The sequence below is a fragment of the Sinohyriopsis cumingii genome, unplaced genomic scaffold, assembly GCF_028554795.1.
Source record: "Sinohyriopsis cumingii isolate HCF-2022 unplaced genomic scaffold, ASM2855479v2 utg001276l, whole genome shotgun sequence".
In the NCBI taxonomy this organism is placed as follows: domain Eukaryota; kingdom Metazoa; phylum Mollusca; class Bivalvia; order Unionida; family Unionidae; genus Sinohyriopsis; species Sinohyriopsis cumingii.
The window spans coordinates 380393-524571 of NW_028315977.1; the positions used below are offsets into that span (position 1 = coordinate 380393).

Below are 144179 nucleotides of genomic sequence, written 5' to 3' on the forward strand. Positions count from 1 at the left end.
TTCGTCATCACGTTTGTAAGGTGGTTTTTTACTAGCAAAATATATCCAGTCGATATATTTGTTTTTTTCAAGAGGTTTTCCACGAACACTGGGGTTAAAATATTTATCCCTATCATCATAATTCGCGGCAATATCTACTAAATTTTCTCCCCTTGCGATTTGTTCATGCATATCACGGGTAAAAACATTTCCGATAGCTTTATGAAGATTTTCATAGTCGGACTTCGCAGTTTCTTTCTCTTGTTGAGTTGATTTTTGCGATATCCCCGAAGATTTTTTTTCCTCCTTCCTTGCATTTGCGTAATCCAGAAAATCACTATAAAGAAAACTTGTTTTCTTCGCCTCAGGTAAATTGTATTTAGCTCGAAATAAATTATTATACCAAGAATCCCGCGATTTAATTTTTTTCAATCCCTCCTCCGTTAAAAAAGCCTTTCTATTGTCAAAGGAATCTTCGGCAAATATAGCAAATATTTTAGTATCTTTGCCAAAAAAGTCAAATTGTTCTTGCAATGTTTTCCAACCACCCTCGGTAAAAAATTTTTTTATTATATCTCGAGGTTGAATATCTTCCCCTTTCTCTCCCTTTTCTTCTTCTTCTTCCTCTTGCGCTTGTTCTTCTTGCGCTTGTTCTTGCCGTAATTTTTGATCTTCATCTAATTCTTCAGGAATTTGCCCCGTCCTCAATTCTGCTTGTGCTTGTGCTCGTGCTTGTGCTTGTGCTTGTTCTTGTTGTGCTTGTGCTTGTGCTTGTTCTTGTTGTGCTTGTGCTTGTGCTTGTGCTCGTGCTCGTGCTTGTGCTTGTGCTTGTGCTCGTGTTTGTGTTTGTACTATTCGCTCCGGCAATAATCGAGTGTGTTGCTCAATGTCTCTCGTCATAGGAATAAGCCCCTTCTTCCTGAGTTCCTTATCTTCCTTTTTATCGCCGTATGCGACTTGCTCGATTGCTCCAGTGACTGGACTCAACAACTTTGACGATATCTCGGTAATTCCATACTGAGAATCTTCGTAATCACGAACTTTTTTCTTAAATAATTGTTTTACCGGGATAAGTTTCTTCACTGCCGCTAATTGCTCTCGCGCTAATCTTGCAGAATGAGGCTCTCCAACTCTACTAGCTTTCCGACTCATATTATTTTCAACTATATTGTTTTAATGCGAGGTAAAATTAGGATTAGCAGCCAAACTTTGCAAACTTCATCGACACCAGAATAAATTCCCCCCCCCCTTTTTCCTTGTCCGGAATCATTGATTTTGCACACAAAAAATTGCAGTCGGGAGTGAATTTACGCAAATTAATTTTTCGTAGGAAGGCTTATTTTTGAAATCTGAGGCTTCTACGGAGAAAGTTCTCGTAGGAGGCTTTATTTGGTCTGGAACGTCTGGTCTGTAGAACTTCCCTGCTGCTTGCAACAGTGGTATAAAGGCTTGCGTGAACGTTATTGTCCTCCATTAACCACTCAAGAGATCCATCGTATCGAAATTCTCCTGAATCAGAGTGGGGAGACGAAGCGAAGAAACGGTTATTTGTCAGACATTTTCAAGCAAAAAGTCAGGATCGAATTGATCACTTATTATTACCTGTAAAGAAGAAGAAAAAAAACACACAAAACATGGATACCTGGGAACTTTATTACCTTTTGAACCACAGTTCGTACACGGCTTCTTGGAATCCTGTCGTTTGTGCTAAAGATGAACTCCCTCATCGCAGACCTCAAAATCATCAAGCTTATGTCATCAACACGGACGACAGTCATCTCCCAGGAACCCACTGGGTAGCGGTCTACTTTCCTCAAGAAGGATGTGTGGAATATTTCGATTCGTATGGATTGCCCCCTTTGGAAGACAATATCATTGACTTTATGAGAAGAAATGCTCAGACCACCCGATTCAATAATGTGAAATTACAAAGCACAGTATCCTTGGTGTGTGAACAATATTGTGTGTATTTTCTGCATCATCGTAGTCGGGCTATTCTTTAGAACATTTAGTGACTTATTTTGATCGTCATTCTTCTAGAAACGATGTGAAAGTAGATCGATGTTTTTTTTGCCATCATGCTTATCTTTTGTCTCTAACAAGGAAACGTAGTGTCCATCAATGGCCTAATGACTTCCAACAGTGGAAATCACAATTTCATTCACAATGTTGTCAGCCCTGTCCAAAATAATGTGCTAGTTGAAAAAAAAAATGTTTGGTATTTGAAAAAAATGTTTGATGTTATATTGATAGATTATTGTTAAAAATATTATAGTTGTTTGTTAGTGTTAAGTGATTTTGAATAAAAAATGTTGTGTTTTGAAGAAAAAAAATGCCTTTGTCGTTTGTTTAACTATAGGTATCCTGATTCATGCTCTTTGACTTGTTACTATCTCTCTCATGACACTCATTAAACGTTCCGACTCGAAAACCGTGAAGGGATCTTCACGTTCGCGCTTTGACTTTAAGAACCGGGGTAGTCTCCAGTCTGCCCATCAATCGTCGACCCATCTTCCTACGAAGATGTGCTCATGATTAGCCAAGTTGAACGAAGCCTATGTGAATTTGCTTAGGGTCATGAAAAGTCTGATACCGAAACCTGAAGAGATAGACAATATTATAATGTGGAAAGTCACTGAAGACCTGAAAGAAGTTCTCTTCAAGGAGGAAATCAAGAAGGAGAAAGAAGAATAGACGGAGAAGTACATACTTCATAAACAGCAGAGAGAGCAGCAACATCATCAGCAGCATGAACCCGACAGAGGCTTTGTCGACTGTCGTATCGACACCAAAGAGTTCTTCTTCTCATTCCGAAGAAGCAGACCTTATTCTGTGAGAAAGCCTGTCGTCAGAGGAGGCCGCCATCTTATGACCTAAGAGATCGCCATAGCTTCAAGTTCCCAAAAAAATAAAAAAATTAAAATTTCAAGGCTACCCCATACTCTCGAAAAGATATAACATTCCATTGTCTATGATATGATATCAGTTAGAAGAAAAAAAAACGGAAGTGAGTCTATAAGCACACGATTTCTTTATATTGGTTAGAAAGTGTGACTCTAAGTCCTTCGTTTCCGTCGCTTATCAAAATTTTTTAAATAGTGATGTTCTGTAAAAAGTGAGTGAGTGTTTCTTTTAGGTCTGTGCGTTTTTTTGTTGTTGGTGATAATATGGATAATGTAAGTTCGGGTACAACGAAATTAAAAGAATTAGGCCCAGAGCTCGGTGTGGAGGAAAGAAATATACGCAGCAGCAGCGTGAGCAAGAAATGCAGACATAGCCAGTTAGCACTCCACCCACCTCGAGAACACAAATAACATCTAGTCAACAGCCGACTATGCCCTAACCCTAACAAACAACCCGCCCCGGAAAGAGTGGTGGCAGAAAAAAGGGTCAATTATGTTAGACAAACGGTATGGCAAACTCAGATGTAATTATCGGAGGCACTACGTTCTTTTCTCACTCCGATAATACAGGCAATCCCAGCTGAAAGAACAACCACAACAACAATAGTAGCGACAGACGCCATAGCAGCGGATTTGAAACTATCTACCTCAACTGAAGAATAAGTATCAGAACCAGAAGAGGGAATAGAGGCGGTTGAGGAGGAGGAGGGGACGCTGACCCTCGTTGAGAAGTACACCAAAATGGGGCTAGATCAAGCATTGTATGACGTCAACAAAGCAGAGCAGTTTATAAGAGACATACAATACGTTGCCTACAAATCTCTAGAAACCTTTAAACCAAGACCTTCTCAATGGGGATTTGGGGTCAGAGTTCTCCCCCCCCCCTCCAATTATACAGACAAGCCGACACTGGATACCCCCTCAGTCAACTGGTAGAAGCCATTGCTTACATTGCCGCCCATCATGACTACGCATTTCCTGATATCAAGAATCATGAGACTAGGAGTGCGGGAAAGATCGTGAAGATAAAAGAGAGACGTGTTACCTTCTAACAGAAAAAACAGCCGTTTTAGGGTTCCAAAAGATTGCCTTTCATTAAATAGGGAACTATATTTGGCTTGGTATCCCTCCTTGACTAAACTATTCTCGAAACAAACTTGACTCATTGGAACACCGCAACAAATTTAACTTTTTAAACCTAACAGTGACAAAACTTGTATATGTCGCTTAGACATATTAATTTAAATAAGACCAGTATGGCTATTTTTATGTACACTAAGTACTAATATTAAATAGATACGTTAGGAAGTAGTAAATTTAACAGAATCGTTAGATCTGAACTAATTGCACAGGTGGACCGAACGAAATTTCTTTTGGCGTGAATCAGGACTCGTGGCTTTGTGGCATAATTGGAGAGCATTGATTAAAGCTCAGTTATGTCGTCTTCGAAATCGCTGACACGGATTTGAACTAACACTTCAGGTTTTGTGTGAGGCGATACGGTACATCATTGCCTTTTACTTCCTCAATGAAATCGTTTCATCTTATTGCAAAATTACATTTGACTAGGTTTCATACGCAGCAGGTCCCTGTATATAGGGAGAGTGTCTTAACGTCAGAGTATTCATTCCACTCTCAAACGATCAAGAAGATGGAAGAGTCAGCACAGATCGACCTGCTGGTCAAATATTTGCTAAAAGTCATACGAAAGCATAATTCACATGCGAAAGTGGCAACAAAACTTACTCTTTTGGTCGTTGATTTGATGAGAGCCATACGAAAGTGTGTAAGTGCTAATGAAGGTTGCTATATCTGCAAAGGTAAATGGGCATTTGTCTCCAGAATACCTGCTTCGTCTAAGAAAGAGAGACAAAAGTCAAGATACCTAATATCGTTTTCGGGAGAAAGGGCACTGGGATTCAGAGTGCCCTACGAGAAAAGAGAAGAAACAGAAACAAAACGAAACAGAGAAGAGGGATTCAGAAGAAGAAGAAATTGAAGATGATGAAGAACTTGTGCCAGTAAAGACATGGAAATGGAACAATTGACAATGTGAGCCGATGCGTTGGCCCTGATGTGAAATTTCATACTACCTTCTAAAAGAGAATAGACCAGAAAGAAAACGTAAGTGTCTCTTAGTCTTGACATTCTATAATAAGGATGGCGTGATTTGTTTTTACTCACACTTTATGAAATTGTGCTCCTTCACCTATCTCTATCCCTCTGGAACATGTTTTAGTTAGAATTGAAATGAAAGGATGTTTTCCTTCACGCACGCTCTTTAGGCATGCAAGTCGGTAAACAATAGTCAGTCTATTCATCCATCATTTTGTGTCTTGATGTTTCCTAAATCACACACTGATCAAATAAAATAACTGGTTAAATGGGTTTTGTAGTGGTGGGGGTGGGGTGGGGTGTAGGTGCTTGGCAGAGTTGATCATTGCAGGTGAGGGCTTAGGTGCTTTCAAAAAACATTTTCTTCTTCACTGTGTTGATGGAATATAATGGGCTATTTTCTTCATTCTATGTTGATAGTATATATAAAGGGTTATTTCTTCACTCCGTGTGGATAGTGTATAATGGTTTTCTTCTTCCCTCTGTGTGGTTAGTATATTATGGCTTTTTCCTCTTCCCTCTTTGAGGATAGTGTATATTGGGTTATTTATTTCTTCTCTCTGCGTAGATTGTAGATATGGGGTTTATTTTATTTACATCTCACCTCCGTGTGGAGAGTATGTATGGGTTTTGTATTCTTCCTCTTCCATGTGTAGATAGTATATTTGGGGTTTGTATTATCGCCCTTCTGTGTGGATAGTATATTTGGGGTTTGTTCTTTTCCTCTTCCCTGTATGTGTGTGTGTGTGTGTGTGTGTTTGTGTGTGCGCGCGTGTCTCTGTGTGTGTGTGTGCATTCGCGTACGTTGTGTAGATCGTATATTTGGTTGTTTTTTTCTTCTTCCTCCCGAGTGTAGATCGTATATTTGGGGTTTGTCCGCGTTAGCGACGTTGTGTGTATAGTATATTTGGGAATTGTATGCGTTCGGGTACGTTTGTATGGAAAGTATATTTGGGGTTTATATGCGTTCGCGTACGTTTGTATGGATAGCATATTTGGGGTTTGTATGCGTTCGCGTACGTTTGTGTGGATTGTATATTTGGGGTTTGTATGCGTTCGCGTACGTTTGTATGGATAGTAGATTTTGGGGTTTGTATGAGTTTGCGTACGTTTGTGTGGATAGTATATCTGGGATTTGTATGCGTTCGCGTACGTTTGTGTGGATAGTTTATTTGGGGTTTGTATTATCTCCCTTCTGTGTTGATAGTATATTTGGGGTTTGATTTTTCCTCTTCCCTCTGTGTGTGTGTGTGTGTGTGTGTGTGTGTGTGTGTGTGAGTATGTCTGCTCGCGTACGTTGTGTGTGTGTGTGTGTGTGTGTGTGTGTGTGTGTATTGGTCTCTGTTTGTCCCTATAAAACTCAGTTTATCCCTATCATATACACTCTACCTACCTACCTACAGTAGCGTGTATTCAGGTCAGCCACTTGCAACACTGTTGACATTTATCCCTTTTAAAACTATAAATATGGACTTGGGGATTTCAATAGGTTGTTGTTATACATATGTATCAGAGTTCATAAACAGGAACGTCACTCAAGCTGAAGCTATAAAAAGATAGTGGGATTTTCCAAAGGAATAACCCACAAGTTGGAGCTATAAATAGATAGTGGGATTTCATATGAATTTCAGCTGATTATAGCTATAAATAGATACATGGTTGTTTATCCGCGATCGTCGCACAAGTTGATATTGTAAGTAGTTACTAATTGTATCCATTTTAGTCTAAACCATTGTAACTTAATTTTGGGGGATATGTTTATTTTCCTTTAAAATTTGGGACAATTTCGTCATTTTAACGTTACTTTTAGTCACATCCATTTTGTCGTTGAGCATTTCCTTGATTATAGCTATTTATAGCATCATTACAATTATGCAAATTTTTGAACACCCCAGCAAGATTTCAGGTCTTGGTAATGCTTTATATATAAATCTCACGCTTTTACTAGTGTATGTATGTTTCTGTCTTTGTTGTGTTTGATCCTCTACCATCATTGTCCCTAGACAGTCCCACCATGTTCAATTCCCCTTGACGCTATACAGATCCACCATGTTCAATTTCCATATGTTAAATTCCCTTGAGGCTATATCCCCCAGGGGTTTCCGTAATGTTAAATTTCCCATTGTCCCTAGACAGTCCCACGATCTATTCCCCATGTTAAATTCCCATTGTCCCTAGACAGACCCACACTATAGTCCCCTGTTCCATTCCCCTTATACCTAGACAAACCCAAACTATATTCCCATGTTCAATTCCCCTTGTCCCTAGACAGACCCAAACTCTATTCCCTATGTTCAGTTCCCCTTTTCCCTAGACAAGCCCAAACTCTATTCCCCATGTTCAATTCCCCTTGTCCCTAGACAAGCCCAAACTCTATTCCCCATGTTAAATTCCCCTATAGTGGCCCAGCAATTTTCCCCATGTTAAATTTACATAGTCCCTATATTGGCCCAGGGGTTGCTTTTAATGGTAAGTCCCATTGTCCCTATGGTGGCCCACCTTACTACTGACGAACACTCAGACGACAAGATTCTAAGTTTCACTAGTGGAGGTCCCAAAAATTACGGCTACGAATACCGGAACAAACAAGGAGAATTGCACACCGAATGCTAAGTGAAAGAATTGATTCTCAATTATCGCACCAGTGGAGTGGTGAACTTTGGCGTACTGAGGGAAAAAAAAAAGCCTTGCAGTCTGGACAGGATGGAAACTTTAAAGTTACCACCTACGAGCCTCACAAGATTGTACGTTTACCCACACACCAAATTGTCGGTCGGCCTCTGGAAAAAGTGTATCAAATCGTGTACCAGAAGCGAGTTTGGCTTCCCAACCACTTCACTTTACCGTACGGTCACGTCAATATTGGTCAGCATATAAAATGGGACAACGTCCAAGACTGATAGTTCATTGTTAATACCAAGACCAAGCGAGAAAGATGAATACTTTTATACAGACATCGTTCAAATTCGGGGGTTCTCAAGTGGATTGCGATGCTGTGCCTTGCGATGAGAGCGATGCCGTAGTGCAGTTCCCAGCCAGACTTTGTTCAGCCGTTTAAATTCTATAAAATTTGTTCCACTTTCGTTCTTTCTTGTCATATCAATGTACCTGTAAACTAGTTAATATTGGATTTATTTTATATTGTGTTCTTTTATTTTCTGAAATGATTTATTTTTATGGCACGCCATTTGGAATCTGAACTCATCATTTCTTTTGTTTGGTTAAATCAATGCATTTCATACTACGTCATGTGATTAAATGTAATTTTGGCAGTGATGGATGCCCATACAATGAGAAAAGGATGAACACTCCGAGACTTGGACGGGATCCTCCAAAGTCTTCGAAAATAGAATACAATGCGGGAAGTGAATATGAAAAAGCAAAATATGAAACATAGAGAAAACCAGTCTAAATCATGTGATTAGAGTCATGTGATTTGTTTATTTACAAAATGGCTAGCGAAGGGAGGTGAGTATCATATTGGAATAAAATTATGTTTTCTTGTCTATTTCATTGTTGATGGGAATATTAATCTGTATGTGGTAGTAAAAGCAACTACATAGGTACATAATGATACGTAAATTATTTGGTCTTCTGCATTGCTACTTACTAAATAATCTGTAAATACCTACTAAATACTGCTAAGACGCACAGACACATGAAGACGATCGGCCAGACAGCAAAGACGGCAAATTTAAGTGATTATTAATGATCACAAATGCTGAAGAAAAGCTAAATTTTGTTACTTTTAATGTTTTTAATTGTATTTTGCATTGCGTAATGCGCGTTGAAAGAAATGATTATGCAGATAAAAATTTTAACAAATCTATTCTTAAGATGAACTAGTCCAACAAGTAAGACCTCGACGCTGATATTTACGTTGTGTGCGTCAATCACTAAAACAAAAACAACATGTGCGGTGTCTTATATTGTAGGACTAAAGATGAACGTAAGATTTATTTAAATTTGGCATGATTTAAAATAATTAAAGATAAGCTCAAATGAGATTTTTACCGACATTGCAAACAAAGCATTTTAAAAGTCAATGAGTAGAAGTGAATTTAGTATTAGGCTAAAGTAAAATAAAAATACCACAATTTAGGACTAATAAAATAAATAACATTACTGGGCACAATGACAATTTGAAATAAATCAGAAATCACCAAAATTAGGACTAAATAGCATACTGTAATGCAGTTTCTGCATTACTTAATAAATACAATTTTTGGTCAGAATTAAAATTCAAATAAATCAGGAAGATCTCAAATGCATGCTGTGAAGCAGCTTATGCAATAATTTAAAATAAATAAATACAAAAATAATTATAATTTTTGGTCAAAATTGAAATTGAAAATAAATCAGGAAGCAGTAGAATTATAACTAAAAAGCATGCTGTGATGCAGCTTACACATTACTTAAAAAGAAATTAGGATGTAAAAGGATTAAGTTTTAGTTGAAAAGAAAGGAGTTAACAGCTCATGATTAGTACGTAAGAAAAGGACAGTTAAACGTTAGCTTTCATCATAGTGGTGTTGAAGTGGGTTAGCTGACCAACCATCTCCTCAGCATTGACGATATTGATTTTCAGTTTAGGGGCTAATATCACCTATTCATTAAAAGCTACAAAAATTTGCATGCAATTTTGGCTGCACACATTGGTGTAAATTTTATACACTTATTGGTATTTCTCATGGGTGTGGAGGTACCATTGGCTGAAGGGTTCTTTTGATGACATGTACATTATGTTTCCATAGCAAATCCTATGTTTGGTGACATGTAAATCCATGTGGAATAGCACAACCATCTGTCCTGGGGCTATTTTCAATTTTGCGCTAGATATGTCACTATTACAGAGGAAAGGCTCACTCAGTATGTAAATAGATCTGTAGCTAAATGGATTAAAATACATGTACGATAGATGTGTATCTCAGTTTCATGTAAAACACCATCTTGGATGCTTTTATAAAGTTGCTAATCCCATAATTTAGGTTAATTGTCAAACATTTAGGTTCCACTCGTATATTTAACTGCTGATACACTACTAAATATTTCTAAACAGTTTTTGCTGTGACCTCAAACTGGGTATGACCTCCCAACCTTCAGTTTTTGCTGTGACCTCAAACTGGGTATAACCTCCCAACCTTCAGTTTTTGCTGTGACCTCAAAATGGGTATGAGCAGGACCTCGGGTTTATGATTGATTTAATTTCTGATGATGACCCTTTGTTATTCTGATTTGGGTTGTGGCTTGTTGATCGTAACTGCTGCACTTCACTACATTATAAATGTGATATAAGAACAGCTCATTTTTGTTTGTGAAGGACAATTGAATGCTAACTATAGGTAACCAATGATATACACAGATCAGAAATAGCAATGTTTCCCATTCACAGGTCATATGAATTACTTTTTATATGAAGTGTATAACTTTCTATACAGTTAACTGGATGACGTTAAAAAGGTGACGAGACGTATAAATGGAACCACAGCAGAATAATAATACTGTATATACTTGTTCATAAGTTGAGTACAAGTACATACTGTATATACTTGTTTATAAGTTGAGTACAAGCTGGATAGATCCAGATCTCCCATCATATAATATGCTGGCTGATCTTTGCATGGTTTGTTTGGAATAATCCTTACAACAAACAACATCGACTCTGATCTGCCAGCACATTATGTGTCAGCAGATCTGGGTCTATGTTTTGAGTTTTTCTCATAAGTCAGCATAAATAGTTATTTACTAGTGACTTGCAAGAACTTAAAAATGCCACATTTTGTAATTTTTTTTTGCGGGGGGGCAAGTTTGATAATTTTAAAAAGTGGTAGGTAACTTGTCTACAATATAGTAAAGGTCCAATCTAGATTTAGAGAGACCCCTGGCATTGACTATCCAATTTTTTTTTGCTACTACTTGTACAAATTATGTGGTATAAAATTAATGCACAGTATGAATTCAGGGTACCAAAATGATCCAGAGTAAATATCACAAGTTAATAGTAAGTTCATTGTAATGGTACAACAACTGAATCAATATGGATGTGATAAGATCAGATATATTAAAAAGTGTTGCAGCTTGCTACATGAGTTCTGATATCTTCACATTTCAAGTGTCAAAAGTACATTATTCCTCATTAAATCGCTTGGTCCTAATACACAAGTGGTGTGTGTGTGGCTGTCTCATTACATTTACCCATATGTATTTACCCATATATAACCCAAACCTATTGCCATATCAGTATACAACCTAATCTACCAGAATGTTATATAGTGGTAGACTGGTTCTCCACTGTTGGCATTAGATGAGAAGAAATAATCGTTAGAAAGATTAATTTTATTTAAGTTCATGAACCAGTATTTTAAAAACATTTTTTGTCAGTTTTAATAATGGCAGTGCATGTATATTGATTATAATTCATAATAGCCATAGTCTTGATTATAAAAAATAGAATTCACCTTAATTGTCTTCATGATTGCCAATTATGATCATGGTTTGGGCCATAGTTTTGCGTATATTGGGACAGATAATATAAAAGTGCAGATTTTTTCATCATCAAAATTCATATAGTCTCCCAGAAAATCTAGACGTATGAATTTTAGAAAAATATATTTTTGAAATGCAATGTTTGTTTTATTATGCGAATATAAAAGAAAGGATTTCTGACAAAATATGTGTGGTTACTATGTTTAAATGAACAGTGAAGTGAACTTTGTCCTATTGAAGACAGTATAAGTTTCAATGCAGTATGTATTTTTACTATGTATTTTTCAGAAAGCGAGATAGAATATTCTTTATTTATGACCACAGCATGTTGAAGAAGGAAGAAGATGACCCTAAAGATGCCATTCTTTTCTTCACACCATCCTCTGTATGTTAACATCAGTTCCAGTTATTAGTGTTGTCCCTAGTCTGTTTTCAGTGGCACAATGCCTTCTCATGGGTGTATAACCTGCATTCACTGGGAGCAGCCATGTCTTAAATCTTAAGAAGTTTAATACCAAGGTGTAATTTGTTTTATTTTTCACTTGCAGTGAAAATCTTTGATTAAATATGCCAGTGTGAAGGGGCTTCACTCTGAAGATACATTATCATGCACAAAATATCCAATCAGGCAACCAGTACCCTGCCATGACAGAGATCCAGCCCGATGCCCTGACAACCACCACCATACCCACACCAAAAACCAGCCCTAACAGAAACCAGCCCCACACCCTGACCAACAACCAGCACCATGCCCTAACAGAACCAGCCCCATGCCCTGACAGACAACCAGATCCATAACCTAACAGACAACCAGCCCCATGCCCTGACAGACAATCAGTATCACACCTTGACCAAAAACCAGCCCCATACCCTGACCAACAGCCAGCACCATGCCCTAACAGACAACTAGCCCCATGCCCTGACAGACAACCAGCCCCGTACCCTAACAGGCTACCAGCCCTATGCCCTGACAGACAACCAGCCCTATGCCCTGACAATCAGCCTCATGCCTTGACAGACAACCAGACCCATGCCCTAACAGACAACCAGTCCCATGCCCTGACAGACAACCAGCCCTATGCCCTGACAATCAGCCTCATGCCTTGACAGACTACCAGCCCTATGCCCTGACAGACAACCAGCACCATGCCCTGACAGGCAGCCAGCACAATACCCTGACAAAACACCAGCCCCATACCCTAACAGACAATCAGCCATATGCCCTGACAGATGACCAACACCATGCCCTGACAGGCAGCCAGCCTATGCCCTGACAGACAACCAGCCCCATGCCCTAACAGATAACCAGCCCCATACCCTGACAGACAATCAGCCCCATACCCTAACAGACAACCAGCCCTATGCCCTGACAGATAATCATCCCTATACCATGACAGGCAACCAGCCCTATGCCCTGACAGATAATCATCCCTATGCCATGACAGACAACCAGCCCTATGCCCTGACCAAACACCAGCCCCATGCCCTAACAGACAACCAGCCTTATGCCCAGACAGACAACGAATCCATGCCCTGACAGATGACCAGCCCTATGCTCTGACAGACAACCAGCCCTATGCCCTGACAGGCAGCCAGCACCATACCCTGACCAAACACCAGCCCCATGCCCTAACAGTCAACCAGCTATATGCTCTAACAGACAATCAGCCCATGCCCTAATAGACAACCAGGTCTATGCCCTGACAGACAACCAATCCATGCCCTGACAGATGACCAGCCCTATGCCCTGACAGGCTGCCAGCATCATACACTGACCAAACACAAGCCCTATGCTCTAACAGACAACCAGCCATATGCCCTGACAGACAATCAGCCCAATGCCCTAACAGACAACCAGCCCTATGCCATGACAGACAACCAGCCACATGTCCTGACAGATGACCATCCCTATGCCCTGACAGACAACCAGCCCCATGCCCTGACAGACAATCATCACCATGCCCAGACAGGCAGTCAGCACCATGCCCTGACAGCCAGCCAGCCCTATGCCCTGACAGACAACCAGCACCATGCCCTGACATAACCAGCCCCATACCCTGACCAACAGCCAGCCCTATGCCATAACAGACAACCATTCCCATGCCCTGACAGACAACCAGCCCCATACCCTAACAGACGACCAGCCCCATGCCCTGTCACACCTCTAGCCCTATGCCCTGACGGACAACCAGCCCCATGCCCTGACCAAACACCAGCCCCATGCCCTAACAGACAACCAACTCTATGCCCTGACAGACAATCAGCCCTATGCCCTAACAGACAACCAGCCCTATGCCCTGACAGACAACCAGCCCCATGCCCTGACAGACAATTAGCCCCATGTCCTGACAGCCAGCCAGCACCATGCCCTGACAGGCAGCCAGCACTATACCCTGATAAAACACAAGACCCATGCCCTGACAGACAACCAGCCCCATACCCTGACAGACAAGCAGCACCATGCCCTGACAGGCAGCTAGCACCATGCCCAAACAGACAACTAGCCCCATGCCCTGACAGACAACCCACCCCATGCCCTGAGAAACAGGCAGCTAGCACCATGGCCTGATCATTGGTCTGGGGACAACACTGATTAATTATTATTGGTCTAAATAATAATAATAATAATAATTAATAATAATCATAATAATAGTACTAATAATGATAACAATCTTCCTAAAGTCTTATTATACATCACTATTATAATTATTTCATGTAATGTAAAAGAGAATTTGCATAATACTATTGTGGCTTGGATATATAGTACATGTATTTTCTTTGGGTGATAGATACTTCTAAATGCTTTCACTGACCTGTCATTACTGACCCTGTACAGATTATATACATCATTTTAGTCATGAACTCTAGCTTTGAAGCCCACTTGTTAAAAAATATTTCGTACTTGAAGAGTTTTTCTTTAGTGTTTCATTAAAAAGCTGCCAAAATATGAGTGTTGTAGGTATTAGGCTACATTTATCATAAACTTGTTGCTAATATGCCACAATTGTGCTTTACGCTAATTGTTGCTATTCTTTCATAATAAAGTTGTCTTTTGAATTATATTTGGTAATAAGAGATTATCAGTCTGCAAATGGATTTTTAGTCTTGCATATTAAGGCTAAATATAGTTATCACACTTTTGCTGGGATGTATTATCAGCAACAATACTATAATGCTACGTGTTGAAGGTTTTAGAAATCCACACATAAGTTGCTGCATTCAACTGAAACATTGGTATAATATTGCTATATGCTTAAAGTTTGCAGTGAGGCAGGTGCAGTAGCTGAGTTATAGATTATCTGGCTTGTAATCCATGGACTGTGGGTGTAATAACTGTCCAGAAGATTGGATGCCTCTATGTGGGTGTAATAACTGTCCAGAAGGCAGGATGCCTCTATGTGGGTGTAATAACTGTCCAGAAGGTTGGATGCCTCTATGTGGGTTTAATAACTGTCCAGAAGATTGGATGCCTCTATGTGTCCTTGGGAAAGGCACCTAGACCTCATTACTTGAGTATAATAGGGCCAGCAATCTGCTGAAAGTTACATTGAAAATCATCAAGTCGTCTCACCTGCATATTAAGCAGAAATCATCATAAAGTTTCTCAGGGGGGAGAGATGGCATTTTTTGGAACTATTGTTTTTAAACAGGTGTCAGATGATACCCAGTGTTCCATGGTGGGGCAGCTTATGGGGATGACAGAGTTCCTGTCCTCCACTGTCAGCATCTCCCATCCAAGTGTGATCAAATTTGAGACAGACAAGTACATCATGAAGAGGGTCAGCAGATACAGCATGGTGAGTTTCCTTTATCACAAGTTTTTGGTCACCTTCCCATAAGGCCAAGTGAGTGTATTGCATGGCTCCTGTGACTGCTCACATCATTCATATCTGTTGTGTATCCATCATCATTTCTAATTTCGAATTCTTTTGAAAGAAAACACAACTAATTTCAGTCAGATTTGGCAGCAAGCATTTTGGTATGAAGGCACTTCAAATATTTAAAAATAACTTTTAAAAATCAAGTCACCAGAATTGGACCAAAATTATATGTATACAGTGGTATGAATGACTTTCATATTTGTACAGTGGTATGAAGGACTTTCATATTGATACAGTGGTATGAAGGACTTCCATATTTGTACAGTGGTATGAAGGACTTTCATATTTATACAGTGGCATGAAGGACTTTCATATTTATACAGTGGTATGAAGAACTTCCATATTTGTCCAGTGGTATGAAGGACTTTAATATTTATACAGTGGTATGAAGGACTTTCACATTTATACAGTAATATGAAGGACTTTCATTTTTATACAAAAGATGCAGACCTGCTTTCAAATATGGTCACCATTACTGAAACAAAACAGAACCTTAAAACAACTCACAAAAATTGCTTGACAGAATTTGACTAAATTTGGTATTAGACATCCATGCATGAAGGCCCTTTCTTAGTTTTTGTTCAAATGCTGCAGATCTGCTATCTAACCTTGGTTTTTCTGTTAAAAATAGATAAATTTGTAAATGACTTCTCCAAAGCTCCTTCGTAGAATTTGAAGACATTTAACATTTTGCAAATCATGCTGATCTGTTATCAAATATAGATAAAGTTTTTGGAACTTAAGATTTTTTAAAAAATCCAATCAACAGAATTTTGTATACATTTCTATATAAAAAGCACCCACTAACCCAAATTTCTTTGCAAATTACTCTGTATTTGGGGGTTTTAATAGGTGTCATGCAGGTGAGGGATCTCCATTGTGCTTGGGCTTTTGTTTTATACATCTCTTGGACCTATAGAAGTGCAGAACCTTTGTTCTATACATCTCTTGGACCTATAGAAGTGCAGAACCTTTGTTCTATACATCTCTTGGACCTATAGAAGTGCAGAACCTTTGTTCTGTACATCTCTTGGACCTATAGAAGTGCAGAACCTTTTTTCTATACATCTCTTGGACCTATAGAAGTGCAGAACCTTTCTTCTATACATCTCTTGGACCAATAGAAGTGCAGAACCTTTGTTCTATACATCTCTTGGACCTATAGAAGTGCAGAACCTTTGTTCTATACATCTCTTGGACCTTTAGAAGTGCAGAACCTTTGTTCTATACATCTCTTGGACCTATAGACGTGCAGAACTTTTGTTCTATACATCTCTTGGACCTTTAGAAGTGCAGAACCTTTGTTCTATACATCTCTTGGACCTATAGAAGTGCGTAACTTTTGTTATATACATATCTTGGACCTATAGAAGTGCAGAACCTTTGTTATATACATCTCTTGGACCCATAGAAGTGCAGAACCTTTGTTCTATACATCTCTTATTAAGTATATTTTGTGAAGATTTAGTATCAGTGAACATAATAAATTAGTGCAGGAAATTATGAAATTTTGAGACTTACCAATCTGAAACAATTCATTGAATTTTTATCAAATCATGTTGCAGATTGCAAGTTAAAAATCATCTATGTGTTATATCTTCAGGTTGAAACAAAGCATGTTTAAAACAGTGTCCCTTTGATAGTTTTAAAGAAATTGTTATTGAGGACATGAGTGTGTATTTAGAGTTGAGACCTGACTTTAATAAAGTTCACTATCCTCATTTCTTTAATTTCTTTGTATTCAGGTACTAATGTCCTCATTTCTTTAATTTATTTATATTTAGGTACTGCAAGGGTTTCCCAAAGAGTCCAACATACATTTCTTTAATTTATTTATATTTAGGTACTCCAAGGGTTTCCCAATGAGTCCAACATACATCTGACCAATCAGCTGGAACATCTTTATAAATGCTTTGTCACATTTCATGGCAGCATTGATAGTCTATCCCTGGTAATTATTTTCTACATATTTTTATTTGGCAATATTTCATTATTAATTGCAGTTTTCTACAGGTTGATTGGACATTTATTAATTGCAGTTTTCTACAGCTTAATAAGACATCTTTACATGAGTTAATGGCCCTTGATTGCTTAACCTTGTCGCTTTGGCTTCCACAGCATAACTTTACTCAGCTTTTTAGGATATCATCCAAGTTTGGCATGCAAGTTTATATTGATGAGACCTTGACTAATTTTATTTTAAAATATTTCACTTTAATGTTTAGAAGAGTTATGGCCCCTGATTGCCTGTCCTACTAACTTGGCTCTACTTTACTTTACTCAGAAATATTTAATTTAAGTCATACTTATTATGTACCTTTATCTTGATTAGACTTTGAATGAGTTGGTTTGAGTAATCTGCACCATGATTTAGAAGAGTTATGGCCCCTGAATGCCCATCTCTCCCAACTTGGGTTTTCCAACAGATGTTCTGGTGTTTATGGCCATGTGATGTATATTTTAGGGAGTTGGACCTTAGGAGTGCACACATTGTTCCTGGCTGTAGTAAAATCAGTGATTCAAAGTATATGCCCACTCACGGACAAATGAGAGAATGATCTAGCCACACTATAGTCAGGTTGTTTAAGTAGGCTTAAGTTTCAACTTTAAGAAGGTTAAAGCATCTTTGTTGATATGTTATTTTTAAAAAACATCCTTACAGATAATTTTCAATTATCTATTATACAATGTTAATGGAAATATGACAGTTTTGGAAACTAACATATGTATATTACATGCACCTGTACACGGGGTATTTTTTTTTAAAACTTCAAACTCTTTACATATTGCAATTGTTTCATTTCATCTGATTGCTGCATAAAGTTCGTAAATAATAATTGCCTCAACATCTTTGAAGTCATTTCCAGTAACTTCTTTAGAAACAATCATCATAAGATTCTTTGTTTGAATCCATGACAATATTTTTGATGGATAATGTTTGACAAGAGATTATTAGTTAAAAAATTTGAATTTTACAAAATCTTCCTTTTTTCTGATCAATAGAGATTTAAAGGGAACTACACAACATTCTTAGCAGAATTCAAGTCAATATGGACAGAAATATTGGAACTTGGTGGATTTGATCAGAATCTCTTGACACAAGCATTCAACTATCTGTCATATGTAGATCTACCTAAAGTAAGTACATAGTCCTCAGTAATTTACCAGCTTTTTATCTACCTAAAGTAAGTACATAGTCCTCAGTAATTTTCAAGCATGTTATCAATCTAAAGTAAGTACACAGTCATCAGTAATTTGCCAACTTGCTGTACATTATATTATCTACCTAAAGTAAGTAAATAGTCATCAGCAATTTACCAACTTGCAGTACATTATGTTATCTACCTAAAGTAAGTACATTGTCATCAGTAATTTGCCAACTTGCTGTACATTATGTTATCTGCCTAAAGTAAGTAAATAGTCTTCAGCAATTTATCAACTTGCAGTACATTATGTTATCTACCTAAAGTAAGTAAATAGTCTTCAGCAATTTACCAACTTGCAGTACATTATGTTATCTACCTAAAGTAAGTACATAGTCATCAGCAATTTACCAACTTGCAGTACATTATGTTATCTACCTAAAGTAAGTACATAGTCTTCAGCAATTTACCAACTTGCAGTACATTATGTTATCTACCTAAAGTAAGTACATGGTCTTCAGCAATTTACCAACTTGCTGTACATTATGTTATCTACCTAAAGTAAGTACATTGTCATCAGCAATTTACCAACTTGCAGTACATTATGTTATCTACCTAAAGTAAGTACATGGTCTTCAGCAATTTACCAACTTGCTGTACATTATGTTATCTACCTAAAGTAAGTACATAGTCATCAGCAATTTACCAACTTGCAGTACATTATGTTATCTACCTAAAGTAAGTACATGGTCTTCAGCAATTTACCAACTTGCTGTACATTATGTTATCTACCTAAAGTAAGTACATGGTCTTCAGCAATTTACCAACTTGCTGTACATTATGTTATCTACCTAAAGTAAGTACATAGTCTTCAGCAATTTACCAACTTGCTGTACATTATGTTATCTACCTGAAGTAAGTACATAGTTTTCAGCAATTTACCAACTTGCAGTACATTATGTTATCTACCTAAAGTAAGTACATGGTCTTCAGCAATTTACCAACTTGCAGTACATTATGTTATCTACTTAAAGTAAGTACATTGTCGTCAGCAATTTACCAACTTGCAGTACATTATGTTATCTACCTAAAGTAAGTACATGGTCTTCAGCAATTTACCAACTTGCAGTACATTATGTTATCTACCTAAAGTAAGTACATAGTCATCAGCAATTTACCAACTTGCAGTACATTATGTTATCTACGTAAAGTAAGTACATAGTCATCAGCAATTTACCAACTTGCAGTACATTATGTTATATACTTAAAGTAAGTACATTGTCGTCAGCAATTTACCAACTAGCAGTACATTATGTTATCTACCTAAAGTAAGTACATAGTCTTCAGCAATTTACCAACTTGCAGTACATTATGTTATATACTTAAAGTAAGTACATTGTCGTCAGCAATTTACCAACTTGCAGTACATTATGTTATCTACCTAAAGTAAGTACATAGTCATCAGCAATTTACCAACTTGCAGTACATTATGTTATCTACCTAAAGTAAGTACATGGTCTTCAACAATTTACCAACTTGCAGTACATTATGCTATCTACCTAAAGTAAGTACATAGTCATCAGCAATTTACCAATTTGCAGTACATTATGTTATCTACCTAAAGTAAGTACATAATCATCAACAATTTACCAACTTGCAGTACATTATGTTATCTACTTAAAGTAAGTACATAGTCTTCAGCAATTTACCAACTTGCAGTACATGATGTTATCTACCTAAAGTAAGTAAATAGTCATCAACAATTTACCAACTTGCAGTACATTATGTTATCTACCTAAAGTAAGTACATTGTCATCAGCAATTTACCAACTTGCAGTACATTATGTTATCTACCTAAAGTAAGTAAATAGTCTTCAGCAATTTACCAACTTGCAGTACATTATGTTATCTACCTAAAGTAAGTAAATAGTCTTCAGCAATTTACCAACTTGCAGTACATTATGTTATCTACCTAAAGTAAGTAATTAGTCTGCAGCAGTTTACCAACTTGCAGTACATTATGTTATCTACCTAAAGTAAGTACATAGTCTTCAGCAATTTACCAACTTGCAGTACATTATGTTATCTACCTAAAGTAAGTACATAGTCTTCAGCAATTTACCAACTTGCTGTACATTATGTTATCTACCTAAAGTAAGTAAATAGTCATCAACAATTTACCAACTTGCAGTACATTATGTTATCTACCTAAAGTAAGTACATTGTCATCAGCAATTTACCACCTTGCAGTACATTATGTTATCTACCTAAAGTAAGTACATAGTCATCAGCAATTTACCAACTTGCAGTACATTATGTTATCTACCTAAAGTAAGTACATGGTCTTCAGCAATTTACCAACTTGCAGTACATTATGTTATCTACCTAAAGTAAGTAAATAGTCTTCAGCAATTTACCAACTTGCAGTACATGATGTTATCTACCTAAAGTAAGTAAATAGTCATCAACAATTTACCAACTTGCAGTACATTATGTTATCTACCTAAAGTAAGTACATAGTCTTCAGCAATTTACCAACTTGCAGTACATTATGTTATCTACCTGAAGTAAGTACATTGTCGTCAGCAATTTACCAACTTGCAGTACATTATGTTATATACTTAAAGTAAGTACATTGTCGTCAGCAATTTGCCAACTTGCTGTACATTATGTTCTTTTACATACTTGAGCAGGTGTTCAGTACAGCTGTTCAGTCCATATTTCTTTATTGCACACCGAATTTCAAACTACTTATGTGCCTTCTTTAATAGCTATTTTTTAACACAATGAATTATTTACAAATATAAATCCCAGTTTTTTTTTTAATTGCACTCATACAGTGAACTAAAAATATTTAGAAACCATGCAAAGGGGGTATGTAATAAATCCAAAATTCCATTCGTGTTTTGTACTTAGTGGGGAGGGGGGGCTCATTTGATAGTGGCTTATGGTCTCAACGGATCCCTATGTTATATCAAACTCATTCTTTTCACAGACTCAGTACAAAATATGTATGCAGTTTTGTTTGTATTGGACATGGCATTTGTAGATGCTGATGGCAGAATATTCAGAATCACAATATTTAAGGTTTTAGAAGAAACTTTTAATTTTAAAATGCTTCCATTTACATCACTACAGTTACACTGCCTCCATTTACATCACTGCAATTTCATTACATCACTACAATTACACTGCCTCCATTTACATCACTGCAATTTTGTTACATCACTACAATTACACTGCCTCCATTTAAATCACTGCAATTATGTTACATCACTACAATTACACTGCTTCCATTTACATCACTGCAATTTCATTACATCACTACAATTACATTGCCTCCATTTAAATCACTGCAATTTTGTTACTTCACTACAATTACACTGCCTCCGTTTACATCACTACAATTACACTGCCTCCATTTACATCACTACAATTACACTGCTTCCATTTACATCACTACAATTACACTGCCTCCAATTACATCACTGCAATTTCATTACATCACTACAATTACACTGCCTCCATTTACATCACTGCAATTTCGTTACATCACTACAATTACACTGCCTCCATTTACATCACTACAATTACACTGCCTCCATTTACATTACTACAATTATACTGCCTCCATTTACATCACTACAATTATGTTACATCACTGCAATTACACTGCCTCCATTTACATCACTGCAATTTCGTTACTTCACTACATTTACACTGCCTCCATTTACATCACTACAATTCCACTGCCTCCATTTACATCACTACAATTACACTGCTTCCATTTACATCACTGCAATTACACTGCCTTCATTTACATGACTGCAGTTATGTTGCCTCCATTTACATCACTGCAATTACGTTGCCTCCATTTACATCACTGCAGTTATGTTACATCACTGCAATTACACTGTCTACATTTACATCACTGCGATTTCGTTACATCACTACAATTACACTGCCTCCATTTACATCACTACAGTTATATTACATCACTGCAATTATGTCGCCTCCATTTACATCACTGTAGTTATGTTACATCACTACAATTACATTGCTTCAACATAATTTTGTTAAATAAATGAAATTATGTTTTCTCAACATAATTATCTCACATTGCCACTTTTATGTTGCTTCAGCATTATTATATTAAAATGGTACTAACAGCTGCCTCACTTGGTGCTCAGCATTAAGAGGTTAGTATGAGGACTGGTCGGCCCGGTGTCAGGATAATGTGACTGGATGGGACATGATGCTACATGTCTGCGGCATGATGCCACAATGCTAGACATTACTATAAACTACCATACTGCAGACATCATAGCAATAGGAGTAAAAAATTGTTAAAGCATATTCAAAATCCAAATCACACATACACCTCAACATAATTATCTTACATCATAAAGAAATAAGCATGAGTGTGAATCATTCATTGAGAATTTACAAAATGTGTTAGTTCTTTTAATTCCTTCATGTGAAGATTAAAAATTGAATTTTAAAATTATAGCTATATTTTTATTTTAATGGTGGTATGCAAAACTAATGTTTCTTTGTTATGTAAAGTGTAATAAATAATATCATAGTAATAATAATAATAGTAATGAACAGGTTATTGAATTTGTTCTGATAAAAGGTTTCATGTAAACTCATTGTTTTGATAGGCCAGCTTGCAAACTCAGCAGTCACTGCCAAAATAATAAATACAGTTATTAAACAACAGTTGGTATAAAAGTCACCTCTGTAAGACGGCCAGTATTTATTCCAAAAATGTTTGGTTACGGGGAGGACCATTATGTTGAGAATTCACTCTGGTAATATATAAACTGGTAATACATAAACTGGTAATACATAAACTGGTAATATATAAACTGGTAATACATAAACTGGTAATACATAAACTGGTAATATATAAACTGGTAATATATAAACTGGTAATACATAAACTGGTAATATATAAATTGGTAATATATAAACTGGTAATACATTAACTGGTAATATATAAACTGGTAATACATAAACTGGTAATATATAAATTGGTAATATATAAACTGGTAATATATAAACTGGTAATACATAATCTGGTAATACATAAACTGGTAATATATAAACTGGTAATATATAAACTGGTAATACATAAACTGGTAATATATAAACTGGTAATACATAAACTGGTAATATATAAACTGGTAATATATCAAGAAACTTTGGAATAATATGAACAATTATTCTTATAGAAGATCAAGGTCAAAATTTGACATTGGACCACACAGTCAACAAACATTCAATCCTTGTGTGTTCTGTCTTCATACATGTTCACTGTAGATCATTTCCACCTTAATGTTGATACAGAAGTTGCCTCCCTTTGATAAGGGTTTTCTGAAGAAAGGCCAGTATCTGATAAGAGGCAACTGCATCCTTAAATTTATGACTTTTATACAAAGGAAGAATTTACCTTGACTCAGTCTGAAATTAGCTGTATTCACTGTCTAAATTTGATGGTTGGTTTGTCTTATTGCCAGGCAAAAGTGATTGACAGGTAAAGTTTGGTACCTCTTTGGTCACCAGTCGGTATCATTTGGGCCAGAAGGAAAGAAAAACATTTTCCTATTTCACTGGTTTTATTATTAGGGTAAGCAGGGTCTATTTTTCTGTCAGGGGAAATAGAGGCTAGGGTTGACAAAGAAATACAGGGGTGGTCAGCCAATCAACAACATATTTTGTTTGCTTTGTCTGTAGAAGAAACTGAATTAGGGCTGTTCTATTTTAAACATACATGGTGCTCAGGGAAAGTAATGTTTTAAAATTATATGCCAGGGTGTTCTGATTACTCAAAGAACTCACTCTAAAATATTGCAAAATTATTAATGTGCATCACTGGGTGGGTACTCCACATTTAAAGTGCCTTCCCTGTTTAGCATGTTTAGACAAAAACACATGAGGTAGACATATGATATATAGTAGGTATAATTTTATTTATGTGTAGATGACCTGCATAAATATACATCAACTTTTATATTAATACATATTTTGTAACATTTTAGACTATTTTGACAAAGGCCTTGTTGACACCATTAAGCACAAGCACTTTACATAGACAAGAAATGTGATATGCATGCTTTAATGCAAATATAAATGACCATACAGATTTGTATGCAGTGTTGGAAATATTTTTTTTTTTAAGTGAAGTTTATTGACTTGGACATGTTTTTGGTCTGATTATCTGCAGTGGGGGAAGGGGGCGTACATGTTTTATAAATACAATTTATAAAATGTTAAGTTCACATTCTTACATAATAAATTAAAAGCTCCCAATAAAATGTGTTCACATTTCATATTAAGCTCATCATGCTGTAAAGCCAAGTGTACATATGGTATGACCTCAGATCAGTTGCATATCATCATTGTGCATACTTCAAGTTCTAAATGAAACCAGTCTTCAATCAATTATTGCAACTGTTGCTAGAAATAGTAAAACCCCTTGAACAAAATTTTAGAAATCTGCAGAATAGAATTTGATCAAATATGACAGCATCTTTCAGGATGACCTTTTTTGTTGTACGGCGCTGGTGACCTAAGCATTTAGAGCGTCCGTCTTGGATGCAGGAGGTCATGGGTTCAAACCCTGGCCAAGTCATACCAAAAACATAAAAATGGAACTAACAGCTGCCTCACTAGGCATGCAGCATTAAAAGGTTAATGTTAGGACTGGTCATCCTGGTGTCAATGTGACTGGGTGTGACAGGACATTACATGTCTGCAGCATAATGTCCCAGTGTTAGATATCACATAAAGTACAACACTGCAAAAATTGTAGCAATATGACTAAAAATATTTTAAAACTACATTAAAAATCCAAATTTTCAGTGTAGGAATTTGTATTAACCAGCTAAAATATATCCTTTATGCAGATGAACAATATCAGGCTCACTTAGGTCTCATGTTTTCATTCAGTATCTTTATGTTCAGCAGGTGATTAGTCTCTGGATATTATTGGATGTAAAAAAAACTTATTGAATTGGCAGTTAGAAAACATTTATTCTGTATGATGCAACAGCACCCAGGTTATAAGGAATGTATGCAGATTTAATGAAAAATGTTAATAAACAAATGTCTTAATTCGACTTTCTGTTAATCCAATCAAAATTGTATTTTGAAATGCACTGATGGGAGCAAGTACTTGCAGATCATTCAAAATCATAGCCAATTATGAATTTAAATGTTGCAATGTATGTATATTAAATTTGTGAGATAGATTATCAGTATTCATCTAATATCTTCAGTCATAAATGCTAATTGTTGTCTATGTTATATTCCAAAACTGAAAATTTGAGCCAAATTACTCTTCCCCCAAATTTGAGAAGAAAGGTAACCAAGGTAAATTGTACACATATTACTTATGATTTTCATGGATTCAGTTGATTATTTTGGCACAATGTTTGAAAAATTATTGTGTATCCCTCATTTGAATGTCCCTGAATAGACTATATTACTTGTGTTTTGTGTCTCAAAGTCTGATAGATGTTCTAGAACAGACTGTATTACTTGTGTTTTGTGTCTCAAAGTCTGATTGATGTCCTAGAACAGGCTGTATTACTTGTGTTTTGTGTCTCAAAGTCTGATTGATGTCCTAGAACAGACTGTATTACTTGTGTTTTGTGTCTCCAAGTCTGATTGATGTCCTAGAACAGACTGTATTACTTGTGTTTTGTGTCTCAAAGTCTGATTGGTGTCCTAGAACAGACGGTATTACTTGTGTTTTGTGTCTCAAAGTCTGATTGATGTCCTAGAACAGACTGTATTGTGTTTTGTGTCTCAAAGTCTGATTGATGTCCTAGAACAGGCTGTATTACTTGTGTTTTGTGTTTCAGTCTGATAGATGTTCTAGATCAGACTGTATTACTTGTGTTTTGTGTCTCAAAGTCTGATTGATGTCCTAGAACAGGCTGTATTACTTGTGTTTTGTGTCTGAAAGTCTGATTGATGTCCTAGAACAGACTGTATTACTTGTGTTTTGTCTCAAAGTCTGAAAGATGTCCTAGATCAGACTGTATTAGTTGTGTTTTGTGTCTCAAAGTCTGATTGATGTCCTAGAACAGACTGTATTACTTGTGTTTTGTGTTTCAAAGTCTGATTGATGTCCTAGAACAGACTGTATTACTTGTGTTTTGTGTTTCAAAGTCTGATCATGCATCTTCACATCTTTTCATTTGATGTTTTACATGTCATCTATGATGTATTTTATACATATGTATTTTTGTCACAGAATGCATCTCACCTGTTTCTTCAAGCCTCTCATATCCTCCAGTCCAGTCAGAGACGGCCATATGTTCTAGCAGGAGTGATTCTCTACAAAAGTGGGTAGGTGAGATAATTTTGACAACCAAGTTTTTAATGGAATGAAGACTTGTACTTGTATATCATCAGGATCTAAATGACCTATAATCTTTCCATTCCTCCTAAGTGGTTAGAGTGGTTAGAGTGTCCACCTTGAATGTGAGAGGTCATGGGTTCAAATGCCACCTATGTCATACCAAAGACATATACAAATAGTACTACCAGTTGCCTCACTTGGCACTCAGCATTAACAGGTTTGTGTTAGGACTGGTCAGCCTGGTGTAAGGATAATGTGGCTGGGTTGTACATGATGCTACATGTCTGCAGCATGATGCCCCTGTGCTAGACATAACTATAAACTGCCACACTCTAGACATTATAGCGATATGACTAAAATTGTTAAAGCTACATTAAAAATCCAAATGACACACATTTCCATTCCCAATTCCCACCCCACTCTGTGTCACTCTCAGTCCACCCCAAATGACACACATTTCCATTCCCACCCCACTCTGTGTCACTCTCAGTCCACCCCAAATGACACACATTTCCATTCCCACCCCACCCCACTCTGTGTCACTCTCAGTCCACCCCAAATGACACACATTTCCATTCCCACCCCACTCTGTGTCACTCTCAGTCCACCCCAAATGACACACATTCCCATTCCCACCCCACTCTGTGTCACTCTCAGTCCACCCTACCATTCATCCACCAGTTTGGACCTAATACCCACTCACCACCATAACCCTGTCAAATTACCATACATACTAGCTTGTGAGTCCAACTGCAGACTGCACAGACCCAGATCTGCCGTCACATCATGCACCGGCATATCTTGTCCTGTGCTGTATATTAGGAGTAATCAGTGCAACAAACAGCATAGACCATGATCTGCAGGCAGGTCAGGATCTTTCTTGTCTGCAATTTCACTCAACGTATAATTGAGTATATATGGTACTAATGCAGGATATTTTTAGTACTGAAATCACAGCCATACTTGGATCTTTAAAGCCTCACAAAAAAGAAGTTTCATCATCTTTTCAGTTTCCCCTTCCATGCTGAAAGTCTCGCAAACTATCCCAGTTCTTACAAGAACATTATTTCCTCTTACAGGCTGGAATATAAATTTTGTACTGTTTGTTGTTGAATCACATTGGGATTAAGGGTAATGAAAAGACACGTAAAACAGCCAAAGCTACCATGATCTCAGCTATTTCCAGGTAGCAGCAGAGGGGCTGTACAGACCGAAACTTTTTGCACAATAAACCCCTCCAGGAAACTATTCCTCGATAGAGGGCTTATTTCGACGAAATAAACCCTTCTATTCAGAATACAGGACAAAAAAAAATGTCCCCCGAAAACTCGAAGAGTTTCCAGGGACAAACTCGTTGAGTTTGCACTGACAACTTGGGTTACTTCAATAAATCTGAAACAGTTTCCGTGGCGGGGTCGTTATTGAAAAATCCATGGGTCGGGTCCATCCCCTCTGCTGCTCTGGGAAATGAGTTTCCAAGGAAAAACATTTTTATGTTAGCGGAATTAAATCATTGACAAATAAATAATGGCAAATATTGGAGAAGCACATACGACTAGATTAGCTCGAGAACGTCTCGAAGCAATTCAGAAATTTCTTCCTGTCCGTGATAGTGTCAGACAAAAATTACAACTAAGACAGCAAGCACGGGAAGGCTTTGCAGAGACTACGGAGGAATTATTTAAACCCGTGACCAAAGCTACTGAAAAATCCGCAGCTGTTACCAAAGAGGCTTTAATAGAGCAAAGGAAAATTTTACAGGATATTTCAGCTGGACTTAAACCCCCGCCTCCACCCGATGAAGTTGTTGTGTCAGTACCTGCTGGTAAGCGAGTAACAGGGAGAATTACTGACCCCGCCAAAAGATTTACGCCGGATTATATTGAACTTCTTAAAAATGTACCAGAAGAGAAATTACCTGAGACAATACTGTTAGGATTGATTAGAAGAGATGTGTCTTTAAACCCAGAACACGGTTCTATGACAGATGATAATTTTATCAAATATTCGTATCGTATACGTGAAAATAAAAAACAAATCAGCAGGGACGATACAAAATACGATAGACTTGTAGATGCTATACGTAAACTTGAAATTCCACCATCGCAACCTCAAGAAGAAAAATCACCGTTGCAACACACAGAACGACAACAATATCCTTCACGGCGAAGAGCAATAGATCCTGACCTAACTCCGTTAAGTGAATACGAGGCTGCATCTGAAGGAAGTCCGCGGGGCCAAAAATTCAAACAAACTAGGTCGCCGATAATTAGCTTAACAACATCTTCTGAAAGTTTGCCTCAAGACATTTTATCCCCAAGAATTGTACCATCAACAGGGGAGGGTTTAGGATCCGGTTTTATTGCCTGCCCTAATAATATCATCGATGATGTATCACGGTTGGAAGTTCTCATCGGAGGAAGACGTGCCGGAAACAATTCTCCGGAAATTATAAATGAAGCCGCAGATATCTGTCAGAGACTATTTCAGCGTGGCATCATGGATATCAGCATCTACCGGGGGCTCATTGATGAACTCGCAGACGGTTACCACAGCGACTAATAATTAAATTTGCTAGCAAATTCAGTTAGATAAACAATAATTAAATAAAATGATACTACACGATTCTTTTCGCAGACCAAGAAGTGTCAGAGTAGTAAACTCACGATTACCAGTATACGAGGTTGTTTACGGAGATGGAGTCGGTGATGTTGTTAGGGATTTAGTCACAAGAATCGCTCCGAAAGCTGGACCGTTAGCAAAACAATTCGCGATGAAAGCCGCTGATGTTGTCAAGGATAAAGCCATTGGCACTGTTGGTAGTCTTGCCGGGAAAGCATTTCAATCAATCAAGGATCGACTAGCACAGCTGATACGAAAAAAAAACCCAGTCGAGAGGTTGGTGCCAGTAAAACTACCATCCACTGAAGCTATGCCGGCAAATGTTAGTAGCGTAGTAAATAAGGCCGTAAATCAGAAATTAGCTGAGATCGCAACAGCAGGAATTACCTCCAAAGCGTTGCAAGATAGTGTAACTGCTAATTTGATAGCTGGTAGTGGTTTCCGGTGACGATAACATTTTAATTAGATCATCACAAATAATAATAATGTTTGCACGAAAATCCAATGACGCGTTTGATATGTCCAAACCAGTACTTAAAGATGATTCTGTACGTGATTTTCAATATTATTCTTATGAAGCACGTGATCCTAACCAACGCGGAAGAATTGAACTACAGGTCCAGGATACAAGTAGATACTTCTTGCCCGCTGAGGCCTTCATCGAAGTTGAAGGTAGGCTTTTAAAGAATGATAACACTAACTACGGAATCGGCGACCGAGTTGGATTTGTTAACAACGGCATCATGGCGTTATTTAAATCCGCTATTTACATGATAGATGGAAAAGAAATTGAAACAATTCATGATAACGTCGACGTTGCCACAACAATTCTCGGGTTGGCGAGATACTCGGATGATTACACCAGATCAGCCGGACCATCAATGATGTTTGCAAAGGATATAACCGACAGCCCCGAGAACAGGAATGTAACAATGAATAATGCCGGTGACGCAGTTGCATCGATGAACGAAAATTTTAATTTGGGTTTTGCAACACGTAGATCGATGTTAAGTGGAGATGAAGAGTTCTCAGGTGTGATTCCATTGTCTCACATCTTTGGATTCTGCAGAGATGTCCACAAGGTCATATTCGGTGCCAAACACACAGTTGTACTTGTGCGAAAACCTGATGATAATGACGCTATCTGGCGAGATGCTGCTGTTGCCCCTGGTCAGGTAATACTAACTAAACTGTGGTTGTGGATGCCAGTGTTGTCTCCGTCAATCACCGAAGAACAACGACTGTTGTCTTTCATGGACACGGGCGGTAAATCACTGCTATCCTGGAAAACAACAACCACAGACGTTATTCAGGGTGATAATGGTGGGTTGTTTACATGGCATATATCATCGCAACAAGGAGTATCAGCACCACGACATATTTTCATTGCATTTCAATACCGTGCTAGAACAGATAGCCAGGAAAGAAATCCAATGGTATTTGATACACTTGGAGTTTCTGAAGTTTCGTTGAGAATAAATGGGCATCAGGAGCCATCTGAGGATATATTAATAGATTTCGAACATCATCGTGTCGCACGCGCGTATCATCGTCTGATGTCATTTATGGGGCGCGACCTTAATGTAGACACTGGCCTGCAAATATCACAGCGAGACTTTATGAGTTTATATCCGATTTATTACTTTTCGCTGGAACATCTTGATCTGGTTAAACAATCTGTTGTCGACCTACATTTCCGAGCTCGTGTAGGTGTTCCTGCTGGTGGTTACAGAGCGATTGCTGTCATACTCTCCGATAAAGCAATGCTGCTTGAAGGTGTTGGCGGACGAATGAGGGTCATCGACGCTCCAATCGAGAATATGTAACGCAATTAAAATCAAACTTAGGATATAATGTCATACAGTCATGTTAATGTCACCTTGACTTCCGGTCAAACGAAGAAATTGCAATCAAAGAACGCAAGCACGTGCGGGACATCAATAACACTAAAACGAGATCAGATTACTGGTGGTCCAAACAAATTGTCGTTGACTAATACTCAGCTTAAACATTTTAATAAGGCACTAACAGCAAAAACCGGTGTCCGACTTGATTTCTCTGCTGCAGCTATCAAGGACATGACTAAAACCGGTGGAATATTTCCTCTTCTCGCAGCAATACCGGCGTTGATTGCCGCGGCAGCACCAGCCGTAGCAAAAGCCGCAGCACTCGGTGCAGTTGGAACTGCAGCTGGAATGGCACTAAAAAAGGCAACGGGAAAAGGATACAAGAAAAAAAAGGGACGCGGTCTAAGACTACCAGGAACTCCACCATCATGGTATCCAAAAAAATTCTAACGCCGTTGAGCAATTTTGATTTACTCGATGCTGTTAAAAAATTGCGTGTAAAACATTTCAGAGGCGTATTTATGCGAGATCAATTACCGCAACGACCGAATAATCCAGAAACTGGCATTATCAATCTCGACAACAAAGATGGTCCGGGAACTCACTGGGTTGCTTACGCGATCGATCCACGTGGAATTATCTATTTTGATTCGTACGGTTTAGCACCGCCAGTTGAGTTTCTCAAGTATGTCAGCAGATTTTCTAATGTTCCAGTGTGGCAGTCGACGTTACCAACACAAACATTAATTGATCCGCCCATTTGTGGGAGGGAGGTTTTAAATGTTCTTGATGCAATCTCAAGAAATCCAGCAACTCCTCCTCATAAAGTAGTGTATGAATATACCGCATCGAGAAATGCTAGCATTTGAAAAACAGCAATAAGAATAATGGTGGATATTTACGGAAGACCTTTCACACGAGGAGGTAAACCAAGCACAGATGCTGATCTCTCAAAATATGCGACCAAAGATGAAGTCGATAATCTTTTGAATATAGCTGGAGTTGACCCAGATGAAGTTGCTATTTTCCAAGACAGGCAAGGAAAACTAAGAACGAGCAACATTAAGTGGAATGATATAATTCGCAGAGTTCTTGGAGCTACCAAGGATAACTTCGTTGCATTTAGTGATGGCGGCCGGATCAAGGACTCGAATATATCAATCGCAAGCATCAAAGACAGTATTGATAAAGGTGTTGATAAATGTGTGAAAAAAGCCGGTGACACGATGACAGGCGAACTCAGCATGAGCGGCAACAAAATAACCGCGTTAGCGAATCCCGAATCCGACCAGGATGCGTCAAACAAACAATACGTGGACATCGTCAACGGTAAACTAAATACGCTGCGTGCAGAGCATGATGTTCACGTGGGCGCGTTTACAAGATTTCGAAGAAACTTCGTAAAAACTGATGAGGTCGTGGATAAGTTCTTTGGGACTCCTCCAGTCGTCGATGTAAAACTCGCTGATGTAAAGACCGACATTAACACGATCAAACAAACACAGCAGGATATCGTATCGGGTATTCCTGATATCGTTAACAAAACCAGTTTGATTAAAGTTCCCACTGGAGTTACTCCGGGGCATATCACCAACATCGTATTCACGGTATCATCGGGATTCGCAACATGGTCACGACAAAATAACACTATCAAATATACAGCAACAGCCACCGGTGTTTACAGGTTGTCTGTGTTTTCAGCCGCTAAATTTGAAATCTTCACAACATATCCTTGGAGACATTCCACCGATAAGTATTCCGGGGTTTGCACTGTAATACTAAACAGCGGAACCGAGGAAACATTTATGCTTGAAGCCGAGGACGATAGTTTAACAGCAACATCTTACTGGTTTTGTTTGGAATTCGTCGCTGCAACGCCTCAATTGGTTACCGCGTAATTGAATAATGTCAACGACGCCAGATGCTCAACAATATCGATACAATCAAGTCCGTGAGTGGCAATCTGAGTTAAAAACTGTCATCGAAGTAACTAGTCAAAAAGTAAAAAAATACAAGCGCCGCATAACAGTGCTGGATATTATGGTTTATTCAGTATCTGCCGTTGTTGCATCTGCCGGAGCAATACTATCAGCGGTCACTCCGGTAACTGCAGCAGTCGCCGCCACGATCTGTGTTTCCGCGGCCACAACAACAGCTGGAGTTTTCGGCATCATAGCAAAAAAAATATCATCATGTGCTAACACAAAATTACACGATTACACGACAAAATTAAATACAGCCACGACCGCATATCAGAAATTATCATCGCTGATATCATCATCGTTAGACGTGCAAAGTAGCGACGCTACGATATCAGATTCTGAATTCAAACTAATGTCAGATGCGTACAATGACTATTTGAAAACTAAACAAATAAATAATGTCAATAGAACTGCTTCAACAAATAGTCACAAACACAACACCGGTAAGGACCACAATGATCTCAGTGTCCTCGACGACACCAGAATTCGGTATTAATTTTCGAACTCCAATTCCAGTGAGTGAAATCGCGTTAGCAAAGCTCAGTGTGTATCACAGCTGGCCCAATGTTAGGTCGGCATCATTTGGTGGTCTGCAGCCAAATAATTCATTCGTGTTCGGGAAAAGCAAAGCCGACTCCGGCGAACAGGGTGAACTTGACTGGAATACAATTACACTTCCCACTGGGAGTTATCAGATCGAAGAAATCAATAATGAGATACAACGCCAAATAAAACGAATCACCGGCAAGGAAGCCAAAATATCTATAACAGCTCATGAACCAACGCTGTCTGCGGTCATTGAAATCTCAACGCCAGGATACGCCGTGGATATTTATAACAGCTCAATCCGAACATTATTAGGATGGCCAAAGGCCCCCGAGGTTAAACCTCGTCCACCAAAACCTGAAAAATCGGATTTTATGACCTATAAAGAAGCACTACACGACCTCGAGTACAATTATTATTTACTCCTTGCAGATCAATTACTAGCAAGAAAAAGTACTTTAATGCCCGATACTTGGAGTATAGAAGCTCCACGTGTTAAGGGGGGGGGGGGGGCAGGAGCTCCGTGTTTACCGTCTAGATGATATAGAATCTGAATTATTTATTCCGATCAATCTAGTACATAAACAACAGCTACAACTCCTGCGAGTATATTTCCAAGATTATATTTCTGATTTAACAAGTCCGCGTGATAATATTATCACAACCATAGAAAAACTAAACAAACTCGCATCGGCCATGGAAACTATAAATCTAAGAATAATTCAGGCTTTACTGGATCTTAAAGACTATATCGATGATAATTATAGACAGATAGCCAGAGCAGATTTTGCAATTAAATATGGTATTCAAGTGAATGATATTTCAGATTTTAAATTTCCTGGATATAACGTGCCCGAGCTGAGAAAATCAGTCTCTGATCTCATCGATCAATCTTTCGAAGATATTCTTGCCGCGTACGAACGAATAAAACCACAACCTGTTATTCTCAAGCACGACAACAGTACAGCATCCGATGGCAGACACATCTCACCCGGGATCGTAAATATCACAGATGTTATTGCGGTCAATCTTGTATGTGACGTCATCGATGGCAGTTACAGCGCATCAGATACTACGACGGCACAACAGGGGTTTATCCTGTATACGTTCACACCAAGAGACCCCCCTGGTTTTCTGATTGTGCAAGAACCAATCAATCCGGTCTATCTACGGTGTCATAACCCGTGGTTGTCAACGATAAATTTCAAACTCACCGACCAGAGGGGGAATTTGTTGGACCTGCGTGACGAGACTGTTAGTATAAACTTACTGGTGAAGTCCTAAGTCAAGGGATCCATAATATTTATAATAGTTTTTTTTTCTGCACTGATCCATTTTCGTCATTTTATCGTGCAAATACCCTATCAAAACCAGCATAAGTTATCGTTGAAAGTGCTAGCACGCATTTAAAAAAAAACGGTTGTGTATAATGTATCAACCCGAGTACATTCATGCACGAGTTCATATTCATGATAAGCAAATTCTTTACGAGGCAATAAAAACCGCATTTCAAATACAGACATTCCCAGAACAGTATTTCCCCGTTAAAATAGTTATTGACGTGTATGGTGACGAAGACTTCTTGTTAACTCCGTCACAATTAACAGAGCTACAGCAAAATCATATGATCATAGTTTGGTGTCAACGAGAACAGATTATGAACTATTCTCATTCCTGTATTGATGTTGAAACGCTTAAGCAAATCCTGAAAATCTGAAAGCGCCCTTCACTTGAGAAACTCTTTGAGTTTCCAAGGGCAAAAAAAATAATACACTTTTTTTTTTTACCCGTGGAAATGTGCTTTACACTCCAAGCGGGGGGGGGCGCTAGCGTTCTCAGGTTCTACTTTCACTTTGTGCTGTGAGTCACACGCTATGCGGTTTATACTTCCTTGTCGGCCTCGTAGTCAGAAACACTAGTATTTTTGTCAGAAATGCAAGGTATTTCCGTGTCTAGATTCTTTATATAACCTTTTAACCGTCTCACCCTGGTGCTAATTAATTTTCGAGTCTCATACTCTTGTGACAATCCAAGACGAATCTTCTCAACTGCACGGCACAGTGGAATAAATTCAGATACCTGATTTTCAGTTATCCCGGCAAGTGATCTGTAAACACGATCTTGCAAACCCTTAATGAACCTATAACGAGCAGGGAGATTGTTCTTCCCCAAGCGTGATAGCTCATTAAAGGATTCAAAATCTGACATAATTGTTTCAGTGTCTAGTAAAATATTAAAACCTCGCTGTTGTAATTCTTTAATTTCAACAAGTATGGTATTTATATTTTCGTGATTCATATTATTATATATTTTTATATTTTTAATAGAAACACTTTGCATGAGAAACGCTAGCTTTCCAAAACAAAACGAGACAGTCGGAAACATTTATCCCCTGCAAGGGCCTAGATCGTCAAATAACGTTCTAGAACCCCACGAGGACTGCTTCCGACATGACAATACAACATGTAACACGAAACACTTTATCCCCTGCAAGAGCCTCTAGATATCTATAGGCTCAAGAGGACGTGTTTAGTGAATTGACAAGGACAAACATATAACACGTAACTTATCCTAAGGACGGACCCCTCTGACTGCCAAGTGACTCAGAGGCACATTTATTTACAAGACGAGACAGCCCTGGCTTCTAGGATCGAGTTCTCTAGCAGGCCCGGCAAACATTTATTTGACAACACAAACAACCTTTACCTCTGATTCGAGTATCACAGCAAGCAAAGGTACAATGAACATGTAATCTTATCCTAAGAGACGGTACAGAACAGACAACCTTTACCTCTGATTCGAGTATGACAGCAAGTAAAGGCACAATGAACATGTAATCTTATCCTAAGAGACGGTACAGAACAGACAACCTTTAACCTCTGATTCGAGTATGACAGCAAGTAAAGGCACAATGAACATGTAATCTTATCCTAACTTATCCTAAGACCTTATCCTATGACGACACAAACATACACAGGTGGGTCATTTTCTACGGTCAGCAGCAGAGCAAAACCATCCATTGAATCGACCATTGGATGGTACACAAAAGACACCCGCCATTGGCGGATTAAATTTATGGTTTTGCTTGCGCGTGCTGACTTTCGATCGACCCAAAGGTCTTAGGGAGCGATTTCGTATATAACCCAACTGTTACTTGCGAGTTGGAAATTCGCTCTAGCAGTGGGCGGGACTTGTTTAAAATATTTTAATTGTATGTTTTCTTAAGCGCGGTCATATAACAAGCACAGAAGAGCAAAACAGTCGGATATATTCAGTAAAACGAGGATATTGTTTGTAAAAAAATATATATTCTACGGTAAATAAATGATTACATGTTATGAACTCGATAAAATATTTTATCAAGGTGGCTTTCTTAGGGGGAGCAAATCCTCTGACCAGCAACGACAACTCTGCAAAGCGTTACACACTCTCGGAGGAGTTATCGTCGTTTGTGTCAACGATAAGAGTTATATAACAGAATGAAATCTTCTGTTTGAGCTTCTTTGAAAATGCTGTTTTGTAGATCCCATCTGCGACATGCTGTACAGAAGGTGGACAAATACCGAAATACCTACCGGCTGCGCTCATTGATTGAAATATTATTTCTTCACGAGTCTCAACATTCACAGATTTCACTGCTCTTCTTATAGCTGTTTTACATTTAACTCTTCCTCGTATGGTATTCTTGCTCTGAGTGATCGCTTGAAGGTTTTCAATACTGTTATCAAGTCTGTTCCCGTTAATATGATCAATGACAAGGCCTTTAGGGATCTCTCCGTTAAAAACCTCATAGACGAAACGATGACATAAATACCTCCCTTTCCTAACAGTAAATCTTAAATAACCAGCATTATCAACTGTACCAACTTGTTTCCTCAGCCTGTAGTTTCTCACTATGCCATCTCGGTTTGCCTCATAATTTGGAATAGTTGGATGTCGGACGAATTCTTGATTCATTATACTATAAGCAAATCATTGTCTAATTCATAATTTGTCTGAAAACTTATTTATGTAATCACGCTCGCATTTGAGAGCGTTATCACAGTCTGGATTTTTTTTATCATAATACCGTTTTAGTTCTCGATAGCGTTTTCCACCACACGCTGAACATAATTGCGTTTTTCCTCGTACTCCAATGCCGCATCTGATACACGGTATCGGTCCTAGACTCCCACCGCGGACCTGTTGAGCATGTTGTCCACAGTATTCGCCTCTGCAGGGTTTGCTACACGGCGCTGATGAATTTAGTTTGATCCACTTGCATTGGTTCATCATATAATATATTTGTCTATTTAAATATTTGTCTTAATTATAATAATGGGTTTTGAAAGACTATCCAGAATAAAACCCATATCAGGTTCTAGATTCGATCTTGACCGGTTAACCGCTGATCCACGACGAAGAGAGTTAGCAGAGGTAATTGGTGTTATCAAGAATGCCAAAGAAGAGTTTCGTCGTGATGGTGCCGCACACACGTGGTCTTCGTATAAAATTATCCTCGGAAACGCGAGCATTTCTCGTGACCGTATCATTGATGCTACCATGAACGATACAATCGCGCGTAACATAATTGGGTATCTCGACGATAGAAGATATTTCGTACAGATAAAATTTATTGTTGGAGTCGGCGAGGGAACGTGGATTATCAGAGACAAACTAGACCCTGTTCTTGATGCCAGAGGCGTTCGTGGAAAAACCGTTCTGTTAAGTAAAGACTCAAAACCGGGAGTACTTGTTGGGATTGATATACCATATTATGCCAGAGCGTATCCTGTGACCGCAGTTGTTTATGGAATTTATCCGATGAAGAAACCACGCGTTGATAAACTCAAACCGATGAAGGTGTCGGTGTTGAATTGTGTAGCTGAGCGAGTAATGGAACATTTTAAAAATGCAATGCGAGGAAACGGCCTAACACCGCTAAGACAAACTAAAATAACAGCGTGGGCGACACGAGTAGCGGATAAAGGAGCGTCAATAAATGATGTTGCTGAGCTAGAGCGATTACTAAAATTTCCTATAACGGTTTCATCGTTAACCGGTGAGGTATTGTATGAGTGTAAATACAATTCCCGTGGAACACCAATAACTATTATCGATCATAACAGTCACGCCTGGACTGACTCGGTTAGGATATTTCCGCAAGACCGTGTTGTGAAGTATTATCCGGAATTGCAAAGCAATTCTGGGAGCATGTTTGATTTTATTTATCAGATAAGTAAAACCGATCCAGTGTCTGTGTGGTTATTCAGAAGTAGCGAAGATGGAGAATATGATCAGTTTGTGAGACCCAACGGGGAAATATACAGAACAATGGCGTTACAGCAGGAAATGAAAAAACTCGCAGAAAAATATCATGCTGGCAACACTGATACGTTACTGACACACTGTTTTACTGTCCCGGGTGTTGTCGCGCATGTAGCCCGGGAACGAAATTCATGGAGACCAACTCCGAAAAGTTTTCTTGCTGATATCCAGCAGAGCTGTGTCGAATACGGACACGGCGGTTTGTGGAATACTCAGTATGATCACCGCGGTATGATATCCGTGGACATGACGGCGTGTTATCCAGGAAGTTTCCTTGGGCGTGGAGAATGCAGCGAATATTTTAAACGGTTTGGCCACGCTGGCAATACCATGACAAGAGTAGCTGTCAACGGTGTTTTACCCGATTTTGACTTGACCGGATTTGCTTGTGTGTCGTCGTTTAAATTCGCTAAGGATTTACATCCTGTGTGTTATGTTTGGTTTGGCAGACATTTCGTTGAGAAGCGATGGGCACCGATAGTGTTATTGCGATACATGCTTGACAGTCGAATACTGTTGTCGCTGACGGTCAGCGAAGCGATTATATGTTATTGTCGTCAAACCGAAGTTTGGTTGCCAACTCCAACGCCGGTTACGTTAGAAGAAGTCATCGAAGATTGGTCACGAGAATATCCAGAAACTTCTATCGACGCTATCATCAAGAAAGCTCCTGAAGTACTTAAAAGCAAACTCAGAAATGATGAAAGCACAGCAAAAGATCTAGGACGAAGAATAATAGGGAAATTCACTCAAGGTGGAGCGTATGATCATAAACAACATCACAGTCGATTAATCATGGACAAGACTGAATTGGATCTTATTGTCGCTGATGCAGCCACGAACAACATGTTCTGTAACCGCAAAGATGTGTTTCTGTCAAACGGGGAAAAACTAGGGACTGTTTTTAGTTATATTGACGGAGAATCATCTCAGTACATACATTTGAGATCTTCGATGCTGGCTTATGTATCCATAAATTTGTTGTCGATGATCAATAGATTCCCTGTTGCCGCAGTGAGAGTTGCAACGGATTCATTTTATATTGATAAAAAACACTCAGCGCTGTTGGATAATGTTATATCGGATGATCCATCGTGGGGCTCGTGGAGAATAAAGAATGAAATGTTACACGGATATTGTAAATCGGCTGATGTTGAAATCGAGGATGAGTATCGCAGCGCAGAAATATCTTCGATGGTTTCGTCGGGGGCAACTTCGTTGTTGCCGCCGGTGCACGATCCTGTTACAAGACACAAAACAGTTTATCTGAACGGTCCTGGTGGTTCTGGTAAAACAACTCGAGCGATTGAATTATTTAGAAACTCTGACATGATTGTGCTAACACCCACACACAGACTTGCCAGGGAGATGAGACAACGGGATGTTAACGCGTGCACGTATCACAGTTTTTTCAAATACAGCGGCGGCACGTGGACACCTGAACGAATGGGAACGAAATATATTCCCGAGAAAATCATCTGGGATGAGATAGACACTGTGCCGTTGGATACATTAAAACAGTTTCTGGATTGGCTGCTAAAGAAAAATACCGCAGTGGTGATGTGCGGCGATCATGGTCAACCACCCCCATTTACAGGTGAATCTCCACACGAGTGGCTGAAAACTTTTGTAGATTATTATGAGGAAATAACTAACGATGTTAGAGCACTCGATGAAACGCTGAAAGAGTTTAAGGCACTGATCAGGCTACAAACCAATAAAGTCCAGTGTGAGATAATGCGTGAAATAATTCCAGAGACTTCGCTGAGCGACTTTTGGGAAACGTGGAAACCAGGTGATTTAATTGTGGCAAGTAGAAAGATAGTCAGGGACACACTTCAGCAGCGGTTATTTCAGTTACATCAGAAGAAATTTCCCATGTTGCCAGTGCCGTTGTGTTATAGACCAGCTGATACGCGATTGCAGAATATTGATGTTGATATTCCAGGGCGCCTGACTGCGTCGGGTCCGGAGAAACAGAATTTAGTATTAAATGATATTGTCACAGTTGATGTTGATGCTGTTGAACAGGCACTGAAAATGAGCAAATCCCCGTGGACGCTAGGATACGCTATGACCATCCACAGTTCGCAGGGACTAACTATTTCAGATACAACAGTTTGGATTGTTGATGATCGCATCGAGTGGTCAAATTTAGTTTATTTAGCCGTGTCAAGAGTAAGAAGGATAGGTCAGTTACGAAGAATTGTATTAGATGATGTTGTCAACAACAGCTCAATCGCTGATGACACAATAAGAAAGAAATTAGCCGGTTACAAACAGAGCGACAAAAAAAATGGTAGAGAGTTTGATCCCAAACAAAGTTTGGATGTTGAATTTGTAATACAATTACAACAACAGCAGAATAATCACTGTGCGAGTTGTAATTGTTTATTGCTGTGGCAGTATTCGAAAAACGACCCAAGGCAATTCACCGTAGATAGAATAGATAGCAGTCGCGGTCATACACGTGAAAATGTGATGTTGACCTGTCTTGAGTGTAACCGACGCAGAGGTGTTGCTGCAGTTATTTAAATGATTGAATCACTTCAGTGCGGATCACTTTAGTGATCGGGGTGGTAATTGTGTATCCTCGGGAATCACCTGAAGTTGCTCGCGTTTAAATCCGCGTTGAGGAGCAGTCGAATCTAATCTGTAGATTGCGTTTCTCCCAGTTGATCTGGTTATGCTGGATATCTTATGTGTAGTAACACTCCATGTGGGATCGGTTGCTCTTTTTTTTCCTCCTTCTAGTTCGCCTGGTTCGTATAAATACCTAACGGTGACATTACCCAGCAGTGGGGACGCTAGCGTCCCTGGCTGCGTTGAAACATTTTGTTGCTGTTGTCCGCGTTCACTGACGCGGGGTATATATTTTTTTGTGATTGCATTTACAGGTCTCATGTTTGTTGTTCTGGTAATTTCATTATTCAGTGCGGCTATCACGTTTGGCAGTCTTGCAACCCATTCACGAGATCTCGTATCGTAAATGAATTCCCTCGCGTACTGGTATCCGAATAATCTCTCAGCGAGTGTTCTATTAAATCGCTCAACAATTGCCTGATCCCGATGAATTTCAGTATGTCCTCGTCGTATGGTAACGTTATGCTGCTTTGTCAGTGATGACACCGCGCCCTGAAATTCCTTGCCAGGATCAACTTGTAATAATCGTGGCCAGTTTAGAGGTCCTCGTTGATAAATTCGTTTAAACGCAGAGGCGACTTCGGACGCTGTTTTAGTCGCTAACGGTTCTGCTTCTTTGTATCTACTGGCAACATCAACTACTGTTAGCGCGTATTTGTATATTTTTCTACGGACAGTATCATGAGGCAGGAATAGTATGTCAGCCTGATGAACTTCATTGGGCACACTAACATCAAAATGTGCAAAGTTGATTTGTCGAGGTGGTGGTAAGTAGATTTGCCATATTGCTTGTTTTGATAGCCAATTTTTGGCAACCTCGCGTGTTACTGATGCCGCGTTGGCGAGTTTATTAATTGCTGAGTTACCTCTCCAGTATCCGATTGGGGAATAATAAATCGCTTGCATTTTTATTTAATTATCCAGCGCCTAATACTAATTTAGATTTCATCGCTGATCTTACTAACCAATTAGCGAGTGACTCCTTAAATGATTTATTTTTTATGGCGCTTAGTGCATGAATTAATTTCACATCCGCGATATGCCTGTCTTGTAGATCTTTACTTCGATAAGCAACATCATGTATGTGACACGCTGCGTCGATAGCGTTTATCGGATACTCTCCCGGTTTTGGTTTAGATTGTTCATCAAGTCTGATATCTAGTCGGGTCCCTGGACCGCAGTAATTGTATCCTGGGAGATGTTTTTCTCCGGGATACTTTGCCCAGGGAGTTCCGGGGAGCTTTCCAAGTTTGGCTGCAATGTCACCTCCGCTAAATTCTCGCTTTTTTTTTTAAATCTAAATTTTTTTGTGCCACATCGCGTACACTTACCAGAAAGTGCTTGTCTGTTATTTTTTGTTGTAATGGTTGTTAGATCATTCGTAGGGGTTCGTGCCTTACACTTCACACAATATAGATCCATAATTATTATTCTTTATATACAAATGGAAATTACAGATTTTTCTGCGACAAAAAAGAAAGAGCCAGTTAAGCATAATTCAGTGCTACCAAACTCTATCCGCGCGATTATAATTGGGCCATCCGGTTCAGGTAAAACACAGCTGTTGCTGAACTTGATAATGAAGTGGATCAAATGGGATAAACTGTATTTGATAGCTTCATCTGTAGATGATCAACGATGCTATAACGTTATAAAAGATTTTAATGAGAGTGCAAGCGCGCTGAGTAAAGACGGTGAGGATGTTGTTGAATTTATCACTGATATCGAAGAAGCCCCCAGCGTCGAGGATCTTGATGAATCAATTAACAACCTAGTAGTGTATGATGATGTTATGTTGGACAAGCAAAAAAATCCCGCAAGAATATTTTCCCGGGGACGTCACAAAAACACTGATGTGATTTATGTTACTCAGCGTTATACACAAATTCCTAAAGTAATCAGGGATAATTGTAATCTTCTTGCGATATTCAATGGAGTTGATACACATACACTGAGAAATATTCATCAAACCTGGTGTGGTGGTGATATGGATTTAAATAAATTTAAAAATTTCTTCAGTCATGCTCAAAGAAAACCTCACGGATTTGTGACAATAAATTTACACGATCCCAGAACAAGATACCGTATTGGACTTGATACACTATTTGCAACATAAAAATGTTTTTCCTTGGAAACTCATTTCCCAGAGCAGCAGAGGGGATGGACCTGACCCATGGATTTTTCAATAACGACCCCGCCACGGAAACTGTTTCAGATTTATTGAAGTAACCCAAGTTGTCAGTGCAAACTCAACGAGTTTGTCCCTGGAAACTCTTCGAGTTTTCGGGGGACATTTTTTTTTGTCCTGTATTCTGAATAGAAGGGTTTATTTCGTCGAAATAAGCCCTCTATCGAGGAATAGTTTCCTGGAGGGGTTTATTGTGCAAAAAGTTTCGGTCTGTACAGCCCCTCTGCTGCTCAGGTAGACAACTTATATAAAATATTATGTAAATTATTGTACTCATACACGGTAAAATATGTTGAGTAAGAACAAATCACAAAGTGGAGGTGTTATTGTAATGATTTCACATCAGTCACATGTACCTACTCATGCTTATCTACTGAAGGGTGAACCTCCACTGAGAGTAGAGAACATTGTTGTCAAGTATATCAATTTCCACCCCACAAGAGAAATATTTTGATGTGAAATCGATGAAGAAACTTTACATTGATTTGCTATACAATAAAATATTGAACTTTTGATGAAATAATAATGATGAGGACTTTGTATAGCGCCTAATCTTTAGAAGCTCTAAGCACTTTACATCATTAGACAACACCTATAAGATAATAAAAATCATAAAATAATATTATTACAAAAACAAACACCATGAAATTAGAAAAACATTAAAAAATTAAAAAAACATGCTGAGAATATTTCAGGTAGGAAACATTCCCTCATAACAAATTAAAACAATTGAGATTCTTGGCATTACATGATTATGTGGATGTTCCAAGTAATAATGTAGTGTATTTGGCATGACATGATTATGTGGATGTTCCAAGTAATAGTGTAGTGCATTTGGCATTACATGATTAGGCGGATGTTCCAAGTAATAGTGTATTGCATTTGGCATTACATGATTATGTGGATGTTCCAAGTAATAATGTAGTGCATTTGGCATTACATGATTAGGTGGATGTTCCAAGTAATAGTGTAGTGCATTTGACATTACATGATTAGGTGGATGTTCCAAGTAATAGTGTAGTGCATTTGGCATTACATGATTAGGTGGATGTTCCAAGTAATAGTGTATTGCATTTGGCATTACATGATTAGGTGGATGTTCCAAGTAATAGTGTAGTGCATTTGGCATTACATGATTAGGTGGATGTTCCAAGTAATAGTGTATTGCATTTGGCATTACATGATTAGGTGGATGTTCCAAGTAATAATGTAGTGCATTTGGCATTACATGATTATGTGGATGTTCCAAGTAATAATGTAGTGCATTTGGCATTACATGATTAGGTGGATGTTCCAAGTAATAATGTAGTGCATTTGGCATTACATGATTAGGTGGATGTTCCAAGTAATAGTGTAGTGCATTTGGCATTACATGATTATGTGGATGTTCCAAGTAATAATGTAGTGCATTTGGCATTACATGATTAGGTGGATGTTCCAAGTAATAATGTAGTGCATTTGGCATTACATGATTAGGTGGATGTTCCAAGTAATAGTGTAGTGCATTTGGCATTACATGATTAGGTGGATGTTCCAAGTAATAGTGTAGTGCATTTGGCATTACATGATTAGGTGGATGTTCCAAGTAATAGTGTAGTGCATTTGGCATTACATGATTAGGTGGATGTTCCAAGTAATAATGTAGTGCATATGGCATTAAAACTTTCAGACAATTGGATGCTTTTGCCAAAAAGGCAAACACAGAGCACAAAAACCCTCTCAGATGACACTACAAATTAAGTAGTCAATAAAATAGGAGAATACCAGTTAAGTGACAAGAATGAAATAAGGTTAAGTTACTTCTTTATTAATGTATTTCATTCAAATTAGATGTATAAAATTACTTAGCAAAGAACAAGTTTACTAGAATGAAAAATCCCTCTGAATCCATTTTTTCTATGTAAAAGGACATATGAGTTCAAGTAACAGAATTAAAAGGACATATGAGTTCAAGTAACAGAGTAGAGATTTCTTCTACATCATTGAGACACACCAGTCTTGATCATTTTGACATACGTGCTACAGAAGGCTTGATACTCAGTTCCTGTAGCAAAAAAACATTTGGTTTAGTCTGGTCTTATCATTCATCTTGCTTTACAAGTGTCCAGTTTCATCATAATATAATTTCTCAAAATGAATCTTGGAAAATCTTGGAATACGTTTCAGCATGTTATTGGTTATAAATATTTATTTTGAAAATAAAAATAGGCATGAAGGATTTTCTTCACTATCTAGGTCCAAAAAAAAAAAGCTGAGTCAATCTCCTACTTGAATGAGTCAAATAGAATTGTTGAATGCTCTGGATGATGTCATGTCAAAAATATCAATAGCGCTATATACATGTATGATGGAACCTGGTCAAACTAGGTCAGGTCAGAATTTTCCTAAGGCCACAAAATACTGAACCTCAAATGGGCTAAAGCTTGAAAACACATGTTTGCAATACAAACTCTATATGAAACTCTCCTCAAATCCCCAAGTGCAAATGATTTTATCTATTAAGGCACGTGCCTCTGCAACCCTAACAACTGGCGAGAGCCAGTTGCTGATGAAGACACTTGTCAAGTGACCAATCAGAAGATAGCTAACACAAAGCTTCTTGGAAACAATCAGTGATGCAGCAAACACTACTAACATGCACAATGCATGGAATAATAAAGAATTATGATCAAATACGCATCAACATAACTTGAAGTGGACTTGTACATTTTAAACATCACAAGTGTATATTAGTTACAACAAATGAATATCAAAGTGGAAACATGTTAATTTAGTGATGGAAGTGGAAATGTAACTATGCTTTGCACCTTATTTATTCTGGTTAAATCAGAAATAACACATTCAACATTTATGCTTGTAGGAATAACATTTATTGTAACAAAATAGCAGTCAGTCAGCTCACCATTACCCTAGTTTGATAATATTTTAAGCAAGGATATTCTTGAATTCAGAGAAAAGGGGGGTAATTGGATTGGGGACTTCAATACACTGGGGAGCAGATATGCATAAATAAGGTTGAGTGTTTCCCTGTTCATTGTGCACTTGCAAACCAGCGGCATGGCACACATGGATCTGTAGATTACTTACACATAATTATATATAACTCTAAGGTTGGAAAGTCACAGTGAAGAGAGCATGTGTTGTCACTCATCAGTTATAAGACAAGTTAAAAATGCCTGTACTCCCATTTAGACCAAGATGTTAATCCCTACCAACTGTAGAGTATGTAACTGGTACATGATATTGGATGTAGAGTGTGTAATTGGTACATGATATTGGATGTAGAGTGTGTAATTGGTACATGATATTGGATGTAGAGTGTATAATTGGTACATGATATTGGATGTAGAGTGTGTAATTGGTATATGATATTGGATGTAGAGTATGTAATTGGTACATAAAATTGGATGTAGAGTATGTAATTTGTATATGATATTGGATGTAGTGTGTGTAACTGGTACATGATATTGGATGTAGAGTATGTAATTGGTACATGATATTGGATGTAGAGTGTGTAATTGGTATATCCAAAAAAGTTCTATACCTTTCCAAAAAATAATATTACTGGAGAGCTCTGGATCAGATTTAATAATTTATATTATCTGATATTTATCACAATCTATGCTGTTGTCAGATAAGTTAAAATGCTTTGACACTGGGTTGATTATGGTGGTAAACGCAGTGGTGTATACTGTTTGGCACTATTGTTAATATTAGTCTATGCTCTTTGTGAAGTTCTATGTGACTCACTCTTATGCGTTGGGGTGGGGTGCTCCCGATATTTATTTGAATTACTGTGAAATTCCCACCCTGGCTCGTTTTTGTAGGAAGTGAAATTAGTGATAGAGAGAGGTAAAGCTCCAAGCCCCCAGTCAGCAATACCGACAATTAAATTATTAAGAACACAAAGGTGAAATCCAAAAGAATAACAATTTAATACAAATTAAACGATATTAATTTCTCAACCAATCTACTTCCTCTCAACCATGTGACAACCTATTTCATTATGTGATTATAGTGTGAGATGGCTTTCCCCTGTACTTGGTTTCTACTCATATGTGTTTACTATGCCAATTGCTTTCCTCTTTCCGGTATTCTCCGATTCTTCCTGTCCTCTTCCCCTTTTGTCTTCTTTTCTCCTCCTCCTTTCTTTCTCTCTTTCTCCTTCAATGAGGCTTGTTCCCCGCCTACTTCTATTCTCTATTTCTCCTTCAATGAAGCTTGTTCTCCGCCTACTAATATTCTGTCTCTCTGAGACTCGGGACTTGACTACTCTGTCCCCTAAAGCTTCCTACGAAAAACACAAGGACGTTAGCATTTGTGTTAGCCATCTTGCTCACACTAAATCAACAATCAATCAATCAACAGATCAACGTTATCTACATCTTTGGTCACACATTCGTGCACATCAAAAAACACACATGTTCTTATAGAAACAACGTTGCAATAAGAGCGGTATCCTACTTATCATACAGAAATCACTTAATTGCATCACATCAATATATATATATAAATATTCTTAATCTCATTATTCTCAACAATATCACAATAATCTAACGCATTTCTGTACTTTACACTCCCACAAGTGTACACAAATATTCAAATATCCATATTACATAATCATAGCTCATTTCTCAAGTATGCATGTAAATTAAACAATACAAGGGTAATTCTATGTGCTAACGATTCTATTAAAGTAAATATACATACTGCACTTAATTACAATTACAATGCCGTAACATTCTGCAACAATCAAGCAAATAACTCACTGACCTTTACGAAGCTTTCTGTCCTTAGAATGTACTAAGAGTTTTCCCGCCAAATCACGAGTGGCTCCCTCGGAGTGAGTATATTCTGCTTTACCAGTATGACGGCTTACAAATCACTAATTCGTTATCAGTCTGACTGACTCTTAAGTTCTGGTTTAAATTGATGGCCCCACCCTTCTTCAGTTCTGATTGGATATCAATTCTACCCCCAGTCGGTTCAGCTTAACAGACGAGCCTCAGGCTATCTGTCAAAGCGGGGAGATTTACAATAGTGTTGAGGGTCCTTTGTTCTTAGAACAAAGCTTATAACATCTATATGCGAATGTTAACACCTAACGGGGCGGTTCTTGTACAAACAAAAATTGCCGCAACATTGCAGGGTCGACATACCCATTGTGCTAACCCATTCCTTTGTTCCTGACTTATGTAATCGTGGGCAGGTAAACGTGACACTCTTAAAATAAGTAACAGAAAAGAGGGAAGACAACAAGCTTTGTAAAATTTAACAAATAATTTATTTCTCTTGAATACAAAGTGAAAAATTAGAAAAAATAACTTACTTCATTGTGAATTAAATCCAAAAATACTCCAAGAATTAAAGACAAGTCCTAGTAATAAGAAGTCCTGAATAAAACTCATTTCAAGTCCCAATAGAGATCCAGAATTGAAGGCGATGACATGTCTGTTATGGTCCATAAAGTGCTGATGTGTCAACAGTCTCTTGTTGAATCACATAAATATTATTCCAGGTTTAAATTCAGTATAAATTCCAATGAATGTCTTTATCCAAGAATTTTGTCAGAGCACTTTTGTATTTCAAGAGAAAATAATCACTGGATTACAATAATTTGAAACAAATAAAATTCAACCCAAACTGGACACAACATACTACAACTTAAAGTGCTAGATGTTAAAGCATGACTGATAAAATCCTCACAGCACAAGATAATATAGTTCTCTGCTAGTCACAAATCAGCATTTTCTAAACGGAAAATGACCTTTTGGATTGATCTAATAATCCTTGTTTATTTACAACACATTAGCATATAAAATTACCTTTAGAATCTCCAAAACCCTGACCCAAATCAACATGTTTACCTGAAAAACAATTCTGATAAATAGCTCATACACATAGAGAATAATGAAGCTATTATTAGTTGTTTACATGAATGAAAAAAAAAATGTTTTTCAAAAAGAAGTCAATCAGGTCAAGAAGAAATGAACTCTAGGTCAAGTCCAGCAAACAATATTACATTGCAATCACTTGTAAATAAATTAAAAAAATGAAAACTAACAAACAATTTAAATTAAATTAACATAAGTTAAAAATTGGTTTTGGGAATATGTATGGCTTTATTTAATACATTTTTTCTTCTTCATGATTTATAGAGTTGTTTGCAGTCAGCTCACACCAGAATTGACCAAACTTCTATTATTGGCACAATCTAAGGTAAGCTTTTTGATGAAGAAATTTATCCTTTTTGGATATATTTGCTATAGTTATTGCTGTATTAAGTTGAAGTTGTTGTATATAATCTGGAATTAGAACTGTCTTATCTCTGAGGAAAATTTTAGGATTTCATCAAATTTAAGCGATTTCTCAAGAGATTTTTTTTAAAACTCTTTTTATATTTATCTCTCATGAAAATACCAGCTTTGACAGAAATATCATAAGGAAGATAATTCAGAATTTCAGTTTTTAGAAAATTGTTGGAAATATTTAGTGAAATAGGGGCCAATTTGTCAACAATATTTTCATTAATTTAATTTGTTAATAACCAGAATACATGATTAGTACGAGTTAACAAAAATAATTAAAAGAAGGCTTGCCCCAAATAAAGTCTCTGACACTCATTCATTTGATTTTATATGAATTCATCACAAAATAATCTGGTGATGGTACCTTTCTGTATCCAGAGTAGTTGCTGACCTAACAATAACAACAAATGCTTCAGTTCTGTTATGCTTATTAACTGCATACTTTTCTGTGAAGTTAAATTGTTTTCTTTGAAGTTACATTTTTTCTGTCTAAATTTATTTAATATCTTGGCTGTGATTAAAAAATCAAGACAAATAATTCTGCTGTGAAGGCAAGAACGCACTCTTCTCTGTTCCATGACTTTAAGTATGAACAATAATGTCATTTCGCTATCAGCTACATTGCCTGATCACATTATATTAGGATACCTTTCTCAACTACATCCGAATCCAGTCTTATCAGAAAGACAAAAATGCCTTTCTGTCTACAGATTATATAGTCAAAGGGAAGCAACTCTTGCAGGTTTGCTACCCTTTTGACCCACTCGGTGGCTGCCATTATACTTGGCTGTAACCAGATTTTATATTTACTCTCATGCTACAAATATGTTCTCCATTGAATCCATTCTCAACAAATTTATTTCCTCCCTTGACATGTCTGCCGCACTTTGTCACTAGGTTGATCTTTATGTTGTCAAAACCAGCTTCAAGCTAGTGAGAAACATTGTATCAACTTCTTCACTATTTCACTTAGCGTCCTAGGCAATATATCACCTCAGTGAGAAGGCCTGAAACAATTAACGCATGTGATCTGTTGAGTCATTTTGCCTTTCCCTAATCCTAACCCTAACCACATCATGACTAATGCCTAAATGGCCTCATACATCATGGACTTAATCAGAAGAGAGGGACTCCTGCACTCTTTTAAAACATTACTACTTGGTAACATTGCACACTCTTGCATTTGGTTCTCCATTTCTGTTCAGGGGCCAAATTGAGGAGGTCAGACAACATGCAGCACAAGGGTTAACCCTCCATCTCGGTATCTGGATGTTCAGAGAATTAACAGTTGTTAATAGGGACCAATAGAGGGAATTCTCACTGACAGAGTAACTGTAGCCAGGCAAATTTTAGTTATTCATACACCCCTACCTTTCACTGACTGGTAGGAATGAGAGAAAGAAAATGTTTCTTATCCTCCAAGTCTCGCACCATCCATCAGTGGCTTACAAAATTCCCCTGCCAGGTTGTGGTACACTTATAGGCACTAGACTATTTTTTCATTAGCCTTGGAGCAACATTTTCTTCTCACATCAGTCTTGTAAGTCTTTCTCCTAAATGCATCAAAAACAGAATTCATACATCAGAGAGGATGTATAACAAAATGATTATCTCTACAAATGACCCTTTTAGCACAAAGGTAACTTTTCACTGGTTATCTTGATTTAAATTTTATACTCTCAACCAACATCAAAGCCTCTCCTCAAATGGAAGACATGAAGTGGGTCATGGGAAGCAAATGTTTGAAAGTCTACCAGAAATAATGACTTGTAGTGTTGCCAGTCTGTTAGGCAAGCACACTTGTTACCAGACTTTATGACACTCAAGTGGACTTTTCAAAGTGGGCTCTATATATTAGACTCCTAGAAATGAACACCATTCTTAATGCTTCCAATGCTTCAATTGAAAGAAAGGATGGACATATGGTCCTGATACTCTCAGACCATTTTGTAGTGGTCACATATCTTTTCAAAAGAAACTGACAAAATCACAGTTCCTAAGTGTCATGGTAGATATTGTGTGACCCTGCTATAGTACGCTCTGTTAAAGCATGAATGTGGATGTAACAAAGTGGCAGCATGGCTCCTGATATTTTATATACAGTGGAGCCTCGTTAATCCGGACTCCGTTTATTCGGAAACCTCACTATCCGGACATAATTCAACGGGAAATTAATTCCTAAACGTTAATTTGCTCCGTTAATCAAGAAATCTGCGTTCCGGATCCGGAAATCAAAATCGGGGACCAAAGTGTAAAATTACATTAAAACTTGTCTCGATAATCTGGAAATAATCTGTCCAAAAATAAGAAAATTCGATAAATCGTATGTGAAAATACAATCAGAAGAATAATACATAAAACACAGTTGTGAAGCCTTTGAGAATCTATGGCCACTATCAATAACTAAGTAGCATGACCATATTGTAACCAGCGATTGTATAAACAATGTCTGTTTTAGCTAGTCACCGACGGGGGTGTTAATAATTAAATAAACACACTGGGATCAAATCGTCCACGCTTTTTGACATAACATATGGTAAATAAATTAAAAGTGTCATTAAGCCTCTTTATTTGTTTACCAATTGTATGTAACAATCACAGTTTATTGTTTGCTATGCAAATACAGTTGACATTTTTAAGCTGTGAACAGTATAGGGCTTCAAAGAATCCAGGCAAACAAAGGTTACAGACTTCTTCAGGAAATTGACATAATAAATGTATGTACAGTACATACATGTACATGAACATAGTGTGATGTGTTTGATGTGTTAATTGTCTAAACTTCTATTTACTGTATATATACGTACAAGCACATGTTATAATAACGTGAAATAAACACAAATTAATAGATGTATTCATTAATTTATTTCAACCATTATTGAATATACAGTACATTACATTTAAAGCAAGCATATACATGTACATATATACAGTTTGATGATATCGTAAAATAAAAAATGTGCATGATTCAATTATCCGGAAAACTTGTTAATCCGGACATATTCGCTGGGAACAAATGTGTCCGGATTAACGAGGCTCCACTGTACATGTATTTTTCTCGCACATGAAAACGAAAATTCTTTCTTAAAAGTACGAAAAAATGTAAAACTTATTATCATTTTGGGGGAGGGGATCACTCAGGAATAATACAAGACGATCATGGCGTAGCTCCTGAAATTTTTTTATGTATTTTTCTCATACACATAAATATAGTTTTTTATTCTTAAAAGTAAGAAAAATAAAGTGTAAAAAATTTATTTTAAGGTTGCAGAGGGCTTCTCCATTGTCGCTAACTGCGATTTTATTTTCTTTATTGGTGGCAAAATATACCATCTGTCAAATTTGTTTTGGCGACATTGTTGGCTGTTTAAACTCGGTTTCTGAGGCCCTGTGAAAGGAAGCCGCAAACTTGATATAAAATGCAATGATATTTATCTATTGTTTACATAAACAATTTCTTTGTCCATATTGAAAAACCATCTTTACAGTGCATTATTATATCATAATCTGCTTATGTTGACATTGCGCATGAGTACTGTATGTTGTGAGATATCCGCTCAACGAGAATAGGCATTATCTCTTAATCTATCCTTCGTCGGATTTTTGTCCGCTTACTAGTAATTAATATATTTACATAGACTGACATTTGTGTGTGGATGGTATGTAAAATTCCTCTTTGTTTCACTCCGAATTAAATCTTTCAGACCACCCACATTGTCTGTACTAATCCTTGTCATCAGACCAGAACACCTGCATCTCTATCATCCGTTGACCCTTTGTTAAATTTCTGATGCATGAGTGGAAGGCAACATCACTCCGCTACCACAAATCTATAAAAAAAGGAAATGTAACTACAACTGACCAAATCATTGCCAATTCCCTTTTTAAAAATGCACCCAGATAAAATCGTTTGCTGAAATTTCAAAGAAAACATTACCTTTGAAGCACCAACGGTTATGAAACCGTACTTCGCAAATGGGAAAAAATCAGTCTTAATCATGCAGTACAATTGTTTGATGTTGCCACCACAATAAAAAAAATGGACATTTGTTTGGTTCTCCAAAGCTGGTCTTTAGCGGTGACTTCAATAATGCATGCACCTTTCATCAAAGAAAGCTGACTAAATCTTCAGTAAAAACAAAGAACTTTTCTTCAAAGAAGTCAGTACCAAACTTAAATAAAAGCAATGGAATCTGATTGATTTTTTCATTTTCCAACGTGACTGGAACACATTTCCTGTGCCGTGAAAGTTTCCTTTTTGCAGTGAAAAAGTTTGTGCTTATGAACGCTACCAACAGTTGCTTAAAATGCAAACATTTACAGACTTGGGACATATTGAAAAGTAAATGTGCTTCATCATTTGCTATGTGATTGTACTGTGTTTATCCTCTGAGTAGAATTACTTGTATTGTGGATTTGCTGTATGTGATAAGATATGGGGATTCAGTGTATGTGATGAGATTTGCAGGTTTGTACACAGTGTTGATACTCTATTCATGCTATACATAAGACATGTATATACAAACAGTACACATGTATATGAACCAATCCGTGGTTCTCTAAATAAAGTAAAATATTATATATGCCTTCTCTGTTTTCACTACAGGTGTATTTCTCATTGAATATGCATTGATTTAAGATGGTAACTGTGCCAATGAAGCACGTATTTTACCGCCCGCATTTATTATCTACCTCTTACCCCCTACCAAATTTTTGGGGTACATACATCATTTTCTTCAGCTGACTGACCTGGTTGCTTATAACAGTCAAGTTCTATGGCTCCCAACTACCGTATTATAGCAGGGTCACACTGTAATTACCTTCCATGGTTCGCTCAGTAATAGATAAATATCCAGGTCTGCCACCCACCAAGAGAAGTTAACAGTTTTGCTCACTCACTGTCAAGGAGAGGACTATGATGAATCTTTTCATGAGAAGGTGGAACAAAAATTTCCCATCTTCATCTCCATTTCTGGAGCCAGATTTATGGGCATTCTCTATTCAATCAACTGGGAGGCAGTATTGACTTAATGCCTTCTCTCCATCAATCCAGATATCCAAAGTAGTTCAGAAAGTGAGAGACACAAACTGTCAAATAGTTCTGATTGCCCCTCTATAACGAACAAATCCCAGATCAAAGATCTGCTAGCCCTATCAATACTAAGGAAAGTCATAATAAATCTCACTCTGCTTTCAAAAAGCCCGGGTCACCACTGTTCCTTCCATGCCACCACTGTTCCACCCATATCCAGCTCTTGTCAGGGATGCCTTGTGTGAATTGTGTGAAAATCAGTTGGGAACTTCGATTGTGGAGATATCACAACAGCTAGAGGTTCTCTGCTCTGGAGGCATACAAAGGGAAATGCTGGAGGCATACAAAGGGAAATGGCAGGATTTCAATGACTGGTGTCATCAGTCACATCAGATAACTCTCAGCCACCATGCTTCAATTTGCCAACTTCTTTCCCTTTATACAGGTCCATGATATCAGACACATTTCAACATCATGGATGAGATGTTATTAGACACAACAAGGACCTTTCCTGCTAGCTGTCCAATTAAGTTAGACACAACAAGGACCTTTCCAGCTTGTTGTCCAATTAAGTTAGACACAACAAGGACTTTTACAGCTTGCTGTCCAATTAAGTTAGACACAACAAGGACCTTTCCAACTTGCTGTCCAGTTAAGTTAGACACAACAAGGACCTTTCCTGTTTGCTGTCCAATTAAGTTAGACAAAACAAGGACATTTCCTGCTTGCTGTCCAATTAAGTTAGACACAACAAGGACCTTTCCTGCTTGCTGTCCAATTAAGTTAGACACAACAAGGACCTTTCCAGCTTGCTGTCCAGTTAAGTTAGACACAACAAGGACCTTTCCAGCTTGCTGTCCAGTTAAGTTAGACACAACAAGAACCTTTCCAGCTTGCTGTCCAATTAATTTTATCCATATAACATTATTCCCAAAATGAAATCTTTCCTAGTTGTTGACATGGCTTAACTCATCCAAGTTCAAGCCCATGACCCATGTTAGTTAGTCAGCTATCATATAAAACTTTCTTTCTTAAAGCACTTGCCCCTTCATGCAGAGTGATCTACAATGCTCTCTCTGTGGACTTAAACTACGCACAGTTCCTGTTCCAATGGATGAGTTGTCTTAGTTACACAAATTGGTTTTATTGCTGAAAACAGGTTGGTTTTCTTGACAGTGAGCAATAATTATTCATCCTTTCTCATTTGATTGATAAGTTTTGAGAGGCAAAGTTCCATAATCATGTACTATTTACAGATTTTATCTGAAATGCACACAGAGTATCCACAACGTCCTTGCCAGGATTTTTCTGCCTCAAGTCTGGAACACAGGACATAGCAACACAAGTGCTAAAAGCTTGGTTAAAGGGAGTTAGAAAATCTGCATACACTGAACTCTCTCATCACGATGATTTCAGTCAATTTCCACAATTAGCCTGGTATCGGGTGTTTGAATATAATGTCACAATGAGAGAGATACGATGGCATACCCAGACTGCTTTTTCCAGGTCCTGTCTTGGAATAAAGAGAGAAATGAATCTTATCTGGCAAATGGTAGCTACAAAGACAGTGACCACTCCCTATTCATAACAGCACAACCTTGGAACCAGGTGGTACTGGCTACTTTCACTAGATTTGCCTGGTAAATTTTAATGGTGAGACCATAATCAAGTGTGGAATCCTTCAAGGATCTTCGTTGCAAATGTATAAATTAAAGGTCTCCTGTTCTGCTAAACTAACATTAGAAGAATTTCATTTGTTATGCTACTGGGCAAAACAGGTAAAAATAGGATGCTCAGCATTTCTGTCTCACGTATTTGCTTGATGTAATGTGATTAGGTAATGTATTTGTAGCAGAAAGCAAATTATTAAGTATACTATGTTTTTTTAATAATACTTACCTGATCACATTACAAATAATCCTTTCCACCCTTTCTCACAATATTAGCTTTCTTTAAGGTTTAGCTCCAGTTACATTTGGTATAACGGTAGCCAACTGGTGGGTAGAACTGGTAGTTAACATTAAGAGTTGCTTCCCTTTATATAATATATTCGAAATGTGGGGGTGTCTTTTTGGGATGGGTTGATTTGTAGGTAACAGAGAAAGCCATCCCAATGTAATGTGATCAGGTAAGTATTATCAATTATCAATGGCTCAAAGGTAACAGAGAAAGCCATCTCAGTGTAATGTGATCAGGTAAGTATTATCAATTATCAATGGAACAAAGGTAACAGAGAAAGCCATCCCAATGTAATGTGATCAGGTAAGTATTATCAATTATCAATGGATCAAAGGTAACAGAGAAAGCCATCTCAGCATAATGTGATCAGGTAAGTATTACCAATTATCAATGGATCAAAGGTAACAGAGAAAGCCATCTCAATGTATTGTGATCAGGTAAGTATTATCAATTATCAATGGATCAAAGGTAACAGAGAAAGCCATCTCAACGTAATGTGATCAGGTAAGTATTATCAATTATCAATGGATCAAAGGTAACAGAAAGCCATCTCAGCATAATGTGATCAGGTAAGTATTATCAATTATCAATGGATCAAAGGTAACAGAGAAAGCCATGTCAGCGTAATGTGATTAGGTAAGTATTATCAATTATCAGTGGATCAAAGGTAACAGAAAGCCATCTCAGCGTAATGTGATCAGGTAAGTATTATCAATTATCAGTGGATCAAAGCTAACAGAGAAAACCATCTCAGTGTAATGTGATCAGGTAAGTATTATCAATTATCAATGGATCAAAGGTAACAGAGAAAGCCATCTCAGCATAATGTGATCAGGTAAGTATTATCAATTATCAATGGATCAAAGGTAACAGAGAAAGCCATCTCAATGTAATGTGATCAGGTAAGTATTATCAAGTATCAATGGATCAAAGGTAACAGAGAAAGTCATCTCAACTTAATGTGATCAGGTAAGTATTATCAATTATCCATGGATCAAAGGTAACAGAGAAAGCCATCCCAGTGTAATGTGATTAGGTAAGTATTATCAATGGATCAAAGGTAACAGAGAAAGCCATCTCAGTGTAATGTGATCAGGTAAGTATTATCAATTATCAATGGAACAAAGGTAACAGAGAAAGCCATCCCAATGTAATGTGATCAGGTAAGTATTATCAATTATCAATGGATCAAAGGTAACAGAGAAAGCCATCTCAGCATAATGTGATCAGGTAAGTATTACCAATTATCAATGGATCAAAGGTAACAGAGAAAGCCATCTCAATGTATTGTGATCAGGTAAGTATTATCAATTATCAATGGATCAAAGGTAACAGAGAAAGCCATCTCAACGTAATGTGATCAGGTAAGTATTATCAATTATCAATGGATCAAAGGTAACAGAAAGCCATCTCAGCATAATGTGATCAGGTAAGTATTATCAATTATCAATGGATCAAAGGTAACAGAGAAAGCCATGTCAGCGTAATGTGATTAGGTAAGTATTATCAATTATCAGTGGATCAAAGGTAACAGAAAGCCATCTCAGCGTAATGTGATCAGGTAAGTATTATCAATTATCAGTGGATCAAAGCTAACAGAGAAAACCATCTCAGTGTAATGTGATCAGGTAAGTATTATCAATTATCAATGGATCAAAGGTAACAGAGAAAGCCATCTCAGCATAATGTGATCAGGTAAGTATTATCAATTATCAATGGATCAAAGGTAACAGAGAAAGCCATCTCAATGTAATGTGATCAGGTAAGTATTATCAAGTATCAATGGATCAAAGGTAACAGAGAAAGTCATCTCAACTTAATGTGATCAGGTAAGTATTATCAATTATCCATGGATCAAAGGTAACAGAGAAAGCCATCCCAGTGTAATGTGATTAGGTAAGTATTATCAATGGATCAAAGGTAACAGAGAAAGCCATCTCAGTGTAATGTGATCAGGTAAGTATTATCAATTATCAATGGATCAAAGGTAACAGAGAAAGCCATGTCAACATAATGTGATCAGGTAAGTTATATCAATTATCAATGGATCAAAGGTAACAAAAAGCCATCTCAGCGTAATGTGATCAGGTAAGTATTATCAATTATCAATGGATCAAAGGTAACAGAGAAAGCCATCTCAATGTAATGTGATCAGGTAAGTATTATCAATTATCAATGGATCAGAGGTAACAGAAAGCCATCTCAATGTAATGTGATCAGGTAAGTATTGTCAATGGATCAAAGGTAACAGAGAAAGCCATCTCAATGTAATGTGATCAGGTAAGTATTATCAATATCAATGGATCAAAGGTAACAGAAAGCCATCCCAATGTAAAGTGATCAGGTAAGTATTATCAATTATCAATGGATCAAAGGTAACAGAGAAAGCCATCCCAGTGTAATGTGATTAGGTAAGTATTATCAAGGGATCAAAGGTAACAGAGAAAGCCATCCCAGTGTAATGTGATCAGGTATTATCAGTCATCAAGGGATCAAAACGTTTCAGGAAAATTAGCTTTTTTTGCCAAACAAGAAATTTTGATCAGTAAAAAATAAATGAAATTGTAGTAATTAATATTCCAGAAATTCTTGTCCTACATTCTTGAAATTATTTTTGCACCAAGCTCAAATTCTACCTTAGGTTAATACATTTTGACAGATCAGAATTTCAGTTAGAATAAAATTTCATTCAGATGTATACTGAGGGTTTTGCAAAATTGATCCAACTTTTGATGAATATGCATCCAGTGTAGGGGAAGATATAGAAAAAGCCAGTCAAACATGCAGTAATACTTTTGTTTTATGTCAATTTAATTATAATTTCTTTATGTTGTATTTGTAAATTTAATATTCTCATATTGGTTATATTTTTATATTTTTCTACCCATATTGTCATATATTTAATTAAGTATTTCAACTCAATTGTCATACATTTAATTGAATAGTTAAACCTGTATTGTCCTATATTTGTTTGAGTAGTTGAACCCATATTGTCCTACATTTGATTGAGTAGTTCAACCCATATTGTCCTACATTTGATTGAGTAGTTCAACCCATATTGTCCTACATTTGATTGAGTAGTTCAACCCATATTGTCCTACATTTGATTGAGTAGTTCAACCCATATCGTCCTACATTTGATTGAGTAGTTCAACCCATATTGTCCTACATTTGATTGAGTAGTTCAACCCATATTGTCCTACATTTGATTGAGTAGTTCAACCCATATTGTCCTACATTTGATTGAGTAGTTCAACCCATATTGTCCTACATTTGATTGAGTAGTTCAACCCATATTGTCCTACATTTGATTGAGTAGTTCAGTGCATATTGTCATACATTTGATTGAGTAGTTCAATGCATATTGTCCTACATTTGATCGAGTAGTTCAATGCATATTGTCCTACATTTGACTGAGTAGTTGAGGTGCAATGGTTTAATTGTGGTAACAGGTTCTATATCATACTGTGTAATATCTGATTTTGCATTAGAATGAAGGTTATAATAAAGAGGTAGACTTATTTGGGAAGTCTATGAAGTGTTATTATACACAATTATCTGTAGTAAAAAGATGACATATGTCTCATTAATTAAACAGTGAAAACAATATCAGAAAGAAAACAAAGTGAGAAGAATGTTAATACATGAACAATGTTGTTTTTATGACTTCATTAGTAAAACCATCCTAAGTCTACTGTCTTGCAAGTCTTCTCTTATGTCGAGTGGCCTTAAAAGTGGCTGAACTCTCATTTTTAAATATTGTTCAATTTTAGTTGTAAATCACCAAAACAATTCATTTTTACAAAATTGATTTATTTTAATCGTTAGAATTTTATTTAGAATTTTTGGCCTACTTTGAATTGGTTTTATACACTTACAAATAAATGTGTTGTTAGAATGTCTGATTAAGTTGAACTTTCTTTTTTTCTTTCAGCTTCCATGTTTTCTGTTACATACAGGTAAATATGTTTTATTTAAACTGTTTCTAAATACTTGTATGGTTGAGTTGGATTGCACTGTATTTTAACAACAGCGTTCAGTGATGTGCAGGTATTATAACACATAGCTCATTTCTTTGTGTATAAGACATATTAATGTATAATGCTCTTATGGACTTTACAATCCAGAATGAGCCCAGCTCATTTCTTTTTGTATAGGACATACTAATGTATAATGCTCATATGGACTTTACAATCCAGAATGAGCACAGCTTATTTCTTTATGTATATGATATACTAATGTATAATGCTCATATGGACTTTACAATCCAGAATGAGTACAGCTCATTTCTTTGTGTTATAGTCATACTAATGTATAATGCTTATATGGACTTGACAATTCAGAATGAGCACAGCTCATTTCTTTGTGTATAAGACATACTAATGTATAATGCTCATATGGACTTGACAATCCAGAATGAGTACAGCTCATTTCTTTGTGTATAAGACATACTAATGTATAATGCTCATATGGACTTTACAATCCAGAATGAGCTGAAATATATAGAACACATATGATATCCTCCATTTTAAGGCTTGACAATAATACTCCATTTTTGTCATAAAATATTAGCCCACCATTTTTTGAATCATGCAATGAAAATGACTTGTTACATCATGATTGATTTCCAGTTAAGCAGTCCTTTAGTTTTATCTGCTCTTTTTCGTCAGCATCACCCAATCATATGCAGTAAATATCTGTAAATATAATTCTTTTTAGAGATACATCTGTGCTTCAGTAATAGTTATTTTTATAGTTCTGCATACAGGAACGAATTAAAGTGTCATTACCCTCAGTTTTATTTTGACTATCATGAAATTTAAATAGCTGAGTGTCAGAGTTAAAATTTTCTAGACAGTGCATTGTAGATTATGTTTAGCACATCACAGCTTTGGTTGTCACTGAATGCTTTGAAAACACAATGCAGAGTCAGTCACTTAAAAAATATTCTTTCCCAATCCTCTACAAATCTTATGGTTTGGTTTCCATTGTTTACATATTTCTTATACGATACTTTATATATTGGTAGCAATTTCATTTTTTTCTGTCGTAGATATATGACTCAAATTTGTTTAAAGCTACTTTAAAAATCTAAATCACACACACACATTTTTCTGTCTTATGAGTATGTGTCAAACTCTTCACATGTTTCCACAAAATGCCTCAAGTTCAAGGTTCATCATACTTCTTACTGTGGGATGTGGTTGGATCAACTCAAGGTTCATCTGACGTCTTACTGTGGGATGTGGTTGCATCAACTTATGGTTCATCTGACGTCTTACTGTGGGATGTGGTTGCATCAAATCAAGGTTCATCTGACATCTTACTGTGGGATGTGGTTGCATCAAATCAAGGTTCATCTGACATCTTACTGTGGGATGTGCTTGCATCAAATCAAGGTTCATCTGACATCTTACTGTGGGATGTGGTTGCATCAAATCAAGGTTCATCTGACGTCTTACTGTGGGATGTGGTTGCATCAACTTAAGGTTCATCTGACGTCTTACTGTGGGATGTGGTTGCATCAACTTAAGGTTCATCTGACGTCTTACTGTGGGATGTGGTTGCATCAACTTAAGGTTCATCTGACGTCTTACTGTGGGATGTGGTTGCATCAACTTAAGGTTCATCTGACGTCTTACTGTGGGATGTGGTTGCATCAACTTAAGGTTCATCTGACGTCTTACTGTGGGATGTGGTTGCATCAAATCAAGGTTCATCTGACATCTTACTGTGGGATGTGGTAACATCAACTCAAGGTTCATCTGACTTCTTGCTGTGGAATGTGGTTGCATTAGCTCAAGTTAAGGTTCGTTCAGCTTTCTGTGGGATGTGGTTGCATCAGCACAAGCTAAGGTTCATCCTACATCTTACTGTGGGATGGAGTTAAATCAACTCAAGTTAAGGTTCATTGTACTTACTTTGGGATGTGTCTGCATCAACTCATGGTTGATTCTATTTTTTACTGTGGGATGTTGTTGCATCAGCTCACTTAAATATAATAATATTGTTTAACCCAAAGTAGAGAAAAAAGAACTCAGCAAATTGTAGGTGACTCTTTTTGTAAATGAAATGTTTTCTCAATGGAAAAATAGATATCTGATTAAGATTTTTTTTTAAAGTCTGAAGATACAGCCACCAACACTGCATACAATTAAAACAATCAAAGGAAAAGATATTTCAGTAAATTATTTATCTTCAAGAATACTTCGTAAACAATCACTTTAAATCCAAGCAAGAAGCTCTGCAACCTATCAAACCCTATAATCATGGAAGGACAAAAATATTTTGTCATTCCTTGTCTATATATACCATTTAGACAAAGGGAAGAAATCCCCCTATTTACTACTGATACCACCACTATGTGGTTAGGGTTGTTTACTTAGGTTTAGCTTTAGCAATACCTCAGGGAGGGTGCTCACATTTGCTGGGAGGTTTAGGAGGGTTTAATTGTAATGTGATTGGGTAAGTATTTTCAGATAACCAAACTTTGCTACAATATTTGCATTCTACTCTATTCAGTAGAGGGGCTTCTTATTTGGAGAATGGGGGAATTTTACTAAGGGAGATCTGGGCATTACTTGAAAGCAGCCAAATACTTTGTCCATCGATGGTCAATAATCCACAGGATATAATTTGGATTTTATGAGGTAGAGAACATGATGTGTTGTATCTAGCCAATCCTGAACCCGATTAAACAACTGCGACCACCTAAAGGTGATAAAGGGAAAAATTAGGAAGATATTTTTCCCTTTGTTTATATGGTATAGAGACAGGAATATTTTTGTTTTTCAATGATTGCTCATCGGATACCTCAGAACAGCAGGTACAAACATATTTTTTGAACTAAACTGTTAAGAAAGCCTACAGTACCATGTGCTTGGTAGGATTTCATCAACAGTGCTTTCACATTACATCAAGTTCTCTGATTTTAAAGTTTTTGGAAAATTGTGTCGTGTGTATATCATTGTACAGGATCATGTTCTGTAAATAAATAAAAAAGTTTTAAGTGGCTGGCAGAACAAAAAAAGAATCAGTGTTTATCATTTTTATTTTATTAATTGAATAGTTCATGAAGTCACACACAACTTCAGTGTCTTCTTCCTTTTATATCAACACACCCATACTTACAAGTTTTATATTTTTACAACGGACTCCCCCACATTTCCGCATAGCCATGGTAATTAAATTCGTTATATCATTAGGCTACTTTATATGTTTGGAAACACCTAAACTATCTCATAGGATTCCTTTCTTGAAAATATTTATCCTTCATTTCATGCATTGTATGTTTATTATGTGCTTTAGCTGGTATCTGAATTTTATAAGTATAGTGTACAGCTTATATGAACATTGCACACTGTGTGCTGTAAGTTTAGGCAACATACAAGTTCCATGCAATGCATTGGATGACCACTGTTACTGTAACATAATTTCCCTGGTATACTTCTGCAGGAGGTGGTAATGCTTGATCTGTCCACTGTATGCCATGACATAGACAAAATGACCACTGCGCTAGGTCCTTTATGATGGATTGATGGATTAAATGTCTGCCATGACAGCATAAATTTACATGCAATGCATGTACTATGGGCCAACTCTGAGCAAAAAAACCTGAGAGACTAGAGATGCATGTAGAGCAGGTGTGTTGTCTGCTTTAATATACAGATCATATGCACACGCAAATGATGTAAACATGATTGGATCAGTGCTGGAAATGATAACACAAAAAACAATACATGTAACATTTCACACAGCATTTTCTTTACATTTCAGACTTTGAAATGCCGATGGGGTGCAAACTTCTGACAGTTTTCCTGACAGATGATGACTATTTTTCAGTTCATCCTCTTCACCCAGATGCTAAAAGACACTATAAAGTTGCTGAATTTTCAAAGCGTAGAGAAAGTTTAGCAACTACAAAAGACAAAACTCAAAGCAGGACAGAAAAATCTCCCAAAAGACGTCAAGCAAATCCTCAGGAAGGTCATAGTACTTCACTTGGCCTGGGACATTCAGGAATACGTTTGTCACAGAAAGAAATATCACCATGGACTGACAGAAGACACATTACATCTATTGTAGGTGTACCACTAGTGGAATGTAAGAGTGGTGAAAGGAAGGAGGAAGAAGAAATTAATGTGATGCTTGGTTTTTCTGCAAAAGCAGATCCCTTTGGGGACAGAGATGAAAAGCTTTTGGGCCCCAGTGACAAAGATAGAGAGAAATCTAAGTATGAAATAGAAAGTGATACACATTCAGAGCCCCATAGAGAGAAAGACCGAATCAATCTCTTTGAGAAAAATAAAGAATCTCAAAAGAAAAATACTCAAAACAGTGAAAATGCAGTGAGGGCAAAGTTTGAGGTAGGAGGTTCTACTGAAGAGGAGACGGTTAGTGAATTGGAAAATGAGAATCCTGATAAAGGTCATGACAAGAGGTCACATTATGTAGAAGGCAGCATAAATAAGTATCACAATGTTAATTCAGGTGAGAGTGAATTAGAAACAAATAGTGCACTTGATATAGAAAAATGTTCAATTGAAGTAAATGTAGATTCAGATGGTTTACTTTGTGGAACTGATGAGCATCTCCCTGACCATGACTCAGTTGTGCATACAGATGTTCCAAGAGTTGATGATGAGATTCCATCATTAGAAAACCAACAGGATAGCACAAAATGTAATGAGCAGACAACAGATGTGTCCCAATTTGAGACTCTTTCAGCCAGTCTGATAGAAAAAAATAAGATTCTATCATCAGAAAATCAACAGGATAACACAAAATGTAATGAGCAGACAACATATGTGTCCCAATTTGAGACTTTTTCAGCCAATCCGATAGAAGAAAATAAGATTCTATCATCACAGAATCAACAGGATAACACAAAATGTAATGAGCAGACAACAACTCTTACCCAGTTAGAGGCTATTTCAGCCAGTCTGATAGAAAAAAATAATTCCGATATGCAACAGGACGTTTCAGACTCAAAGGTTTTCGAGACTGAGAAGGAACAAATCCCATGCACTGTAAAAGATGATGTTTCTGTTCAGGAACAAGAATACTTGTATAATGTCAAGAGCTCAAGGACAGAAGCATGCAATAATGAGACAGGTATTCATGAAACTGAGACTTTAGAAGTAGCAACAGAATCTGGGACAACAGAAAAAGCAACAGGTGAAGTAAATGTAAGTGACCTTGAAAATTACAAGACAGAAAGTGATAAGCAAACAGTTAGAAAATCTTTGTTGCTTATATCGAGTATTGCCAGATCAGGATTGCATTCCGATGACGAAAAGGAAAATATTGATCCAGAATTGAAAGATGCAAGTGAGGCACAAATGACGGGAAGGCTTGTGGCAGAACATGCAAATGATGGCTTTATTGACATTGATAATCATTCCAAGAAGTCATCGGCGTCTTTTTCATCTTCAGAACATATAACTTCATCAACTCAATTAGATGATGAACAATTCCAATTTCAGTCTCATGGTTCAGGCTCCAACACTGAGGTTATGACTTCTGAAGAGGTCAAGGACATTATGACTTCTTTTGTTAGCCATGACAACAAAGCAGAGAAACAAAACACAGTACAAGGTGAACAGGGTCAAAGTCTTAAAAATCATTCCCAGAATGTTATGATAAAGACCTCATTTTTAGGGTCATTTAGTAGTGATCAGTCATCAGACAGTACCCTGTCCAAGGTATGGACACCAGACATGGATGGACTGAATGACCTTACTTTGTATGTGCAGAGGCACTCAGACATCTCACTGTTGCTCTTGATGGAAAATCATGTGCAAAATGAGGAGGCTGTTCTTCACATGCTGGTGAGTCAGGACAACAACAACAGCAATGACCCAATGGCTGTGTTTGTACAAGCAATCACAAAAGTTTATAAAGTGGCAATCTAAATTTTCAGATGGTAATTTATTGCAACAAATTTAGTGATTTGAAAATTTAGGGGCATGTGCTGTTACCTGAAGATTTGTGCCTTGGAGTCCATGATATTTGTTAGTGTAATATATTTTCTGGGTTGCATAACTTGTTTTATGGGGCATATTTTACTAAGAAACGTGCAGAATCAAACATCTGATTGTTTAACAAGAAAAATTGTAGTGAAAGAGGGAAATTAAATAAGAAAATACTAGTCAGTAATAAGTAATGACTAAAGCTGAATAGGAGTCAGATCTGGAATGGAAAATTCCAGAATGCAATTTGTCTGGTATACTAGAAATTAGTACAAGTCGCACCAAACTAGACTGGTTCTTTGTTATAATGTATGATTTTTCACCCATAAGAAAATTTTAATAATCAGATATTTCTTGTTGCAAAGTAATTTATATAGGTCTTGTAGGATGGCATTATCAAGGTTTGTTACAGAAAGAGTTCTGACCTATATCAAATATATTCCAAATGTTTTTTGTGATCCAGTTATGTGTTTTCTGTGGAAGTATTGAATTAGTAATTGTCTGTCCTAAGGTTGCAGGGTTCAGTCTGGGTTGCATATTTCCTCCAATCATGTGAAACAATTATTGGTGGCCAACATAAGTATGAAACATAGCACAGTATCAAAATTCACAACATTTTCATGCATCAGCACCTGTAATGTTTCAGGTTGTGAATTTAGATATTTACATGTGATCTGCATCTTGTACCTAAGCATATGGCTAATAGAAACTGCTGGTTTAACTAGAATGGTTACACTGATTTATGCATGCAACTCACAATTTAATAGCACTATAAATAATCACCATTTGCACCCAGTGCAAACAAATGCCCTCACAAGAGCTGTTTAAATAACATACTGAATATTTTCTTTTGACAGCTGCCTTATCCAATATAAACTGTCTTAAACAGCTGATCTTTCTGCAGCTGTTCCACCATTTTACAAAATTCGGAGAGAAATTAGATTGGTACTAAAGTAAGTTATATAGACATCATGGCTTACTACAACAAAGATAAATTAATATCAAAATAATATTCACAACATTTTCATGCCTCTGTGCCTGTAGTGTTTTTGGTTGTGAATTCACTAGTTACTAGTGATCTGCATTGTGTAGCTATGCATATGGTTACACTTCTTTATGCCTGCAACTTGCAGTTTAACAGCACTATAAATAATCACCATTAGGACCCAATTCAAACAAATATCCTGACAAGAGATTTGTGAACATGTAGAATATTTTACATGTATACTGTCACTTGATTGTTGGACAGTATAAGTGGATAATGCCACTTGATTGTCCATTCTAAATGCATATATGCATACTGTTATATCATTAATTGTTGGACAGTATAAGTGGATAATGCCACTTGATTGTCCATTCTAAATACATATATGCATACTGTTATATCATTAATTGTTGGACAGTATAAGTGGATAATGCCACTTGATTGTCCATTCTATATGCATGCTGTTATATCATTAATTGTTGGACAGTATAAGTGGATAATGCCACTTGATTGTCCATTCTAAATGCATATATGCATACTGTTATATCATTAATTGTTGGACAGTATAAGTGGATAATGCCACTTGATTGTCCATTCTAAATACATATATGCATACTGTTATATCATTAATTGTTGGACAGTATAAGAGGATAATGCCACATGATTGTCCATTGTAAATGCTATATGCATACTGTTATGTCATTAATTGTTGGACAGTATAAGAGAATAATGCCACTTGATTGTCCATTGTAAATGCATATATGCATACTGTTATATCATTAATTGTTGGACAGTATAAGTGGATAATGCCACCTGATTATCCATTCTATATGCATGCTGTTATATCATTAATTGTTGGACAGTATAAGTTGATATTGCCACTTGATTGTCCAATGTAAATGCATATATGCATACTGTTATATCATTATTTGTTGGACAGTATAAGTGGATAATGCCACTTGATTGTCCATTCTAATTGCATATATGCATGCTGTTATATCATTAAAGAAGGCGATGATAGCCATATGCAAATGCTATGTGAAATGAATTTGAATGAACATTAAGAAATATAATATACTCATCCTACTTTAACTTCAGTGGAAGAGTGCAGTGCCGCAGATTGCAGATCTTGATTTCTATATTAAAGAGTGTTTGGAGCAGTCAGCTGATAAGGTAACTGCATTTAGTTGTACAATATTGTAGAGTCACTGTTTTGCAAATATTTTGTGAAGTCATGTGAGCCTGTTTTTGTCTCTGTGCACTGGTAAGTTCTTCTGGTATCTTTGTGTTGGTATCTTTGTGTTTATCAGGACTGGGAGGAGGGGGATCATATTTGGTTTGCTAATTCATGCTATTAAGTATATATTGATGACAAAGGTGTACAGAAACATGAAAAACAGCACCATAATCACTGTAGAGGTGACTCCGAATAGTGGCAATTCGACCTGCAACCAGAATCCTTGTCAGGAAAGAGAGCATTTTCACAAGGAATAGTTTAGCTATATAAAGGCAGGCTGATATTGAACAGATTCCTGGATTATATTAACTCCTGGGATGCTGAAAGTCACAGTCAGACCTGAACAAGACTATCTGAAGTATTTAAATTAGTCATGGATCTCTTCACAGATACCCGCTCCGGTGGCCTAGTGGTTAGAGCGTCTGCCTCAGATGCGGGAGGTCATGGGTTCAATGCCCGGTCATGTCCTATCAAAGACCTACAAAAATGGTACTAACAGCAGCCTTGCTTGGCACTCAGCATTAAGAGGTTAGTGTTAGGACTGGTCGGTCTGGTGTCAGGATAATGGGACTGGGTGGGACATCATGCTATCGTAGCAATATGACTGAAATATTGTTAAAGCTACATTAAAAATCCAAACCACACACACACAGTCTTCTCGGATATAATGGATATAAAAACAAATACATGACAGAGACATTCCTCCCAAACAGTGGGTAGTTTTATGGTAGTAATTTTGTTTTGTGCCCTAAAATGATGATTATAATCAGCCAGCAGACTTGCTGCATGTAACAACACTAATATTAATTCTTGATGGTATTTGTGGATGTCCTCCATGTGTCTGCAAGTGTTAGTTGTCATTAGGCTGGAGCTAGGCATACAGTCTTGCTGTAGAGGATGCCAGTTAATGGCATTTGGTGGCATTAGGCTGGAGCTAGGCATACAGTCTTGCTGTAGAGGATGCCAGTTAATGGCATTTAGTGGCATTAGGCTGGAGCTAGGCATACAGTCTTGCTGTAGAGGATGCCAGTTAATGGCATTTGGTGGCATTAGGCTTGGGTTAGGCTTACCATCTTACTTTACAGGACAGTAGTATTGATAAGTGGGGTTTCTCAGCCAAAACCCTATTTTTTATTTGGATGACAACTTGATTCCTACCCCCTCCCGGACTCCCAATGTTAGTCTAAACAAAATACGAAAACAACTTTGTTGAGGCAACAGTGTCAGTTTCATTATCGATTGTCTAACTTGAGGATCCGTCATTGAATCATCATCATCGTCAGACAGAAAAAGGTTGGCTCAGAAACGCCCCACATAACAAGACTACTGCGATTTTTATTTTATATTTCATAAATTTTTTTACTATATCTAACATTCACACAAAATTTACTGTAATAACCAATCTAAAATATCCACCTTGCTGAAGTCAACATCAGACATTTTTTATCCTAATGCAAATGTATTGATCCCATCAGAGCAGTATCTTTTATCATCAAAATTATAAAGACCAGATTTTATAATAACATCAGTCTAAATTTAATGACAGTTCGATCTTACTGCCATCATCTCTACATATGACTTTACCTACCACATTTGTTTTTATTCCGTTAGCTCATTTCTTAACTTTGTTATCAGCTAATTTTAGATAGTACATTTTTCTACACAATCCAATGAACTCAACAATAGGAATGAAATTCGTCTCATCCTTAAATTTTCCTATTACTTTTTTATTATTGCTGCAGTGAAATCCACTGTTTTTTGGATAATCTGAAAGATCAAACAGTTCCCATTTATCATAAAATTCTTTGTAAATATTATCAGTTTCTATCTTGTACATTAGCAAGTTATTGTCTGTGAATAAGAGCTGTGTATGAGGCCACTTAACCTTAAAAAATCGTAATGAAGTTGGTACATTAGCCACTTTGATATCTCAAGTACTGCCACACCAACATTAACTGGCTTGTTTAACTTCAAGTTTGTCTTTCTTTACTGAATGGCTACTATATTTTCATTCAAAAATTTCATACTTACAAAATCATCAGATGCTACAAGTTTATTAGGACATTCCAAGTTATTAATGATCTCAGTATTGACTTGCTTTCAGATATTTTTGCCAGAGATGCAGTTGTTCATAAGCTTTAAAAAGTTTTTGGGAATTTTGTTTTGGTAACTGCTCATAGTGCTATGTTGGAGTCAATATAATCTTTCATCCAACATGATTGATTCAATTTTAGAACTCTATGAACTTTTCTTAGTATCAGACCATGATCAAATGCTTATTTCAGATTTTTATAGTGTAAAACATATATCCATTTGTCAAACAGATTAAGAGCTAGTTTGTAAACAACAGAATTGTTTGAGATAGATTTACCCTATGAATAATTTCTCTGTTCATGAGATAACAAACTGTAGTCAGTCAGCATTGATTCTAGACAAAATGGATAATCATTATGCTTATCGTGCAGCTCAACAGGATAGTCAAGATCAACTTCAACAAAATAACTAATATCAGAATTCTCACATTCCTCTCTTTTGATTTTATCAGTTTCATCAAAAAGCTGTTTTGCACTGATCCATCTGAAACCATGAACCAGCATAGACATTCCATATCCATAAAGATTATTTGAATCGAGATAGGTTATGAAACTTGATGGCGCCATGTTATTATAGTCCTGTAGATATTTATTATTAGCTATTGCATATTTGTTTGCTATGACACTTATTCCACCTCAGATTCCACGTTCTATAAAGTTGAACATATCTGGGTCTCATAACAACTCCAGTTTTATTTTCCTGTGTTTAAGTAATGTGTCCCAGCTTAATCGGGGTGCTGAATAATACCAGACTGGGTTGAGTCCATAGTTATCAGCACTGACATCTCTGAAATTTTCAAATATATCTGCAAGCAACAGGACATCTGTGATAGATACGAATCATGATAATCACCAAAGTTTTTGCAGCTGAACAAGTCTCAAGTCAGTTTAGCATAAACATAATCATCATCACTGACACTCGCAAGATTTAACCGAGAATAAAAGTTATATTTGTCAGGTAAACACTTTTCATCACATCTGCTCTAATCATCAAGATATTTATATGGAAAGATACCTTTTCATGTCAATAAACTTGATTTATCACCAAAATACTCTGTCGTGTTATCAAACTTACATCAGCCTTTTACTAGCTCGTCCAGCAATGCTGCTGTAAACTGCAGACTATCAATAAATCTTATCTTACCTAGTGTCACAGACATGTACTTTTCAGTGTTATTTGTGATGCACTTATTTTTTCATTGTTGTTAATTTTTAGGCAGTTTATTATATCTTATTACCAAATGCTTCAACTATGATATGAGAATCATATATTCTGACATTGTGAAAGACAATAGGAATGAAATCTGGTGCAGTGTATTTTAAATTACATTCCAGTTGTATTACAGTGATCTTTCACACAATCTTGAGGCAAAAGCACCTGTTCACAAATATGATATATTTCTGCTGCAGTAAAATCAGCTTCTTGTTTTTTTGTTAGAGGTTTCATTTTTTTTGTCTTAGCGAGTATCATCAGGATAAAATCAGTCTTGTTGATAAGGTTTTTCAGAAGCCAAACAGCAGGATTTGTGCCATGATAAATCTTTAATGATTTTGATAAATGTTTATCAGCAGCACAGACAACCTTATATGTTACTCCACAAGGAATATGCTCTTGTATTTTTTTGCCAAACATTTATCAGGGTTATTTTCTGCTCCTATCACTGGAAGTAAAATAGACTTGAAATCTAGATCAATTATAAATGCCACTTTCATCATGTATCTGTAATTTGTAAATTGTAATATATTTTCATTTTCGCCAGACATAGATATCCACTGTACGTTAGAGTAATACTTAAGATGTCGATAAGTACTTGCTGAGATTTACAGCCGTACAAGTATCAGAAACAGAAATATTTATTTTCCTTATGCATGTTATATTGGCCTCCAACTAGCCCAATTAAAGTTCTTGATCCATGCATAATGATTTTTATAAAAAAATTAATTTACTTTTGTTTTGATGCTCAATCGCTGATGTATCTTGGACATATCTTTTGCTCATCATCGACTCCAAAGATTTTAATACCGCCTAATAACAGGAATTTATTTTGTTTCTCAAATTTTGCAATATGCTTTTCAGCAACATGAAAATCAATCCCGTTAAAGTTTAGAGTGTTAACATGACTAATATAATTTGATACTTGATAAGGATGACCTCATGCTGGAAATAATGCCAATAGTATGGCCCACTGGAAGCACCTGTTGTTACTATTTCTGACATTTATGCAAAAAATTTCGAGTTTTTTGTTTTAGTTGGCAGCTCAACATACGAGCTACTTCGCAATGAGTTATATTTCATAGTGTGAAATAAAATTTGTTATTTTATCAAATCGACCCTGATGTTGTGTATTCATCAATTTTCTTCCATATCTCCTAAAATATATTATCATTGACAGCGATATTAAATCTGTCCCAATTAAAATTCGACGAGATTTTGATGTGATATAAGGATTTGCAAATTCCTCACATTGTTGAGATTCTCGCATCTGATCAGCAAGCTGATCTCCAGGTGCTATCAAACCCAGCAAATGCAGTTGCAGTTTTTTAGGTTGATATCTTTCTGTCAAAAGTAAACTTCTGTTTGTGATATCGGTAAGTTTCAGCATTGATATGTTCACAATTTTATATTTCTCTAATAGTACAGTACGAAAATTTCAATTAAAGAAACAAAATTGCAACTATTATAAGATGAACAGAATTATGCTTAGTGGACTTGAGCCAATGGTTAGTGAGCAGGAGACATTCTACATTCATCAGAAGTACAGCTGCTATGCTGGACATATGCTGGGGACAGGTGATTAATCTTAAAACTAAAACTTCATTTAGGATTAGAACTCCAGCAAGTTATAAAATAAAAGTGAAAGGTGCTGATGATACCAAGCATACTGAAATGTTTATTAAGGCTTTTATTTATATGCTGTTTTGTGATTATTCCAAAGGGGATGCGAGTGTTTCATGTGAATGGACATGTCACTGACAGCAATCTTGCAAATTTGCAAGACGAATTTCAACATCATCCAATTTATGATCTTTATGTGGCGAATGACCGAGTTATGATAAGATGCATTAAAACAAAGAAAGGTGTTGGAAATCTTGGAAATCAAGATTACTTAAATGTAATGATCCGTGGAACTAATACTAATCAAGTTTGTTAAGTTCTCACAGATTTTTCTACAAAGTGTTTCATGGTTTGATTCCTAGTGGCTTAATTGTTGATCACAGAAATGGAATTAAGACTGATAGCTGACTTCAGAATCTTGATCTTGTTTCACAGAAAGAAAATATTCATCAAGGTAGAGGAGATGGTGTTAATTTTAAACAACCAACTAAGCCTGTTATAGCAACTAACTCTGTCACAGGTGAAGAAACAGCGTTTTCATTAATCTCATCATCAGCAAAATGTATTAACATTTGTGTAGTATCAATTAGATCTGTTAATAATGGTATGACAAAATCTGCCACATCAAAATGAACAGGACATAAAATTGTCCTTTGTTAGAAATCACCTGCTGTTTGAAATATTTGCGACCTCACTGTTTGTCAAGCAGGAATTAACATATTTATTTAGTGTTTCTTTGTCATATTAGACAGAGATCTTGCCATATTTCAACATATGATTATGTCCTGTGTTACGTAATAAAATCTTTTTTTTTCTTGTTCTACTTTGAAGTGAGCCACAACGTTAGCATCACAGCGGAACATATTTCTTACAGCCTTTTCCAGCTGATAAGGATTTATAACATTAGCTCGAGTAACAATTCTATCCATATTTAAAATTTAACACAAAATTGCAGTTTATTCACAGACCAAATTTTAGAATGTTTCTGAGATCTTCTCGTGTTGAACAACACTGGGCCCACTTCATAACAGTATCCCTATCATATCTAACAAACATATTTTGGTATTGTATTCAAGTTCTGATACGTTAGAATCTTTATGCTAAACACCAAGTAAGGATCATATTCAGCGATAAAATCAACATCCTTTTTTCTGTTTTCTGTTGGCTCATACACATCATGACAGTGTCGAATAAGAAGTTCATATTTATGATTTTAGCTCTTACAATTCTTCTTGTTTTGTCCAGCATTTTATTATAGTGGTTATATAAAAGTTGTATGTATAAGATGTCACAAACAACTTTGTTGTTTGCGAAAGACTGTCAGATATTTATTCTGTTATTTATCATAATACAGCACATCAGCATGCAAATAGAAAATTCCAGTACTTTTAACAGTCCAGATGCAAAATATCACTGAATTGCTAGCAATCTAAATACTGCAGTGCATAAGGATTAGTAGAATCAGACTGGTTTATACTCTGAATTTGATCTAGAAACATATTTGTTTCCTGTTATTGATGATATATTTGCAGATGAACCAGGTATAGTACAAGAAGATAAACAAGTTTATGTTGTAGCAAAATCACAGTATAATGTTAAATATCACATCACTAAAAAGATTGAAAGGTTTAATTTTACTATCTCTGAACATAATTTTACTATCTCTGAACATAAGTAATTATGGGAGCTGTTAAAGCCATGCATGAATTGTGGACAGTTAGAAGTTTATGGCCATTGAAAAACTATACAATTTGATTTTCTGTTTGTTAAGATTTTTAACCTGATGTGAGAGTGTGAGCACTTCGCTTTACATGTACTCCAAGCGAAGATAACATTCGATATCATTGTGAAGGCCAGTGAAATGTAATATCCTTTTGATTTGGATATCCTGATGCTATTAAAGATTTTTTGTTTCACTAGTTGGTATCCAGCTATTAAAACTAAAACTCCATTTAACCAAACTACCTTTACCTGTTCATGCTATTACTTGCTGAGTGATTAATATCTCCTGCTCTGTCTGCTGCAGCTCCTCTTCGTAGAAACTTCCAGTAATTTCTTCTCCTGCTGAATCTTTAAACTTATACATTACAGGTATTGTTGTTAAAATTTTATCCACAATGAATACTTCCTTGGACCAATTTGAAAGTGAATCTTTTTACAAACTTTTTTTTCACTAGTGAAATTCTAACATGATCACCATTTTTAAATATGTGGCTTCAGTGCATATTCTCATTAACTAGCACTGGATTATTAACAGCTTTGTTGGGCAACATTCCAAGTGTTTTATGTTTAGTGTTATTGTAATCTGACAGAATCTTTGGCAGATCATCAACATATCTGATAGTGCTTTTAGCTGTGAGTTGTTTATAAATCTTTTCTTTTAACATGGGATTAAATTTCTCATCGTTGACACTTTTCGCTTCAATCCGGGTGATGTATTTGATATTGTTATTTTGTTTTAGAAACTGCTTGAATTGGTTATTAAAAAACTCTGCTCTGTGATCAGTCCAGATTTTATTTGGTTTTCTTTCTGTGCTGATTATAATACCTTGCACTGCATTTGTTATAGGCTTTCAAGTTTTATCTACAACAGGTACACAAAACATGTATTTACTAAATAATATCAACTATGTTCATCAGGTACCTTTTATTGTAATTTTACTGTGAAATATTCAACATATCAGCTAGATCTATTGCCCAAATATCATCAGCTGCATTTACAATAACCCTTCATTGAGAAACATTTATTTAGGTCTGTGAAGTTCGTGTGCTATAATTCTCTGCACTCCATTGTCATAAAGTACGTTTTTACCAAGTCTGGGCTGAGGCACATGCACTTTGCCAAGCTGAGACTCTCCAAGTCTCAGTTTATATTTTGTTCTAGTGATACCTTGGACTAGCTTACAATCGATTTGCTGTGCATTTTAGTTATAATTTAATCATCGACATTATGAATTCTTGGCATTCCCTGATCCACGTACTAGTGAGTCACACTTAAGAAACATGCTCTTTTTTTGAGTCATACCAAAGACTTACAAAAATGGTACTGACAGTTGCCTCGCTTGATGCTCAGCACTAAGAGATTAGTGTTAGGACTGGTCGGCCTGGTGTCAGGATAATGTGACTGGGTGGGACATCATGCTACATGTCTGTGGCATGATGCCCCAGTGCTAGACATCACTATAAACTGTCACACTGCAGACATCATAGCGATATGACTGAAACATTGTTAAAACTACATTAAAAATCCAAATCTCGCACACACACACACTTTTTCCTGCCACAGGTAGCAGGTACTTTTCAGCATTAATCTATTATTTTTAACTGTTTCCATGGTTTTGTCTGTATTTTCTGTTTTATGTCTGCACTTCAGGCAATATGTGGTCATTTTTATATTTGTTTGCTAGATAAAATAGCAATTTTGTTGTTTTCCAAATGTGATTTAGGTGTAAATTGTAATATAAATCATTAGAGTGCTTTGGACTCAGCGCTTTCATCCCAGACATTTGCTTGATAAACATAATACAGTAATATCCACAAGCTGCAGTTCCAACTGGCTGAAGTTGATGAGAAGAGTAATTGATTTTTTTGTACTTGGACAATAGCATGTACTGTTTGATACAATCACTTGTTGGCAGCCCAAACAATTCAAAATAGTTGTTTTATAAAGTTTTACCCAGTGCGTGCCAGATCTGTCATTCAAATTATGGATATTTATTACACAGGTTGCTGCAGCTGTTGGCAAAATGCCTTGTGTTTTGGGTTGTGATTGGATTGTTAGCAGTCTGAGCTCGTCTTTTGAAAATGCTCCTTGAAGTCTGCTGATATCTTTCAGTTATCTAGAATCTCAGAGTTGTTCAACGGAGCTACATCCTGTTACCGGGTAGCATTAGTCCTCTCCCACATCCTATCCCCAGCAGATTGGGATTCTGAGGAAAGTAGACTTCCAGCTAATCCTGCTAGCAGCGGCCCTATGAATCCACCTTGGACAGCTTTGTGGTTTGTCTTTGCAGTTCTCTTTTATTTTTTAGTTGTTATACTTTTCGTTGACGTTTTACGTTTTCTGGGCATTTTGTTATTATTATAATCATTAGACAAAATCACTAGATTACTAACTGTTTGATACCGTCACTGGACACAGCATTGTTTGTCGCACTGGATATGGCTCCTGAGGCAGCAGCTATTTGTAATATACTGAGTACTGGTAATAATTTTACTAGTACCGTTTTTGCAATAATTGTTAGTGCAGGCCCGAGAAAACCTTCATGGATCGCTTGCAGTCTGGCCATTGCAGTAACTTGCACTTCTGATAAATTTAAAATAAATGGCTTATGCAATCACATTTTATTGAGTTGCCACTGTGTTAGCATTAGTTTTGCCAGCGGAACACTAGCACTCGGCATTCCGAAATCTATCTTCAATGAAACTGACTGTCGTTTAATGATAGCATGTGTTAATTTTTTAATTTGTCCTGGTGATCAGTTTATATCGTGTATAATATATTTCATATTTTATTTTTGTTTGATAAATTTAAAATGCTCATATTTATACCTGAACAGTCATTCTGCCCTTGTTGGCTTCAATTGTCAAGAATCTTTCCGACACAATTAGTGCATATTCATAATATGCTTCAGATGGAATATGTTCCAGTGTCCATATAACCTCAATATCTGAATATGTTCCAGTGCCCATATAACCTCAATATCTGAATATGTTCCAGTGTCCATATAACCTCAATAACTGAATATGTTCCAGTGTCCATATAACCTCAGTATCTGAATATGTTCCAGTGTCCATATAACCTCAGCATCTGAATCTGTTCCAGTGTCCATATAACCTCAGCATCTGAATCTGTTCCAGTGTCCATATAACCTCAGGATCTGAATCTGTTCCAGTGTCCATATAACCTCAGTATCGGAATCTGTTCCAGTGTCCATATAACCTCAGTATCTGAATCTGTTCCAGTGTCCATATAACCTCAATATCTGAATCTGTTCCAGTGTCCATATAACCTCAGTATCTGAATCTGTTCCAGTGTCCATATAACCTCAATATCTGAATCTGTTCCAGTGTCCATATAACCTCAGTATCTGAATTTGTTCCAGTGTCCATATAACCTCAGTATCTGAATATGTTCCAGTGTCCATATAACCTCAGTATCTGAATATGTTCCAGTGTCCATATAACCTCAGTATCTGAATATGTTCCAGTGTCCATATAACCTCAGTATCTGAATCTGTTCCAGTGTCCATATAACCTCAGTATCTGAATCTGTTCCAGTGTCCATATAAACTTTGACCACACTGTACTATCAGGTGTTTATGTTATTATTACTTAGCATGTTACCCTTGATCCTGCAGTAACCACAAACAAATACTCATATTTTCAGATTTATGTTGTAAAATCTGGGGGTCCTTACATACGTTTGACGATGTTTCAGATATATTCACTTGATGATTTAATGTGATTGTTGTTGTTGTTGTTGTTGTTGTGGGGTTTAACGCCATTTTTCAGCACTATAGGCTATACATGGCGGCCAGTATTAATGATGGAGGAAGAACCCGGAAAACCCCGGAAAGAACCACCGACCCACGAGAAGCTACTGGCAAGCTTTCTCACATGCCAACATTGGCTGAATCTTAGACTCGAACCACCGCAGACAGAGGTGAGATGGCAGTGATCCGTAATGAAGAGCGCTTTAGACCACTCGGCCACTCGGGGTCCCTAATGTGATTGTAATAAATAATGTCTGTTGATCCTGCATCAATCAGAGTTGCAAAACAGTGTGTGCATTTGTGTGTTTTGGATTTTTAACGTAGCTTTAACAATTTTTCAGTCATATTGCTACGATGTCTGCAGTGTGACAGTTTATAGTGATGTCTAGCAGACATGTAGCATGATAGTACAGTGTGATCAAAGTTGTATCATCATTCGATCCTTCTAATCCCCAGTTAGATATATACCCAAAACTTAATTTTATTATACCATGCAGTTGAAATTTCCATACTGCTACAGCTTCTGGACACTTAATTTTGATCCAAAAGTTTGATGTTTCTCTGTTTGTGATCCACTCTAACCTGTCAGATGAAGGACTGTTAAACACAAACGCATAATTAGGATCTCTTGATGCTTTTGAAACAAAAACCTCAGTGATTATTAACATCATCAGTGAGATGAAGAATGTGACCGACACTATTTTTAGCTCACTTTGTACTACCACCCAGTCACATTATCCTGACACCAGGCCGACCAGTCCTAACACTAACCTCTTAATGCTGAGTGCCTTGTGAGGCAGCTGTTAGTACCATTTTTGTAAGTCTTTGGTATAACTAGGCTGGGGATCAAACCCACAACCTCCCGCTTCCGAGGCGGATGCTCTAACCACTAGGCCACCGGAACGGTAGTTGCAAAACAGTTTTACAGTGCTATACTAAACCCAAAAACAGAGATCAAATTATCTTGATCAGCTAGACCCAGAAAGTGTTGAGGATGCAAGAGCGGTAAATATAATTGCTCAGATGCAAAAAATAACTTTAAATTCACCTGGTTTAATTGAGAACAGTGACAATTTTACTAGAGTTGCAGGAACTGAAATATGCAATCAGAAACTTTGATATGATTAGCAAATACTGTCCTGCTAGTGACTGTGATGAACAACCTTATCAAAACAAAGTTCATGGGGGTGAAAAGTCAGAGTGACTAAACAAGATTCATGACGAGCTTGACAAACTAGCTGAAACAAGGAAACACAAGTTTCTTACAAATATCATAAGCTCAGAGAAACAACTTCATGTGCTGGGCATGGACTACTATGATCAAAAGATGTTACTAGAAGTAGTTGATAATAGTACTGACACAAACCTGCTAACAACAGCATATAACGTTTTAATAGACTCTCACTGGCAAAAAACAGATATGACATAATATAATAATAATAATGAGGGCTTTGTATAGCACCTAATCTTTAGAAGCTCTAAGTGCTTTACAACTTTAGACAACACCTATAACATAAAAAACATATAATGCTATTATTGCAGAAAACAAACACCATGAAGTTAGAAAACTTAAAAACATGCTGTAAATATTTAAGGGTAGGGAACATTATTAGGTCTTTAAGTTTGTTCTTGCAGTCGAAATAAGTGAGTTTTAAGAGCACTCTTGAATGGGATCACTGTGTCTTTGTGTTTAAGTTCAGTGGGCAATTCATTCCATGTTGCTGGGCTCTGGTATGCAAAAGACTGTTGTCCATATGACTTCGTTTTCATAGTGGGAATAATGAGTATACGATTGTCAGAAGAGAAGCGTAAGTATCTTGCTGGTGTGTACACATGGCTGAGGTCAGATAGGTATCTTGGACAGGAGTCCATCAGTGAAATGTAGCACAGAGAACAAATTTTGTGTTTGATTCTGGATCGAATGGATGGCCAGTATAGGGTACAGAGCAGTGGGAGGTGTGCTCTGTTCATGGTACTCTACATATGATCCGAGTAGCTGTGTTCTGAAGTAGAGATTGGGACACATTAATACTGCACTAAATGCAGAAATTGAGCATAGGATCAAGTTGTATGATGATATCGAACGAGATATATTTTATAAAGAGCTTAACGAAATTACAACTGTAAAACCTAGTATTGATAAAGATTATGAAATATACAATGGTTCTAAAAAATTGCATTGAAAAACTTACGAAAAGAAGCTGGAAAGTTACTGACAGAAGCAAAATACAGAAATATTATAGAGCTGATTGCTGAATACCTAAACCTGCCTGTCAGAATACCTAAACCTACCTGTCAGCAACATAAATGTAGAGCAAGGAGATATTCGCAGTCGTTTAATCATATGCAATTCTCAGGCAGCATCTGGTACTTATATATTTTAAGCTGAGACAGTTACGTTATTATTTATATCGACAAAACAGAAGATATTTATCGTGATAGAGTCAGTGAATGATATTACTAAAATAGCAACAAATTTTGATCTCCCATTTTCATCCTCAGATTGTAAAGTCTTAAAAGACAGCAGATATGATGATATCTCATCTGAAGTGTATGATAAGTACAGAGACTTTTGTGCTAATCCTGTTAATCATAAATTTAGTGCTCTGGTTGATAAGGCTGCTGCTAAAAATACTTTTACTATGTCAGTTGAAATAATTAGTAAATATTAGATTCAAACTCTGTCTCAAATTGCAGACTTTCAGATGCATTTTTTTAATTGAATCTGTTGTTTTACTTGCACTGTAAGTATGATATTTTATTATATACTTAGGTGTGAAATACAGAATATTATTGGTGAAATATTTTTTCATACTGTTTTATTTCCTGTATTTTCTCACATGAAAAAATATATTTTTACATTTTCACATGTGAAAATAAAAGATTTTCCATCATGCTGTGTGACACATTACTAATAGAACATATATTTTTAGCAAGAAAAACAAGTATTTTAGCTTGAAAAATAATGGAAACTGCATTACCTTTCAGTCATGAAAATTATTATGTGACATAGATATTTGACTTGTCACCATTTGCTTCTTTGCAAAGTTCTGTCCCTTGTACAAGCTTGATGACAGTGTGAAAAACCTGATATGTTGCATGACACAATCTGACTTTTTATGGTCATAAATGGTTAAACAGAGTACAAAATGTTAAAAATGTTGTTTATTGCAACAGATTAGTTTGTCCCAGATCAACAGTTCTCAGAAATCACTGACATTTATAAGATCAGCAAATAAGGCAATTGAAGTTAGAGATGAAGTTGTGAAAAAGGTGGTGAGATGATGTTGTGTGCGGCGAGTGACTTTCTTCAATGCTTTTATACAGAAGCATGTTTGATTGTGTGTAATAAAAAGAAAATTTTCTTTTCCTAGGTTAATACTGAATATATTTCATCTTGTGGTACCGAAAGATTTTATATTTTAAACCATTGCTTTGCCACTCATTAAAATATCACTTTTTTTTTTTGCACCCACATGATGAAATACATCTAGTATAGTTCCTTTATTCTCCCTTGTTTGAATAAGAATACTTGTATCTATTTGCAGCAAAATTTCCTGGACCAGTACAACTACTTAAAATACGAAGACTTCTCCCACAGGTTGAAAGGTACTGAAAATGCAAACATCAAACTAGCTTAATCTATGTTGGCACTAGTGGTAAAAAATTTGGATCAAAATCTATAGATTTCAGATCGTTTCGAATAAAACAATATACAATTGATTGTAGTTCATTCCCCACAGCATCACAAATGATATCCACATCTGTTTCTCATTGAATTTTCATGTCAGCATCTCAAAGTAAAATTACCAGATTTGTTTCATGCACAGTTGATTCAAATATAATTCATAGTACAACACCATTCATTAGATACATGCTGTAAAAGACTGTAATCCGCCATGCTTGCCCTGAGTTCTGGAAATGTTATTTTTTGATACTGCAAAGAAATCAAATGGAGGCAGCTACATTATGGCTGAACATACTTGAACAGGAAAGCTGATCCATCTGTAATAAAGAAATCAACTCTTCCAGTTTGTGGCAGCATAGACAGATTTGACGTAAACAGACCACACTGTTTTAACGTAGTTGAATAGGAAAGTTGATCGCTCTGTAATAAAGAAATCAACTCTTTCAGTTTGTGGCAGCATAGACAAATTTGATGTAAACGGACCGCACTGTTTTAACATAGTTGAATAGGAAAGCTGATTGCTCTGTAATAAAGAAATCAACTCTTTCAGTTTGTGGCAGCATAGACAAATTTGATGTAAACAGACCACACTGTTTTAGCATGTATTTATTGAGCTATGTTACCCTCTGTGTTGATTTGAAAGTTGTTGAAAAACTTCATGTGCGAAATGAATTAGTTTCTTTAAGCTACATTTAATGATGCTTACTTGAAAATTAATTGAGATACAGACTCTGATATGATTTGTGATGCTGTGTGGAATGAACTTTAATAATTCTTCAGTTTGTACTGCTGTCTGCAGACATTTTGCTTTGCTGTTGTTAATGTCAGCTTGTATAATGTATTTTTTAAGTTATATAAATTATATAATGAATTAAATTTCTTAGTAAACAAACATGCAGAATGCATAATTCCAGAATAAACAAAAACATTTAATAGTTTGGAAAGAAAAATTATAAAGAGAGCACAATATAATTCTCCTTTGCATTTTTACCAAGCCTTTGTAACAACTATTTTGATTGTTTAAAATTACATCATGAGATTTACAAGACAAGAAAGGAACAACTTTTGTATTCATGTGCCCCTCTTGTGTACTTTGAAATCATTTTTAGCATTGGTTGAATATATAATACTGTTATTTGTTTGTTGAAATTTGTTATTATTTTTATAAATATTTGCAATTATAAAAAATGTTTTAGAGCAATCATCAAGTCATGAAACTTAGAAAATAGATTACACACTAAATGAATGACTATAGTGAAGTACAACCATAGCAAAGAATGGCCATGGGGAAATGTGGCCATAGCAAAGAATGACCATGGGGAAGTGTGTCCATAGCAGGTCCCCCCTCCCACTTTCCCCTCTATTTTCACTCATCACTCTCCCACCAACTCCCACTTTCCCCTCTCATTTTCACTCATCACTCTCCCACCAACTCCCACTTTCCCCTCTCATTTTCACTCATCACTCTCCCACCAACTCCCACTTTCCCCTCTCATTTTCACTCATCACTCTCCCACCAACTCCTACTTTCTCCTCTCATTTTCACTCATAATTCTCCCACCAAATCCCACTTTCCCCTCTCCTTTTCACTCATCACTCTCCCACCAGCTCCCACTTTCTCCCCTCAATTTCACTCATCACTCTCCCACCAACTCCCACTTTCTCCTCTCATTTTCACTCATCACTCTCCCACCAACTCCACTTTCTCCTCTCATTTTCACTCATCACTCTCCCACCAACTCCCACTTTCCCCATCTCATTTTCACTCATCACTCTCCCACCAACTATAGTGTCTTCAAGAAACTGGTGGGCAATGGTTGATAACTTTACATTTTTCAAACCAGGAGTACATGAATTATTTTATTTTTAAATAATAGGAAAATGGAACAATTAGCATATAATACTAAAACCACATCAGGGAAAATAATGTGACAGCTACATGTATAATGCTTCATCACTGTAGCAAATCTTGCCATTTCAATTTCAGTGAGGTAGTTGTGGTGGCTCAGTGGTTAGTGTGTCAGACTCAAGACCAAAATGATGCAATTTCAGATCTTACCACTGAACCAGCCTGGGTCAGCTACCATGCTGTGTCCTGAGGCAAAGCACTTGACTATATAATTGCCTCAGCACTAAATAACCTACTTGTGTTGATGTGCCACAAAGAACCAAAACTAAATTTCAGTGAGCTTTCACTAAGGATCCCTAAGACACAAGAATAATGATATAACTTATGGTACAGACAAATCATTAATGCTAGCATTATGTATAGAACTCGTGGTACAGACAAATCATTAACGGTAGCATTATGTATAGAACTCGTGGCTACAGACAAATTATTAATGGAAGCATTATGTATAGAACTCATGGTGCAGACAAAGCATTAATGCTGTCATTATGTATAGAACTCATGGTACAGACAAATCATTAACGGTAGTATTATGTATAGATTTCATGGCACAGACAAATCATTAATGCTAGCATTATGTATAGAACTCATGGTACAGACAAATCATTAATGCTATCATTATGTATAGAACTCGTGGTACAGACAAATCATTAACGGTAGCATTATGTATAGATTTCATGGCACAGACAAATCATTAATGCTAGCATTATGTATAGAACTCATGGTACAGACAAATCATTAATGCAAGCATTATATATCATGGTACAGACAAATCATTAATGCTAGCATTATGTATAATGGCATCAACAAAAACATTATTTCCCTAATTTGTAAGAGTCCTTGTGACTAAGGCAAATATTTGCAAGTGCTAAAATATTTCTGTAAATTCTTCCTTTTTTTCTTCTTAATTTGGAAACCTGGATCAATTTTGCAGTTTTTATCTAAAAAATGCTGGGCATGATTGAGTAGATGAGAACTTAATAAATTCATGTAATTAATAACAAAGACAGTATTTACATGTTTTTTATGTGCCCAACACTGAGGAAGACGCTTTATATAGTTGGCTATTTTATTTAGAAATCTGTTATGAATAATTGCTTTAAATATTCAGAATATTTATGTATCATCTAAGAAGCTAACAAATTAAATTAGAAGCTGTGCTTATGTTCTGTTTTTATTTCTTTCTTTTTTGACATTTCAGGAAATAGTTTGGATCTCTTAGAAAATTCAGAGCTTCCCTTCCAACAGCTAACATCAACCATACATGAGGATTTCCTTGAAAGTCTGTATATGTATGATGTCTTACTCAGGTACAGTATGCAGTCTGTACATTTGTTGAAGAAGTACAGTGATAAAATTAGTAAAACTGGACAGGCTTTGCTTCTTTAAAAACAAATAATTAACGAAAAGTAAAGTGAACACGATTTCTATATTGACAGTATTTGGAATGGAGGAAAACACTTTTATTTCAGTTACGACCTTAATTCAGTCACATTCCTAGACTGCTGAACAGAAATAATAATTAGACTAAATCATGGTCATATCTATGACTTAATTTCAAAATCATCTAGATTTAATCAAACTGTAAAATGTCTACTATAAGTTCAAGCATGTTATGTTTATCATTTCATTTAGTCCATCGGTCTGTTACCATTTTTGTTCCTGCACAATAACTGGAACTATCCACTATCCACAGTTACCAGATTTAGTGGATATGTTGCGTATATGGTGAAAAAGAACCCTATTGGTTTTGGGGTAAAAACCTCAAAGAAGACGACAAATGTTTACTGCAAAATACACTATTTATGTATCACATAAAAAGATGAAACTCTGTAGATGGCTTGCCTTTGGTGGGAGGAAATATCCTTTTGATTTCATGTTCAAAGGTCAAAGTCATTATAACTAAAAGAAGAAACACGGTTTTTGCTCAAAAAGTTTTCAGATACATGCCATCAGCAGCATTTGTGAAGAACATGTACATTTGGTACGAAAAATGTTATTTGCATAATAGCTATAGTACCTTGCCCAGAATTTATGTATGGCTTGCACTTAAGGTGATTAAGGTATGGAAGAGTCCTACTGATTATGGGATTTAAGAGCCAGGGGTTATTCTGGGTCAGAGATGAATGGGTTTTGTGGAATAACTTTTGTTCTTTTACCAAACTTTGTGGATGGCATGCAATTAAGATAATAAATAAACCTATATATTCTGGGTTCTAAATGTCAGATGTGTTGGTCATGGTAAGTGTGATAAAAAAATAATGGCTTCTGCAAAATAGGTTTAGTTGAAGACCATATAAATTAACTATAGGATGAAAGAACCTTGTCATGAATAATCTCAACACTAGTACCTACACAGAGGACTATTAAACACAGGGTGAGGTTGTTATTATGTACCATTCATGGCACTCTTCTTGTGAATTTGGCATCAACAATTATCTGACAGAAATGAAACATATTTAACTAGCTAAATCATGTTTATTTGTACACCTCTCCCTTCCTGACTCATACCCAGAATATTCATAAACCTACTTATAATGCAGGGTCATGAGTGGATCCCAATTTTTCCTATAAGATACCAAAAAGAATTGGCCCCTGTTTGTACAACATTAAAAGAATATAGGTAAAAATTGGTCAAGTAAACCATGATATATTGCTCATTTTATCTTCAAAAATGGCAGTTGGTGCCCAGAAATTAGAAGCAAATTTGCAATATTTGTATGGTTTAATAAGTCATATTTTTTAACACTAAATATTTTCTCATTATACTTTAAATTACAGTATAAAAATGAAAATATTTATCAATTAAAATGTAAGTAATGTCTGTTGGTTGCATACTTTAGGAAATAAATACCAAATAAGTAATGTCAAGTGAAATTTTGTTTGATATTTTAATTCAGTTTCTGTATAATCATAAATGTGATATGCCGTCTTGTATTTAAACATGAAAATTGTCAATCAACCATGACAGTCATGTCCACATGAAAATTGCCAATCAAACATGACAGTCATATCCACATGAAAATTGGCAATCAACCCTGACTGTCATGTCCACATGAAAATTGCTAATCAACCATGACAGTCATGTCCACATGAAAATTGCCAATCAACCATGACAGTCATGTCCACATGAAAATTGTCAATCATCCATGATTAAGTACCAACTGTGTTTTCATCACTGACTCACTTTGGATGATCAATTAAAAGTTGACCTGCATTGTTTTTTCACATAATTAGTCTTTCATATCGCATCAGGTAAAGGGGTATTTAAAAAGCTATGTGAATCAAATGTTAGGATGGGGAGGTTATGGTCATGTGATAAGTCAACTCATTTCATTTCACCATTTAAGCAATGTAATCGAAGAATCTAACAGTGGTTTATATGCACGTTAGCAAATGTTGTCAATGATAACAATGGAACCAAGCAAAAGTCATACTAGGTAAATAGCAAGCTTAGTTTTACAGACAGGGGTCATTATAGAAAAGTGAATTCAAAAGGCTGTTGTGAAATTATAATTCCCAAATTGACACTTGGAGTTTTTACTCAAGGGTGTGAATATATTCACTCTAATTTTGATGAAATCACAGCATCAATATTTCACTTTTACACATTTAAAAAATACAAAAATAGAATTCCCATTATTTCTTTTATCTAAATGAATGTCAGTTTTTTCTGAAATAAAAGAACAACTTGTTTTATTCTTAATCTATAGTAACACTAGAATGTAACAACATTCACAAACAAAATGCAGTAAAATAATACACAATGGTTTTGCTGGTATACATAATGTGTGCTTAAATCATCTGGAATAATATTTTAAATTATATTTCAGATACAGGGATATATTGAAAATAATGGTAATTTACACAGACATGTAAATCTCTTCATTAGAAAATACTAAATATTCAAAATGCAAATTTTAAACAAGTATTTGGCCACTTAACAACACCCCCTTTCCCACTGTAGACATCCATCCCTTTATCAGGAGTTGCTCAATAATTTGCACCCTTACTGGGGTTAATGATTCTGGACCCCATTTTGCATGAGGTATCAAGAGAGAGATGCAAGTTACTCATCCAATTATAGACTCTGAGATGGGTCATATTATTTCAGTTTATTAGTTTGAAATGTACCTTGAAACCTTGATTAAAGACACCTCCATATTGGAAAGACCTGTTCATAATGAAAACTTTCAAATATATCCATTGAAACTTTTGTCATTATTCTTTGTATAAATAGAAGGGATATTGTGCTGTTTTCTGAAACCAAAGAGATTGGTGTTTGGTGTTTGGCCACAACTAGTTATTATTCATTCTTGCTTGAATTTTGTTATGTATTTTCCCCTGCATTCAGATTTTAAAATTCATGATACCATTTGCATTTCTGGGGCCCCGAGTAGCCGAGTGGTCTAAAGCGCTCACCATTCCGGATCACTGCCACCTCACCTCTGTCTGCGTGTGTTTGAGTCCAAGGCTCGGCTGGCGTGGGTACGTGGGAAAGCCTGCCAGTAGCTTCTCATGGGTCGGTGGTTCTTCCCTGGGTTTTCCAGGGTTCTTCCTCCACCAGTTATACTGGCCGCCATGTATAGCCTATCTTGTGCTGAAAAATGGCGTTAAACCCTAGAACAACAACAACAACCATTTGCATTTCAAAGGGTTACATACATGGATCATTATTCTTTCAGAATAACTAATCATTGGACATTTGTGTTTTTATAGAAACATTTCTTGCAAAATTTTGTGTAACTCTGTACTAATGCTACATTTAATGTGACAGCCATGGTTACTCTAATGAAATTTGTGTTTTTGATCTTGATACTAAATGTTAAATGACCATGAATTTCAACCCAGTCTCCATTAAGTAATTAAAATTTGTCATGTAAACATTAATGTCACAGCTTATTAAAAAAATGTGTTACCAACCAGATCATCAGGTATGTTATGGTACTCTGGTTTTAAATTTTATTCATTATTTTGTTTAGAACTCAAACATTTGCTTGCCATGGACACAGGACACCAGTTGCTGAGCACTATTTTCAGCTGAATGTTGCTCCAAGATTGACATCAGGGCTTCCAGTGCCAAATGACCCAGTCTTCTGTCTGGATCAACTAGCCAGGAAGAAAATGGCAAACACAAGCAATGCTGTATTGTAGTGAAAAATATATATTAATAGGCCAATGTTTTCTGATCTGTTCATGTGGTTCATAAGGTTGAAGCTAACCTTGATTTGCATGTCACTTAGCAGCTGTAAGTAATTGATTCCACTGGAATGAGAAACTAGCATATCACAGGTTAGCTACTCTTGCTTTCTAAATCAAGCCACTGAAATGTGATAGTGGAAGATCACAAGTTAGCTAACCTTGATTTCTGTGTCATCAAGTGACTGCGAGTAATTGACTCTATTGGTATAGGATACTGGCAGATCACAGATTAGCTACATGTAACCTTGATTTTCAAATCATCATGTGACTACAAGTAATTGGTTAGCATGTTGTTTTGGCCTGTTTAGGCTCTAACTGCATAGAGAAATCATAGATTTCAATCAGGGTAGGGAAATACTGTTGAAATTTTGCAATTTTAATGTTATATTCAAACAGATTATATTGACTTTATCCCATAAGAGTCTGTCCACATCTTTAACTTTATGACTTGTGCATGAAATCAGAAAGTACCTTTTGCTAATACTCAGTAAAGTTCATCTCAAAACATTCATCCTAACGGACACAAGTTTTACATCAATATATTATTTACATTCAATGCTATGTTTTCATTGTTAAATTTAACTTACTCAGTTCTCACAGTTATGCCTAATTCTGCAGTTTTGAGCACTTGATTTCCATTTCACTTTTTGTTTCTTCCTGCAAGCCCAGTTTGGCTTTTATTGTTAAAAGCCAATGTGGGCCATGTCACCCAGGCTAAATTCCATTGGACTGGGATGCCATCCATTGCAAGATAGTCTCCCAGAAGATGCTGGTATCTATTTACAGCTTGTTCAGTTGGAACAAGCAAGATTGATTGGTTTATTCAAGCATCCATTAGCAACAGTCAGACTGGGACTGATTACCATATGATCCAAAGTCTGCCATGTCTGTCATTAAATAACACTGTTAATTCTTACATGATTGACCCATGCTTTGATGTCATACACTTTTATGTCAGTAGTTGTACTCAAACATCAGAATTTCATGTGTTGCTTGTATAAGGTTTATAAAACTACTTTTTGTAACATTTATTATTATATTTTGTGTTCTGATTAATTTATTATGCAAGAACTGTGATACCATAATGTTTACCATATGCAAACGGATGCCAGAAAACTAGGAGAAAGTCTGAAGTTTTGGCTTTGTCATAAGGATCAAACTCTTCACCTATGTTCCTGCAAATGTTTGCCTGCAGTACTCAATCAATCAATCAGTGAAAGAATGGTTTATTTAATTGTTGATCAGGTCTGGTTTCTATTTCTTACAGTCTTTATTAAGTTCAAGAATATTTTCAAATTTCTGCTTACACATTAGTAAAATTCCTCTTATGATTGTCCCACCATTAAACATGGACAAAAGACATTTATTTGTGTCCCAAATCTTCGAACAGCAAAGAAATTTGGATTTTCATGTACAAAATACTCATTATGTTGGTTGCTACAACAACATAGTGAAATTGGTCAAGCTATACTTGTTTCTGGACCTCCAGTGGGCCTAGTGGTTAGAGCATCTGCTTCAGATACATGAGGTTGTGGGTTAAACCGTAGTCGAGTCATATCAAAGACTTATAAAAATGTACTAACAGGTGCCTCGCTTGGCGCTCAGCATTAAGAGGTTAGTGTTAGGACTGGTTGCCTGGTGTCAGGATAATGTGAATTGGTGTGACATCATGCTACATGTCTGCAGCATGATGCCCCAGTGCTAGATATCACTATATAAGCTGCCACACTGCAGATATTGTAGCAATATGACTGAAAAATTGTTAAAGCTATGTTAAAAATAAACACACTTGTTTCTGTTTTTTTGTAAATTGAAGTCAGAATAGTTTCTGATGTCATGAATCAATATATGGTTATGACTTTAAGTGTAGTATAAAATCAGACTTAAGTATACAAACCAAAATAACTGATCAGAGTGGAGTGGTTTTAAAACAAGGTAAAAATGATATATCATTTCATGGCATTGATTTAAAACAAAGTGATCAAGCTAAGGGAGGTAAATTTAAGCTAAGGGAGGTAATATTGTCAATCTGCTTCAAGCAGAACAGACATTAATTCACATTTCTGAAATCTTGCTGTCTCATTTCACTAAAGGTTTCATTTTTACAACCTATTATGGCAACCTGTTTACCCAAACAGAGGAAATGATATTTAAAATTTCTTTTCATATGAATAAATTCCTCAGAACATACATGAGTTGTATTGCAATTAGTTTACAAGATATTACATGGTGTCAGTCAATACAATGTATGCACATGACATCACACAATGCACATGACATCACACAATGCACATGATATCACACAATGCACATGATATCACACAATGCACATGACATCACACAATGCACATGATATCACACAATGCACATGATATCACACAATGCACATGACACAGGGCAGGTCATGTGTAGGGTTTGTTTTTCTATTTGGTGCGCTGAATTTTAGTTTGATATGTTTTAGGTTTTAAGTTATATTTGTAAGCAATGTATTATATGATATGTATACTTGTCCCTGCCTTAACACATATCACACAGGACACATCTTTATGTGTGGAACACCATTCTTTATTGGACAGATTGTTTCTATGGTCCTTTTTGAGCTGGTTTACATCTTTATGCCTTTATCAAAAATTTTACTGCCTCTTAGGCTAGTTAAGAATAGGTCACAATGATCTATATTTGTACAAGATGAAAGTCAATTTCTGAGATATAGTTTTATAGCCTTCATCATTTTCACACATTGTATTTATAATTTGTTAGCTTGTCTGGCCAAAGATGATGTGGGTTTACTTGTTAGCTTGTCTGGCCAAAGATGATGTGGGTTTATTAGTTAGCTCGTCTGGCCAAAGATGATGTGGGTTTATTAGTAAGCTTGTCTGGACAAAGACGATGTGGGTTTATTAGTAAGCTTGTCTGGCCAAAGATGATGTGGGTTTATTAGTTAGCTTGTCTGGCCAAAGATGATGTGGGTTTACTTGTTAGCTTGTCTGGACATAGATGATGTGGGTTTATTAGTTAGCTTGTCTGGACAAAGATGATGTGGGTTTATTAGTTAGCTTGTCTGGATAAAGATGATGTGGGTTTATTAGTAAGCTTGTCTGGACAAAGACGATGTGGGTTTACTTGTTAGCTTGTCTGGACATAGATGATGTGGGTTTACTTGTTAGCTTGTCTGGACAAAGATGATGTGGGTTTACTTGTTAGCTTGTCTGGCCAAAGATGATGTGGGTTTATTAGTTAGCTTGTCTGGCCAAAGATGATGTGGGTTTACTTGTTAGCTTGTCTGGACATAGATGATGTGGGTTTACTTGTTAGCTTGTCTGGACAAAGATGATGTGGGTTTACTTGTTAGCTTGTCTGGACAAAGATGATGTGGGTTTACTTGTTAGCTTTTCTGGACAAAGATGATGTGGGTTTACTTGTTGGCTTGTCTGGACAAAGATGATGTGGGTTTACTTGTTAGCTTGTCTGGACAAAGATGATGTGGGTTTACTTGTTAGCTTGTCTAGACATAGATGATGTGGGTTTACTTGTTAGCTTGTCTGGACAAAGACGATGTGGGTTTACTTGTTAGCTTGTCTGGACATAGATGATGTGGGTTTACTTGTTAGCTTGTCTGGACATAGATGATGTGGGTTTATTAGTTAGCTTGTCTGGCCAGAGATGATGTGGGTTTACTTGTTAGCTTGTCTGGACAAAGATGATGTTGTGGGTTTACTTGTTAGCTTGTCTGGACAAAGATGATGTGGGTTTACTTGTTAGCTTGTCTGGACAAAGACGATGCAGATTTACTTGTTAGCTTGTCTGGCCAAAGATGATGTGGGTTTATTAGTTAGCTTGTCTGGCCAAAGACCATGTGGATTTATGTCATGGTCTGGCATAAGTCAGTCCATTTGTTAAAATCAGATATTTTTCACATGTTCACAAATACTCAAAAGTTAGCAGCAGGAAAGACTTTTTAAATCTACAATTTTGTTAAACACAGATATTATGCTTAGTGATTTGGAATGAATATTAAATAGAAATGTGCAGTAATACTGGTATACCAGTTTTATTTTTTTATGTTGGTATGTACCTGGTATCTTTTGGCTCTACGGGTACTTTTCTAATTTCTCTCAGTGAAGAATGTATGGAAATGACTGAATAATCTTGATATGAATTGAATCATATTCATAGCATATTTTTTTTTGTTGTGACAAAATAATTCAAATAATTATTCTGTCAAAGAAATTATCATCTGCATAAATTTAATCTGGTTATAACTTGTATAATATACATCCATCAGAATGTAACAAAAACATGTTCCAACCCATTTACACATTGTAAGAGTTAGTTCCCCTTTGTTAATGTTGAGAGCTTTCATATTAGAGGTTTAATATGGACTCAGATTTCAGTTATTTTCCTATAGCCCAGTTTGATAACATTATTTACCTCCATTAAATAATAACTGCAGAGTTATCATTCTTGCAATTAGCGTACATTAGTTACTTCCGGGGAGCATTGTGACAATAGATTTAAACAAAGGAAAAGGCAATCCATCAAAAATTTATACGTTACAAGTACGTAACATAAATGCTCTGAAAAATACCATTATTTACTTAAATCGTTAAACGTGGACTGATTTAAAACCTTTGATGCTTTTGAAATATCCTTTCAGCAGGAAATAAATTGTAAAATGTTTCATTTGCTCTTACTTTAAGATTTATAAGTGAGTCAATTGCAATGAAACATAATAATTTATTGCTATCAAACTGGATCACGTTCAAACAATCTGGACTTCATGTTTAATAACATGAATCTTTCAGCTAGATTTAAAGTATATCTTAGTAGAATTTTATGTGTAGTTTGTTTGCTTACATAAATGTTTACCCTAGTTTTGTTTCAAATGATGGAAAGTTTGCATAAACCTGATGGGCCGTAAATTTTATATATGCGGGAGAAATAGAGAAACGAATGTCATTTATAAATTTGCCAATTGTTCATGCGACTTGACAGTGACCACATCCAATGGACACATAAATTTGTTCTAGAAATCACATTTTGAGGGAACGTATTTATACATTACATTTGATGTTATGTACCATATTAAGATCAATCATGCAGCCTATGATGATTAAGATATGTTAGTACATTTCTGGGATATGTTAGTACATTTCTGGGATATGTTAGTACATGTCTGAGATATGTTAGTACACGTATGGGATATATTTTAACAGTTTAAACATGTTTGTTAACAATTATTAAGTAGAATTTGTGCTAGAATGTGACATCAGCTGATGCTACAATGTCACATACTGTCAAAGTACTAAATTAAAATACATTACCATGCATAAGTAAATTTATAATGGAAATAACATTTTGGGATATTTCGAGTGCATACAGCCAAGCTTGTGTCTAACAATAGATACAGTCAGCAGCCATTCCAGAATAATAATAACAACTAAAATTCACAACTGGCGAAAAAAATAACTTACCCGAAATAACTTATTTGACTTTGTTTCATGATCTTGGATATTTCGGTGATTAAAATCCAATTTTTCTCACACCAAATTTGAGAATTTACAAAATTTTAGTGTTTCTAGTTATGACAATAAAAACGAGCATTATGGATGTTAAAATTAAAACAGCTACCCGTAATCAAGAAAAAAATATTCAACTATGAGATGCATTATATATTCTACACACCAATTTAGTCTAGGAATACATCAGATATTTTGAAAAAAACACAACTAGTGATTGTTATTGTAAAAACATCTTACTGTCTTTATTTCAAAAAGAAACCAAATATTTCTTGACTGTTAAACTATCTAAACATGTTTTTTAACATTTGCTATTTAATAATAGTTTAATATATAGGACAGTTTGTCATCATCATTCAAAAACTGCAAGTATGAAGTAAGAGAAAACACAATGATGTTGGCTGTAGAGCATCTAAGTAAAAACATAAAGCACAGAAACCGGTAGCATGAATTTAGTTACAGATGTTATGTTACTAACATATTTTTTTTCAATTTTCTGAAAACTCTAAGAATTTGACAAAATAGCATTAAAGACTATTTAATTGAACTTAATATTGACATTATTGAACAAATTATCGAAATCTTGCATAAAACCTTACAATCTCTTTTTGTTACGGAGGTTACACACATGCAGCAATTTCAAGCATATTTATCAAAAGCCCTTGAAATGTTTTCTATTTCCTTCTGTGGGACTTTCATGGATCTTCTGGTTTTTCCAACTGGCACAGGACTGTCTATAAGACGATATATGACTTTCTGCGGAGTGATCCAGATTTCATCCTTTTGGCGAGGCCATTTGAAAGTATTAGCCAATTTCCCAGACTTCTCCATAAAATCCACTAGCAGTTCTCCATCTTCGTTGTCTTGTTCGACCACTCTACCAATATACCACCTTGAATTGTATAAACCAGCTATCCAGTCACCTTCCTGTACTGGTATGACATCAATTCTTTGTCGTTTTGTTTGAGGCTGATCTTGTTCTATTGTTCTATCTTCAATAGCTTCCATGTTGTTTCCTGGACCCTGTTCTTCACAAGGTCTCTCATCTTCGTTTCTCAGTAGACTGTGTTTAACATAGCCATCGCAGGTAGATGTTGCTACATCTACTAAACATTCAGGGCAATAACAGGATAAATTCCTTGTGAAGATTTCCATGTTTGTGGCAGACAAGACAAAATGAAGTTTGAAAGTTCCAGGAACTGGTCGAACTGCAGGACGATTTGATAAATTCTTTTCGGCTTCATCATAATCTTGCTGTGTGTACAAAAAGTACCTCACTTTGCTGCCAGTATTAACGGAATGAGTGGCCCATGCAAAAAAGTCATTCGCATTCTGTATGGAACATTTACCATGCTTAACTGCATCGCCTGCTGAACGTTTCACACTGGCGCCTAGTCCGTCGCAAGGACCTTTACCATGGCCACTCTCCAGGTAGTTCCATCGCGCATCAATGCCGAATTCATCCTGGTGTTGCGCTATAAACTGGAATATGGTTCTATTACGATACTGACTCGTTGGAGAGTCAGTAAGGTAGTGAATTGTTTTCAAATCTTTGCATTCTTCTTTGAGCTGTGGAATAAGTTTCAGAAGTATAGCTTATACTGCTGAGGCATTGTGAAACATCACATCAGAAACTGCAACATAGCTTTGGATTGATTTGCTCATTCCGGAAGGAAAATAAACCACCATGGTATGGAGTGAAACGACAGGTGCGTTCCAATAAGCTGATTGGACTTCTTCAACTGACGAGCATTTGAAAGTTTTCTGCAAAGTCCATCCATACTACTATTTCATTTTCTGGTAGATTTTCACGTAGATTTCTAAGCTCCTTATATTGATGTTGAACTCTTACAATATGGTCCCGGAACTCAGTGAGGTCTTTGTCTAACAACTTTAAAAATTCATCTTTCAGTAGCCCTTCCTCAACCTCTCTGTGGCGAAACTTATTACCTTCCTGTACTCTCTTCCAATGTTTAAAACTGATAGTAGCCACATCAGTATCTCTTATCTTTTCAATTATTGTTTCATTTGACTGGTACTGTCTTATTAGATCATCTGGGTTTTTTGGACACTGAACCCCTATATTTATGATGGCGCGCATCTTCAAAGCCATGTTCTGGTGTCTAGAACAAAGGCACGTCTTTCTACTTGCAAAACTTGCAAGAAGAATATTCTGAGGTCGAAATGAATAGAAGAGGGATTTAGATATCTTTAATCTCGGATTTTCTAACATGAACTTGAAGTACAAATTATGCATATAATCAGACAAGACATGTTTCTGTTTCAACTGTTCTTGTACTTTCTTAGTGTCTCTCTTTCCAGGTAGTATGGAACTATTGTCCTCTCTCTCTAGAAAAGCTACGACCTTTTTTTGCAAATTCATGTTTTTAGTTGAGCTTTTCCTCTTTACACATAGTTTGGCCACCTTCTGTCTACATACACCCATTGACTTCGCTAACTTTGATCCACATCTGTACTTTCTTACTAAACCTTTCCATTGTATACCTGATGAAAGCGTTTTCTTCTTTTTCTTTTTAATTTCATCTTTTAATTCACTCAAGGCTGTGTTTGTCAGTAGAAACTTGCATCTGACCTCTATCAGTGTGCGACAAACTTTGGTGTTATTAAGAGGGAGTCTATTCAATCCTAGATTTTTCATTTCATTTTTTGTCTTAGAACGAGGAGTCATAGTAAGTTCACTTTCCTTTTTAGTGTCTGAGCTTTCTATCTCTTTTTGTGCCTGTAGTTTTCTTATCCTTTCAGTCCTCTTTTGAAGTCTCTTATTAGCTCTGACAAGGTTCTGATTCTTTTGTCTTAGCTCCTCGTTGTTTCTATAGGCTTGTCTTAGTGATCTTCTGTATGTTTTTCTCAGCCCCTTTGCTCTATTAGCATTTTTCTGTTCAATTCCTGGCAGCTTTACCACCATAACATCTGCCGGACTATTCGCTGTATTACTATCTGACGGAATAGGCGCACTGTCCTTTTGATTCTTTTTCTTATAATGTTTTTTCACTCTTTTCAGTATTTCTGCTCTCCTTACTTTTAGCTGAGCTGGTTTAAGCATAGTTGTAGGAACATAAGAATCTCTCTTCCTCTTTGCCTCCTTTTCTTAAATTTTTGCAGCATCTTTCTGTTTCTATTTTTCTTGCCATCGGCGTTGTCTCTCAGCATCAGTCAGTGCCATTCTTAAAATTAAAAGGTACTGTTAATGAACTGCCTTAAAAAATGTTTTAAACATTTTAAAACACAGGAATTTGTGTGTACATACAATCTAAAAGGCAAACAGTGTAAGATATGATGAAAAAAATAATACATTGTAATGTTGAAGATCAAAACGCATAACTCGGGAATCATTATTAACATCCGTAACTTTTTATTAACCTCCATAACAAACCTTATATAGTCTCTGTTTAAATGGACATTGTTTCTTGCTACATAGACATAATATTGTTTTTAAAACTCTTGGTACAAAACGAAATAGCATAAACAATTGTGCATGAATGTCACAGGTAACTTTAAAAATCGGTTTCAAATTTTATTATTTAATTTAACCTCCGTAACGTTATTTTTAAATATACAGACTTCTAAACATGTCAAAATGCACATTTACACGTGGGGAACATTTGGTTAATCATAAAAATCACATCTAATAAGAACTTGATTGATTTGTTATTTACGGAAAATGTTTTTTCCATGTTTATTCTTTCTTTTAACCTGCGTAACAATAGTGGTGCAAAATAATACTGAATTTATTTCCCCTTTCACCAGTTTCCATTTGCAGAAAATGGAGACTTGGTAAACTGGACATATTAATGTTCTAATAAACGGTATCTGCTTTAACTATATACTTCCGGCGGTGTATGGACAAAAATCACCCTGTTTTACTCATCTGTATTTTGTATGTAGAGAATCTATAAAAACTGTTTCGCATGTTAATGTTATGGAGGTTAAAATTTATTTTGGATCGGATTTTTTTGCAAAATAAAGTCTCCCTGTAGCAACAAAAGTAACTAATTGTATTTGTTTATTACATATGGTTTATTTAAAATTATCATTACAATTCGCGCAAACAGTGAAAAATTAAATATTGGCGTTATGTATGTTAAAATCTTAAATGCAACAACACAAATAGCCAGCTAAATCAAATACTGAAACAAAACTTTAAAGACCTAACAATTTTTAGGTAAAAAAAATCATTTTTTACACCAAAATCCTCTATTAAAATGTGTTTGTCTTATATTTATTAACATCCAATGTTATATTACTGCTTAGTCTAAAAATTGTTATGGATGTTAACTATCAATATACGACATACGTATAATTAAAATTTATAAAAGGCACGAACTTCAAGAAACTTGCCATTCCTACCAATGAAAGTGGAACATATTTTGTATGAAATGAGCCCATAATATGAACGCTATTATAAGTTGTATAGTAAAAACGGAATGGTTAGTTTTGATTTACAAGAAAGCGACATTATAAAAATGGTTGTTTTGGCACTTTTTTGAAGTGATCCACATGCGAAAGAATGACTTTATATGTGTACAAGTACATCTCTTTTGAAACAAAATACTTTTTTGTAGAAAATCTCTTGAAAAGTTGTGGGTACGACGATTTTTAGAAAGTTGCAATAACAGCGACAGTTTAAATACGAAATCGTAATCTTTATTTTGGAATTACTGTCAGATCCAATGTTATGCACTGAACGTCAAAATTCTGATCCTAAACATTCTCAAATGTATGGACATTTGCTTATTTGAGACATGTAACCATGTTAACATCAATTGTACAAAGTTAGTTCTGATAATCTCTTGGAACATTTCTGGCATAATGTTTTGAGGGTCAGCACATTTGATCTCTTTCATCTTTATTTCTTTTGACATTTAATTTTCTGACAGTTTAAAATAGCTTAGTAGTTAACCAGAATAAGCTCTTCTAGTTTTAACCATTTTGTACCATGTAACTGTTTATAAATGATTTTTGAAAGTCGTACATTCAGGTGTGTTGTTCATACAATCACCCTATCATCAGCACACAAATGAACTGCTTTGACCCATAATAAATAGTATAGATGATCTAAAGAAACACACAAATGAACTGCTTTGAACCATAATAAATAGTATAGATGATCTAAAGAAACACAAATGAACTGCTTTGACCCATAATAAATAGTATAGATGATCTAAAGAAACGCACAAATGAACTGCTTTGACCCATAATAAATAGTATTGATGATCTAAAGTAACACACACATAAATGAACTGCTTTGACCCATAATAAATAGTATAGATGATCTAAAGAAACACAAATGAACTGCTTTGACCCATAATAAATAGTATAGATGATCTAAAGTAACACACATATAAATTAACTGCTTTGACCCATAATAAATAGTATAGATGATCTAAAGAAACACACAAATGAACTGCTTTGATGCATAATAAATAGTATAGATGATCTAAAGAAACACACAAATGAACTGCTTTGACCCATAATAAATAGTATAGATGATCTAAAGAAACGCACAAATGAACTGCTTTGACCCATAATAAATAGTATAGATGATCTAAAGAAACACACAAATGAACTGCTTTGACCCATAATAAATAGTATAGATGATCTAAAGTAACACACACATAAATTAACTGCTTTGACCCATAATAAATAGTATAGATGATCTAAAGAAACACACAAATGAACTGCTTTGATGCATAATAAATAGTATAGATGATCTAAAGAAACACACAAATGAACTGCTTTGACCCATAATAAATAGTATAGATGATCTAAAGAAACGCACAAATGAACTGCTTTGACCCATAATAAATAGTATAGATGATCTAAAGAAACACACAAATGAACTGCTTTGACCCATAATAAATAGTATAGATGATCTAAAGTAACACACACATAAATTAACTGCTTTGACCCATAATAAATAGTATAGATGATCTGAAGAAACACAAATGAACTGCTTTGACACATAATAAATAGTATAGATGATCTAAAGAAACACACAAATGAACTGCTTTGACGCATAATAAATAGTATAGATGATCTAAAGAAACACACAAATGAACTGCTTTGACCCATAATAAATAGTATAGATGATCTAAAGAAACATTAGCTACAAAAGAAGTCTTCGTGTGTTTTGATTAAAGGCTTCATTTTGAATTTTAAAAATATTTTCTCTGAAAAAATTTGAAAATAATCCACATATCTTAAATTTTATTTGGTGTAGCAATACCTGCATGAAGACAATAATGACTGTTTACCCCATAGTGACTATAAATATGATCATACAGTCAAAATTATTTTTTTTTAAATCCATTTTAAAAAGTGTAACAATTTTAGTGTTTTAATCAAAGTTTAAAATTTAAATTTTAAATTCTAATTATAAAGTCAGTATGCACAAGATGTTCAACATTTTATGTTTCTTGTCTTTATAACACACTTGGCAATTTTAATTTTTATGGTGAACAAACAATACGGTTCAGTGCTAATACCCTAAAAGCCGAGTTGTAGTTTGCTTTGATGTAAGCAATCTTACACCATACCTGTTAACTATCATGCCAGGAGGAGAGAACAAACTTCCCAATTTTTGGGGTCGCTCCACACCTACCTACCGATTTCATAATATCTTCTGAGGTTTGCAGAGAACTCCCAATTATTGCATTATGTCTTTGATTTTCATTTCTTCTGAACAAGAAAAGTCCTACATGTTATGTGAATTATTGTTGTGACAAAATAATTACTTTGCTATAAAGAATTTGCTTCTTCACTAAAAAGAATGTTAAGTTTAAACATTATTCACGTAAGTTAATGATTTTTTTTTTACCTCTGCAATAACACAAAAAAAAAAGTTAAACCAGAACAAAAAAGTAAACCACAATAATAAAATCATCCACAATTAATTTCAGTCCATTGAATGATCACTACGAAAGCTCTAACTCCATCTGCTATAGCACCATTCCCACGAAAGAAACTTACACGAGTGAATATCTGGCATTTTTATAATGTATATACCAATGATAACTACCATCATTAAATTAACAAAAGGAATGAAAATACATAACACACAGCAAATGTGTCCTCAAAAAACTAATTTGGAATATATGTTTTATAATAAACAATATTAAATGCTTTACGAGCTGACAATTACCGACTATCAACATAGGAGACACCAAAACATCAAGCTTTCCATTGTATGGAAAGTTATGATGTTTGTTCCGCTAAAACACAAAACTAAAATTGGTTGATGTTGATCTTAGTTGAACTATATGAGAATTTTAGCCTTAATTTTTACCACTCTTCATGAACATGTAAATTATGATGGTTATGTGCCTTGTACAAATAAATGTGCATACCTTTTATAAAATATTACCTCAATTTGTAGGATCACTTATATCATTGAAAATGAGTAACTCCTGAGCGCGTGATTCAATGTAAACGAAACAGCTATTAAGGACTAGCCAAAATGATATCTGGAAGAATGCAATTTGGTCGAAACAATGAATAAAGCAAAATCTGCTTCTATTATTTTTGGGAATAAGTAAGGATTTAAGTGACACTATGCACGCTTTGCACTATGTAAGTACTGTACATAATAGTTCAGCATGGTCTCCCTGGTAAACTCAACCGGCCCACGAATTATGAAGTCTGTATTTACCTATATTTAACTTCGTGTTGGAGAAATCAGAAAATGTGCACATGCAAATTAATAGCCAAATCAATCTTAACAGTTTAATAATTGTCGGGTCACCAAAAAATACTCTTTTTTATATGCCAGTGTCTTAGACCACGGAAAAAAAATATTGTTTCGTGTCCCGAGGTTTACAGTCGTTACAGTAGTCGACAAAAAGACCTAAAAACAGTCAAGTGTAGACAATGGCCCGTGGATAAGCCAACCCCCTTCTTCCAGGCCTTTAATTTTTCCTTAATTATTCAGCTTATACACGATTATATATGGTACTCCTGGTGCAGTTCTTCATCAGGCATAGTATTGACTGGCTTGACTATAAGTAAACACTGTTTGCAGTGTGTCACAGATTTCACTTGCAGACAAGTAACAATGCATCATTACTCAGTGTGCATTGTCACTAAAATACACAGACAACCACACCATAATGCTCATGTTCTAAAGAATAAACAATTAACTCTAAAAACTTTAAATCAATACCATGAATGCCTAAATCTAACTCTTTTATCACCACCAGAAATGAGAGGGAAAAAATGTTCTAAAAATTTATTAGGATTTCATTTATGGGTTCTAAACTGGAAGTAATAATTGTGACCTGAGTCCATAAAGCAGTGCCCAAAGAGTATGTGAGTGTTAACAGTTTTATGCACAAATTTAATGCAGCATCCACTTGCCTAATATAAAATTTGATAAAAAAATAAAATATGCAAGTTAGGTTAAAAAGGTCAATTTTTAGGGGTAGCTACTGTATTTGTTATAACAAACCATATGACTATCATTCACTTCACCTTACAAGTCAATGGAAGTTCATAGTGACAAGACAATGGAAGTTCATAGTGACAAGACAATGGAAGTTCATAGTGACAAGACAGTGGAAGTTAATAGTGACAAGACAATGGAAGTTCATAGTGAAAAAAGTGTATGCACCCCATCCCCAAATACACATGCAATTTTCACATCCAAAGGTAAGTTTTGACACAAAGTGATGCTCACAATCCAAATGCTAGCTCATTCTAGGTGATAATTTTTAAAATCATTCTGCACAAAACAACTTGATGCTATTCAAAATAGTTGCCATCCTGGCCATTTTTTAGATGCATGAAACACATGCATGTGCTGCTATGTATTGATAGCTCTTAGCAGACTGTTGGTATTTCCCTGTCTACATTCGATGAAGTTACTATGATAGGTGTGCATGTCTCACATCTATTTCAAGAACAATAAAAGATTGAAACAACTGGTTCATAAATATTTCCATATCTTTTAATTATTAAGTAATGATAGCTGAAACAGTCACATTATAGCCTTAAGTTACAAATTTGACAGGGGCCAAGTTACAAAATTATTCTCTATCACCTGTACATGAGGGTCTGCATATCTCTAACTGTAAAACAGTGGTCCCCAACCTTTATGTGCCTATGTCACATTGACAGTAATAAGAGAGTGGCAGGTATCAACCGCAACTACTTAGACACTCTGATATGCATTTGCTTACACATAGCGTTGACATTTCTTGTGAGTTCATGATCTTAATGTGTGGTCCCTACTTAGATCTTAATATGTGGTCCCTACTCAGAGCTTAATGTGTGGTTCCTACTCAGATCTTAATGTGTGGTCCCTACTCAGATCTTAATGTGTGGTCCCTACTCAGAGTATGGCCTTCATTATCCATTATAATCTCTTTTCATAAAATCCTATAATTTGGATTATTAAATTTAGGAGCCAAAAAGCACCTAAAAAAGCCTTGGTTAGCACGTTGGTGCCCATAGGCACCACAATGGGAACCACTGTCATAAAGCATAAATAGAGCTGCAAGGTTTCTGTCCCATACCCACATATGGTATCTTTTTCTACTCATGAAAATATAGCAAATCATTCTGCCTTTGGGATCCTTGGCACTAAAAAGAATGGAGTAAGACGGCAGTATTCTGATCTAGTGCTGCTGGAATTATTTTTAAATAAATTCATTTTTAATTAAAGTCTTTAATACTTATCACAGGAATATAAGTTATACAAATGCTAAAACCATGCTCACAGCAGCCATTATTCAAGTTTTGCAATTCAGAATCACAGCATGATAAACCATATAAAAACTGCCAGTTTTAGTGGTGAATTATTGCTATCCCTGGATGTAATGTCAGCTTTGGCACAGACAAAAGCATCACCTATGTAAATTTTCACGGAATGTCAATATTATTTCTTCCTAGGTCTTAGACAACAATTTGGTGTGTGTTTTAAAGCTTCAACCCCAAGGTGAATGGGCTGAAGAGTTAGCTTTTTACATTTACATGAGTTTTTCATTCCTGGTTAAGTTTTGCAGTTTGCTTAAGTTTTCTACAATCTGTATAAATACTGTATGCTGGTTTTTGTCATCACAAAAAGGTGTCTCATGCACCACATTGGTGGTCCTATCATTATGGTTAAGGTCATGACTCCAAAACGTTACATTTTGCTCTGTAACTTCGTAAACCTTTTGAGACTAAAGAAGGAAACTTTGCATTCTTATACATGATCACCAGTAGGTGTCTTGCATACTGTATTGGGGATTCTATCTTCAGGACCAATGGTGTGTTGCATACCATATTGAGGATTCTATCTTCAGGATCAATGGTGTGTTGCATACCAGATTGGGGATTCTTTCTTCAGGATCAATGGTATGTTGCATACCATAATGGGGATTATATCTTCAGGATCAATAGTGTGTTGCATACCATATTGGGGATTCTATTTTCAGGATCAATGGTGTGTTGCATACCATATTGGGGATTCTGTCTTCATGATCCATTACCATACTGGGGATTCTATGTTCAGGATCAGTGGTGTGTTGCATACCATATTGAGGATTCTATCTTCAGGATCAATGGTGTGTTGCATACCAGATGGGGGATTCTTTCTTCAGGATCAATGGTATGTTGCATACCATAATGGGGATTCTATCTTCAGGATCAATAGTGTGTTGCATACCATATTGGGGATTCTATTTTCAGGATCAATGGTGTGTTGCATACCATCTTGGAGATTCTGTCTTCAGGATCAATGGTGTGTTGCATACCATCTTGGAGGTTCTGTCTTCAGGATCAATGGTGTGTTGCATACCATATTGGGGATTCTATCTTCATGATCAATGGTGTGTTGCATACCATATTGGGGATTCTACCTTCAGGATCAATGGTGTGTTGCATACCATCATGGGGATTCTGTCTTCAGGATCAATGGTGTATTGCATACCATCTTGGGGATTCTGTCTTCAGGATCAGTGGTGTGTTGCATACCATCTTGGGGATTCTATCTTCAGGATCAGTAGTGTGTTGCATACCACCTTGGGGATTCTGTCTTCAGGATCAATGGTGTATTGCATACCATCTTGGGGATTCTGTCTTCAGGATCAATGGTGTGTTGCATACTGTATTGGGAATTCTATCTTCAGGATCAATGGTATGTTGCATACCATATTGGGGATTCTGTCTTCATGATCCATTACCATACTGGGGATTCTATCTTCAGGATCAGTGGTGTGTTGCATACCATATTGAGGATTATATCTTCAGGATCAATGGTGTGTTGCATACCATATTGGGAATTCTATCTTGAGGACCAATGGTGTGTTGCATACCATCTTGGGGATTCTATCTTCAGGATCAATGGTGTGTTGCATGCCATATTGGGGATTCTATCTTCAGGATCAGTGGTGTGTTGCATACCATCTTGGAGATTCTGTCTTCAGGATCAATGGTGTGTTGCATACCATACTGAGGATTCTATCTTCAGGATCAATGGTGTGTTGCATACCATCTTGGAGATTCTGTCTTCAGGATCAATGGTGTGTTGCATACCATATTGGGGATTCTGTCTTCAGGATCAATGGTGTGTTGCATACCATATTGGGGATTCTATCTTCAGGATCAATCATGTGTTGCATATCATCTTTGGGATTCTGTCTTCAGGTTCAATGGTGTATTGCATACCATCTTGGGGATTCTGTCTTCAGGATCAATCGTGTGTTGCATACTGTATTGGGAATTCTATCTTCAGGATCAATGGTGTGTTGCATACCATATTGGGGATTCTGTCTTCATGATCCATTACCATACTGGGGATTCTATCTTCAGGATCAGTGGTGTGTTGCATACCATATTGAGGATTATATCTTCAGGATCAATGGTGTGTTGCATACCATATTGGGAATTCTATCTTGAGGACCAATGGTGTGTTGCATACCATCTTGGGGATTCTATCTTCAGGATCAATGGTGTGTTGCATACCATATTGGGGATTCTATCTTCAGGATCAGTGGTGTGTTGCATACCATCTTGGAGATTCTGTCTTCAGGATCAATGGTGTGTTGCATACCATATTGGGGATTCTATCTTCAGGATCAATTGTGTGTTGCATACCATATTGGGGATTCTCTCTTCAGGATCAATAGTGTGTTGCATACCATACTGAGGATTCTATCTTCAGGATCAATGGTGTGTTGCATACCATCTTGGAGATTCTGTCTTCAGGATCAGTGGTGTGTTGCATACCATATTGGGGATTCTGTCTTCAGGATCAATGGTGTGTTGCATACCATATTGGGGATTCTATCTTCAGGATCAATCGTGTGTTGCATACCATCTTTGGGATTCTGTCTTCAGGTTCAATGGTGTATTGCATACCATCTTGGGGATTCTGTCTTCAGGATCAATCGTGTGTTGCATACCATATTGGGAATTCTGTCTTCAGGATCAATAGTGTGTTGCATACCATCTTGGGGATTCTATCTTCAGGATCAATGGTGTGTTGCATACCATATTGGGGATTCTATCTTCAGGATCAATTGTGTGTTGCATACCATATTGGGGATTCTCTCTTCAGGATCAATGGTGTGTTGCATACCATATTGGGAATTCTATCTTCAGGATCAATGTTGTGTTGCATACCATATTGGGAATTCTATCTTGAAGATCAAAGGTGTGTTGCATCCCATCTTGGGGATTATATCTTCAGGATCAATGGTGTGTTGCATACCATATTGGGGATTCTATCTTCAGGATCCATTGCATGTTGCATACCATCTTTAGGATTCTATCTTCCGGTTCCATTACCATACTGGAGATTCTATCTTCAGGATCAATGGTGCGTTGAATATTTTAAGTTACATAATTTAAGTTTTCATCACACTTTCAATTCTGCTCTGTAATCTAAAAGTCATTTGAGATTATGAAATTGTGATTTCATATTTATTTAATGAAAGTTTTTGTATTATGATTAATTCCATTTAGTCATTCTATCACCTTCCAGAAAATGTATATATTTATATTTCTGTCTTATGAAGTCGAAAAGTTCTAAAACCTAAAATGCATAAAATGTTCAAATAGTCAGTAATAATGTGTACAGTACCTAATCTTTAGCAGCTCTAAGCACTTTAGAATATTAGGTAACACTTAAAAACATATACAATGAAAGATTACATAAACAACATAAAATTACAAAACAAAAACATGCTTACAATAATTAAAGAAGCAAACTTTATTAAGTCTTTAAGACTGTTCTTGAAGTCAAAATAGGTAAGAGTACTCTTGAATGAAGACAGTGTCATCGTGTCTTAGATCTATGGGCAATTTGTTCCAAGTAGCTGGGCCTTGGTAAGCAAAGGAATGTCCATGTGACTTTGTTTTAACAAAGTAAACAATGAAAATGACAAGGCTTTATAATCCAATGAGTGTTCTTACAGACATGCTTGCTGCATTTGTGTTTTATAGACTTTCTTTAATACAGATGTATGTAGGATTTAGTTTAATTTACATTATTTGTAGCAAAGTTTGGAGTGATTTTTCAAGAATATATAATAATGTTATAAGAAAATACTTGAAGATGCATGTATCTAGATATATGTGTGTGTGTGTGTTGTGTGTGTGTGTGTGTGTGTATATATATATATATATATATATATATATATATATATATATATATATATATATATAAGTACATTGTGTCAACGGAATATGGTTTGCTATTTGAGTTCTGTATTAGATTTATAGTGAATTCCAGTGTATCTGTTGTTGCTGTGCAACAATTTTTATGTAAAAACAAATGCTCTTCATGGTATGTAATATTTGCTTCATATATACAGTTTTATTTATTGCCTTATTAAGTTTCATTCGAGCAGGAAGTGCTCAAAAAAAGTGTACATGTTTATATGTTACCACCCCAAAAATGGCTGGATTACACTTGTATCAACTGCTAGAGTGCCTTTTTCATGTAATCAACTACACTTTTTGATGCAGTGGCTTTAAATATAGCATGCTTTTTGCAGACATAATGGAGATGTGCATGAAGCACTATAAATATTCATAATAAAGTTTCTAAAAAAAATACCATGTTTGGAACTTTGTTTATTTTACCTTGTGACATCCTGATGTTATTTCCCTAGTTTGTGTAATCAACATCTGTCAAGTTTTCAGAGCTTTACCTTCCAGTTGCCATCTCACCTCTGTCTACGTGGGTTCGAGTCTCGACTTCGGCCAATGTGGATATGTGAGTAAGTTTGCCAGTAGCTTCTCGTGGGTCAGTGGTTCTTTCCGGGGTTTTCCCGGGTTCTTCCTCCACTATGTATACTGGCTGCCATGTATAGCCTATCATGTGCTGAAAAATGGCATTAAACCAACAACAACAATAACCTTTAAGTTGTTACAGATGTGATGGCAATGTGCATAATGCATTATTACAGTAATAAATAACTTTTCTTTGAAAATAAAACAAAGGTTTATGAATTTTCACAATATTTTTTGTGACATCCCAATGTAGGCTTTCTAGTTTGTATACTCAACTCCTACAGTTTTAATGTATTGCCTTGATACTTTCAACAAGTGTTGCAGACATAATATAGATTCCCATGATGTATGATGAAGGTGCTAAATGAATTATATGGAAACATGCATTTTGAACTTCCCACCATGCATTAATGTCTCTTACAATTGTTATACATTATGTTCAAACTGCTTGTTTGTTGCATAGATAATGGGGATATATGTGATGCATAGAGAGGATAGTAAATTATTTTTCTGAAAAAACAAACTTACTTTGAAATTTATCCTATTTTCAAGTGACCTTGATCCTTTGTTTACTTAGCTTTGAAATTTATGTACAATTTTAGTAGATCTGAATGAAATATGCATGATTTGTTGTAGATTTTGTACATTTGTTTTCTAGAAAACTACCATGTTTTGAGGTTTTGAATTTTGTTCACTTGACTGTCACTCCTAATGATATGCTCCATGGCAAATCCATATATATATCTATTCATTACCTTGATAACTTAACCATCCAACTAGTAGTACCATTTTAAACAGCTCTGCCAATGATATATGTTTTGATCCGCATTACAGTCAATACATTATAGTACATGCTTGTATGTGCTATTGTATGATGTGGGTTAGTCTTTTGTGAAAAAAAAAATCATTTTTACTTTTCATCAAGTTGGAATGTTCATGTATGCTTGGATATTTGATATACTTGCATGCATACGGCTGTAGCAAGCCCTGACAGATTTTTTCCTCTTTGCAACTTACATCACTATTATGGTGAGGGGGTGGTCATCTGTGTACTTGGGACACAGATCTGGTTTTGAACATATTTTGATTAAACTTAGCATGTGCAATATCTGAACTTGGATTACAGTTGGCATTTGTGCACGAGGTGATCAGGCATTCATTTGAATGTGCTTTTGACCATGTTGCAGACTTCTTACAAATATATACACACCAGGAATATTAATTAGGTGATATTTTTTCTCAGTTTTTAGCCATTTCACAGGCTTTGTTTCTCAGAATAATTTGATGAAATTTAATATTTCTATTTATTTTGCCAAGATATGTGGTAATTAAAATATATGACTGACGTGCACATCACAGTGGTGAAGTTATTGAACCTGAGTGTTATATATATATATATATATATATATATATATATATATATATATATATATGATCCTGCACATTTGCATTATAAATTTCAGTAAAAAGAAACTCAGTTGAACTATACTCTACAAAAGAAAAAGAAAATTTCAGTACCACCCGTTAATCTTGTACCAAAATCAAAGACATACGTAGCACATTCTTTTGATGCATCTGCAGAATTAAACCAATAAAAACAATATTAATAGGAACATAAAGACAGACAGTGCAAAGTAAATGAAAACCAAGATAAAGAAACACAGAAAAAATTAAATCTCTCTTATAAAATATATTTGTGTTGAATATTGACAGGCTACATTTTCTTTTATGAGGAGACAACAAATCATGTTTTATATTGGTAAATCGATAACATCCTTAAACTAAGTATCCTCTGTGTGTGTGTGTTTGTGTGTGTGTGTGTGTGTGTGTGTACATGACGATAAGCATTTTTGTAACCAATGTTAAAAAAATGGGAGCTCATTTGTAGCAACATAAATTTAGCTGCTCGCGACCAAAGAATTTATAAAACCATTCCTCTACCGCACAGTAGATGCTTTCGAAATCACCATCCAATCTGATTAAAATCAGATCTCCACTGTCGTACGTAAAGAAAAGGGGAGATCTGATTTAAAAGATTGAATCACCATCCATCTAGAATGTAACTGAATCTGTTGCGATTGTAAATTTGATTTGATTTCTGATTAATTTTGGGAAAAATACTACAGAAAAATCATTGCAACGAAGATGAAATTCAAAGAGGCATTAGTTGGTACTGAGAGCAGAGTGATGATCGAATGCTTCCAGCAGAGGTATACAAAATGACTGAGGAGTATGTATCTATCCAGAAAGACATCAGAGAAATTCAAGCCCATTAAGCATGATATTTTATATTCTCCCAAGTTATTTTTTGTTTAAACTAGCATTTGATTATTACTTTACTATGCTTTCAAGATATTATTTTCTCTATCTTTTGAATCTTGCAATAATTTATCTGCTTTACCTTTTATGTATATACTTTACCTTTTATGTATATACGTGAACATATGTCATTTAAATGGTAACAGACTGATTCGGACCATGGCTGATTTGGACCAGGCTTATTTGGTCCAAATTACGGGCTGATTCGGACCAGATTTTTGGCTGATTTGGACGATGTGAAATATTAATAAGTTTTGTCTGAGATTTAAATGTGACCCATTTGTTTAAGACATGATATTTCTCATTATTTCCCACGTACATTGAGCAGTTCAAATATGCATTTAAGGAATCGATCATTAAATTGCATTTAAGGAATCGATCATTAAATTTATGCAGATTATTGGGGACAAAAATCGCTAAAACAGTGTCCATGCAGCAACATTTATTATTATATATTGATCTAAGTAGCGTGACCATATTGTAACCAGCAATTGTATAAACAATGTCTGTGTTAGCTAGTCGCCAACGGGGATGTTAATAATTAAATAAACACACTGGGATCAAATGTTCATGCTTTTTGACATAACATATGGTCAATAAATTAAGTACGTCATTAAGCTTCTTCTTGTTTACCAATTGTACATAGCAATCATAGTTTACTGATGGCTGTACAACTACATTGATTTAAACTGTGGACAGTATAGGGTTTCATTTCAGAATAAAATGGGGAGGTCAACTAAACACAATTGATAAAACTGTAATAGATTATATCTGGGATTTTAGACTACATTACGTAAATAAAGAAACAATATATAAGAGGGGGTTAGCACTCCCCAGCCCCATACTACTTAAAGCCTCTAACATTTTAAATAGGTTTAAAAGATTAAGTGCAGAACCAAAGAGTCCATGGGAATGTATCTATATATATACCGTTATTATTCACATTAAGTAATAGGGTTGAGATATATATATATATATATATATATATATATATATATATATATATATATATATAAATTAACTAAAAAAATTGAAAATTCCCAGAAAATTTAGAAACTTTAAAAAGCTTATATTAAAATACAGAAATAAAAAAGAAATATGGGATAGGGACGAAAAATTAACTTATAACTGGATAAGAGAAGAAATTACAAAAAAAACCTCAAAAGTAAAATAGAAAAACATATATATATGTAAATTGGAATAGAGCATGGGGGCACTAGAATAAACTAGGCTCCCCAAAAATCCAAAGCCTCTGCTTCAAATACATGGATAATGCTTGGTTGACAGGAGAGGTCGCAGTGAGACGGCATTTGGTCAGAGTACAGCCGAAATGTCAACTGTGCAAAAAAGGACCATTTTCCAAATTCCATGTTATAACACAATGTCCAGTATCACAAAATAATAGGTTAAAAGTCATAACTGAAATTAAAACAAAAAATCCATACAAACACCAAAATTTATTATATATAGATGGAGATTTTACCAAAAAAAAACTCTGTATGAGAGTATACATTATATCGTAACTACAATGAAGGTCAGCAGCAGGGAGGGCAGACAGACCAAGGGTCCCGTCGAAAAATAAACCCTCCACAGAAAACTCTCTCGTAGAAAGGTTCTATTTACCGAATAAAGGCTTCCTGGGGAAGTTTACTTGTTACTGAACCCTGTTCCATCAATATAAGCCTAGTCTAAAGATTTTAGATGAAAAAAAAGTATTCTACGTGAATTTTAATTTCTTTTTTTTGTTTATTGCCATGCGACCGATATAGGTAGGGCCCTCCCTGCTGCTATTGTCATTTGCACAAAGATTATGCCAGTCGGCGTTAAAAGATTTTATCCGAACCTATTCGATATCTTGACCTGGGATCACATAAATTTACCGTTACAAATCCATGAGGTGTAGCTTGAGCTCGTGAGAAGAAATTTTTGAATTTATTTATATCCATGTCGCCGCCACACCAAGTTTGATGAATATTTCTTAGCGTATGAGCATCGACGCCGTTAAAAATAACCAAAATATTACAGTTATCTCTGATCACCTTAGGTATTTGAGTATACCTCTGAGTTACATAAATGACATCTGTATTTTTATGTCTACCACGGGAAAATATTCTGGCTGGATTATTTTGTTTATCCAGCATCACGTCGTCGTAGACAACTAAATTATTGATCGACCCATCTAGATCATCAACAGAGGGAGCCTCCTCGATGTCGGTGATAAATTCAATTATGTTTTCACCGTCATTTAGGAACGCTGCATTTTCATTAAATTCTTTCAATACCTGATAGCAACGTTGATCATCCACAGATGGTGCAACCAAATACAATTTATCCCATTTTAGCCATCTAATTATCAGATTCAATAATAATTGTGTTTTTCCACTACCAGATGGACTATTATTATCATTCTAATTGAATTGGGCAATGCAGCATGATTCTTGACAGGAACGGATTTTTTTGTAGCTGAAAAATCAATTACATTCATGATATAATAAATATTATGGATCTGTATTGTGTCAAATGTAAAACACGCACACCAGCGGTAGAGCCAACTACGGTTGTTACTCGCAATAACAGATCAGCCGTTACCGGTAAATGTGAAAAATGAGGCGCAAAAAAGTTTAGATTTACCTCATCAACTAAAAAAATAAATTCCACGGAGGTGACATCACCTCAAAGTTATCATCGTTACCAGGACTCCCCTGGGCTAAATACTCCGGAGAAAAACACCTACCAGGATACAGCTACTGCGGACCAGGTACCAGACTCGATATCAGATTAAATAATCAGGATCAACCAAATTCAGGTAAGGAACCGATTAATGCGATTGATCGGGCCTGTTTGATTCATGATATAGCATATCGAAATAAAGATATTCAACAACGACATCTTGCTGATATAAATTTAATTCACGCAATAAATTCTATAAAAAATAAGTCTATCAAAGAGAGATTAGATTCGTGGTTAATTAAAAACGCGATGAAGGGTAAATTAATCTTCGGTGCCGGTAATTAATATGGAAGCGATTTATTATTCTCCAGCAGGATTTTGGCGGGGTAAAGCAGCTATCAAGAAGCTTGCAAAGGCTGCTCGAGTAAGACCTTCAACAGCTGCTGCCTGTCTATCTAAACAAGCTATATGGCAAATTTACCTACCACCACCTAAGCGGATCGAATACGCGCACTTTGATGTTAGTATACCATATGAGGTTCATCAGGCTGATATAATGTTTCTGCCACACGATACTGTTGATGGTAAAATCTACAAATACGTCCTAACCGTAGTAGATATTGCTAGCAGATAAAAAGAAGCTGAGCCATTAACCAAGAAAACAGCTGCTGAGGTAGCTGATGCATTTGAGCGAATATATCAGCGAGGACCACTAACCTGGCCAATTTTACTTCAGGTTGATTACGGACGGGAATTTCTTGGCGCGGTGACCTCATTAATGAAATAAAAAAATGCAAAAATAAGACGCGGTAAAGTTAATATTCACAATGATCAGGCAATTGTGGAGAGATTCAACAAAACATTAGCTGAGCGGTTATTTGGTTATCAGTATGCGATGGAATTTATTCAGGATAAACGATCTAATGATTGGATTGTCAGGCTACCCAGTGTTATTTCTGCGATAAATAACGAAACAACGAGAGCTATATCAATGAAACCAGCAATTGCCATACAAAAAGATTTTATACCGATAAAACGACGTGATTTTTCAGCTCGACCTGTTCTTGGTAGTGTCATCGTCAGATATTTATACAAACCAGGTGAGTCTGAGGGTGGCAGAAGAAGAGCAACAGATCCAATCTGGAGCACGACGACACATAAGATAGTATCAGTGACAAAATCATTAGACCAGCAATTTACATGCTCGATTCGTTAGCACCTCAGCGAGGTTTTACTCGCGAGCAATTACAAGTAATACCAGCTGATACTCAATTACCGCCTCAGTCACTTGGATAATCAACCCCACGCCGATTACACTCTAAACACGTCAGCGTAACATTATCACGATTGTGACCTAAATCATTATTTATTCTGTCTACGGTAAACTGTCTGGAATCATTTTTTTGATAACTCCACGTCATTATGCAATTACAACCGACACAATGATTTTTTTGTTTCTCTTTCAGCGATAAAATAAATTCGACATCTAAATCGAATTCACGATTATTTTTTTATCGGTTTGTTTATAGCTGATCAATTTTTTTTTAATCACATACTCGTCAATTTCATCGTTAATATTTATTCTATCTAAAACAATCCGTCCTAGTTGATTTATTTTTCTGACTCTAGATACGGCTTAATACACCAAATTAGACCATTCTTTGTGATCGTCAACAATCCAAACTCGAATATCGGTTATGGTTAATCCCTGTGAAGAATGAATTGTCATGGCATATCCTAACGTCCACGGAGATTTTTCTGCATTCAACATATCATTGATAGCGTCGATATCAACAGTGACAACATCATTCAATACAAGATTCTGCTTTCCTTGTCCTGGTATATCAACGTCAATATTCTGCAATCTGGTATCGGCTGGTCTGTAACATAACGGTACTGGCATCAGCGGAAATTTTTCTTGATGTAATTTAAATAATCTTTGCTGAAGTACGTCACTTATTATTTTTCTGCTAGCCACAATCAAATCATTTGGAGTCCACGTTGATAAGAAATCTTCCATGGGTGTTTTTGGAATTATTTCTCGCATCACACTGCATTGAATTTTATTTGGTTGTAATCGAATTAATCTCTTAAATTCGCTCAACCGACCATCAAGAGATCTGTAGTCGGTGTTAACTTCCTCATAATAATCAACAAAATTCTTTAGCCATTCATGAGGTGATTCTCCATCAATAGGATTGGGTTGACCGTGATCGCCGCACATAATTACCGCTGTGTTTTTTGTTAGCAACCAATCCAAAAACATCTTTAACGTTTTAACGAACACAGTGCAGATCTCATTCCATATAATTACTCTGTTAACGTATTTCTCTCCCATTCGCTATGGATTCCATGTACCACCATTGTATTTGAAAAACTGTGGTACGTACATGAGTTGACGCCGCGCTGTCTCATCTCTCGCGCTAATCTATGTGTCGGTGTCAATACAATTACGTCAGAATTTTTAAATAATTCTATAATTCTGGTCGTTTTGCCTGATCCACACGGTCCGTTCACGTAGACTGTCTTGTATCTCGATACAGGATCATATACAGATGGTGCTGTCGAAATTTCTGATATACTATCAGAATAATAATTATCCTCAACAGGTACATCGGCGTTTTTACAATACCGTAAAATACGTTCGTCTTTTACTCGCCATGTACCCCATGATCCATTGCCGGTTAATTTTTCCAACTCTGGTAGAAATTTTTTATTGACATAGAATGAATCAGTAGCTACCCTAACAGCATCATTAGGGAATCTGTTTATCATCTATAGCAGATTTATACTCGCGTACGCTAACATCGACGATCTTAAATGAGTATACTGCGGTGACTCTCCCTCGAGATAGCTAACTACAGTACCTAATTTTGTTCCGTTTGATAAATAAACACTCTCTCTGTTGCAAAATATACCTCTCTCAGCGGTATCAGCGATTATAAAATCTAATTCAGCTTCATCCATGATCAATCTACAATTATGTCGCTGATGATCACACGAACCACCCTGAGTAAATTTTCCGATTATTTTTTTGCCTAAATCTTTCGCGTCGTTATGTTCAGTTGGCAGCCAAACGTCATTTTGTTTTTTATATGATACAATAGCCTCGCTGACCGTCAACGATGTCTTCATCGCAGAATCTAGCATATATCGCAATAAAACAATTGGAACCCATTTTTGTTCTGAGAAATGTTTCCCAAATCAAACGTAACATATCTTATGCAAACCATCATTAAATTTAAACGATACAACACGAGCGAATCCTGTCAGGGGAAAATCTGGCAATGATCCATTAATAGATATTCTGGTCATCTCATCGCGGGGATGGCCAAATTGAGTAAAATATTTACTGCACTCTCCTAATCCGAGAAAACTACCAGGATAACACGATATCATGTCAAATGAAATCATCTTCATAAGATTATACTCAGTATTCCATAATCCACCATGACCGTATTCGATACAGCTCTGCTGAATATCTTTAAGAAACTCACGTCGAGTTGGTTTCCATGAATTTTTCCCTTTCGCTGCGTGAGCAACAATAGATGGAATCGTGAAACAATTAACCAACAAATTTTCATCCGCAGAGTATTTTTTTACCATTGCTGTCATCGAATCATGTAAAGATTCACTTCGATATAATTCTCCGTTAGTCCGTACGAACTGATCGTATTTCTGATCACTAGAAAACAACCAAATAGATACCGGGTCAGATTTACTTATTTCATGAATAAAATCAAAAATATATCCGCTGTAAAATTTAACAACGCGCTCTCGAGGAAAAATTGTTACCGCGCTGCTCCATGCATGTGAATTATGATCAATTATTTATATGGGTTCTCCTCTTGATTTATACGCGGATGAGTATAAAATCTCGCCTGATATTGTTTTTACCGTGATGGGAAATTTCAATTTCGCTGATAACACAGCAACATCGTCAATTGATGCACCATCAGCAACAGATTCTGACCAAGCATTAATTTTTTCTCGCCGCAGATCGGTTAACCCATTCCCGCGTTTCGCGTTTGTAAAATGCTCTATTATTCGCTCAGCTACGCAATTTATCTTCGTGGACATCTTCATCTTAGTAAGATTCTCAACGGTGGGTTTATTTAATTTATATACGCCATAAACAACCGCTGTGACAGGATAAGCTCGCACGTAGTATGGTTTGTCTATGCCGGTCAATAATCCTGGTTTAGATTTTTTACTCACCGTTACAGATTTTTTCCCGCTGATTACAGGATCGCGTTTGTCTCGAGTAATCCACACGTCATTTTCGTTGTATACAATGAATTTGATTCTGAGTATGTATTTGTCATCACCGAGTAAATTAATTAATTTTTTAGCCCTTGTATCGTTCATTGTATTGTCTATGTCGTTTGTTCTCCATGTGGACCACACATGAGCTGCTCCATCATCGTAGAATTCTTTCTTGGCGAGATCTGCCTCAGGAACAACATACTTGATATCATCGAGGTCGAATATTTTCATTATTATATTTTAGACAAATGTTTAATAAATAAAATGAACAATTGCAAATGGTTGATGGTCGGCTCGTTAAATTGTTGCAACAGGTCATGCAGAAAAGAATACTGTGGAATACATTTAGCTTACATGCGACGAGGTGGAGTTGGTTCAACCAGATGTATCAGATGTCACGTCGGAATACGAGGGAAAACGCGTATTTGTTCAGACTGCGGTGGGAAAAAAGATAGAGAACTAAAACGATATTACAATAAAAAATCACAAGATAGTGATCTCGCTATCAAGTGCGAAGAAGATTATCTAGACAGATTTTCGGACAAACTTTGATTTAGACAAATGGAATATTATATAATGAGTACTATATTCAGGAAGCATCCAACCACTGATAATTATGAAGCATCACGCGATGGTATTGTCAGGCATTGCAGAATGAAGAAACCGGTTGGTAACGTCAATGCTAATGGTTATCTTATGTTTTTCATCAACAATGGAAAGAAAAATTATTATAATCATCGATTTATTTATGAATGTTTTCACGGACCAATCAAGCGCGATCTGGTAATCGATCATATTGATGGAGATAAACTCAATAATTCTATAAATAACCTTCAGGCGATAACGCCAAGCGAAAATTTACGAAAAGGTGATGTAGGTGGACGCAAAGTTTCTAAGGCAGTCAATTCAATTAATATGGAGACCGGTGAAGAGATACATTTTCAATCAATGTATTCAGCTGGTAAATATTTTGGCATTAATCGAGCTGCAATACGTTTTGTTGCAGAAAAAATAATTAATTCAACATTCTCATACAAGTTTGGTTGTTGGGTCAAATTCGATTATTATCCTCTGATATTAGATTGAGATGAATATTAGATTCTGTATAAAGATCTTATGTATATGACTCAGACGAATATTATTTTTTTCGCACATTTAGAATTAAGCTAATATAAATATGAACCAAGAAAATATTAATGAAATAATCAAAGCTATTGAGGTACTTCGAATCAAAGAAATTCCTTTATCGGATGATTTGGACGCAGACAAAATCACAATGGATTTTGAAACGCTGATGCAGAACAAACAAGAAGGCCGATACACGCTGTCGTCCGAATACAGATTCATAAAGAAAATTCAATCTGAGATGCACAAATCACTCATTAACATCGATGATGCACAAATATCAGATTTTACCCCGTTGGCGCCGTTGAGAAAATTCGATCAGCATTGTCTGACGCGTATGAATCTAAAAAATGATTGATACACGTGCGAGGCAGCTGCGAAAATTAATTTCTGAATACTTTATTTTTGAATAATTTTATTTTATATTTGTGTTTTTTTCTGAATAATTTTAAGAAAATCAACCATTTTGGTGAAAAAACGGCCGAATTTTTCAAAATCTTCTGAAAAAATCACAGATATAAAATAAAATTATTTTTTTGTTGCTATAATAACAAAATTAAGATTTTATTAGCAGATTTATGCTCAGAGTCTCGCCACGTATATCTAACAAATTCCCAGATTGGTCTGTTAGTGAGAAATTCACACTCGACAGCAGATTATTGTGACACCTCAAGTACACAGGATTGATCGGTTCTTGCACAAGTAAAAATCCAGGTGGAGATGCTGGTTAAAACGAATATAAAACAAACCCCTGTTTTGCCTGATCAGACACAGATGCATCTGCGTTGTAGCTGTTCTCGACTATATCACAATTAAGATTAACCGCGACATTTGTTATATTTACCACATCAGGCGAAATATGCCGTCCGGTACCATCTGGTGCATTATCGCGCTTAAGAATAGATGGTGGTGGTAATTTTTTTCTCCACGCAGCGTGTAGTTTGGGAAACATTTCATCAATGGTATCCTCGATGGATTTTTCTAATCTATCTGCGTTGTATCCTGGAAATTTAAAATTTTCTAACTGATCCTCAGTGATCGAGTACGCGTCTAAAATTTTTGTTTATTATTTGATTCTTTTATTGCCCGAATTAATTTTTTATTAAATCTTTTCATAGATGATACAAGTCCTATCATAATTTCTATTCGTTCAATAATTTTATCGCATGAACTTGTTATATCAAAAATACACTCCTGAAAATAATTTCGTAATTTTTGTAAAGATTCTTCATTATAAACTCGCTCATATTCATTAAATATTTTGATAACATCACTCAATTCAAAATTAATACCATTATCAAACATCCATAACATATCATCTTTTTTTCTAATGATAAAATTTGATACATGATATCTGCGAAGATCATATTTACTTAATTCTACAATCATATCTTTTTTGACATTAATAAAATCTTCTCTCTTAGGTTCTGGTGGTGGTGCTGGTGGTGTTGGCGGCGCAACCTCAGGCAAACCTAGTATGGTTCTTATTGAACTTGAATAAATATCGACCATATAATTTGAGCTCACTTCGATAACCGAGGCCAGTGTTGGCTCGTGCCCAGATATCTTTATTCCAGAATCCTCTCCGGTTATATTTTTTATTCTCCATGTTAATTCGTCGCTGATTTGCTCAATCTGATAACTGCCTGTTGGTAATCCAACTACGTTCCAATCAGGTGTTCCATTGGGTTTATTTTTATTAGCAAAAACAAATGAATTATTCGACTGTAAATTTCCAAATGACTTGGATCTGATATTAGGCCAGCTGTAATAGACTCTCAAATGCGCCAGTGCTATTTCACTAATAGAAATAGGTGTTGGAAAAATAATACTGAACTCGGGCTTAGTCGAGCTCGCCGAGATCATCGTTGTCTTTTGCGGATTTGTGTTTGTCGCTATCTGAGTCAGTAATTCTGTCATTATTTATATTGACGTCTTTAATCGTTTGATTGTAAATCTTAGTCATCAGCAAGAACTCTGTATCAGATACAATACCGTCAATGAGATTTTCTGATAACATCGAGGATAATTTTGAATACGCCTCCATCGTTGTGTTTAATTTATCTTTGTATTCGGTTAATTTTGCGTTGGTACATGAAGATATTTTTTTTGCTATTATACCGAACACACCGGATAGCGTGGTAGTCACAGAAACAACGATGGCTATCGCTGCCGGCGCTACCATTGTTAACGCGGATAATATTATTCCGGTACCGACAACAACGGCAGATACAGAATAAACAGTAACATCGATTACGACTAATCTGTGCTGGTATTTTTTTATTTTTGTTTGATAAATATCGATTATATCCTTCAGAGACTCCTGCCACGCACGACCCTGATCGTATCGGTATTTTGATGCACTCATTTTATATTAATTAGGATGTTTTAAATACAAACTCAAGCACGTAGGAATAATTTGTTCTAGATAAAGCACCATCAATTGGCTGTAATTCAAATACTGCTTCAGTATCTTTTGTAATTCAACTGTTACCGGGTGAGGCGATTCAATTGATAGTCCAGCTATAATTACCCTAAATTTCATTGGACTAATTACTGTTAATCTGTATATGCCGGTAACAGCTGGAATATATTTTATTTTATTATCTGTTCTTGTCCACGTTACAAATGTAGATGATGATACCACACGAACCCACTTCATCGAATAATTTTTTAATTTCTGAGTATTTTATACTGATTGCAGGTGATCTACCAAACAATTCGAGAGTTATTTTGTTTAGGTCTAAAGTATTTCTTCTAAAACTTGTGAAAGCTGCAAATGCACTTAAATGTTGATCATGCTCTTCACGTAAAATACCTAATTTGAAATTTACATCATCGACGTACATTTTTGTTTCAGCATCCTCACCTGCTGTTGGATCTCCTAGTGAAGATATTTTGTTTTTGCCCATGTTAAGTTCTCCTAACATTGTATCGCCTGTGATTTTTACATGATTATCGAATTTTGAATTAATATCGCGAGCATTTTTTGATGGAGTCATCAATTTTTTTAATATCTTCCCTAACAGTATTAAAATCACCTACGTGAGTACTGTATTCATCTCGTTTGATTATATCGCCTATCTTAACGTTGCTGGTTTTTAATTTTCCATGCTGATCCTGAAAAATAACAACCTCGTCAGGATTTGCTCCTGCCATCGACAAAAGATTATTTATGTAACCTTTTGTTGCATATTTAGATAAATCAACATCGACGGGTGTTTTTTTTATTGATTGCGATGAGAGAGATCTACCAAAAATATCAACCATTATTTATACCTGATTGATCTAATTTATTTGACGTGTACTCGTGGACTGTTTTATGGTATGGTTTGTTAGATTTAGATATCGCATCGAGTATATTAATTGCTTCATTGCCGCAGATCGGAGGATCAGTTAGTGCTTGTGTTGGTAGCGTAGAATACCATGCTGGTATATTTACTTGAGATATGTAATTAAGAAACTCACGAGGCGGAACTAATCGATATGAGTCGGCGTAAATAACCTCGTGTGGATTTATCGCGTAAGCAACCCAGTGAGTACCTGGTCCGGTGTTTTTATCGAGATTTATAATTCCCGTTTCATATTTATTGGGACGAGCTGGTAATTGATCTCGCATGAATACCCCTCTGAAAAATTTTATTTTTTGTTTTTTAGCGGCGTTAATTAGATCTAAATTTGACATCGGTGTTATTTTACTAATCGAAGACCTTTCCCGTACCATGAAGGGGGTGTTCCCGGTAGACGATAACCTCGACCTTTTTTTTTGCCGTATCTTCCACCGACTATCTTATTTACGGCTAATCCTCCTAATGATCCAACAGCGCCCAATGCAACGGCTTTTGCTATAGCTGGTGCAGCCGCGGCGGCTATCGCGGGTAACGCAGCGGCCTTTGCTACGATTAGCGCTGGTATCGCAGCTAACAACGGGAAAAATCCACCTGTTTTTACCATATCTTTAATGGCACCAGCGGATAAATTAACCTGAATTCCTTTGTTACCTGATTTAGCTTTACTGAAACGTGCTAGCTGCTTTTTGGTTAGAGATAGCTTATTTGGTCCACCTTGAATTTGATAATGCTTCAACGTTAATTTTGTCCCGCAGGTTTTTGTGATACTCGATTGTAATTTTTTTATCTGACCCGAAGTCAGAGTTAAGCTAACGTGCTCATACATTTTATAAATAAACCTGTTGATTTAAATTACATTTTCTCCACAGGAGCGTCCATGATCCTCATGCGACCACCAATACCCTCAAGAATCATGGTCCTGTCGCTGAGTATAACAGCAATTGCTCTAAATTGAGCAGCACCTGCGTTGGTTATTCTTACTTTAAAATGTATATCAACAACAGACTGTTTTATCAAATCCATATGCTCTAATGAAAAATAATAGATGGGGTAAAATGTTTTAAAATCCAATTGAGATATCTGCAGACCGGTATCTATATTTTGATCTCGCCCCATAAAGCTCCATAATCGATGATAACCACGCGCCATAGAATTACCTGTGTAATCTAATGAAATTTCCTCGATTGGTTCTTGATGTCCGTTTATTCGCAGTGAGATCTCGCTGGCATTAAAATGATCAAAAATCATGTGAGTTCGTTCTTGACTACCCAATCGATTAGCCGCTTGAAGAGCCACAAAGATGTGTCTTGGTGCAGAAACACCTTGTTGTGATGCTATATGCCAGGTAAAATTACCGTTGATGTTACTTTGAATGCTATCCGTGAATGTTGTCAACCAGGACATTACTGACTTACCACCCGATTCATAAATGATAGTAATTTTCCTTCTTCGCTCGCTGATGGTGTCATCGATGGCATCCACAAGGTTAGTTTGATTAGTACAACCTTGCCGTCGTCAACACCAGCCCCCCTCCAGATAGCATCGTTACTGTCACCCTTTCAATGAAAGTCAATTGTGTGTTTAGCTCCAAATATAACCTTTCTGAAGTATCTGCAAAAACCAAAAATGTGAGATAATGGAATCGCGCATGAAAATCTTCGACGATCACCATCTAGCATAGATTTACGCGCAGCATATCCGAGGTTGTAAGTGTTAACGGCATTATAAAGATTTGTAAAAGCAGCACCTGGTCGTGGTACTGTTCCATCCACAGCATCAGTCGATGCATCACGATTCATTTGTATCTTAGTAAACATATTTGGTTCAGCACTATTTGAATTATCCTTAGTAAACATCATTCTAGGACCAGCCGATCTGGTAAAATCATCTGAATATCTTGCCAGGCCAATAATTGTTGTTGCCACATCAACGTTATCATTGACTGATTCAATTTCCCTTCCATCGATCATATATGCGGCGCTCTTAAATAATGCCATGATACCGTTGTTAACAAATCCAATATTGTTACCCGCGGCATACGCGGTACCATCAGCTAATTTGACGATCTCACCAACAACCTCAATATAAGCCTCGCAAGGAAGAAAACACCGCGTTGTGTCTTGTACTTGCAATTCAGTTCTGCTGCTGCTATTTGGTGTAACCGCGTCATATGAGTAAAATTGATAATCCTGAACAGAGAAATCTTTTCTCACTGGCTCATCCATGTTGAAAGCATCATTGGATGTCAGTGAAAACATTTTATTAATAAAAATATTTATCGTCTAAAACGAATATTACCTCCGTATGCACTGGTACTAATTACATCTTGAGGTTGTTCTAATGATTGTATCAGAGCCTCTTGTTGCGCTAACTCTGCTAATTTTTGATTAGCTGCATCATTTACTACCTTACTAACCTCGGCGGGCATCTCGGCGGTAATAGGTAATTTTGCCGGTGGTTTTTTTCGCACCAAATTTGATAATTTTTCCTTGATGGCATCAAAACCTTTGCTAGCGGCATCACCAACAGCACTGAAGACCTTATCACGAATGACACCTATTGCTTTCGCTGATAGTTGTTTAGCAATAGATCCAACCTTAGGAGCTATCCTGGTGAAGAGATCACCCAATCCTGACCCGTAATTGTATTTGTATACGGGTAACCGCGAGTTGACCACGTGAATCTGTACTGGTCGCTGATTATATTTATGGATAATCATTTTTATTTATTATTTGATTTGTTTAATCGCTGTAATAATCAACGATCTCATCGATGAAATCGGGGTAAATAGATGCATCAATGATACCACCCTGAAATAACCTTCTGCAGATATCGGTTGCTTCATTGATTATTTCGTGAGAATTATTTCCGGCTCTCATTCCTCCAATTAAAACCTCTAACCGAGATGCATCGTTAACAACGCTATCGGGACACATAGTATTGTATCCACTACCTGTTACAGGCTTTCGCGTTCGTATTTTATACACATATTCTCTGAAAGATTTATACTCCGGATCATTTAGATCAATATTAGATTTCTTATGAGCAAAATACACAGCAGGAATCCAATTATCCTGAGTAATCTCAGAATATTTTGGTATCACATATTTTGCTCGATTTTTATACTCAAATGCGGCTATTTCGGTAGCTCTTTCTTCATCTTTAAGCTCTTTGAGGGTATCTTTATTAAATATCCTACTAATATTTCCCCCCGCTAAGTTAGATTTTTCCGGTGGGGCAACAAATTCTTCAGCTTCTTCATATATTTCTCCCTCCGGCGTTAATTTTTCCTTATTGACCTCCTTGATGAAAAGTCGATAATCCGGATCGTCATTCTTAAAATCTTTATTATAATATTTGAAATATAATGCAGTAGTCCAATCTTCTGGATCCATATTAATATACTCTGGCAGTAGATATTTATCTCTTTTATCATAATCATGTGCAGCAAGCTCAATTATTCTATTACGATTTTTGAGAAATTTAGAAACATCCGCTTTGAATACATCAGCGGGTTCTGGTTGTTGCATAGGTCGAACCTGGTGCACAGGTTGAGATTGTTTTAATCTTGCAGTATACTTGTTTACTGCATCCATGTAATTAACAAACTTTGGATCGGTTGTCATGGCCTTATTGGTATTGTGATGCATATTAAATACCCATCTAAACCAAAGTTTACGAGCTGCTGGTTTATAATCGGGTTTTAATATCGTTTTTTGTTTTTTAAGATTTTCCACAGCAAACCTAGCAAGATCATCGTCATTTCTGATTGATCTTATTTTATTGATATTTTCTTCGGTAAACTTTTCAATAAAAGGAACTCTAGTAGAGGTTTGTTCTGTTTCATCCTCCTCATACACATCCTCTTCTTCGTCTGCGGTTGGAATTTCCTGTTCAGGTTTTTTTCTAATTCCACTAGGTCTTGCTTCGACAGGTACAGGCCAAAGTCGTGTTTGTTCTTCAATTTTTTTCAATATAGGAAGAATACCATGTTTCTTATCCTCAATATCTTTTGTATCACCCAAAATAATCTTTTCAGTGGTCTCGGTAATTGGTTTAAATAATAATTCGGTTGACTCAGTAAATCCTTGTTTTGCATCTTCGACGGCACGTATTTTCTGCTTAACCGCTTCTTTTATTGGTATATATTTCTTCAGAGTTTCCTGTCGCTCCCTTGATATTCTTGTTCTCAATGATTCTCCAACATCCATGATTATGTCATTATTGATGTAAACTTTAATATAATTATATGCAAATGACAATAGCAGCAGGGAGGGCCCTACCTATGGTCGGTCGTATGGCAATAAACAAAAAAAAAATTAAAATTCACGTAGAATACTTTTTTTTCAGCTAAAATCTTCAGACTAGGTTTTTATTGATGGAACAGGGTTCAGTAACAAGTAAACTTCCCCAGGAAGCCTTTATTCGGTAAATAGAACCTTTCTACGAGAGAGTTTTCTGTGGAGGGTTTATTTTTCGACGGGACCCTTGGTCTGTCTGCCCTCCCTGCTGCTAAGGTATGTGGCCAAGTTATAGTTATTGAGAAATGACACAAAGAAAAAGAAGAGAGCGGAGGCAATGATAACTACCAATAGCGGTTATTTACCCTAAAGGGACATTGCCTCTTGCTCCCTCATGAAAATTGTTTGAATACTAATATCTTTTCATTTTTATCTTTGAGAAAACCAAGGACAGGGACCACATGTGGGGAAAGTACGAGATGAGGATACCATGGGGCTATGTCACACGGCGCTACGCGAAGTAAACAGGCCCAGGTTGAGTCCGGAAAAATATCCACATGGGGATTATCAGGATGTACATACCAGAGAAACACAGATGGCACCCTCTACAAATACTAACACCTGTACAGTCGCTAGACTGCACTACATACCCCGTTTGGAAAATAAAAATCTTTCGGCATCCTTTTTGGGAAATAAATTAATTATATAAAAGGCAGCAAATTTTTATAAGGGTGACGTATACAAAAATAAAGAAAATACAGAGCCCTCAAGAACACTGCTGACCTTAGCCAAAAAATAGAAATGCGAAGAACGACTCACATATAGAATACACTAAAACAATAGGGTTTTCTTTCTTCAAAAAAGGATCGCACCGTTTCTTCGACAAATATCTATATTGATAAAAAAAAGGGTAATTGCAAAGATCCTCAAAGAGGAAACTCAACAGCTTCCACCCGAGATGTCTGCGGCGCATTCTGCACATCCAGTGGCAGGACAAAGTACCCAACACAGAGGTTCTAGAACGCGCCAACATGAACAGCATGTTCTCCATTCTCAGCGAGAGGCGCCTTCGCTGGCTTGGCCATGTCAAAAGAATGGACCCAGGTCGCATTCCCAAGGACCTGTTATATGGGGAGTTAGCAGAAGGTGCACGACCAATTGGACGACCACATCTGCGCTACAAAGATGTTTGCAAGAAGGATATGAAGACGGCAAACATCAATGTCAACGACTGTGAGAGCTGTGCAAACAACCGTTCCAGCTGGCGCCTAGCTGTCAGGCAGGGAGTTCAAAACGCAGAGGAAGAGAGAAGAATAAAACAAGCTGAAAAGAGAGCTAGAAAGAAGGATAGACAAAAGCTTACTTTGGAGCTACGCCATCGCCTCCCGTAGACGGACGGATGCCAAGAAGACAAAGATCCATTTATAAGGATCGGAGGACAACTGGGGCACGAATTCGATTTAGAAGGCTATCCCAACATGAATACAACTATAGCACGAACAAACATATAGCATACTCACAAATAGCATATACGGGATATAGGAGACCCCTAGCCAAGGTCATAAAAAGACATTAGGAGAGAGACTCCGAGTCAGGTGATAGAAACCTACTCGGAAGAACAAAATTATAGAAAACACTAGGAATAAAATACCCCGTCAAAAATTCCTTTAAATGTTTGATCGAAATTCTTATTATTAAACTTAAAAAACATAGCAACATATCTGGGGGAATCAAGAATACATAAAACACTTTCTAATTTTCGGCTGGGGGGGGGTACATCTGTCTGGTGCCCCTCCCCCCGAAAAAAAACAAAATTAGAAGCTATAACAGCTGTGAAATACGACTTATAAAAATGACTGCATTTTATTAGTTTAGTGTTCCGAAACCAGGAAAGAAAAGGAATCTTACTGGATACGCCGTCTTAGAACATTCAAACCAAGAGGTTTAACCAAGAAGACTAGAAAAGACAGTCATGCACAAATAAAATTTTCTTGTAAATAATTCTCTAACAATGAAATATCCTGGATATAATCTGCGCTTACATAAATTTACACAAAATAACAGATGTCGTAATGGCTCATCGATTTCTAGGTCAATACAAATATTTTCCAGTATCAGCAACAAGTTGAAATAAACTAGTTGAAACAATATAACTTTAAATGTTTAATTCCTGAGGAAACAGCCTGTAAAGTTTTGCAAACATAACCGTTTCTCTGTTTTATTTGTTTGTCTTGTCTATGTTTTGTATTTGCCTTTGAAATAGACTCATTAAGAGTCGAAAGTGCTCAGGAAAGTTAGATAATATATATATATATATATATATATATATATATATATATATATATATATATATATATATGTTATTTATTTTGGTTGGAAAAATCTAAATGCTATAGTTAATATGGAATTTGTTCTGATTTAGAAATTTGCTAACAACTGTCTTACGTAAATTTAAACGCCGAATATCAACTTTTTATATTCTCTTAGTATGTCTGCAAAACAGCAATAACTACTAAACTAAATAATGTGTGTGTTACACGGTTTTTCTTATAATAGTTCACATGGTCCGAATCAGCCCGTCATCTGGTGCGAATTTGCCCGTAATTTGGGCCGAATAATCCCGTCATTTGGGCCGAATCAGCTATGGTCCGAATCATCCTCGGTCCGAATCAGCCAGCTCTAAATGACAGTTACGGTAGGAAAGGAACGCCTTTAATGTTCTAAGCTTATTATGGGATACAGGTTGGTCGCCAGCGGTGCAACCTATATAGATCACATAACTGACATAAATATGCGATGAAACTGCAATAAAGCCAAACTACCAAATGCATAACGTATTATTTTGTGTTTTACAATATTTTTTATTTATAATCTTTATTTGCACGCTATATACTCGAGCTGACGAGGCACGTTTCATTGTAATATCTTTAACACTTTAATGAGAGGAAATTAATCAGTTGAATGGGGAAAATGACATAAAGGTGCCCACCATTAATTTAAAGGAAATATTCATCTGATCCACGAATAGATTAACTGTTTGTAAACAAAAGGGCTGACCTTTTGTCCGTTTCCCGCACGGCATTTCCATATTTATTTATTTATCTGTTCCATAGGCATGTCGTATGGTACAATAACCATTGACGTCAAATGCTTTTGGACGAGTAGGGAAGTACAGGAATAAAAAAGAAAAGAAAAGAAGAAAAAATGAATATCAGTGACTCAGATGGATGGGCAACATTATTTTCTTCTTTCTTTTTTATAAAGGAAAGTTTACATTATTAAAAATAATATTTGTTAAAAATGCATTACACAATGGTTCTGTGAATAAATACGTATGTATGTTTAAAGTTTAATAGCACGTAAGCACAATCCTGACTATAGTGCTAATTAAAGGCTACAAGGCAAGGATGTTGAAATTCTTTAAATCATCCAAAACACGGCATTATGAACATCCCATATAGCCAGGCACTGAGGATAGGCAGAATTCGTTCCGACGATGAAACATTCCTAAAAAGGTCTGAAATGCTATATAAACATTTAATTTACCGAGTCTACGACAAAGACCTGATTACGGAGGCAAACCAAAGGGCTAAAATAAAACCAACGCGATGACCTACTAAGATATGGAAAGAAATAAAAGGCTGATAGGATACCATTTATCCTGACCTACCATCTAGATAACCCCAAAGTAGGTAAAATCATCGGGAAACACTGGCCCATAGTGGAATTGTCGGACGCATCAAAGATAATCCTCCCTAACAAACCTGCAGTAGCTTACCGGAGAAACACACAAAAAAAAACAACAACTCAAGGACATCCTAGTCAGGGCGAAGCTAACATCATCATCATCATCATCATCATCATCAGTCTCATGACCTAGTGTGGTCGTCGAGGCACTGTGCTGCTGAACATCTGACCAGTTCCCTCCACTTGTCTCGATCATGTGCCAATGCCTGTGTCTCCGCAAAACGTTTCCTGGTCCATTCTGTGATGTTGTCAGTCCACTTTTTTCTCTGTCTACCTCTCCTTCTGCCACCCTGGACGCTGCCCTGCAGGACTGTTGTGGATAGACTGTTGGCTCTAGTGACATGGCCATACCATTTCAGCTTTCTCTTTTTGACGGTGGTGAGGAGGTCCTCATATTGGCCTACTTCGCGCCTGATGGTGTTACGCACTTCTTCATTTGTGATGTGATCCATGTAAGAGATGCCAAGGATGGTTCTGTTGCATCTCATTTCAAGTGACTGGATTTTTCGTTGTAATTCTACTGTCGGGGTCCATGCCTTACATGAGTACAAAAAGATTGAGATGACTAGAGCTCGCAATAGTCTGATTTTAGTTTTCAGACAGATATTCTTCTCTCTCCAGATGGGTCTTAGTTTTGACATAGCTGCCATTGTTTGTGCTGCTCTTAACACAATTTCTGCTCTTGATCCCTCTTCAGTGATTATGGAACCAAGATATTTGAACTGGCTCATTGTTTCCAGTTCATGTCCTCTGACTTTAATCTTGGCTGAGATTTGTTTGCCACTGTTTGTCATCAGTTTTGTCTTCTCAGCGCTTATCTCCATGTCAAATCTGGAAGATGTTTCATCCAGGTTCTTCACTAAGGTGGCTAGCTCGTCTTCACTGCCTGCCAGCCCATCAATGTGGTCTGCAAAGCGGAGGTTGGTGATGTTACGCCCTCCAATGCTGACTGTCCCACACTGGTTTTCCAGGGCTTCGCTCATGATGCGCTCTAAGCAGTTGTTGAAAAGCGTGGGTGACAGGAGACAGCCTTGACGCACTCCCACTGTTGTCTGTAACCAGTCCCCCACAGCACCTTGGGCAATTACTGCACTGGTAGCCTTGGCGTACAGATGCTTGATGGTATTAGTTAACTTTTGACCCATGTTATACTTCTTCATTGTGGCCCACAATGCCTCATGCCACACTCTGTCAAAGGCCTTTTTGAAATCTATGAACACATGATAGATGTCTTGTTGGTGTTGTGAGTACTTTTCGCACAGAACCCTGAGATTGAATATTTGTTCTGTTGTGCTTCTTCCACTCCGGAACCCGGCTTGTTCTTCAGCAATTATTTCTTCTGCTTGTGGTTTCAGTCTGTTCAAGATGATCTTCAGCATTACCTTACTAGCATGGCTGATCAAACTGATAGTTCTGTAATTTTGGCACAGCTGGAGATTGCCTTTTTTGGGAAGTGTTATAATCAGTGACTGGGTCCATTGTGTTGGCCATTGACCTGTCTGCCAGATCTTGTTGCAGATTTTTGTTAGTAGCTCTTTCACTAATTCTCCTCCATTCTTGGTAAGTTCAGCTGAGATGCTGTCTACTCCAGCTGCCTTCCCATTCTTCAGTGCTCTTATTGCTGACTCCACCTCTTCTTTGAGAACGGGGAAGTCATCATCATTTGAGGAGTTTGGAACTTCAAGCACCTCTGGGTCTCCTGTGGACTGATGGTTGTAGAGTTCTTTGCAATACTCAGTCCATCTTTCTGCAATGTCACTCGCTTCTATAAGGCATTTTCCATTTTTGTCTTGAATGGTACTGACTCTTGGTTGTTTCTGTCTGGTGAGGTCTTTGACAATTTGGAATGCCTTTTTGCTGTTATTCTTTATCAAACTGTTCTCCATTTCTGTGCACTTTTGTCCAATCCAATTTTCTTTTGCTTTGCTCAAGTTTTTTCCGATATTCTTGTTTATTTCTTGGTACTTCAATGCCCCTGTTGTGTGTCTGGTGTTTTTTAGTTCTCTTCGGGCATCACACAACTTCAGAATTTCTTCTGTAACCCATGGTTTTTCTTCGGGCGATAGAGGCCAATGATGTTCTTGGCAGCTGCTGTCATGACTGTGTTGAAGGTGTCTGTCATCTCACTGACATGACCATCCATCACAAGGAGTGGAGTAAATTTTCCTCCAATTGTGGCTTGGAATGACTTGCAGATGTTAGGGTCCTTCAGTTGTTCAAGGTTGAATTTGAGCCTGATGTTCTTTGGCTTGTTAATTTTCTTCAGCCTCACGCCAACGCTAACGCCAATCACTAATCAAGACTACCCTAGTCAATCTGGCCCCTATGGCGATAAAAGGTGCAAAACCTGTCAATATATGATAAGAGACCAGGACATTTTCTAGCACACTGACTAGAGAAAAACTAAACATACATGGTCCAAACAAAACGTGCAAAATAGACAGTGTCATTTATCTCATCACATGTAAGATCTGCAGCCTTCAGTATGTCGGAGAAACTGAAATGCAACACAAAGGGATCAACCGTCATAGATCTGATTGGATGACAAAGAATCTGTACAGAATCCCGGTCGTAAAACAGTTCTCCCCTGGCCACATTTTCAATGATATAACACTTATTGCAGTTGCTCACAACCCGACTGGAGTTCCCAAAAGCAGGAAAGAAAAGGAATCGATAAGCCGCCTTAGAACATTGAAACCAAGCGGTTTAAACCAAGAAGACGAGAAAAAAGACGGCCGTGCACAAATACAATTATCTTTTGCAGCCGACACATTTTCTTTTATAAATTCTCTAAATATATATATATATATATATATATATATATATATATATGCGAAAGAAATAGATAACCGGGTGGGATATTTCGGATTAACAACAGAACACGTTTTGACGACACAGATATATGGTTTAATGTGGCGATTTATATGAATAGTGGATGATGAAGATGTGTGCGTATTTATAATCCAAATATTGGATCTATTTAACAAAAAAACGCACAGTTTCAAAGATGGAAAAAATATACAAATAAATTTAGTTCAGTAACCCTAAAATACAGGATAAATGATTTCGCAAATGATTCAATAATGGAAAGATGAATATAGTTCACTCAAATAGTAAACAATGTAAGCCAAATGATTCAATAATGGAAAGATGAATATAGTTCACTCAAATAGTAAACAATGTAAGCGTTTACACATAGTAAAAAAAATGTATTCGCTCAGGTAGCGAAATTATGTCACTAAACAAGACCGGATATACAATCTATCCTTCCAGTCCTGAATAATACACTGGGTCTTACTAACCCAAAATTAGCATACAGCTAAAAATACATGCGTGGAGATGCACTCCGTCACCCGTGCACCATATCCTCTCCACAGCTCCTCCGAATCAATTTCACAACCAATATAGACTCCGGACCCTCGGAATACTATGATCACTTGAAATATTAGACCCTCCGGATACTTGAAATACTAGACCCTCCGGACCCCCTGGTCCTTCGACGGCTCTACAGCTGGGTCACCTTAGTCCCTCTGGACACTCCGGACGCTAGACATTAGACGCTCCGGCACCTTAAACGCTCCGGACACACGGACGTTTCTACCCTCTGACAACACCGGACACCCCGGATATTCCTACCATCAAAACCTCACTCACTCTCAGCCCTACAGCTGGAGTTGTGCGGATCCTTTAAGCAGGCCGCTTGCTGACAAAACCATTAGTATTGTCAAGGTCCTTTACATGTAGTAACGTATTTATACCTTTAGAATTTTCGTTATTCTTTATCAAAAGCACCTTGCACGTGTGGCACAGGACGAATCGTACTCACGATTTCGAAATACATAGACCATATTATAATCACCCTCGGGTATCGTTGTACAGAGAAAAAGGAAACGAAACCCGAGTACATGTATTTAATTAACAACATTTACACCATTCCGTGACAAAGGGATCAACCGTCATAGATCTGATTGGATGACAAAGAATCTGTACAGAATCCCGGTCGTAAAACAGTTCTCCCCTGGCCACATTTTCAATGATATAACACTTATTGCAGTTGCTCACAACCCGACTGGAGTTCCCAAAAGCAGGAAAGAAAAGGAATCGATAAGCCGCCTTAGAACATTGAAACCAAGCGGTTTAAACCAAGAAGACGAGAAAAAAGACGGCCGTGCACAAATACAATTATCTTTTGCAGCCGACACATTTTCTTTTATAAATTCTCTAAATATATATATATATGCGAAAGAAATAGCGTCCTCGTGCATAGTTGACGTGACACTTATCGGATTGCTGCATCCTTCGTTACTTTAAAAGATAAGTTTTATGAGTGAGTTCGTAGTTAGGAGTCCTTTTTCTCTAGCAATGTTTTTCAGTGGCCGCTCCGCACCGAGTTTTAATTATTGGGGATGAGCATATAATAATCTGTCAAATATTCTGACATAAAAATAAGAAAATAGATAAAATGTCTCATAACACCTATTTGTTTAACAGAGCTAAAATATTCTGAAAATTAATTATAAAATTCATTAGCAGCAGCAGGGGGGGCGAATCGGACATTTTGTCCAATCGTCATTTGGCTTAATTATTACTTTCTGCACTCAACGATCTAGTGTCGTCAGCGCCTGGTAAAAAAAAAAACGACGACGTCGTTGGGGGATCGTCCAATCGTCATTTGGTTTAATTAACACCTTCTGCGCGCCGATCCCCAGCGTCGTCAGCGTCCGGTAAGCACATCGACGACCGCGTCGATGTCATTGCCCCCCTGCTGCTAAGTGGTTATTTACAATGAAAATTATTTACAACTAACCGAATATTTGGTCAAGTCCGATACGATATCGTGTCCGAGGATCATGTAAATTTATCGTTACGAATCCATGTGGGGTCGACTGAGCATGACTAAAAAAGTTTCGAAAAACATTAAAGTCCATGTCACCGCCGCACCATGTCTGCCAAATATTTCGTAGCGTGTGTGTATCAACGCCGTTGAACACAGCAAGAATATTACAGTTGTCTCTAATTACTTTTGGAATCTGAGTGTATCGTTGAGTGACATATATCACGTCAGTGTTTTTATGCCTGCCTCTGGAAAATATCCTAGCTGGGTTTTTTTGATTGTCTAACATAACATCATCGTACACGACTAGATTGTTAACGTCGCCATCAATATCATCAATACCCGGTGCATCATTGATATCTGTAATAAACTCGATGACATTTTTTTTAGCGATCGCTGATGCATTCTCGTTGAAATCTTTCAACACCTCGTAGCATCGTTGATCATCTACGCTAGGAGCAACCAAATACAACTTATCCCACTTCATCCATCTCATTATTAAATTGAGTAACAATTGCGTCTTGCCGGATCCAGATGGTCCGATGATAATCATCCGGATCGAGTTTGGTAACGCTGCAACATGCTTAACTGGTTCTCTTGTTTTAGTCGCCGAAAAATCAATTATATTCATATTTCTATACATAAATTATGGATCTATATTGTGTGAAGTGTAGAGTACGTACTGGCACAAATGATATGACAACCGCTACAACAAGAAATAACAGATCGGCGCTTACTGGTAAGTGTGTACAATGCGGTACAAAGAAATTTAGATTTATTTCTATTAGACCCGGAGATGTTTTAAAAAAAAGCGAGGAGGTGACATCGCAGCCAAATTGGCAAAACTCCCCGGAACACCGTGGGCAAAGTATCCAGGAGAAAAACACCTCCCAGGATATAACTACTGTGGCCCCGGAACACGATTAGATATTAGACTCGATGATCAAAATCAGCCCAAACCCGGTGAGTATCCAATAAACGCTATCGATAAGGCGTGTCATGCTCATGATGTTGCTTACAAAAGTAGCGATCTGCAACAGCGTCATATCGCGGATGTAAAATTAATTCACGCATTAAATGCTATTCCTGATAAATCCGTCAAAGAAAAATTGGCCTCATGGTTGGTAAAATCGGCTATGAAAGGTAAATTAATGATGGGCGCTGGTAATTAATAACAACATGGAATCCATCTATTATTCTCCGAGAGGATACTGGAAGGGGAAGGCCGCAATTGGTAAGCTTGCAAGCGCTGCAAAGGTAACAAAGACCACTGCGGCTAATTGGTTATCCAAACAGGCTATATGGCAAATCTATCTACCACCGCCTAAACAAATCAACTTCTCGCGCTTTGATGTCAGCGTACCTAATGAAGTTCATCAGGCTGATATACTATTTTTGCCGCATGACAACGGTTACAAATACGCGCTAACCGTAGTTGATGTTGCGAGTCGATACAAACAAGCGGAGCCGTTAAAAACAAAGTCGGCAACTGAAGTAGCCGCTGCGTTTGAAAGAATTTATCGAAGAGGCCCTCTGCGCTGGCCAAATCTATTACAAGTTGATCCCGGTAGTGAATTTCGCGGCGCTGTTTTATCAACGCTGAAACATCATAGCGTCGCGATACGACGAGGTCATACTGCGCTACATCGTGATCAGGCAATTGTTGAACGATTCAATCGGACTCTCGCTGAACGGTTATTTGGATATCAATACGCGAAGGAATTCATCCAAGAAAAACGATCTCGTGAATGGGTTAAAAGGTTGCCAGGCGTAATTGCAGCGTTAAATAACGAGATTACCCGAGCAATCAACATGAAGCCCAGCGACGCGATTAAATACGAGTATATACTCGGAAAATCAAAAATAAATAGCGTTTCCAAGCCGATTCTCGGCAATGTCACCGTGAGATATCTATATGAACCAGGAGAGCTTGAAGGCGGTAAAAAAAGAGCTACTGATCCTATTTGGAGTGTTACCACACATAACATATCAACGATAACACGATCAACTGGTAGACCACCGATCTACAGACTGGATTCAACTGCTCCTCAGCGCGGATTTACACGCGAGCAACTACAAGTGATACCTGACGATACTCAATTACCCCCGCGTGGTCTTAACTAGCGCCGTTGCGTCTATTGCACTCAAGACAGGTCAACCTCACATTGTTTTTAACATGACCGAGACTGTTATCGATTCTGTCCACGGTAAATTGGCGAGCGTCTTTATCCGAATAGCGCCAACTCATTATACAATTGCAACTCGCACAGTGATTATTCTGTTGTTGTCGTAACGCAATTATTAATTCGGCATCAATATCAAAACGACGCTGTTTTTTTTATCCTGTTGGCGGTAACCCGAGAGTTTTCTATCAATGACGCTTGCATCGATGGTGACTTTGTCGCCGGCTTCGTCGGTGGCTTCGTCAATAACAATTCTTCGAAGCTGATTTATTCTCCGTACTCGGGACACTGCAAGATAGACTAGATTCGACCATTCGATGCGATTATCAACCATCCAAACAATTGTGTCCGTGATGGTTAGTCCCTGCGAGGAATGTATTGTTGTTGCGTATCCTAGCGTCCACGGGGATTTATCAGCACGTAGCGCGTCCTCGACGACGCCGATATCAACGAGCACGATATCATTCAGCACGAGAATTTGTTTTTCTGTCCGGCCTGGAATTTCAACTTCAATGTTCTGCCGCCGTGTGTCCGCGGGTCTATAACATAACGGCACTGGACGCGTTGGAAACCTTTCCTTATGCAACGTAAACAACCTCCGCTGAAGTGTGTCTCTGACTATCTTTCTGCTCGCTACAATCAAATCGTTTGGTCTCCATGTTTCCCAGAATTCATTTAACGGCGTTTCCGGAATCACCTCGCGAATTATTTCACATTGAATTTTATCCGGCTGTAATCTGATTAGTTTTTTAACCTCGCGCAGTTGTTCATCAAGTGCTCGGTAATCAGTATCGGTTTCTTCATAATAGTCTACGAACCCGCTCAACCAATCATGTGGACCCTCGCCGACAAATGGTGGTGGTTGACCATGATCCCCACACATGATTACCGCTGTATTCGCGCGCAGCAACCACTCAAGAAACATTTGTAAAGTATCTAACGAAACAGTACATATCTCATCCCAGATGATAATGTCGGGAATAAATTTTTCACCCATTCGATCAGGAGTCCACTCACCGCCGCTGTATCGAGAAAAGCTGTGATAAGTAACGGCGTCAACATTTCGTTGTTTTATCTCTCGCGCTAGTCTATGGGTCGGTGTAAGCACGATTATACTTGCCCGCGTACGAAATAATTCAATTGCCCGAGTCGTCTTTCCTGACCCGCCACAGCCGCTTAAATAAACTGTTTTGTGTCTACAAATTGGATCAGAACACGATGGTGCATTAGACCATTCTGACAATTTATCACCGCGTAAGTAGTTGTTCTCAACGGTGACATCTGCTGACGGGGAATAATCGCGTCGTATTTCATTTTTAATTCTCCATGTACCCCAACTCTCGTCCGGACTAGTAAACTCGGCTACGTTTTCCTTATACGCTACGTCAACATAAAACGAATCAACGGCTACTCTAACTGCGGTGTCGGGAAATCTATTTATCATCGAGAATAAATTGATAGCGGCATAACCCAGCATAGACGCCCTCAAATGTGGATATGCTGGGCTGTCTCCATCGCTGTAAGTAACAACTGTACCCAACCTTGTTCCATTGGACAAGAAAGCTGTTTTGCAGTTCACGTATCTATTTTTTGCCACTGCGTCCTTGATTACGAAATCATATTCTGCGTCATCTATAATCAGCCGTGAGCAATATCGTTTGTAGTCGTGGTTTTTTCCACCTTGTGTGAACTTACCAATTATTCTTCTACCGAGATCTTTTGCCTCGCGGTTTCGTTGGTTAAATATCCTCCTGGACCATTCGATGATATATTCCTCGTCGGCATCAATGTTTTTTCTGGACTCGTCAATTATGCTATCTAGACGCTCCGGTTCTGGTAACCAGACTTCAGTCTGTGCCCAGTATGATATAATCGCGTCACTGACAATCAACGAAACTAGCATGCTACAATCAATCATATACCGTAGCAGCGCTATTGGCAACCACTTCTTTTCAGCCATGTGTCTACCGATCCAAATATAGCAACAGCGATGGAGTCCTGCCGCGAATTCAAATGATACTATGCGAGCGAATCCGGTTAAATCAAAATCAGGCAGTGGTCCATTAATAGCAACACGAGTCATTTCATGACTGGGGTGTCCAAATCGTCTAAAGTACTCAGCGGCGGATCCATACCCGAGAAAACTCGCTGGATAACAGGCAACCATATCAACCGAGATCATAGCGTCGCGGTTGTTTTCAGTGTTCCATAGTCCACCGTGATAGTATTCCAAACAACTGGATTGTACATCCGGTAGAAATTCCTTGCGCGTTGGTCTCCACGCATTTTTCCTTGCTGCAACATGAGCCGCAACCGATGGAATCGTAAAACAATTTGTTAGCAGTTGTTCATCATGCTCTTCAAATTCCATGGCGGTTTTTTTCGTCCTGTTGTGAAATGCTTCAGTGCGATATAATTCGCCGTTCGGTCTTACAAACTGATCAAAGGTATCCGCATCGTTTTCAGCGCTGCGAAGTAACCACACTGATACAGGGTCGTTTTTACACAAGTAGGCAATAGCATCAAATAGTTTCCTCTCCGCGAGAAAACCATCCTTGGAGAATTGTTCTCCCAGGAATTCTTCGGGTATATACTTTACTGTTCTATCCCGTGGAAATATTGTGATCGCGGGCGTCCATGCGTGTTCGTTATGATCAATAATTTTGATTGGGGCTCCCTTCGATTTATACTTCGATTCGTATAATACTTCACCGGTTATCGTTGTAACGGTTATTGGAAATCTCAACGACGTTTCTAATCTCGCTATGTCGCTGATGGTCGCTCCACGCTCTTTTACGGTTAGTTCCCACTGGTTGATTTTGCTACGTCGTAAATCAGTCAATTTGTTTCCTCGACATGCATTTGTAAAATGCTCTATTATTCGTTCTGCTACACAATTTATCCCCGTTGACTGTTTCATCGGTTTCAGTTTTCCGATATCAGGTTTCTTATTTAACGGGTATATTCCATAAACAACTGCTGTTTCAGGATACGCTCGTTCATAGTATGGTCTGTCAATTCCGGTTAACAACCCCGGCTTGGAGTCGCGGCTGACAGTGACTGTTTTCTTGTCGCTGAGAACTGGTTCAAATTTATCACGTATGATCCAATCACCTGATTCCACCCGGACAATGAATTTTACTCTGAAGAAATACCTTTTACCGTCAAGTTGTGATATTATCGTTGCTGCGCGGTTGTCGTTCATGGTAGCATCAACAACACCATCAATTCGAAATGTTGACCAACTATGAGATGCACCATCACGTTTGAATTCATTGATACAATCGCGTATTTTACTCAACAGGGTTTTATCGTTTATTAACGCTTTTGGTGTGTCCTTGAGGACTCTATCGAGATTGAACTTAATATTTTTCCAGGGCTTAATTACTGCTAATCTCTCAAACTCATCCATATAATTAAAACAAGTATTTAAATAAAAGAATATAGTATAATGAATAAATGCAAATGGTTGATGATTGGGTCGACAACCCCGTGCAATAAATCATGCAGAGGTGAATTCTGCGGGTATCATTTACAAAGCGTTCGTAATGGCTCTCTTGGCCCCCTCCCGTGCTTGGTTTGCCACGTTGGTGTAAGAGGAAAATCGCAGTTGTGTATCAATTGTGGCGGAAAGCGATACAGAGAGTTAAAGCGTTATTACGACAAACGAATTAAAAACGCCGTCATTGACCCCACCGCCGACTCCGTCAAAGACAAAATCATCAAAACTCCTCAAGACTACATTGAAAGGTTTATAATTAAACCAAATAATGAATTAGACAAGTAGTATTATTATACAAATGGACCAAGAGTTCAGACCTCACCCTGTGTTTGTTAATTACGAGGCATCTCGCGACGGCATTGTTAGAAACCGCAGACTGAAGAAGCCGGTTGGATGGAAAAATAATCAGGGGTATTTGATGTTTGGTGTCGGAAAAAAGAAGTATTTTGTTCATAGGGCGGTATTTGAAGCATTTAACGGATTAATCGAGAATGGGCTTGTTATTGATTATATTAATAATAATAAGACTGATAATTCTCTTACAAATTTGCAAGCTATCTCGCAAAGTCAAAATACCAAAAAAGGGGAAACTGGTAAATACTCAAAGAAAGCAAAACCCGTAAAGTCATTTGATACAACAACTCACGAGGAAAAAATATTTCAGTCGATGAATGAGGCAGGAAAATATTTTGACATTTGTATCGCCTCAATACGAAGAGTAGCAGAACGAGTATATCAAACAGCGATCTCAAAAAAGACGGGTCACATAATTCGATTTTCATATATAACATCAAAGGGAGATAACTCGTTTTGTGATAGCGTCGCATGACAAGAGTTATGTCCCTTGAAGTCCAATTAATGTTGCGATTAATTAATCATTTTACGATGAAAACTAATGAAATACACGCTGTTATCTAACAGCTGTATTCTTTTTTTTAATGTTTTATTTGAGTATTTGGTTTCATTTAAATGCCGTGAAACACCATTAATAAGTATTTAAGGGTTTAACGATTCAAGGGAATTCAAATTAACACACACCTTGTGACTGACGCCACTGTATTAGTCACTTTATATATAAGATGACTCGTTATAAGCCTGGGGCTTTCGAAAGCCAATTCAACTAATCAAAACTAACCCACGCTCTTGACCTGGGCGTGTGGTTGTCTTTTGTTCACAATCATGCAACCGGGTTAATTTAATTGGGTTGCTTTTGATTGGTTGAATTGGCCGTAGAGTTCCGCCCCGCCGTTTTATGTTTGTGCTGTCTTGTGCCGTCCCCATCATCCATCAATCATTTCATTGTAAATATATTCATCCTTAATTAAGTACATGTAGTGATGTCCCCAAGCATATCTTCTGGGTGGTCTACGATGACGTTTGTCACCCTAGGCCTCCCTCCCGGAGATGTATGTTTGGGGTTCCAAGATGTGAATGTCCTTAATTAAGTATATGTGTAT

The 144179-nt window shown here is 36.7% G+C and overlaps 2 protein-coding genes across 2 annotated transcripts; one reads left to right on the forward strand and one right to left on the reverse strand.

Annotated features, from left to right (window-relative positions):
• The first annotated feature begins 8434 nt into the window (after positions 1–8434).
• Positions 8435–92921, forward strand: LOC149772682 (uncharacterized). Its single transcript, XM_089947494.1, has 13 exons — positions 8435–8465; positions 11772–11868; positions 15134–15280; positions 17208–17315; positions 18368–18502; positions 26774–26868; positions 50175–50235; positions 61250–61274; positions 65092–67145; positions 69370–69444; positions 83481–83541; positions 86731–86839; positions 90512–92921. The coding sequence occupies exons 1-13, from the start codon at positions 8449–8451 to the stop codon at positions 90681–90683; spliced, it is 3156 nt and encodes a 1051-aa protein (XP_089803620.1). The 5' UTR covers positions 8435–8448; the 3' UTR covers positions 90684–92921.
• A 4949-nt stretch (positions 92922–97870) lies between these two features.
• Positions 97871–101448, reverse strand: LOC149772683 (uncharacterized). The gene has a single exon (XM_089947495.1). It carries the CDS (start codon positions 99312–99314, stop codon positions 97989–97991), a length of 1326 nt encoding a protein of 441 aa, XP_089803621.1. The 5' UTR covers positions 99315–101448; the 3' UTR covers positions 97871–97988.
• Between the last annotated feature and the right edge of the window lie 42731 nt (positions 101449–144179).

Bases quoted from the DNA above. Each gene is read 5' to 3' on its own strand.
- LOC149772682 (XM_089947494.1), top strand. The intron at 67,146-69,369 runs GTGAGTCAGGAC...CTTTAACTTCAG, and splicing joins AGGCTGTTCTTCACATGCTG to TGGAAGAGTGCAGTGCCGCA. The intron at 69,445-83,480 runs GTAACTGCATTT...ATCTATTTGCAG, and splicing joins TGGAGCAGTCAGCTGATAAG to CAAAATTTCCTGGACCAGTA.
- LOC149772683 (XM_089947495.1), bottom strand. From the start codon at position 99,314: ATGCTTAAACCAGCTCAGCTAAAAGTAAGGAGAGCAGAAATACTGAAA.